The sequence below is a fragment of the Eleutherodactylus coqui genome, chromosome 1 (assembly GCF_035609145.1).
Source record: "Eleutherodactylus coqui strain aEleCoq1 chromosome 1, aEleCoq1.hap1, whole genome shotgun sequence".
In the NCBI taxonomy this organism is placed as follows: Eukaryota; Metazoa; Chordata; class Amphibia; order Anura; family Eleutherodactylidae; genus Eleutherodactylus; species Eleutherodactylus coqui.
Genome location: NC_089837.1, coordinates 381,135,373 through 381,276,506, shown reverse-complemented (window position 1 = coordinate 381,276,506; position 141,134 = coordinate 381,135,373). Strand labels below are relative to the sequence as shown.

General features: G+C 42.4%; 1 protein-coding gene across 7 annotated transcripts; it reads right to left on the bottom strand.

Moving 5' to 3' along the window:
* Positions 1 to 25,425: 25,425 nt before the first annotated feature.
* Positions 25,426 to 135,396, bottom strand: INPP4A (inositol polyphosphate-4-phosphatase type I A). 7 transcript variants are annotated; one of them, XM_066579104.1, is made up of 26 exons: positions 135,276 to 135,396; positions 102,589 to 102,653; positions 96,133 to 96,321; positions 94,841 to 94,885; positions 92,669 to 92,787; positions 90,412 to 90,528; positions 89,170 to 89,249; positions 87,506 to 87,617; positions 84,148 to 84,238; positions 82,159 to 82,306; positions 78,894 to 79,024; positions 76,822 to 76,926; positions 75,352 to 75,460; positions 68,247 to 68,264; positions 66,217 to 66,400; positions 65,493 to 65,711; positions 64,174 to 64,417; positions 61,120 to 61,152; positions 56,526 to 56,698; positions 53,277 to 53,400; positions 52,755 to 52,881; positions 51,187 to 51,327; positions 50,142 to 50,239; positions 46,325 to 46,437; positions 42,303 to 42,457; positions 25,426 to 30,558 (listed from the first exon to the last, which is right to left on the bottom strand). In XM_066579104.1, the coding sequence occupies exons 3-26, from the start codon at positions 96,221 to 96,223 to the stop codon at positions 30,426 to 30,428; spliced, it is 2,910 nt and encodes a 969-aa protein (XP_066435201.1). In that variant the 5' UTR covers positions 96,224 to 96,321; positions 102,589 to 102,653; positions 135,276 to 135,396; the 3' UTR covers positions 25,426 to 30,425. The 7 variants fall into 7 exon arrangements, with proteins under 7 accessions (XP_066435201.1, XP_066435227.1, XP_066435211.1 ...); XM_066579130.1 differs by having other exon boundaries at positions 64,279 to 64,417; XM_066579114.1 differs by having other exon boundaries at positions 135,280 to 135,368.
* Between the last annotated feature and the right edge of the window lie 5,738 nt (positions 135,397 to 141,134).

Here is a 141,134-nt window from a genome sequence, read left to right as displayed (position 1 = left end):
TGCCGTTTAGGCGCTTGGTTGGTTTCACCCGCAGGGTTTGTGGCAGGTCTATGAGCCAAAGCCAGGCGTGGAGTCCGGCGGAATGGGAGTGTAGAGGGAGGCCTTCTGCTTCTACATGTTGGCTCCACGCCGGGCTTTGGCTCAGACACCTGTCACAAGTGTGTGAAGCCTCCTCAGGCAGTGTGTTTTGGTGGTGTTTTTTAAATCACTCCTGCACTGTTGCCTTAGTGTTTTTTTTTTTCTTGTACAGCTGCTTGAGGAAAAACCCCACCCCCAGAGCACGCGCCGAAAAACAGGGTAAAAGTGTGAAAAAGGTGTCAGTACGGAACAGGGCTTTCATATTTTACTACAGACCTATAAAGCACCACAACACATTGCAAAGCGCAGGGTCTCTTCACCCGGCCGGGTTTCTGCATGTTTTCATGCATACAATATACACGTGTAATGCGCAGGAACTAGAACCAATGACCTAATTAGCGTGTTGTTCACATGCGACAAAAAAAGGCCCTGCCCTATCGTTCTCCGTCTTGTGCAGCAGTGCCCCCCCCCCCCCCCCCTAGAAGTCTATGGGAGGTGCACAGATGCTAGGGGGACACGTGGACCACTGCGGGGAAAAGAACACGGCCGGACCTCATTGGCCTACAGAGCCTTTTCTTTCACGGAATGGGCTGTGTCGCAAACGTGAACTATTTGCAGACACAGGTGTTTAATTAAAAATCGCATCGCTTCTGTGAAATTGCGATCCTCAGACGTGTTTCATGCGCAGTAGAGGATTACAAGTGTCTCTTATTGATTTCAGTGGGTAACATCGCATCTCACATGCACATCACAAGGCATGCCAGTGTCGTGATGTCTTTTAAGGTCCCATTGAAAACAATGGGTGAGAATTAGAGATGAGCGAGTATACTCGCTAAGGCTAACTACTCGAGCGAGTAGTGCCTTAGCCGAGTATCCTCCCGCTCGTCTCTAAAGATTCGGCTGCCGGCGCGGGTGACAGGTGAGTTGCGGTGGTGAGCAGCGGGGAGAGAGCGATCTTCCCTCCGTTCCTCCCCGCTGCTCACCACCGCAACTCACCTGTCACCCGCGCCGGCAGCCGAATCTTTAGAGACGAGCGGGAGGATACTCGGCTAAGGCACTACTCGCTTGAGTAGTTAGCCTTAGTGAATATACTCGCTCATCTCTAGTGAGAATCTCTCACAAATATGACCCCCATTCTTTTGAGTGGGTAATACATGAGCACTGTTTTCCTGCATGGCACTGCGATGTAGTAAAAAAAAATGCTGCATGTTCTATCTTTCTGCATGCTCTCACATCACAGCGGCCATTGTTTTTAATGGGGTTGGTGGAAGCATCGCCCCATGTCCTCGTTGCACGCAATGTGATGCGAGGATTCCCATTGAAAACAATTAGAAAAACTCTGCGATCCTCCGCCGCCACCGAGGATCCATAAACCCCTGAAGTGCTGCTATGCTGTTTTGACATAAAACCGCCTGGCATCCGTGGGGAATTCACATGGTGGGGAGTGCAATATGGGGCTGTGATTCACGGCCCCATATTGCACTCGCCCGTGTGAAGTTGGAGCTGCAGGAAGCTCATTTACATATTCCCTGTGCATTATGGGAAGAGTCACTCTGAGCGGGAAAATTACTGCGATTAGCCAGGTCGAGCTGCTCGGAAGACATCATCAGACCAGAGATTGGAGTAGCAGGACGCTCATTTACATATTCCCAGTGCATTCTGGGAAGAGTGGAGTCACTGTGAGCGGGAAGATTACTGGGATTAGCTGAGTCTAGCTGCTTGGGGTACATTGCCAGACCAAAGATTGGAGCTGCAGGAAGCTCGTTTACATATTCCCTGTGCATTCTGGGAAGAGTCACTGTGAACAGGAAGATTACTGGGATTAGCTGCTCAGAGGACATTGCCACATTGCGCGTCTAACGGTGCGTGAAGTTGTAAACTTAGTAGCATCTTGTAGGTTATATCTCTTCAGAAATTTAAAAGTGGACATCAACTGATAACATCGAACTGGAGAGGAGCCATATGGTGAGCTGCAACGTACACTACCGTTCAAAAGTTTGGGGTCACATTGAAATGTCCTTATTTTTGAAGGAAAAGCACTGTACTTTTCAATGAAGATAACTTTAAACTAGTCCTAACTTTAAACAAATGCACTCTATACATTGCTAATGTGGTAAATGACTATTCTAGCTGCAAATGCCTGTTTTTTTTGTGCAAAATCTACAAAGGTGAATAGAGTCCCATTTCCAGCAACTATCACTCCAGTGTTCTAATGGTACAATGTGTTTGCTCATTGGCTCAGAAGGCTAATTGATGATTAGAAAACCCTTGTGCAATCATGTTCACACATCTGAAAACAGTCTAGCTCGTTACAGAAGCTACAAAACTGACCTTCCTGTGAGCAGATTGAGTTTCTGGAGCATCACATTTGTGGGGTCAATTAAATGCTCAAAATGGCCAGAAAAAGAGAACTTTCATCTGAAACTCGACAGTCTATTCTTGTTCTTAGAAATGAAGGCTATTCCATGCGAGAAATTGCTAAGAAATTGAAGATTTCCTACAACAGTGTGTACTACTCCCTTCAGAGGACAGCACAAACAGGCTCTAACCAGAGTAGAAAAAGAAGTGGGAGGCCGCGTTGCACAACTAAGCAAGAAGATAAGCACATTAGAGTCTCTAGTTTGAGAAACAGACGCCTCACAGGTACCCAACTGGCATCTTCATTAAATAGTACCCGCAAAACACCAGTGTCAACATCTACAGTGAAGAGGCGGCTGCGGGATTTTGGGCTTCAGGGCAGAGTGGCAAAGAAAAAGCCATATCTGAGACTGGCCAATAAAAGAAAAAGATTAAGATGGGCAAAAGAACACAGACATTGGACAGAGGAAGACTGGAAAAAAGTGTTGTGGACGGATGAATCCAAGTTTGAGGTGTTTGGATCACAAAGAAGAACGTTTGTGAGACGCAGAACAAATGAAAAGATGCTGGAAGAATGCCTGACGCCATCTGTTAAGCATGGTGGAGGTAATGTGATGGTCTGGGGTTGCTTTGGTGCTGGTAAGGTGGGAGATTTGTACAGGGTAAAAGGGATTCTGAATAAGGAAGGCTATCACTCCATTTTGCAACGCCATGCCATACCCAGTGGACAGCGCTTGATTGGAACCAATTTCATCCTACAACAGGGCAATGACCCTAAACACACCTCCAAATTGTGCAAGAACTATTTACAGCAGAAGCAGGCAGCTGGTATTCTATCGGTAATGGAGTGGCCAGCGCAGTCACCAGATCTGAACCCCATTGAGCTGTTGTGGGAGCAGCTTGACCGTATGGTACGCCAGAAGTGCCCATCCAACCAATCCAACTTGTGGGAGATGCTTCTAGAAGCGTGGGGTGCAATTTCACAAGCTTACCTCAACAAATTAACAGCTAGAATGTCAAAGGTGTGCAATGCTGTAATTGCTGCAAAAGGAGGATTCTTTGACGAAAGCAAAGTTTGATGTAAAAACAATGTTATTTCAAATACAAATCATTATTTCTAACCTTGTCAATGTCTTGACTCTATTTTCTATTCATTTCACAACGCATGGTGGTGAATAAGTGTGACTTTTCATGGAAAACACAAAATTGTTTGGGTGACCCCAAACTTTTGAACGGTAGTGTATGCTATATGTTTACAGAGCCACTAGAGGAAAAGCCAAACTTCACCTGCCAGAATTGCAAGCTTGTGTCTCCACTGGAGGAAAAGGCGTAAAGTATTCAGGGGGGAATAGCTACATTGAAACTCATTAAGGAAGATGAGGATTTCCTTGATAGCGCAGAAGAAAGTCTTCAAAATGTTGAAGGAAAAGAAATGTCCAGTGTACCTGCAGAAGCAGAGGAATGGAAGCATGTGACCCAAAAAAGCAGAAAGATCAGGAGTCTATCAGCACCCATACTGCTCAGCAACCAGTACCAAGTTCTCACAAAGGAGAACAATGAAGACCTACAGTAGGAAATTATTTTGCCCACAAAGAACTGTGTAGGGAGCACACAGAGTCTATTTGAATGGAGAAAAAGAAATGCTGTGAAGAAGAAAAGGAGAGTGGTGGTTGTGGGGGATTCTCTATTCTGACATTCACCGGTCCTAATGTTTACTGTCCTATAAATAGGACGCTGCCACCTAACGGGTTTTAAGAGGAACAGAGGCCGTTGTCTGCAGACCTAACACCTGACGAGAGGTGTGCTGTCTTCCAGGTGCACAAATCAAATATATGTCTAATAGGCTATCAAGACTCTTCAGTCCTACAGAACACCACCCATTCCTACTATCAATTGTAGGGACAAATGACACTGCAAAAAAAAAAACCTTGCAACTATCTGCAGACACTTTAAAAACCTCAGAAAGAAGGTGAAAGTGCTAGAAGCACAGGTCGTCTTCTCATCCATCCTCTTATTGGATGGCCATGGAATAAGAAGATGGAACAGGATTCTAGAGGTGAACAACTGGCTACATCAATGGTGCTGTCAACAAAGATTTGGATTTCTAGACCATGAAGTGAATTACCTATATGATGGACGGCTTGGTAGAGACAGGTTGCACCTTACAAAAACAGGTAAGCATATATTTGGCAGTTGCCTTGCTACACTCATCATGAGAGCTTTAAACTAGAACAATATGGGAAGGGAAGTGAAAAGCCTGGTAAAAATACACAATATATTTGAGATCCCCGCGATTAGAAGTGGGAAAAAAAGAACAAAAGACAAAATAATTCAAAAGGAAAGTAGAGGACCAAAAGACACCGATCACAAACTAAAATGTTTCTACACAAATGCACAGAGCATGGGAAACAAACAAGGGGAATTGGAGCTTTTAACACAGAAAGAAAAATATGATGTCATAGGCATCACAAAAAAACTTGGTGGAATGATACACATGATTGGAATACAAGGCTTGAAGGCTATACCTTATTTATAAGAAACAGACCTAAAAAAAGAGGTATTGCATTGCATGTTAGAAAAGCATACATCACCACAGAGATTCAAGTTCCAGAACATGGTAGCTATGTAGAAACTGGGTAAGAATACAAGGAGAGAACAACAAAAAGGACACCATTGTAGGCATTTGCTATAGGCCACCTGCACAAGCAGAAGATATTGATGAACTCTTTCTACATCAGATGGCCAAGCTATTAAAAAAGCATGACATAGTAATCAAAGATTTTAACTATGCAGACATTTTTTGGGAATTTCAGGCAAATGTAATGGGTCCAACAAATTCTTATCTGTGCTTGCTGACAACTTTACTTTTCAAAAGGTAGAAGAGAAAACAAGGCGATCTGCTATCTTGGACATAACTGTAACCAACAGGGAAGAAATGGTTGAAGAAGCAAGGGTTGCTGGGACTTTAGGAGGCAGTGATCATACTATCTTTGAATTTTGATAACAAAGGGAGGAGGACCTGAGAAAACTCAGACCTCAAGGTTGGATTTCAGAAAGGCACGTTTTAATGGACTCAGAAAGAGAGTAGGAAGCATCCAATGGCTGGATGTTCTTAAGGACAGAAATGTCCAAGAAGGTTAAGAAATACTACGAAATGAGATTTTCAAAGCACAATCTCTAAAAGAAGGAAGAATGGGAAGCATTTAAAGAGACCAGGATGAATGAACACAGAACTTAAATGCATGCTAAAAAGGAAGAAAAATATGTTTACCAAATGGAAAAAGGTGGGATATCTAAAGAATATAATGTGGTCTGTAGAATCTGTTGGGCAAGTGTCAGAAAAGCTAATAATGAATTAAGGCTTGCAACAGAGGCCAAAAGCAATATTGGGGGTATGTCAAAAGCAAAAGAAAAGTCAAAGATGCTATAGGAAGTTTATAGAATAAAAATGGTGAATTGGTTAAAAATGATGTTGAAAGATGGCGAGGGAACACTTAAATAACTTAATTGAATAGTCTCAAGGTCCAGATGAATTACATCCTATGATACTAAAGGAAGGATGAGAAGTAATTGCTGAACCACTAGCCATAATCTTTGAAAACTCCTGGAGAATAAGAGAAGTCCCAGAAGATTGAAAAAGGGCAAATGTTGTTTCTATTGTCAAAAAAGGGAAAAGGGTAAATCCAGGAAACTACAGGCCTGTGAGCTTGACTTCTATACCGGGAAAAATCTTTGAACAAATTATATTAAACAGCATGTATGTAAGTACTTGGATGAGAATGGAGAAATTACCCAGAGCCAGCATGGGTTTGTAACACACAAGTGATGCCAGACTAATCTAATTTTCTTCTATGACAAAATCACTGACTTGGTTGATCACGAAAATGCAGTAGATATAGTAGATCTTGACTTCAGTAAAGCAAAGAGTGATCATAAGCGGCTGCACATCCAATTGGAAGAATGTGTCAAGTGTGGTACCACAAGGCTCTGTCCTAGGCCCAGTGTTGTTCAACATTTTTATAAACGATCTGGAAGAGGGAATTGAAAAGAAACTGATCAAATTTCCTGACAACACAAAGCTAGGAGGGATAGCTAACACTAGGGAAGAGAGAGGATTCAAAAAGATCTAGAAAAGCTTTGAACAGTGGGCGGCGACTAACAGAATAGTATGTAACGAGGAGAAATGCAAGGTTCTACATCTGGGCAAGAAAAATGAAAAAAAAACATACAGAATGGGAGGAATATGTGAAAAAAATGTGGGTATACTAATAGATCATAGACTGAACATGAGTAAACAGTGTAATGCAGCAGCAAAAAAGGCAAACACAATTCTGGGATGTACTGAGAGAAATATAGAGTCTAGATCACATGAGAATTATCCCCCTCTACTTTTCCTTAGTCAGACCTTATCTAGAATACTGTGTCCAGTTCTGGGCACCCAGATGTAAAAAAAAGACAGACAAACTGGAGCAAGTTCAGAGAAGAGCTACTAGGATGGTGAGCGGTCTGCAAATAATGTCCTATGAGGAATGGTGTAATCTGGGAATGTTTAGCTTGCAAAAAAGAAGGCTGAGAGCAGACTTAATAGCCGTCTACAAATATCTGAAGGGCTGTCACACTGCAAAGGGATCGGCCCTATTCTCATCTTCACAAGGAAAGACTAGAAGCAATGGGACGAAACTAAAAGGGAGGACACACAAATTAGATATTAGAAACTGTTTTCTGACAGTGAGGGTGATGAATGAGTGAAACAGGTTGCCACAGGAGGTGATGAGTTCTCCTTCAATGGCAGTCTTCAAACAGCGACTGGACAGACATCTGTCTGGGGTGATTTAGTGATCCTGCATTGAGCAGGGGGGTTGGACTCGACCCTGGAGATCCCTCCCAACACTGATTCTAAATTAGCCTAAGAGGCGAAGAGAGATTGGTTGAGTTCAGTGGTATTAAGTTAAGTGGATAGGGAATAACTTGAAATTCTGGTACAATCTTTTAAGTAACACAAGCAGGCAAACATAAGTGCTGCATTACCAAATAGCAATGCTCATAACTGAGAAATTTGTACTTAGTAGATCCCTACCTACTGTATAGTTCCACACAGATTGCAGCCAGTTCATGCTCAACCTTTGGTGTTCCGGTGTCATTGTTTTTTTTAACATTTTTATTGAAATTCTATTTTTGAATACAATTCATTTCAATACATTTCTACATGCATAATATAAATAGAACATATCATTAGCCCACCCAAACAATACAATCAATCAACCATAACCATATTTAAGCAAATCGTAATCACCCCATCCTCAGCAACAACAAAAAAAGATACACTTTACTTTTCTCCACATTATCAGCTTTATTTCCAGCTTCAATGTGACTCAATATCTAAACAATTCCATTGAATAGCAAACTGAAATATTTTCGGGTAGAAAAAAAATAAAATAATGTAAACACCATCCTGTATTTAGGATGTGGTTGTGTTCAGAATTAGCCAATCACATTTAAACTCATGTTAAATAGTTGTTAGTACATGGCCATTATTTACAGGAGAAGGGTGCCAAACAATTTCTAAGGCATTACATATACCATGGAACACAGTCAAGATGGCCATCGAAAAGTGGATTAAATTTCGCACAACTGTGACATTACCAAGAACTAGACGACCCTCAAAAATTTATGACAAGACCAAAAGAAAATTGATCAAAAGATTGCCGAGACAAGATGTGGTGCTGATAGACACCTACCTAAAAAGACTAAATACTGTCATAAAGTCAAAGGGTATATCAACAAAGTAAGTATTAGTTTCAGGGTGTGCATATTTCTGCATCCACATTATTTTTGTTTCACGTTTAGGCCTTATTCACATGACCAAATATATGTAACTATTTAGCTGTGCCGAATAATCGCGACCGCTTCAAGCATTGGATTCCAATGTATTCATTCAGGTGAATGATTTTTAGACGCATAAAAAAATCACGCTAAAAAAACTAAGAACAGCGGCGACAGCTTTTTGGTCACCGAATTTATATGCAGCGTCAAAAGATAGGTCTTGCCCTATCTTTTGCCGATATATGCAGGAAGCTCCCATAGACATTTTTATGGAAGCAGGGGGAAAAGGGTGGGGGAGGGAGTTACTCTGTGTACAACACTGGGAAAAGCAGACAACTAGCTCTGTTTAAGTATTAGTAGCCATTTTGAGGATTTCTGATGATCAATAGATTTCTGCACTGCAGCATATTCTTCTGCCGATATGCAGCAGCAGCCTGTGTGAATGGCAGAATAGACATGGTTAAAGTTCAGGACTCAATCGTGGCAATTCTTCATTAATGCGATTTTACAGCGCGCATGGACGACGCATACAGTCGCAAGAAAGGGGCCTTAGGCTAACTTTACACGATATCGCACTCGCCCGTGTGAAATTAGACTAGCAGATTGCTGTTTGTTTTTCAATGGGATTGTACAGATATGGGGCACATTGAAGGTGCAAATAAATCTGAAACATTTCACCTTTTGTCCGATTTGTTTTTTTTAATATGACAAAAACATCTTAACACGGGTGTGTAGACTTATTATATCTACTGTGACCTCTCTTATCTGTGCAACAAGGGAGGATGGGGGGTGGGGCAATTGGGAGCATGGGCAGACTGCATACAACGGGCAGTTATCAGCTTCTGCACCTAATACAATGCTCTCTAAATTCCCAGAAGAGTATACCTATCAAGTCGATCAACAATACCCAGTATACAAGTTGAGAGAGAGAGACAGAGTTCGGCAACCAACAGGTCCCATACAAAAATGCTCGAGTCTCCCATTGAAGTCAATGGGGTTCGTTATTTGAATAGATCTCTCAAATTTTACGAAAAGCTCAACTCGAATAACGAGGACCCGAGCATTTTGGTGCTCGCTCATCTCTAGTATTTAACCATTAGCACAGATACTGACCGGGCCTGAGCAGCAAACATGTATCATAACTGAAGGAACTGGAAAAAATAACTATGGGGAACATCATAAAGCTCTCTAAATTGTTCAAAACTATAAAAAAAATACCCCCAGAATATTCCAAAAAGATTACCTCTCTTCTCATATAAATTTTAAAAAAAATGCAATTTGCAATTGCTCCAGCCGGGGGTGTGCATAGTAAATCTGTTTAATTGCCAAATCTGCCTACATTTATTTCACAATTTAATAATTAAAGTAAATCAGATATAATCCCTTTTTTTCTCCTGTCACCCCGCTCTCACCTGTTATTTTAGAAACCAATCTGCTATTGAACTTGAAAATTGAGTTTTGCAATTCAGACGAAAATATATTCAAGCATTTGGAATTGCCAATCCAGGCCGGTTTATCCCTTTGAAGAGTATCCAATTTATTTCTAACAGATTCTTGTTCTATAATAACCTCCTAAATATTGTATGAGGTGTAAAAAAAATAGTGATGGAATCCAAACCGTAAAGTTTTGAAGTATATAAAGTAGTTGTGGCATCACAACCATTTTGAGAAGATTTTGCCTGACTATTATCGACAACAGGAGACGATTCCAGACCTTGAACTTATCCTCAAACTTTTGTACCAATGAAAGCAAATTGGTAGAAATATAGTCTTGAGGCTTAGAAGATCCTACAACTCCCAAATATTTGAATTCCTTCACTATTTGTAATTGCGTATGTTCCAATGAATAGTCCACCAGCAAGGGCTATAAAGGGAGACCCGACATCTTACCAAATATATGAAAAAGGACATTATACGACTCATTGATCTATTAATATCAACCCCCCCCCCCCACCGTATACAACAACAGATCATCTGCATATAGTGAGATACATTCCTCAATGGCTCCAGTGTCATTGTTTTATGAGACGCTGCGTCTGGTCAGTTTGTGTTGATAGTATCTTAGTAACATAGTTGTGGTAAGTACTAAGGGCTCATGTCCACGGGGAAAATAGGATTTAGGATCCGCAGCGGATTTCCTGCATGCGGATCCGCACCCCATAGGGATGCATTGACCACCCGCGGGTACATAAATACCCGCGGATCGTCAATAAAAGTGATTTTAAAAAAAATGGAGCATGAAAAAATCTGGACCATGCTCCATTTTCATGCGGGTCTCCCGCGGGGACGGCTCCCGCGGGCTTCTATTGAAGCCTATGGAAGCCGTCCGGATCCGCGGGAGACCTAAAATAGGAATTTAAAGCATTTACTCACCCGCAGCGGACCGCGAAGCTCTGCTCTTCCTCACGGCCGCATCTCCCTTGCTTCGGCTCGGCGGATGTGCCCGGCGCATGCGCGCGGCACGTCGACGACGTGCCGCCGGCGTCAGGAATTCATCCGCCGGCCGAAAATGAAGATCCGGCCGTGAGGAAGAGCAGAGCTTCGTCGCCCGCGCCGGATAGGTAAATTCTTTTAAATTGCTATTTTCGGCGCTCATGTCCGCGGGGCAGGAGGGACCCGCTGCAGATTCTCCATGGAGAATCTGCAGCGGATCTGATTTTCCCCGTGGACATGAGGCCTAAGCCAAGGAGATTGCAATAACACACGTATCTGCAAATATAGCAGTGTAATAATATTAGCATGTAATAGCAAATAATAGCATGTAGTTTTATATTCAGTACTAAGATCTGTGGGTGCTCAGGCATGAACAGAGGCGATAGTTATTTCCTTTGTAGTAATGAATATATGAAACCATGTGGTGTTATACCGTTGCTTTCTGTTGCTTAATTTGTATATACAAGCATTTTATTGTTTTTCCTGCAGAAAAAAAATGTACATTATACATTCTAAACCAGGGGTGTCAAACTCATTTTCACCGAGGGCCGCATCAGGCTTATGGTGACCTTCAAAGGGCCGATTGTGAGGCCGCCTGCAGACGGCCGGGTCGGATCCCGCTGCAAGAATTCTCACAGTGGGACCCGACCCGCACCCCTGCAGGAACCAGCACGGCACTCACCTGCTCCTGCGGCTCCAGCTCTGTGATGTGCCGGCCACCGGCGATGCGCAGAGCGGAGCCAGTGGCCGGGGAGTGACATTTCTGTGCGGGGCTCGGCGAGCCCCGCACAGAATTAGAGCATGCCGTGATTTGTTTTCTGCGCGAGATTTCGTGTGGACAAATCGCGGCCGTCTGCATAGGATTGTGTTTTCTAATGCAATCCTTTGGCAGCTTCCACAGGCGGAAATTCTGTGGGAAATCTTGCCGTGGAATTTCCGCCCGTGTGCATGGGCCGCGCAAATATGTGGTGAATGTGCAGGAAACCTATGTATTCACTGTATATTTGCACACTATTTCAATGGGCCCACGTGCGTTCATTTTTGCAAACGCAAATATATATGCCTAAGCGATTTTCGATAGCGCAAATATGCAGCGTATTTGCATGACCGAAATACAATTACACCCGTGTGAATAAGCCCTAATAGTGACCCTGACAGTGGTCCCAGTAAAAATAATGACCCCCACAGTAGCCCAATTAGTAATATTAACCCCCTCAGTAGTGATACCCCCATAGCAACGTTAACCCCCCCCTCAGTAATGAGCCCCCCCTCAGTAATAAGCCAATCCCCTCAGCAATAAGAAGCACCTCCCTCAGCAATAAGAAGCGCCCCCCTCAGCAATAGGAAGCACCCCCCTCAGCAATAGGAAGTGCCCCCCTCAGCAATGGGAAGCGCCCCCCTCAGCAATAACCACCCCCAGTAATGAAGCCCCCTCAGTAACAATAATAAGCCCCCCCCAGTAATGAAGCCCCCTCAGTAACAATAATAAGCCCCCCTCAGTAATGACCCCCCAGTAACAATAATAAGCCCCCCCCCAGTAATGACCCCCCCAGTAACAATAATAAGCCCCCCTCAGTAATGACCCCCCCAGTAACAATAATAAGCCCCCCTCAGTAATGACCCCCCCAGTAACAATAATAAGCCCCCCCTCAGTAATGACCCCCAGTAACAATAATAAGCCCCTCCTCAATAATGACCCCCCAGTAACAATAATAAGCCCCCCAGTAATGACCTCCCCTAGTAACAATAATCAACCCCCCCTCAGTAATGACCCCCCCAGTAACAATAATAAGCCCCCCCCCTCAGTAATGACCACCCCAGTAACAATAATAAGCCCCCCCTCAGTAATGACCCCTCCAGTAACAATAATAAGCACCCCCCAGTAATGACCCCCCAGTAACAATAAGCCCCCCATCAGTAATGACCCCCCCAGTAACAATAAGCCCCCCCTCAGTAATGACCCCCCAGTAACAATAAGCCCCCCATCAGTAATGACCCCCCCAGTAACAATAAGCCCCCCATCAGTAATGACCCCCCCAGTAACAATAAGCCCCCCCTCAGTAATGACCCCCCAGTAATGAAGCCCCCTCAGTAACAATAATAAGCCCCCCTCAGTAATGACCCCCCCAGTAACAATAATAAGCCCCCCTCAGTAATGACCCCCCCCTAGTAACAATAATAAGCCCCCCCAGTAATGACCCCCCAGTAACAATAATAAGCCCCCCTAGTAACAATAATAAGCCCCCCCCCAGTAACAATAATAGCCCCCCCAACCCATATACATACCTCCTCCCTGCTGTCAGTGCCGCTCCGCCTCTTCTCGCGCTGATTCCCGGATGCACACGGACATCAGTGTGTGTAGCCCGGAACGCTTCCTCCCCGAGTCCTCTTCTGCGGAACTGAAGAGCATGGGACTCGGGGAGGAGGATCCTAGGTGCACACTGACGTCAGTGTGCGCCGGGATCAGTGGCAACAGCGTGATTACCAGCGGGGAGCTGCGGCACCCCAGCTGGTAATTGCTTCAGTGGTGAGCGGCGTCAGCACGCCGCGGGCCACATAACACGAGGCAGCGGGCCGGATTCGGCCCGCGGGCCTTGTGTTTGACACGTGTTCTAAACGATAAGATGGAAGATTTCACCAACTACATTTCTACATTAGTATTGAATTTGATCCCAGCTGTAGGACAAGAGCGTGTGAATATACAGTATAAGCACGTCAATTACTCTAACCACATGTTACCTCAAGAGTGTGTTCAGATTTGCTTTTTTGGCTTAGGGCCCATTTATATATCCCTATAATCGGGCCTATAAGGCTATTCATATGGCCAATTTTTCACACTGCCTGATGAATGCATATGCACGCCAAGATGTGCAAGTCATGTGCATGACGATTGGTGGCGCACAGCAAGAACACTATGTCATTGCGTACCTGCTGTCTGCCGCATAAATTACACCCATGTTAAGTTGCCCTGAACTTAATTTGACATGAGATACAGTATTTAGGAATAATACTGTGTACTATAACATTTGTATTAGGCCGGCTGCACACAAACAGATTTGCATTGTGGAATCCATGGTCGGTGTCGGTTGAAGTCAATGGAAGCGGTCAGACCTGTGGATGCTGGCCACGATTAGGGCTGGATTTCCCTGTAGGTTCCCACATGTGGAACCCAACCCAGTTGTGTGCAGGTGGCCTTAGGCTGTATACCCTTTCGTTTGTTGCACCGTCTGAGTATACATCAGTAATGAAATTTTAATTCAGCTTTTTTTTGGAAGGCAGTAGTAGTGCAGCTCTGCGTATTGCTACCTTTTACACTGAACAATTATTGTTCAGACTCTTTGGATCGCAGGAACCCAAATGGCAATCCTTCAGTGTAAATGCTTGTACAACCTGAATGCCGACCAATAATTAGATTTTTTTTTTTTATGCTTGCACGATCCAAAGACTAACAAACGATGATCTGGCCATGTAAAAGCATAAGTGCGATCATCAGTGGGACGGTTTTCAGTCACATTTGCCCCTGACAGTTCTCCTGTGTAAAACGGTCCTTAGATATGCGCTGCTTATCCCAGGGGTGTAGCTAAAGGCTCATGGGCCCGGGTGCATAAGTTTATCTTGGGGCCCCCCAACTTCTGTTAACCCCTTAATGCAGAGGCGTAACTTAAAGCTGATGGGCTCCAATGCAAAATTGGTAACAGGGCCCCCAACTATAATACTTTGTTCATAGTACTGGGCTCCCTATATGGAGAAGAGAGGCCTTATGGGCCCCCAAGGCTCCTGGGCCCGGGTGCAACCGCATCCCCTATAGTTACGCGAGTGGCTTATCCCTTTGCACAAGATGCCATTCTCTTGACCTGCAAAACGCATAGACAAAGACCGGGTTTTTTGCAGTAGCTATGCAGCTGCTTTTTCCTGATGATACGGCCTCTGGCTTAGGATAAACAGACAAGTACACGATCAACTGGGTGACTGCAAGTATTGGTTTTTTTTTTCTGAAGACATTTTACCCTCTTTATTAATGACCATATATTGTACTTTTTTTTTTTAAATCTGTATTTTTGCAGAGACTTTCATAATTTTGCAGAAAAATTGCATAGTTTTACCACACTCTTTTGGAAAAGCACATCATAATGGCTTTTTATTTAACACTATTTTTTGAAGATTGCTACAAAAAATGTAATTTGTGTTCATTGAAATAGTGACAGATTTCTTAACAAAATGAAAGAAAATGAATGCTCAAGGTCCTTCACTTGCCTATCCTGGAGCCTGCAGTAGAGGGATTTACAGCAGCTGCACAACCTGTCAGTCAGAATAGGCAGACAGAGCCTGCTCAGAGATAAGGTGGGGTGTAAAAATGTGAGGAGTTAACTCCCAGAGGCTGTATTCACAGGTTGCAGGTGAAAACTGCCCATGGCCATAGCATGAATTTGTTTCCCATGGAGTGCACAGTGTGTTTCCCTGAGCCTTCACCAGAGGCAGTTAAAGAACATTAGACTTATCAGGGCACTGCTTGTCAAAGGAGGATTTGGGTGCAGATGGGTTTATGGCAATATATTAGTAAGCTGCTTAGAACACGGTTACAAACAAATTTTTAAAAATTATGATATAGTGGTCAAACCCCTTAATTTATGTATTTAATTGATTTGGCTAAAGAGTAGCTGACTTTTCAGAATATGCTGCCTTGTGCACTTAAGGAATAACACTATATCTGGCCATTACATTACTAGTAACCTGCGTTTTTCACCAGTTTTCCCCTCAGCAGGCCATATCTGATTTTACATTCTTTCTAAGCTGCTGGAAGGAGCCTTATGTTATGCTGTGCTCTGAACACTGTGCGCAATGAACTGCAGATTCTGCCTCCTAATTGCACCTAATATACACACACAGAAAATATCATCTTAGAGGACACTAGAGAAATACTGTGCAGTGGAGATGTGAATAAATCACAGTATTTCAGCATTAGCTCTAACAGCATGTCTGTGTGCTACTCTCCACCACCCTCTTCTCTATACCCTTCTACAGGCTATTGATATGCTATGGATACCATTTTCTGCTGTGTTAGGCCGCCTGCACACGGGCGGAAATCCCGCCGCGGGATTTCCCACGGGATTTCCGCCACTGAAAGTTTGCATAGGAGTGCATTACAATACGCACTCCTATGCAGACGGTCGCGGTTTGGCCGCGCGAAATCTCGCGCGGCAAACAAACCGCGGCATGTCCTATTTTTGTGCGGGGCATGCACTCACCCGGCTGCCGGCTCCGGTCTGCGCATTGCGCCAGCTGCGCGGCAGCCGGCACATGAAAGAGCCGGGGCCGCCAGGCGCGGGTGAGTACGCGCTCGTCCCTGCAGGCTCTCGGGTCGGGTCCCGCGGCGCGAATTCTCGCTGCCGGATCCGACCCGCTCGTGTGCAGGCGGCCTTATAGTGTGAATATTTTCAGTGAGAGAAACCAAGTAATCTTGTAGTAATGATACCTTTTAATGGCTAACAAAAATATATGATGTTACAGCAAGCTTTCAGAGATATCTCCCCCACTCCGTCAGGCTAATGAATGAAACTAGTTTGGATGGCACATAATTATAACATACAGATGCAGAGGGGAGGGAAACACATCCCTCTTGATCTAAATAAATGTTCACACAGAAATTTGAGACTGTTTTGCACTCAAAACCTAAAGCAAGAGACAAACTGAACCAAGACATAAATTGTGAATCAGTCCACTGAGCTCAGGACAGTTTTATGATGTGTTTTATTATTTTTCTTTTTTAAAACTTCATAAAAAATTCTGAACTTGACTTGTAATAATGTTGCCATCCAATAGGTGCTGCATCTCCTTGGTTTCGACCTCCATGGTCTTCTTTAGGCTTATAAGCCTGAAAAAGTCCATGGAGGTCGAATTGTAGCTGTCACCTCATACCTTATGGGAGAATAAAAATAAAGCTCATTGCTGATTTGCACAGATTTATGCTGCCAAGAGTCTACTACTTTATCTACATTGAATTTTGAAGGTGTGGTTTTGACCTTTTTGCTTGGCTGTGCATCGTTACTGCTGGACCCAGAGTGGGTTTACATGTAGTGCTGCGGGTGCATCCTTTACTCTTAGCTGAGACAGTGCTCCCACGGCAGAACATAGTGTGTGGTCCTTCGTATCAGCTGTTCTGCCAAACGATGGATTTCATGCCGAACTGAAATTCATCATCCGGCAGAAAAGTGAACGATGGGCACATTTACACGTAAGGATTATCACTCAAAAGATGGCTTTTGAGCGATAATCGTGTCTAAATGGGCCTTTACAACCCCACATCCAATAAAGTTGGAATGCTGTGTAAAATTTAAATAAATAAAAAGAAAGAAGAATGTAATCATTTTGAAATCTCACCTAATCATATTTTATTCACAATAGAACACAGATCAGAACTTGAAAGTGAGACATTTTTACATTTCATTAAAAAAATGAACTCATTTAGAAATTGATGGTAGCAACACTTTTCACAAAAGTTGGGACAGGGGTAACAAAAGGCTGAAAAAGTAAGTGGTACTAATAAAAACAGCTGGGAGGTTAACATTCTACTGACTGTGTATAAAAAGAACATGGTAGAGAGGCAGAGTCTCTCAGAAGCAAAGATAGTCAGAGGTTCACCAATCTGTGAAAAACTGTGTTCAAAAATTGTGGGACAATTTCGAAAAATGTTCCACAATGTAAAATTGCAGTCTCTGAATATCCAACCATCTACAGTACATAATATCAAAAGATATGGGGAATCTTGAATAATTCATGTGCATGATGGATAAGACTGACAGTCAATAGTGGATACTCAAGATCTACGAGTCCTCAGACGGCACTGCATTAAAATTAGTCATAATTCTGTAATGAAAATTACTGCATGGGCTCAGGAATGCTTCCAGAAATGATTGTCTGAACACAGAGCAGTGCGCAATCCACAAATACAAGTTATAGCTGTACCTTGCAAAGAAGCAGCCATATATCAGCACAATCTAGAAATGCTGGTGTCTTCTCTGGGCCAAAGATCATTTAAAATTGACTGAGGCAAAAATGGAAATTTGTTCTGTGCTCATCTGAATCAAAATTTGAAGATCTATATGGAATCAATGAACACCGTGATAGAATCCAACAGACAAAAATGGGACAACATTCCTCTCCCAAAAATCCAGCAATTGGTTTCCTCACCTCCTAAACATTTACAGACTGTTGTAAAAGGCAGAGAAGATGCTACACAATGGTAGTACCCCCTGTCCCAATGTCTGTGATATGTGCTGTTGCCATCAATTTCTAAATGAGTTAATTTTTTAAAATAAAATGGAAAAAAATGTCTCACTTTCAACTGAAATTGTATGTTCTAAAGTGAATAAAATATGAGAATTCTCATGCTGTAGGCACAGGGCCATAATGTGAGTTGAACTTGTGAATCCAGGGCACAACTCGCATAGTGTCTGTGAATGGGATGTCCGATATTCACAGACACTGCATATTCATAGACACTGCATGTCCTATTCTAGTCTGTAAAAGTGGACGAGAATAGCACATCACATTTTTTGTTTTTTACACGGACCATCAGTATAGGGTATTATGGTGCCGTGTGCCTTATACAAACTTTTATAAGAGGTTAAAGTTTAAATGGTATTACTCTAAGGTGTCAGAGCTCGATACTCCTGAAACTGTACCTTATGGTTTCCTCATCTTGGTCTTCTGGAATAATCAGGATACTTTTACGCCAATCTTTCAAAAGGCATTGATCTTGAAGGTGTTTAATAGGGATGCTGAGGCTTTTTTCCATTAACTGACTTTTCCACCCAAGTGATAGGAAAAATGCATGGACCGAAGACCAAGCTCATGCCTGAGGTCTAACTGGGCCTAACTCTATTTGGGACTTTGACAATGCCTCAGCTATTGTCACATCATGGATGTCACTCTCTGACTTCATAACCGAACATGGTCTGTCCAGGTAGTCATGCTCCTTCCAGGCTTTCAACAGGTTTACATGATATATTTGTAGAGGTTTTCTTTTCCCCGGCTAATGAACTTGATAGTTGACCTCACCCACTTTTTTGATGACCTCATAGGGCCCTTGCCACTTGACCAGGAACTTGCTCTCTACCGTGGGGACAAGAACCAGTACTCGTTCCTCTGGACTGAATTGCCTGACCTTTGTCATTCTATTATACACCCGGGCTTGGCTCTCCTGAGCCCTAAGGAGTTGCTCTCTCACCAGGGGTATGACTTTAGCAATTCTGTCTTGCATCTGGGCCACATGTTCCACCACACTTCTATGCGGAGTAACCTCGGCCTCCCATGTTTCCTTGGCAATAATCAAGCGATCCACGGGGTTGTCGCGTATATAACAACTCAAACAGTGAGAAGCCTGTGGATGTTTGTGGGACCTCTCAGATGGAGAAGAGCAGCTAGGGAAGCAGACAGTTCCAGTCTCGTCCATCCTTCTCTACCACCCTTTTCAACATACTTTTTAAGGTTTTATTAAATCTCTCTACCAACCCGTTGGTCTAGGGATGGTAGACAGAGGTACAAAACTGCTTAATTTTCAGCAGTTTGCAGAGTTCCTGCATCACCTTGGACATAAATAGAGTCCCCTGGTCCGTTAATATTTCTTTTGGTATACCCACTCTAGAAAATATATGAAACAATTCTTTCCCAATACTTTTGCAGGAAGTATTTCTCAGTGGAACTGCTTTTGGGTACCTGGTTGCGTAGTCAACTACTACCAAAATATACTGGTGACCCCTAGCCAACTTTACCAAAGGCCCTACAAGGTCCATGGCAACCCGTTCGAATGGTACTTCAATTATAGGTAACGGGAGCAATGGGCTCTTAAAATGTGGAGCAGGAGCGGTCACCTGGCAGTTGGGATAGGACTGGCAAAATCTCTGCAACATGCGCTCCTGTTTTTTCGGCCCCCAAGTGGCCCCCTAATATGTGCGTGTGCGCCAAGTGTAAGACTGTGCATCTATAGGAACTAGGTACTAGAAGCTGCTCCACTACCTCATCTCTAATTTTGGTCGCTCTGTACAATAACTCATTTTTAATGGCGAAGTGAGGGAAGCTCTCTCCCGCTCCTGTACTCTGCGGTGCACCACTTATAATAAACACATTCACAAACGCATGGTTCAAAGTCTGGTCATTAATGTGGGCAGATCCAAAATTAACCGGTGCCACCTCAAGATCAAGCATCTGAGGTTCTAACAGCTCCTCTTCCTCAGTTACCCCTGCAAAAGGCAACTCATCATTAGGGATTCCACTTTCCTGGTTACCCGGGGGTAACAAATTGGTCCATAAGTTCCAGAACAGGGGAAAGTCTCTCCCAAGGACAACAGCGTGGATCAAATTTCCCACCACCCCAACCTTGTGTGTACACACTTCAGAGTCAGTGTCTATGGATACCTGGGAAACTGGGTACCCTTTTGTGGCCCCATATATGCAAATTACCCCCAGTTTTCCCCCCTGTAGTAACACATGGGGAAGGGAGGCCCTGATCAGCGTGATCAGCTATAGCATTACGTCATACTGCAGGAGCGATTAAAATATCGCATATTGTAGTCCCCCAGGGGGACTTAAAAGTAGAGTCAAAAGTTTTTGTAATTGTAAGAAAAAGTAATAAAAGTTTAAATCACCCCCCTTTTGCCGTATCTATAATTAAAAAGTATAAATAAAATAAAAATACATATTTGGTATCGCCGCGTCCATAAAAGTCCGATCTATCAAAGTAGCACATTATTTACCCCACATAGTAAACGTCGTCTGAAAAAAAACAAACCCAGAAATGCACTTTTTCAGTCACCCTGTTACCCATAAAAAACGCAATAAAAAGCGATCAAAAAGTCGTACGTATTCTGAATTAGTACTAATGTAAATTACAGGACATCCTGCAAAAAATTAGCCATTGCTGAACAACTTAACGACGGAAATGTCTTTGAAAAAAAAAGAGAAGTATAGTAAAAAAAAAAACTATACAAGTTTGGTATCGTAGTAATCGTACCGACCCATAGAAAAAAGACGCACTGAAAGATGGCGGAATGTCTTTTTTTTTTTTCATTTTACTCCACTTAGAATTTTCAAAAAGTTTTTCAGTACATTATATGGTACAGTAAATAGCTCCAGTGAAAAATACAACTCGTCCCGCAAAAAACAAGCCCTCATACAGCGACATTGATGGATAAATAAAGGAGTTATGTTTTTTTAAGGGGGGAATGAAAATGGAAAAAAAAAGGGCCGCATCATGAAGGGGTTAAAGAGCCCTTGTTGAATGAGCTTTAAGACTTTCTAGAGGGGATGCATTTTGAGCCCTATATGCCTCCTGGATTGCCATGTTATTCCATGTAGTGATCGAGTACTTTGAGGCTGCCTTCCCTTTATCTGGACCCTGGAATTGAATAAACCAATTATCCCTTCTGAGAAAACCTATGGCAGGTCCATGTTCCACTATTAGGAGAGAGCATTCAGACCTAAAAGGAGTATTTTTGGATCTACGGAGAATTTTTGGCATTTGGTGTTCAGTCTTGTGGCAAACAGGTCTACCTGGCGTTGTCACGGTTTTATACCTACGATGAACTATGTATTCATTAAGTGATTTTAGATGATAGTTCTAAAGGAACCATTAGGTTTGTTCACAAGGAATAGTGGGAAATAGAAGCCCTTTCCATACTCCTCTCTACGTACTGGAATAACTGCCCCCAGAGACAATAGATCCTGGACACAATCCTCCAATATTTCTTGGAGAAGCGAGCATTGAAAGAGTTGTTTTCTGGGAGGAAGTGTTGAAAATTATATCTAGTAAAGGATTGTCTGTTACCTGCCTCCAGCAATCCTGGAATCAGGGCAGTCTTCCTCCATTTGCCCTGAGTTATTGTCCGGATTCAGGTTTGGGATTGAGGAGGAAGCTCCTACTCTTTTCTCATCTTATATAGCACCATCTTGCCAATTTTCTGTTTGTTTTTTAAATGGTCTATCTTCTTGAAAGACTTTCTTTCTGTCTGCAGCTTTTGCACGTTCGGGGCCAAACATATATTCACCCTAAAGAGGGATCAAATATAATTTATTATTTTTTTGGCCCTGAACTGCATGGTTTTAGCAAAAGCATCTGCCAGAAACCCAGTGGCCACTTTAAGTAAAGGTAAGTTAAGGTAAAGCCCCTTGCTACAAGTACCGAGTCATGACTGACTCCTAGGGTGATGTCACATCATGACATTTTCTTGGCAGACTGTTTTTGCAGGGTGGTTTCCCATTGCCTTACCCAGTCATCTTTTACCCCCCAGCAAGCTGGATACTCATTTTACCAACCTCGGAAAGATGGAAGGCTGAGTCAACCTTGAGCCAGCTACCTGAACCATGCTGAGATTGAACCTTGAACCTTAAAGGAGTTGTCCCGCGGTGAAATCTAAAATTTTTTTTTCTACCTACCCCCACATTGTGCCCCATTAAAAACAATCCCTTTGTTATTTATTTATTTATTTATTTTTAAATCGCTTACCTGCATCCCAGTTCGGGCAGTTTCTTCTTTTCTTCTTTTAAAGATGGCCGCCGGTCCTTTCCCAATGATGCACCGCGGTTTTCTCCCATGGTGCACCGTGGATGTCTTGCGTTCCACTGCCGATTACAGCCACCTAATTGGCTGATCGGCACCACGTGACGGAGGCGGAGCTACGATGACGCGGAGAAGACCAGCTCTCCGGCGCAAGGACGGAGCAGAAGACCGGACAGCGCAAGCGCGTCTAAAGAAGCCAGAAGCTGCAGAAATTAGTCGGAGCCATGGAGATGGGGACGCCAGCAACGGAGTGGGTAAGTGAATAACTTCTGTATGGCTCATATTTAATGCACGATGTATATTACAAAGTGCATTAATATGGCCATACAGAAGTGTATACCCCCACTTGATTTCACGGGACAACCCCTTTAAGCAAGCTGAAATTGAACCCGCAACCTTCATTTCCACTGCCTTAACACACTGCACCGCATGAGATGGTTATATATCTGATTAAGCCAAATGAACATGTAAGCAACCAAGGTAGCAGCAACATTTGATTCAAAAGTATTTTTTGAAAGTAATTTCAAACGGTTGGCAACATTCTGCCGCATTGTGCTATCCTGTCCTGGCGTATTGCCATCAACCTCTCATTCAGAAGAGTCCTGTTAATTCGGGTGATGAGGGAATTAGAGGGTAGATGCGATTGTCGCCAGTTATAAGCAATATGGATTCGAGCTGTCATAGTGATAAATTGCATAAGCTTAAGGGGAGCAATAGTAGTATGAACGGATCTAATCCAAGAAAAGATCCTGTGATTGAGGAAATAAGATGAGTAACCCTTTTCAAGAAGGCCTGCACTATGGGACATGTCCACCAGATATATAGTTGAGATCCAATGTAGCCACATCCTCTAAAACACAGATTGGATACCTCGGGATAAATAGCATGTATGCGAGATGGCACTATGCTCTATGTAGCACGTTTAGGGAAGTCTCTGTAAGACTAACTTGCCAACTATTTTTGCTTAGACTCTCGTTACAATGGCACCGACGTCATAGCAAAATGGTGAAGAATGAAAGTGGAGCTGAATTTTGGAGACTAGTTGGGAGGGTGGGCCTGGTCCAGAGCAGGGTCGGCCAATTATGGGGACGAACTTGCATATTTTCTATGGAGACCCACAGAGGTGAGTTCGATCCTACATAAATTGATAGAATTTGGGCTAAACTGGCTACCTTATAGTAGTTAAGGAGGCTAGGAACCAATAAGCCTCCGAACTTCTCCTGGGGCGCTTATGAGACCAAATAAAGGACATAATTGTTTTTTGTAGTGCATGTATGGCCTGATTTGGTACTGGGACCGGGAGTGTTCTAAAAAGGTACAGTATCCTTGGCAAGAGCACCATTTTGATACTGTGGATCCGACCTATCCAGGATTGGTATGGGCATTCCCATTTTTTTTTCTTTAAATAAGGTATCAATCTTCCTAACGATTAGCTCTCTAAGTTGTGGGGAGTCTTCAGATGGCAGGAAAGTTTTCATTGACGGGAAACAACATTCCGCATTGGGATCCAAGACCTCCAAACATCTTGTCTAGAATGGATCTCGGTTGTTGAACCTCTTCCATTCTCATGGAGAAATAGTATTTCTTGTCCTCTAATTGCAAGCTCCTTATCTGACAGACCTTAAAAAGAGTCCTTGAATCTAATCTAGGAGGTTCACTGAAAACGGACATATACTTACTGACACAGGAGGGCAAACGCGCACCAACCTCAGCATGCAGGCAGCCATACTGCCAAATGAGGGAGCAAATTACACCTGCAGAGGACACCGATGAGACAGCCACTCACACAACCTCCTATACACAGGGGGGTGGCTGCTTGGTGTATACTCCTGCACAGAGTAGATACAAAGTGTCAGACCATCCTGATACATGTAGTGCACCATGCAAACAAGCAACCTATTAATGACGCCATAATAGTTTGCACCTTAAAAAATGAACCACATTGGTACTGTCACCATGGGCTCCCCCGGCATTTAAAGCCGCACGGCATGTGAATAATACATAATAAATGCAAGGTATTAGTTGGATTTTGGACAAAATACTTGAGCTCACAAGCCAATCGTCAAGGTTCCTCGCGTTTTGTGAGTCCCTACACTAATATAAATGTGTCACAGAAAGGGAAATATAAAAACAGTCACTGAAAATGGCCATTTTTTGTTTTTATATTTTCTAACTGTCCTCTTGACATCGAGTCTTCACCACAATGAAAAGACAGGCAACTCATGTATTAGTATTCAAATACATTACTGACATTTTGCCCAGGAGAACCACTCACGGTTTTCTAGTTTTCTGCACCACTTTCACGGCAATGTATGGTGCTCATTGAAGTAGATTAGCTTTACTAAAACTAGTTGTAGGCTAGGAGCAGCAGCACCACCTTCTCCTAAGGTGGTTTTCATTCACCTTAGCACACGCTTCACCAGGTGCACGCCCATGCCGAAGTGTCTGCAGAAGTGAATGTTGGGTATATGACTGCCAACGTCTGGATGCAGTGATTTACTTACCACGAGTGCCCGACTGATCCTACGCCTGTTCGGTATTCTTCTAATCGCTTCACCGCTCACTGCAGAGTGGGATCAAGCTAAGCGACTTGCAGTAGGTTTTAGCTTGTGTACTTCGGGAAGGAAGGAGAGATGTAGCCCCCGATCAAGCCTGGTCCAACATATCCACAAAAGGAACTCTCCTGCTTGTGTCCACTGTAGTGACAGGAAGAACACTGGAGATGGGTGAGGAGGCACTTTTAAACTCTCCTTCTTCCTGTCCCTACAGAGGTCAGAGGACAACCTTCATGTGTGCTGTCATAACTGGATGACATGGAAAACCCCTTCAATAACTTGTTTAACCGCATCTTCTATACACCATATCAACATTTTTGCATCTGGATTTGCTTCCCAGTGGTCTAAACAGGAAACCACTAACTTCTCATGACCTTACCTTTACATAGGGCGAATATCGCTTGAATTATCACTGGAAACAGCAACTTCAGGTGATAGTCATGTGTATAAGTGGCCACCAATGTGGCACTAAGCAACAAATCGCTCATTTGTCGGGGGTTGCTTGGTTTTTAGCTGTCCAAAAAAACAAACGACTATCGGGCCGTGTAAACAAGCCTTGCTCAATCTTTCTCATCTGATTAAAGGGACCTTGACAAAATCAAAAAGAAGACCATAAAGCCAGGCAACATCTGTCAGTTGTTTATTTCAAGACTAGCACATTTACAGCAGATACACTGAGCAACTGGAGGATGATTACAGAAAACAATAACCATATACATAACACTGGCCAAATTAAATACGTTAAAAAAAAAAACCAAAAAAAAAACAGTGCTTGGCAAGTGAAAAGGTATCAACAAAAATGTGTGTTGTATCATACAATATCTTTACAAGTGCAAATATTACAAAGCATGACCAAATTAACAGACCTTCCAGCTGCATTAGTAGGCATCGCCTTCATTTACCAGGGATTACTCTATACAATCAGGGTTGCTATGTAATAGGTGGCTGCAGGGATGGTCCTTTATACCACATTGCCTTGTAAGGGTTGTACATTTCATCACTCAACAATTTGAGGTGTATTGAAAGGAAGGGAATCCACATGCAATTCCTTAACAGCCAGGCTTACAAGGCTATTATGCTTCTTCAGGCAGCAATAGTTGAACAGTACTAATGTGACAACAAGCATGTGAGCACTTGCCACTAATTTGAACTTGTTTTTTTCTTAAATTATCATAAGGAATTAAGGTTATACCCACTATGCAAACAGCAAGTAACACAGATTTCTACAACCAGGAAAAGTGAAGAACGTAACACACTATTGTTAATTAGTATATGATACTGTAGAACTTTACAGTGAAAAGAAACTCCAGAGTTTAATGTATCCCCCATAAGAATGTTTCTTAATTACTAGTTGCTTCTTTCCTTGCATTATTTTCTACCTCAGGCTAGAGATTCATTGTACTTTGATATACAACTCTTAAGAACATCTTTTATGTGCATACAACTAGGTAGAATAGTTATTAATCTGTGGAAACTATGGTGGTTTATGAATACCGATGCACCAAACGAGCGTTGCACCTACAGGTATCGCCAGTGCAGCATAGGGTGAGGAGTACCATATGCTAAGACATCTCCACATTTTCTAAAAGGGGCCCAAACACATTTACTGTATATGTCTCAGTGGTGCTGGGACTTAATAAATCTAGTATCAGTACTTGGTAAATCTGCCCCACTGTTATTGCTTGTGCTAATACAGTTAAAACTGATCTTGTTAGTAGGTAAAGTCAGTGCATTCCTCTGTCAAACATGACAAGTATACATTCTAATTTCTCCCCAGGAACAAACAGCACCACTCTTGTCTATAGGCGATGTCTGGTATTACAACTCGGCTTCATTCAGCTGCAATACCTGAAATGGACCATACACAAGAACAGACTTGCTCTGGAAAAAGAAAACTTTTTTTCCAATTCATAGGAACCCTTTAAAAATAACAGTTTAGGGCAAGAGCATTTGATGTTTTTTAAGGGGGTGAATGCAATCAGTGCAGTGTTTTCAACAACAGAATTATAATTAAAGCTTTTCACTTATTTAACACTTAATCTCGCCAATTAATGCATATTTGTACATAAACTAAAATACCAGAATTGGCCTGATGATATGCTACCTAATAGCCATTATACACACATACAGTAACATGAACTTTTCTGGCATTTCAAAAGCACAAAAATCTAGAATATTGCTGTTCACTTTTGGTTAGACTGTTCAGTACAGACTTCTAAGTCTACACTAGATGCAATATAAAAAGTGACCACATGTAAGGTGTTCACATATTCAAGGTTCTCATGTGGTTTCAGAACTTTCAAAATAAGTTTGTGCCAGGTGAGGTTTCTGCACCCAGCAGACTTTATTCATTCTAATGAATGCTGATGGGTGCAGCAAAGTTATTGTATAGTAAAACGCTTACACTTTCTGTATCAATTCATCATGTATGGTTCTAGTTAACGCCAGATATCAATAAACTGAATGTCTGTGTGACTGGTCATGTGATCATTTGAAGTGTTTTTCTATTTGTAGTTTAAATAAATGTTCTCTTCTTGCAATTGGTTGGAGAGTTTTGAAAAGGGATGCGATTCAGAAAGATAAGAAAGCAGTGCTTACTATATGCAAAGTCACACATGATGTAAACCTACTAAACACAACTATAGAATAAAGTTAGGTGCTGTTCCAGTCACCTACTGGCAGAAGTATGGGATTAATGCTGGAATGTTTTCTCAATGTTCATCATAAAGATGAAGAACTCTGAATATGTAAACATGAACCTTTATACTTCTATATGTCATTTTCAACCTATGTACAACGGAATCCAGAATTGTACAGTATTTATACCATTAAAAATGAATCTGTGTCTCAACACATTATTATGTGTTATAACCCATTATTCATTACATAGTTCAATCACCTATTTTAATTTTGGTATATTTTATCTTGTCTCTTTCCCCCTAGTGTGTTAGGAGTTTTACCCTGCACTTGATTCTTATTTTTAGATATCCTGCAATTCAGAGTCTGGTCATATATGACACCCCCGCTGCCCAGCTGGAAGCATATTTTTGCAGCACATACAAATTACCATAATTGATTTTCCAGTGTGTTGACCTGTTACAAGTAGTGGGAATTTACTATTCTATCCTTATTTGCTGCGCACTTACAGTTGTTTACACGAATAAGTCAAAAAAGTAAGCTAAAAATTCTTTGTTTTGTCACATTAGTTTGCTAAATCTCCATAGAACTTACATTCTTTTACTTCAGGTTTGTTTTTTGATAGACATAGTGTAACATGCTTCACTATCCAACCCCCCAAAAATAAAATAAAAACCTGATGCATAAAAATTAACAGACCCAAGTCAATAGAGGGTAAAAAAAAGTATCCTAATGGAATATCACAGGTCTGTGATATATATTGTGACAGACCATAACAGATGCATCATATCCCTCATGGAGACACAATGTTCATGTGAACTGTTCACAGCATGTTTAGCTGTCCATCAGGGGTTCTGGTGTTTTTGACAGCAAGAACATCATAGTCTGCACCAAAAACCTAACTGACTTCATTATAGGTCAATGCTGTGTGCCAGGATCCGCTAGGATGCACTTGAAAAATGGCATTCGGCATGGCTGCCATGGCTCATTATGAACAGCATCCATAGCACTAGTGTCACTAAAATTATTAGTGAAATATTACTTAAATATTCTTTTAAAAAAGGAGGAGAGAGAATTGGCATGTAGCGTCTCAAGCAGATTGCAAAAAATGTAGGTTCCTTCCATAATATTGTAGAGTTGTAGGTGCCTGCAGCTGATCAGTTGTTCGGGCACCTATTGTCAGTGCCAAAACACAGTGTATGGAGCAGAAGAAAGTAGTGCCAACCCCTGTGTAATAGCTGGTACTGGTAGCTGTAGGTGCAGCTTCTATTCAAATCAATGAGAGTTGTGCCTGCAATTACCAGGGCCGCCCACTACACAGGGTCTAAGCTGTGTTTTGGCGCTGACAGAGGGTGCCCGAACAGCTGATTGGCCAGAGTCCCAAGCAGTGGACCCCAGTTACGATGGCCTACCCTGAGAATAGGTCAACAATACAAAATAACCTGGAAAACCCTTTAATATTTGCCCCATGAATGTCCCTAGTTCTGGATTCCGGGCAATATACAGGGCATTCATTGGTGGACTTTCCCGCATACTGTAAATATAACTCTGAGCTTGGATTTTGTATGAATCTGAGGTAATGTAAAAGTGAGAATGGACGCAAGTAGAATACAAGAGGTATACGGTAAAAAGCAGCTTTAAGGGTAGAAGATAATGGTGAGCACATGCATGTCTAACTTTACACAGTAACCTTAGTAAGAAACGAATAGATCAACAACTCAAAAATTCAATTCATTATAAACTGTACATTTAATGATATGAAACTTTATTAATAGCTATAAAGGATAATGGAGTTGAACCATGGGTATTCCAAGTGTGTGATAACCTTCTAGAAGAATAGCCAAAATCTTAATTTGAGGTTTAAATGGGGATTTATTAAGTAATAATCATCATTTTTACCGTAGCGATATTTAGCTACAGTCAGTAAAAAAAACAAACTGCTGTGTGTGTGACCTTGGAGAAACAAAGATGGCCGCACTGCTGCTCTGACTGCCTGATGCCAACTGTGTATTAGTATACATAGGTACTGCATGACATGCTGCTCTGACTGGCCAGCACTGTTCATGTGAGCAACACTGGTCAATCAAAGCAGCATGTAGTGTCTTGGTCTAATGATGCATACCAGGTGGTACAGTGTGCACCAGGCAGTCACAGAAGCGGTTCGCTTAACTAGAGGTATTGTTACAAAGTGAATTCACATAGTACATTTCTTGCAGGACTGAACACTGCACAAGGATATAGTTCAGACATATATTGACATTTTCCAAATATTCTTGCCGAGTACCAATTAAACAATTTTCATAAAACAAAGACTATGGAACTTAACGAGGTTGGGGAAATCTGTACTTAATGGTGGCAATGTGTTCAAACAAAAGGAACTTAAATCTTGAAAATTTTGCGCAGGTGAGCCAACAGGACTGGAGTACATGCAGCATAATATTTAATGGGAGTATTCTGTCCTGTTTATCTTCCAAATAGACAAAAGGAAATTCTGATAGCTCACTTTCCTGAAATTTTCTGCCAAACTAATTTGTACTCCAAGCAAATGATTAATATCCCTTATAAATGCTGCATTTTCTAACTTAATCACTGGCTACATTTCAAAACAAGTGACAAAGTATTTAAAACCAACTGCTTGAACATATTACAAAAAAAACTATTTTTGCCTATGAAATCTGCAGCCCAACATGCCCAAGGTCACTTTGTGTTCTACAGAAGAACTCAGTGGGGTAATGATAAAACTATGGAACACCTTCTCAAGCAGTGGACATAACTCCTCAAGTTCCAAGGAAGTTTAGAAGGTTTTCAACTCATAAGTAGCTTTGTTGGTGAGAGGTGAGCCTAACACATTATGCAAAATGATCTTCTTGTGCATGCTCTGTATATATAGTCAGTCTTAATAAACCATCAAAGAACATAATCTTGTGTATATACATGAATTCATGATAATCTACAGATATTGTAAGAGGAACTCCAAATGGCAGAACCTAAGTTTCCACTTTTCCGTAGGTCCCTTCAGGAGGTCTATAATGCTTTGGGAAAGCTTTCAGTTGCAGACTGTTAAAGGCATATTTGCGACATCCAACATTCTTCATGGTGTTCTCTCGACGACAGCCCTCACTAAGGAAAAACAAAAGACAAAACAGGCACAACAAAGGAAAATAAAATCTGCACAAATAACAAATGAAAAGCATGAGCAAAAGCAGTAGCAAGTGCAGCATATTAAATGAGAATGTACGAGGACACATGCTAAGGGAGTGAAATGTGCAGGTCAACATATCCAGCAGCGTTTCCTGGTGGAATAAAAGAAAAATGTAATTTATTATATTTTGTGTTGGGATGTAAAGCATGACAGCAACTGGGCTACAGCAGCTAAGTGTAGAGGAGAAAAGAAAAAGGAACAAATCATATTTTTTGTAAAGGCGCAAACCTGGATGCATTGAGAATAGATGGAAAATAAAACACAAGTCCTTTTCCTTTCAGGTATTGACAGAATGTATAAAGGCAGCTGTTGAGTTACAACACGGCATGCCATGTTTTCCTAACCTTATCAGATTTGGGATCACGCCAGATCAAAAATGGAGTCTAGAATGGAGTAATCCGCGAAAAGCAATACACCCACTATATGGTAGACTAACTATAGTGTAACTTTACAGTGGACATCACATTACCTAACAGACTTGGGATAACCCTTTTTTAACCAAAAAAGGGTCCATGGTGACTAGCTGATTATGGGGTTTCAGCTGCTGGGGCATATCCAAGGCCATCCAAGTAATGCCAGATGTCTTCCTAAGCAGGAGTTGTTCTTCACTAACAGAAGAGATTCCCAAATAGCAACTCTCAGTTACCTCCCTGTTTGAAAACATACAAACTCTTTTAGAAAGGAACCACCATGGCGATCAGCAGATCACTGCGGGTTTGGCTCCTGCCCTCCAGCAAATAGCTCATCTTGCTGGGAAAAGCCTCAGCCAGCAAGGAATTTCTCCTGCAGTGGTTGACCAGGGAAATGTGCTACTACATGCAAACCTTTCGTTAGTAATGTATGGACAACCTGAGTCTGCCAGGTTAGGAGCCACTCGTACAAAGTGGCTCTCCGTTCTGGTTCATAGAGAGGGGGGTCTTGAATGTGGGATTTCGTTCTATGACGTTCATCAGTCCTAAGGGCTCCTACAGACTTGTGTTTTTTAATGCAAATGTCAATGGGACTTGCTAATGTTAAAAACGCATCGCACAAAAATTGCAAAGCACAAACTTGCGATGCGTTTTTAACATTAGAAAGTCCCATTGACACTCACATTAAGAAAATACAGCATTAAAAAAACAAAAGTGTGTGGGAGCCCTAATAGTGCATATGGACAGAGGGCCATCTTCGTGAGACTCCTTTAATCCCTTAAGAACCAGGGTATTTTGGTGCTAAAGAAGCAGACACTTTTTAGGGATTTTACCCATGTGCTGGTTTTACTGGTCTATTTTTTGTTCATCTACCAAAATTTTTTTTGTTGCTTTTTTTTTTGGGGGGGGGGGGGGGGGACGGACGGGACATACAGGTCTATTTTTTTATACCCTTTTTCATTGACTTGTTTCTGTTTTTTAGTTTTATTGAGGGTAAAAGCTAAAAAATATATATTTATTTTAAAAATGTATGGTTTATTTTTTAAATTAGTATATTTATGCTAAAATAAAGTATGGAAATGGGTTCCTTATTTTGTTTTGGATGTTTTGATATATAATTTCGGATTACAGGGTACATATGGCAATGGTTTTGGTTGGCGTTATTTTATTCTGTAATTTCTTTTACCATCTATGACCCCTATGATGTCATATAATACCTCTGGGGATCATTCACATAGTATTTCTTTTTTATTTCATACTTTTCCACTATAGCTGGGGCACCTTCCCTGTAGTGACAATAGTCACTGGCAGAGCTGATCAGGGTTCATTATGACCCTGCAGCTCTACTGTGACAGGGGCACCCAGCAGTCACGTGATTGCCGGTTCGCATAGTGGAAGTAATACTTTCACTTTTTACCAAGCCTGTTGAAAACCACTTCTCCCTTCTCCTCTGGGTCCTCAGCTGTCTCTGAGAGCCAAGATCCCAACCTACTCCTGCTTGATTGCAGGAGCAGAAGCTTTAATCCCACGTCATACTTCTGCTATCGGTCGTGATTAAAGCCCAGGACTAAAAGCCGTATTTTTACTGCGCTTGATTTTTAAGAGGGTAAGCACAACATTTTTGTTTTAAAAACTACCCACATTGCTGAAGATTCCTTCAGGTCAGTACTGCTCTTGCCTATACATGGAGAAAAGAATAGGATGTGAGCTAAGCAAATATATGTAAAAAGTTGAAATATAATGGAGCTACCCTAAAAAGGCTAAGTTCATACATAGTCATAACTTTGCAAATGCACGCCTCTTCGGATCTATTTCATTTTGCCTGAGGAAGGACCCTGAGAGGTTCGAAAGCTCGCAATGACATGATGTATTTTTGTTAGCCATTAAAAGGTATCATATCTACAAGATTACTTGGTTTCTCTTGCTGGGAACAATCACAACTTTGCAAACAGTCTGATTATTACTTCCTATCACATCATATAGTAGTTACCACCCAGCTAAACAAATTATTGATCATTAAACACTTGTTTTTACAGCTTAGTGACTTAGATCTATGGGGCCGATTTGTTAAGGCTGACGTTTCATACGCCAGTTTTAACACACAGTGCGCTGGAGTAAAATGCGCACCTCTTAAAAACATTGGGTGAATCTTTGGCTGTCTATGTGCCATAAACTGAAATCTCTGCCAGCCTTAAGCTGGTGTAGACTTCCACTATGTCGGGCTCTCCCTTCCCACTAAGCACCACCCAATTTCTAACACTTTTGAAAATTAACAAGAAAATTTAGAAGGTGCAAATTTTTACACAAACTTCATGGCACAAGTTTTTAAGCACATGGTTACACCAGAAAACTATATAGGTGATAAATTTACTCCCACCCCCGCATAGCTACACTTTGTCACCAATAAACCCCACAAGTGTATTGCATGATACAATCTTAAATCATCATAAATATTTAAAGCATACCCGCACTTTCAGATAATGTTTAAGAATAAGCTGCCATGTGTGTACATGAGGAATAACAGAATTTCTGGCAATAAAAAAAGGCTTATATCCTGATTTTTTTTCCTGCTGCAGGCTGTATCTCTAATTTTTAGTAAGCTCTTGCAATGCATCTGTGCTCCTCACTGTCTCGCTCTCCTCTCCATAGACTTCTATGGGCAGCATAAGTCATCCCCCTCTTTCCACTTCTGTCATCAGTCTGGTTATTTCTGTTACTAGAGATGGGCATCACTTGACAACAAGCAGTGGACAACAAGTTAGAAGGAAGGGGCACCTCTAGTGGCCACTACTTTAGAGGGATTTTTCAGCACAAAAACGTCATTTTATGTAAATAAAATGAGCACTTTTGCTAGTTATCACCTTGGCTATCATATAATAATGAGTTGTCTCAAAGTGTAGTGGTCATATTATGCAGCTGGCGCAACCACTGAACTCATAAGAATTGAGCAGATGCAAGCGTAACTTTCACTCATTTAGCAGACCAGAAATAAATGGTCTCTTAACACATATGAATTACCACATAAAAGCTGAAAATGTTAGGCATTCCATAGCAGAAAGGAAAATAAATAAATAAAATGAGGCATAAATCAAGATATCAAAGAAGGATTTCGTTCAAGTAATCTCTAATATTTATACAGTTTCTATTTCTTTAAGTAGGGAAAATATTTTTCTGAAGTTTATGTGTCTATTTGATCCCCAAAGGTCTAATGGACAGCTGTTTGGTAGTGCTGTGTACTGCTGAAACACATAATCTCTACTGCCAGTCTTGGGGTACTTTAAATGAAATCTGTTAACTCGAACATGCTATCCAAACTGCAGGCACATGTTGTAGAGCAGGAGGAGGTGAGCGGATTGTTATATGGTTTGATGGGGAAAGATTCATTTACATCCCCGCTCATTCTTTGCATCGAGTCAAGCAGACGGTGCTGTCAGTGATTGACAGCTGTGTATAACAGTCATACAAGGGTAGCTGTCAATCACTGATAGCTCCGCCCATTGGACTGTTCAGCTCAGAATGAGCAGAGAGATAAATGAATATAAGTTATAACTGAATCTTTCCCCACAAAACTATATATCAATCCGCTCAGCTCCTCCTACTCTAGAACATCATGCCTGCAGTTTGGACAGCATGTTTAAGCTGACAGATTAATTTTAATGTATACAGGAGGCGTATGGACAGGCTGTACAGATACCTTAGGGACCTTAGCATAAAATGTAAATAGCACTTACAAAATACAGACCCCCTATTTGATTTGTGCGGTCCTAAACCTGATGAAGACAATTGCATGCAAGTTTTAATTTCTTTTTGTAAAAGCAAGGCTAATAGGAGACTCATAAATGTAAAGTGCAGCTAAAAGATAATGGGAAGTAATACCAAATAATACAAATACATGCGTCTAAAACATCTGATCCCAATATGACCCCAATAATGCTTCTCAGCACCTAACATCTAGATCTATATACTGGTATGTGCACAAGTAAGGTCATATCTGGTCATTTATGTGGAATATAAGGTTATAAACAGAATACGATAATGCATGTCCAATTTAACAGAAGGAAAACTCAGTAGTTCTAATGTTTACTGAACAAGGATTACTTAAGGTATATTATAGGAAAATGGAGGCATAGTACATTTAATAGTTCAAATGCAAACTTGATATTGGGCAGTTCTGTGCAAAAGGCACTTTTCTGGAGCAAACTATGGCCTTAGACATCCATGTCACTTCCAAATGGCACAGGTGCCCGGAGTAATGGAAAATACAGAAGGTGCATGAGCTATATTGCAAGACGGTCTATATACGGTTAGAACATGGAAGAACAATAGGAGGCAGCAGGTGAGGAAGATTATTTTTCTTTTTCTTGCTTTAAAAATATACATAAAAATATAGATTTTAAAAGTACATGCATCTGTAGAGTACTCAAGCTTTATATTGATCAACAGACTGTGAAAGCAAATGTGCAGCTACCACCATGCTGCCAAAAAAATGGAGCTTCGGTCAGACCAGCATCTATGGCTTGGCCTTTGAGGAAGCGATCTGTGGATACCTTATCTATTGATAAAGTATGTCATGAAAGAAGCATGAATCGTACAAAATTCAATAGAATACTGAAGTTAAGCTACATAGTGCCATTTGCATGTATGGTACTATAGGTACAAAGCAGCATCAAGGACATGAGGTAAGTTGTAAGCAGAATGTAAATACATAGGTACAAGAATGGTCTGCCCAATTTCAGCGAGCTGCCCCAGATTTAGAAGAGTTTCACATGTAAAATGAAAACTGTAAGGCATAATATAGGACATAGCTCAGTCAATAATAGTATGAGAAATCCCTTTCTCTGTCCCTATCGGACTGTGTATTTCCAGGCATAATTGTTTCTGCCTCGTCTTCATTTGCAACGAAATCTGGACACCAAGTATGCAATACTGAGGAACAGCCACACCATGAGCAAATTTGGGCTGAATGCTAACAATGGGATAGAGTAGAGGAGGCTGGGGTCTAGCCTGAAATCTCGGATCGGAACCAAGCCACTCAAGTTCTTCTGGGTGACTATTTCTCGAGTTCCAATGCTGTGAAGAGGATAGTTTGGGATTGCAAAAAAATATTATGGCAAAAAAACAAACAAAACAGGATACATATACAATGGTAACAGGAAGAAGCAAAAAGAAGAAAGCAAATAAAAACATAAGAAAAACAAATGCATCAAAGGACGGTCATAGAACATTGAAACATAGGTATAAAGATGGTGTAAATAAACCAAAAGTAGCAATGTGAAGTAAAAAGAGAAAAGAGAGAACAAAAGAAAAATCATAAGAATGCATTGTAGACAAGTGAAGAAGAAAAGAAAAAAAAAACTGGCAGATTTCCATTTTTCGGCTTAGTGCAGAAAGCCACTAGTCCATGCTGCCATGCATCAACATGCTGCTAAGCTGTGGCCATCTGAAATGCAAACAGACTAGAAACAAACCAGTACAGGATTTGACCCTTTCAATATCACAGAAAAAAATGTTAAAGTCGCCTGATGACGTTGTCTGAATCAGTTATATCCAGGTGTGAAAAGGTTGCTCATTAATATGAAAATGTCATGTTCTGATAAGATCACCTCAGGGCATTGATATTAATTGCTTGATGAAAGCTGGGCCACTCATATGATCTTCTGGGAGAAGATCTAATTAATTAGAAAGATAAACTGCAGATGGCATGAAGGTCAAACATGGTAATGTCCAGATCCTGCCTTTGTGAAATTCTAGAAACACAGGGAGTAATTAATGGATCGACAGAATGATACCCAATGACTGCTGCCGGCTTCTACAGGATATTCATGATTTACTGGTTATTTAGGCATGAGACGCACTGTATATCTTGTGGTCAAAAAGACTGGCCTCCATGTAAAACTATTCTGTACCCATGGATGTGGTAACAAAAAGGATAGCTAGAAAAATAGTAGAACCTGCTCTGTACATAGCCTACTGTCCACAGTATCTAACAGCGGGTGTGTGGATATAGAGCTCCTACAAGTTGAATTTAGTTTTCAACCTCAGGCTCACTGTTGATTAAATAGAATAAAACCCATATAGAGTCCTTTAAAGGGGTTTTCCGACTAAAACAATTGATGACCTATCAGCTAATGCGAAGCTGCTGTGGATGGCCGGAATGCTCAGAAAGCCCTCTGTAGTGCAGTGGTCCAGTTTGGTACTACAGCTCTCTCCCAATGAAGTGAGGCTACATTTACACGAGTGAGAATCTCATGAGCGAGACGCACAAAACTCGCATAAATATTCTTTTGAATGGAGTGACTAACATTTCTCATTCATGAGCCCAGTGTGGCGTAGAGTGTCAGGACCGCAGAAATGCAATCCTAATCTCTCGCTCATGACTTGAAGATTGCGGGTTTAATCCTCGATTGGTTCAGGTAGCCAGCCCAAGGTTTACTCAGCCTTCCATCCTTCTGAGGGCAGTAAAATGAGTAGACTTTGCAGGGTGGTTTGCCATTGCCCTCCCCAAACAGTCTTCCAAGAAAACGTCACGTTGTGACGTCACCCTAGGGGTCAGTCATGACTCTGTGCTTGCACTAGGGACCTCACCTCTTCACATGACTGATTTGTTTCCCTCACAGCGATGCTGCGAGAGAGAAAAAAAAATTTAAAAAATCGCTGCATGTTCTATCTTTTGGTGTTCCTTCGAAACACCTCGCCTATTGTTTTCATTGGGACCTTTAAAGACATTGCATAGCACTCGCATATCATGCGATGTGTATGCGAGTGCGATGAAACACGCGCATGAGGATTGCAATTTCAGAGAAGTGATGCGAGGAGTCTTTGAATGAAAAACACTTGGCAACCACGAGAAAAAAGCACATTGGCAATCGCAATATCGTGCCAAGTTTCTCGGTCCAATGTGAATCTGACCTGAAGGGGACTTTAACTAGAATCCTTTAGATGATAATGTTTCTTTTATAGAACAATATGGCCCACATTTACTGGTCAGTTTATGCCAGATTTGGGGGTAAACGGAGTCCTTGAAAAATCTAAATTTGCATGGAAAGTTGCAATGTTTGCAAACAATTACACTTTATGCACCAAAAGTTAAATATGTGGACATGGGTTACCAGAAGAGCTGTAGCCTAACACTTTGAGTGCATTTACATGTAGTGGATTACAAATTTTCTGCAGCAAAAATTTTTTACAGTAAATCTGCACCAAAATTTGGGTCAAAATCAACACCATCTAATTCACATTTTGCAGTGGATTTTGGTTCGGACCTGCAGCAGCTTTTACTTATTCAGTTGAATTCAAATTGAACGAGTGAGATCTGCTGTCGATCAGTGAGATCTGCTGTCGATCAGTGAGATCTGCTGTCGATCAGTGAGATCTGCTGTCGATCAGTGAGATCTGCTGTCGATCAGTGAGATCTGCTGTCGATCAGTGACAAAATCCACATCAAACGGTGTGGATTTTGGTGTAGATTTTTCCCGCTACAGTCAATTAATTAATACTGAAGCCAGAAAATTGTGCAAATCCCCACCTGCTCATAGCAGGAGTAAATCTTACTTTCTGACTCTTGGATGATCAAAAATGTGTTTCTCTTCAACATTCCCATTATTGCTTAACCCATTGTAGATACCTTGTGACAACTGTAAAACTACCAGGTCACTGACCAGCATTTATAGTTTATATATAGATGCAATAAAAATGCTAGTGAAAGGACTAGTGGGGCATTATTAACCATGTTTTAACTGTTCATATTCCAAATGAAAACATTAACCTTCTGTGGATCAGCTAAACCATATGGCTCTATGGTGGTGTAAGTCTTGGATCAACAGAACTAGACAATACATCTAACATTAGGAATACGCAGTTAAAGCACAGATATAGTACACCCATCCGAATGAGGCCTAACTTTGTAAATGCATCTTACAGTCTGTATAATAGTACACAGCTGATTTCATAATTCTTCTCGAGACAGTTGACAAACTTCTCATCAACAGCAGCTTAGCTCAACTCCTTTAATGCAGTGGGTGAATTACTTTTTTTCTGTAAAATAACTGGTATAAGAGGGACACTAACAGGAGCGCAACAAACGTTTTTACAGAACTTGACCTAGGAGATTCCAGCTGTGAAGCCTTCAGATCTGCGAATGCAGCTGTAACTCAGGATCAATAATAGAATGTATTATTATATTAAATGTTTCATGTAGAATAATTATATATGTAAGCTGCTCTTCAAGTCCGCAAATGGATATTGTGCCTTAAATTGCAGAATCCGTGCCGATCTGCAGTTCAAGCCACCCATAGAGAAACATGGGCATCTGTAGCAGAATTAAAGCATGCAGATTTGTCTTGCGGACATTTTGGTCTGAAAAACAAAATCGCAGCATGCTCCATTTCAGTGCGGTTCCTACATGGACGGCTTCCATTAAAGTCCACAGCTCGTCTGCAACTGAATTGCGGATGGGCCGCAGATTCCGCAGGAAAGCAAAAGTTAAAAAAAAAAAAAAAGAAAATTCAACTGAGCATGTGCAGTGGTGTGCCGTCCGATGCTTCTGCTCACATCCGCTGTGAAGAAAATAGAAGACCCGGACAGGCATACAAAAGACCCGGACAGGAAAGCAGTGTTCTCAGCCGAAGGAAGGGGCGGATTCCACTGTGGTCTCCAGCATGCCGAATCCGATCAACCCGTGGACATTGGTCTTAAATGTGAACATTTGCTTTAAAAACAGCAACAGTATATATTTCCCTTCTTGTTTTCCCTAACATTGACATTTTATTTTTGCTTTAGGGTGGTTTCACATCTGCGCTGAGGATTCTGCTTTTCTGCTCCATTGAGGGAGCGGGAAAGTGAAATCCCCGTGGCTGAACGGTTCCATCTATTTCCCGCGGAAGAAATGCTGCATGCAGTGGATTTTTTCCAGTATTTTCAGCCACATTTGTGATGGAAACTCCAGCCCGTGGAACCAACGCCGATGTGAAACCGGCCTTATTCTACCTTGTATCCTTTGCATATTCCTGTGCCAACTACACTACAGTGTAGGTTGTTCTTACTGTAAGCAGCTGTATAAGAAAGCACAGTAGACTATGCTAACCTATACAATAAAAAAAAGGCTGCTGTTGGGTACTGGCCCAGCGGACGATGACAAAAGGACACTTTTTAGCATCTGTCAGATAAAGGAGGTCCTAGAGATACTCCCACAGTATGCGCTGGGAGCTTTCCTGGCACATGCACCGAATATAGTACAAGCTGAAGATGTGAAGAGGGCCTAACATCTGTTTTATACATCAGTAATGATATTACTACTAGAGATGAGCGAGTATACTCGCTAAAGGCAATTGCTCGAGCGAGCATTGCCTTTAGCGAGCATCTCCCTGCTCGAGACGGAAGGTTCGGGTGCCGGCGCGGGGGAGCGGTGAGTAGCGGCAGTCAGCAGGAGGGAGAGAGAGATCTCCCCTCCGTTCCGCCCCACTCTCCCCCGCAGCTCCCTGCCGGCACCCGAACCTTCCGTCTCGAGCGGGGAGATACTCGCTAAAGGCAATGCTCGCTCGAGCAATTGCCTTTAGCGAGTATACTTGCTCATCTCTAATTACTACATATGCAAAAAGTTATTTTTCATAACCAGGAGCAGAACAGGTGTTTTCTTTATGATAAAACATAGTTCTAGGAGGTCTACTAATTCATGGTGTAACTTTTATATGCAGTTTTATATCTCCTTAAACTTAAGAGGGCTTTTCCATGGCTAAACTATTTGATGACCTATTCCCAAGATAGGTCCTCAATAGATGATCAGTGGTGGTCCACCACCCAGGACCCTGCTGATCATCTGACTGTAGAGGCCATGGCACAGTCACATTGCCTGAGAGCAACTCTGTCCCAGCTGCTATACAATGTATGGCGCTGTGCTTGGAATCGACTGAAGTGACAGTGGTGCTCACCCAAGGGCCACTGACACTACACTCAGCTGTTCGGTGGGGATCACAAGAGATGGGCCCCCACTGATCAACTACTGATGATCTATCCTGTTTAGTCCCAATAACCACTGTAAACATAAACACCCATAAACCTATATTGTCTGTATCATTTGATGTTGATTATAGTAGTATATGTTATACTTAAAGATGGTGCATGAGATTAGGAAGAAAAGACTGCTTTGTTTAGAAAAACGCCACTTGCGTCCATGGGCAATATCTGGTACTGCAGCTTAGCCTCATGCACTTGAATAGGGCTGAGTTGTAATAAGAGGCGCAGCTGGCAAACAAGGAGGGCACTTTTGAAAATTAGCATCCATGTGTATATAATCTGTTACAAATCACTTAAATATACTGGGAGGGAACGGCATATGCGTAATCTCAACTGCAGGAACAATGGACTTAAAAAAGTAAGTTTAGAAAATGTCAATGTTTATGTTCCAGTATATAAAAGAGTGAAATTAATCTATCATATGTTCAAGTTTTAGAAAGTAAGAAAGGGTCAAATAAGGAATTTCAACAGAAAGGATAAGAAGGGATGGAGAATTTGAGCGTAGAGTAGACATTTCATAGACATGTATGGAGGGAACAAGACTGAGCAGCTTTTCTAAACTACATGAGGAAGGAGGCTGCAAACCGGTTTCTTATGGCTTCTTGTAGCCAGTGATGTAAAAGGGTTAGATGCCAATGCAATGTTTGAATGAAAACACTGAAAGGATATAAATCACTATTTCTCTTTTATTCCACGTAACGTCACTGCTGCTGCACACAGAACAGAAGTGCGGAAATGCTGTACGAACAAGGTAGGATGGTTAGGGTAGGAACAGTGATGGCAAACAACCACACAGCCTGGGTAACCTGACAGGTAAAAGCTGGGGGCCGTATAGAGAAGATGTAGGTATCTTGACACTTTCCAGCTACAAAAGCCCAACATCTGGAAAGCAACAGGTTACCTGATCCTTCTCTAGAGGATATGACTAGAGAAACAATGCAACCTGCAGATGCATTCCCAACCATTTATATTGTCTGGCAATTGGAGACCCAGTGACCAGGGCTCTTACAATTCTTTTACATGTGGACTGGGAGCACTGTTTTACAACAGACTCATGTGATACTACTACTATGTAGTACTACTTTCGAGTATCTTTCATTACACACTACTTAGTACAATATTTAGACTTGTGTTCTACTTTGAGTTCCCTGGATTATTCTGGGAAATACACATCTGTAGTTCACCTGGTTCCTGCAGGGAAGGGAAATGAAAGCGCCATTAAGCAAGCAGGATTTACTTACCTTCGCATGCACTCCAGTGCTTGTGTGAAAACCTGTGGGGCCATTCCATGTTCATGTTGCAGGATTAAGCATTGCTCTAATGTCACCGACATGGCAGTACGGTCTTTTGCACTCTTACAGCTTGTAAATCGAACACCATTTAGTCGTCTACATATCTAAAAACATGGGAGAAATCATGTGATAAAGAAAAAAACATAAAAAGAAATACTGTGTTCCCCCCGAAAGTAAGACCTACCCCTAAAATCAGCCCTACTCTTATTTTTGGGGAGGGGGGCCTTGAAATATAATCACTACCCAAACATAAGCCCTAACTACGATATGTGGGGTAAAAAAAAGTAATACTTATATAGCAGACGCTGTCCGGATCCCTTCCGCTGGTCTTCAAGGTTCTGGGCAGGCTTGCTTGTAGTTCTCAGCGCCAACAGAACATCGCTTGCTGGCAACGGTGTTTGTAAACCCCACCTCCAGCAAGGGATTGCTCTCATTGATTCTCAAGCACCGTGGCTCAACCAATTGATTGGTTCATTGAGTGCCGCTACGCCAATCGTTGAATCAATTCAATGAATCAATTTAATAAATGGCTCTGATTGGTTTTCGAGCTCAGTGGCTCAGCCAATCAAAGCCAATCAGTGAATCAATTCAATACATGGCTCTGATTGGTTCTCGAGCGCCACGGCTCAGCCAATCAGAGCCAGCGCTAGATGAACCAATCACAGCCATTCAATGAAGGTCGGGTTTACAAATCCTGATTACCAGCAAGCATTGAGGGGGCGGGACAGGGGAAGAGCTATTTTTCAGGACTTAGCTCTGCACCACCCCCTCCGATTGCAAATAATGCCAAGGGGGGAGAGGGGGCGGGAGCTCAGTGCACTGCTTCCGGCTCTTCCAACCTCCTCCCCCTGCGGAGAGGGACACCGTATATCGGCCAGGCGTGAATACCTGAATAAGCTCTAATGTGGTAACACTGCCTCTGATAACAGAAGATCCATGGGGACAGGTCCAGGAGTGCACACCACGGCGAGAGGCAAGTACAGTAAACTTTCTTTATTCCACAGCAGACACACATACAGTGGACATAATTAGTTGTAGGGTGTGTATATTTTTGCAACCATGTTATTGTAGTTTTTTTGTGTGTGTTTTTTTTCCACCCTAAAACATTTCCGTTTGTTTTTCAGTGGAACTGTACAGATGACACTGGCCCAGAAAACAAAACTTTTTTTTTTCTTTCACAAGAATATTTAATGGCGATTTTAGTAGTATTTCACATCCTGAATTCAAATATGTTGTTTGGATTTTTTCATCAGGCAGGGTTTTGTGACACATTTCAAGTTTTATAAAATTAGTTATCCAACATTATGTGAAATCCAGTTTACCTAGAAAGTTCCTGATCATGATTGGCGGAAATATTTTGCTTCTGGGAGGTCTCTCTTCATGGTCCAGTATACTGGGACTCCACTTGTCTTGGTACCTCTAGTCCATCAAAGAGATCTGCTGATGGAAATGCTCGGCGTACTACTCACTGACAGCCCCAAGATTATCTCGAAGGAAGTCCAGGTGGGAGTCCAAGAAGTGAAGTTTTAGGGACATATTGCCTCCCATAGCTTGGTACGATTTCACAAGATCACTCACTAGATCACAATAGTTTTCAGATTTATGTTTTCCAAAAAAAGAAGCGGAGACATTTTTGAATGACAATCAGGCTGCTTTTTGAAATACATTTAACAGTTCCTGTAATTGTTCATCACCCATCGCTGATCTTAATTGTGGCCCTATAAAATTTCTTTCAGTTTCGCATCACTAACTTTGGGAAATTTAGATTTCTAATGCATAAAATGCTACAGAATTTCTATCAATTACTTTTATGAATTCTTCCATCAGTCCCAGTTTTATATGCAGTGGAGGCAAATACACTTTTTTCAGGATTCATTCAAAGGTACATTTGACACATTTTTGTCCAGGAATAAGAGATGCATGTTTAGGCCATTGTTTTCTAATACAGTGAGACTTTCTGCCCCCGCTGTCCATTCACATAAGAAACAGTAGAATTTAGTGACCCAAGTTGCATTCCAAGCAATAAGGCAGTGACCTTCAAATCTCCACAGATATTCCAGGTATATTTCTCATACTGGATTTTTTCTAAGGCTGGCTACACACCGGCATGTTTGCATTGCGGAATCTGGAGTGGGCGTCCGCCTACGAATTCCGCAGCAGATACCGCCCATAGCATACTATGGAGAAACACTTTTTTCTGCACACAAGTTGGACTAACAACAGTTTCATGTTTTCGCATGTCTCTTTCATATCATCAGCACGCGCTACAGGTATTGATGGGAATGGATTATGATTTACCATTGGTTACCATTTTTTACCATGGTGACAAAAGAATTAAAGCCTGCCTAATGAAAAAATTCTAACAACATATATGAAGTCTGGAGGTAAAATACTACTTGAATCACCATTAAATATTCTTGTGAAAAAATCATGTTGACCAGTGTAATGGGTTACATTGAAGGTGGAAATAAATCAGAAAAAACATGGCATCTTAATAGGGGTGTTTATAGAGTTTTTCCATCCACTGTACAAACGAAGCATTTCCAGATTAGGACCAGCCTCTTCATCAGGTAGAGCCACCACTGAATATACCAATCTATTACCCTCACCTTTATAGCTCAAACAGACAGCGCCAGGTTAAAGGTGAAGAATTCAGTAATGAATCAATGCTCCAGTATAATTGTAATGACAAATATCGAAGTTCTATAGTGAAGTCTATCAGTAGATGTTTGGCATTAGAAGTATACCGCTGCAGTGATTCATTGCTATGTATCATTTTAGAAACATTGTACAAACTGTTGTACTTGTTTCTATTCATTCTTTCTATTATTGTATTATGTCTAACAGTTTTTAAAATGTCTTTTAATAATTGTGTATCTCCAGAACCTATAAATGGATAGCACTACTTACACTGGATGAACCCCATTGTTTTAAAAGAGATTTTTAAACTATTGAGCATGATAATTACGAACCATATTTATTATCTGCTTTGTAAGCATTTTCATGAAATGTGTACATTAATGGCAGCTAATCAATTACTTGCTGCTATCAGTCACATTTAACCTGTGTGGCATGGGCCAATAAAAGGTTTGGGGAATAGTGTATTCAGTGGTGATTTACCTGATGGTCCTAGCCTGGAAAGGCGTTATATGTATGTGTGTCTACTGTGGAATAAACAAAGTTTATTATACTTACCTCTCTCCATGGTGTGTAAGCTGCAATGAAGTGCCAGGACCTGATGGGGATTACATGGTTTATATGCCTGCCCTCTTGCATAAGTTTATCAGTAAGTATACGGCCGCCTTCTGGGACATTTTTTGTCAGTTTGTATATTCCCCTTTTGCAATTTTCTTTGGAAAAAGGGTCTACCCGAGATCAAGCTTTAAAAGCTTCACTTAGGTGTGGACTGCACCAAAATCTGTAGCATATTTTGCTCTGTGAATTTTAGTGCGGACCCATAACAGTTCCGCTATGTGTGAATGCACCATTACTGAAGCTAAAGAGAAGGAGGCACAGTCCTACCAAGTGCGTGACTGCATCTCCTAGGAATCTGACTCCAGTAGATGCAAGGATGGGTAATAGATAGTGGGATGGACTCGAGAAGGGGATAATTAGGTATTGAGTAACCACCATGAGCCTCACTGGAAGCGCATAGATTCAACCTGCTTTCTCTGAAGATAACTACCCTAAGATGAACAGAAGTACCGAAACGCACAATGTTTTACACGGTGAAGGTTTTGCTATCACGTGAGTATCTGTGCATTTTTCTGTGCTGCCGGGGACAGTTCACATCTGCGCAGGTGAGGTCAAATGCTGTATTCTGTTATATATGATAAATCAGGTGTGCATATGTATATTAGCTACATGGAAGGCTTTAGAACTTGTTTTGATAAATGTATATGTTCTATTCTCTTGAAAAATCTCAAAAAATTCCGTTTAAATTAAAAAAAAAAATGGAGTAAAAGGCTTACCTCAGCAGCTTGCCAAAGGATGTCAACATTTTTGTTTTTCCTCGCATGGACATTCTGTCCAAGGAACCTGAGCAGCTCAGGAAGACACGTTTGACTCCGAGACCGAGGGAGACCTACAATAAACACAATCTAAAGATGTTTTTCATGTTATTTACAGATGTAGCAAAATTTTACTTCATTGTGATAACTTTCTGTGACAAGTGAAAAGCTATTGTTATCTAACACAACCAAACAATGGAAAGCTATTGAAAGGACAAATAAACTGTGGCACACAACATTTTCTTAATGTGACAAGCCAAGTTAAACTTTGCTACAACTGTGCAGGAACTATTTCCATGTTACTGAAGACAATATATTCTGACATAGGAGGGAGATGGAAAGTGCTTAAAAGGGGATTTTCGACTATAGTAAACAATGGCATATCGCAGCGACCCTTATTGTAATACAATGAAAACTGCAGCGGCTGCTTTGGATTTCATTGCACCGTGCTAGATTCCATGTGGAAGTGTACTTCGAGCAGGCAATGGGGTGTGCACTGTTCGCCACTTTCAGACAAGCGTATTTCAAATCCATATTTAATCTGTGTTTTGCAGACTAATATGGAGCTGATGAAAATCAATAGAACTATTCATATGTGTGTGTTTAAAATACACAGCTATCCAAATATAGTCTTTGGATAGCTATTAAAATACGAATACATCTGCATTGCATTCCTAGGTCATCAACATTTTTTCTGTATTTGCATTCATTAGTATTATTTTCCATACTAGGCAAAAGTAGATCAATTTTTGGCCAGTAGAAAAAAAACGGTGCGATACTGACGAAATACAGATGCAAATTCATCTATAATACAAACTAATTAATTATGGATGTATATGATTACACTCGTATGGAACTGGTATTTGTCATACAGATAGCCTACTATGGTGGGAAAAGCCCCTCACATTGGTTTCCAAAGAAAAGGATTTGCATGGGTTAATTATGGACCCAGCCTGATACTATACAGCAATACTAATGCTAGAGTAGGATCACATCAAGGGTATACTAATACTAGTAATTATTACAAAATTATAGTACCAGTGTTTCTGATGGCGCAATACGCCACACAGCTCCGCTACACGCACGTCACACACACACAGCTCCGCTACACGCACGTCACACACACACAGCTCCGCTACACGCACGTCTCACACACACACACACAGCTCCGCTACACGCACGTCACACACACACACACAGCTCCGCTACACGCACGTCACACACACACACACACAGCTCCGCTACACGCACCACGTCACACACACACACAGCTCCGCTACACGCACGTCCCACACACACACACACACACACAGCTCTGCTGCATGCACGTCCCACACAGCTCTGCTGCATGCACGTCCCACACAGCTCTGCTGCATGCACGTCCCACACAGCTCTGCTGCATGCACGTCCCACACACACAGCTCTGCTGCATGCACGTCCCACACACACAGCTCTGCTGCATGCACGTCCCACACACACAGCTCTGCTGCATGCACGTCCCACACACACAGCTCTGCTGCATGCACGTCACACACACACACAGCTCTGCTGCATGCACGTCACACACACACAGCTCTGCTGCATGCACGTCACACACACACAGCTCTGCTGCATGCACGTCACACACACAGCTCTGCTGCATGCACGTCACACACACACAGCTCTGCTACATGCACGTCACACACAGCTCTGCTACATGCACGTCACACACAGCTCTGCTACATGCACGTCACACACAGCTCTGCTACATGCACGTCACACACAGCTCTGCTACATGCACGTCACACACACAGCTCTGCTACCTGTACGTCACAAACACAGCTCTGCTACCTGTACGTCACACACACAGCTCTGCTACATGCACGTCACACACACAGCTCTGCTACATGCACGTCACACACACACACACACAGCTCTGCTACATGCATGTCCCCCACACACAGCACTGCTACGTTGCTTTCGCATAGGAGCGGCATATGTTTTAAGAACTTTAGCTGGTGGTTGAGGTGAAATCGTGGCTTGTTGATGTGTCATGTAAGCTGCATTAGCTTCACGGCGGCGTTGTACGCTCTGTGGTGACATGTTTGCACGACAGAGATCGTTTGTTCCAACACTGGACAACAGTTGACGATAAGATGGTGGCTGGACGGTTGTTGGCAGCATTAGCACTTGAGATGACATGATATCATGTTCAGGAGATGTGAAGATAGTGGTGGAGGACTATGCTTCAATATTGTTGGTCAATATGCACTGCCAGCTATGCATGTGTAAAGGACTTGTGATGACATCACCATCATGTGATCAAGGGTTGAAGTCAAGAGTCAGTATGGGTAAATTTGTGAGGTATCATTTACTGGAGGTGCAAAGCAGTCTGACAACCATGTACAGTACTGCTGTATCCATAGCAACTGAGGCGGAAGATTAGTGGGGGATGTAGTCTGCCCATAATTCCTAACTAACTGCAGAAGGAAGATAAAGGACCTGTGATGACATCAGTGTCATGTGATCAGGGAGCGGAGCAGGGCTAGTAATAACTGACATAACAGGTGCTGTCAGGCTCTACATGTAACTCACACATCACACACAAATTGGACAGACAACTGGTCGGTAGTAGTTTGATTGCCCAAAAAATACTACTACACAGGAGATAAGAACCATGAAATAAAAGTGAAAAATGGGTGTATTATACTTTCTGCTAAATCTAGATATGAATTGTTTAAGAGGTTGTGCCACAGCAAATAGTTGTATTCCAAGTAGGCGCCGTTCGGCCAATGAATGAATTGCTGTGATTGGTTCATCAAGCGCTGGCTCTAATTGCCTGAGCCACGGCACTTAAAAACAGAGCAATCGCTTGCTGGAGGCAGGGTTTATAAGCCCCTGTTACCAGCAGGCGATGGTATGTCGGCGCTGAGAACTGCACGGAAGCCTGCCTGGACCGCGAAGACCAGCGGGAGGGACCCGGACGGCGGCTGCTAGGTAGGTATAAGACATCCCCTGAAAAAAAGACCCTGTGTTTCATTTGGGGCAAAAATTAATATAAGACATGGTCTTATTTCCGGTGAAACACGGTATTACCCAAGGGAGGGGTAATTTGTCATTTGTCAACTTGTTCACACATTTCCAGGAGGAATAGCACTGGATAGGTAAAAAAAAAAAGCAGAAAATATACTCTAGAATTGCAATTATATGTCTTCCTAACACTCTAGCAACACTGCAAACCCTGATACAACTTTCTACTAGAAGACACATCAGGAGAACTGAAGGCCCTCTTTAAGGCCCAATGTGTCCACAAGGCGGATTTGATTGGTGGAATCCACGCTTGGCACCCGCATGGGAGATCCGCAAATCAAGCTGCCCATAGGGAAGCACTGGGCGGCCGCATCTCATTTAACACCTGTGGATTTGTTTTTATTTGATTTGTGGATCACACGCACATGTTCTCCATTCCTCTCTATGGGAACTTACAATTCACAGTGCATCTGCAAATACATTTGCGGATTTGAAGGTTAAAATCAATTAGGGATGTGGGGAAAAGGCTGGGAGATGGGGTTGTGGCTTTTTTCCACGTGGATGGTCCGCAGTGCATCTGCGCGGTAAAAAACTGCAATCGGCGATTTCCCGCAAGCAATAAAAAAATCAATTTATTGATGACTCGCAGTGCATCCGCTACGGAAATCCACATAAAAAATCTGCGTGTGCCGTGGACATGAGGTCTAAGTAGCTTACATAACAGTTTCTATAGTATTATACTGATATAAACACCATAACAGAAACTTACAGTCATCCGGTAAGACTTCTTTGAACTGTTCATAGTAAGAATTAAGCCGTACCAAGCTTTCATTGTTTATAAGTTCTTGCAATGATGTATCTCCAAACCTTGGTTCATAAAAAAAAACAACACATTTGTTAAATTAAGTAGTTAGACAAAGCACTCAAGTCACATATACATATGTGTATACCAAAGTAAAGGTTTGACAGCTTAAACTCCAAACAGAAGTCTGACTGGTCACCGGCAGTCATTTTACACTACACTGTATTCTATGAGGAGGACTACACAGTGGTATCTACAGTCATACAGGTCTCTACACGGTCGCAGCTACACGGTCGCAGCTACACGGTCGCAGCTACACGGTCGCAGCTACACGGTCGCAGCTACACGGTCGCAGCTACACGGTCGCAGCTACACGGTCGCAGCTACACCGTCGCAGCTACACCGTCGCAGCTACACCGTCGCAGCTACACCGTCGCAGCTACACCGTCGCAGCTACACCGTCGCAGCTACACCGTCGCAGCTACACCGTCGCAGCTACACCGTCGCAGCTACACCGTCGCAGCTACACCGTCGCAGCTACACCGTCGCAGCTACACCGTCGCAGCTACACCGTCGCAGCTACACCGTCGCAGCTACACCGTCGCAGCTACACCGTCGCAGCTACACCGTCGCAGCTACACCGTCGCAGCTACACCGTCGCAGCTACACCGTCGCAGCTACACCGTCGCAGCTACACCGTCGCAGCTACACCGTCGCAGCTACACCGTCATATCATGCATCTTTCTTAGTTCCAAAGAAGCCAACAAAGTTGGTCTTCCTAACACTCTAGCAACACTGCACCCCCTGATAAAGCTGCAATGTTGTTAGGGTGGTACTGCTGATCTAGTATAGTATGCCATGTAACCCAAGCTACCTATACACTGCAGGCACCAATAATCATTCAAGAATGCCAGAAATGTAATCCATAGACCATTAGGAAAAACATGCAGACAATTACAGCTTTATCTATCTATCCGGTTTGCAGATTTGTCTGGTAATGTGATCAGCTTACTTTTCTGCCAGAGTCTGCTGTTCATTAATCCCAACGTTGAATAAGACCGGCTGAACCCTTAGCAGCATTCCACTTTGAATCTCACGAGGAAGGGCATCAAACAATGCGCTTGGCAATGGGATGCGAACATTAAATCCATCACTTGAAAAAGAAATAACATATCTTGAATATCTTCTCAAAATATATTCACTACGGACACGTTTACACCGCCACTAGGTTCAATTCATTTAGGTTTTTGTCCCCCCAAAATGGAAACCTGTTGGACCCATTGTAGACCAGGCTCTGTTTACATCTGTGTCAGAGGCTCCGCCGTCCCTGTTGTCCTGTCCCTATGGCGGTGCAGAACAACGGAAATGATGAAAGCCGATGTGAACACAGCCTCAACTAAATCCACAATGATGGGTTACAAAACAAATCAAAATGCATCTGGCATCCTGTATATCCTTTAAAAACTGATTATATGAGGCCAGTGTATTCTGAGTCTTAACCCTTTCCAATCCAATTTTGGATTCAGGGTTTCCTAAAAGGCTTTCTATTTTTGTTGCTATACAACGGTGCAATCTGTGGGCTAAAGCCAGTGTGTGTGCGCCAGAGAGGCTCAGACAGCGGAGTGGCTGGCAATAGACGGTAAGAATACCCTGTCTGAAACTTGTACAGCATCAATGTCAGAAGACTTCCATCAGAATATAGGAAGACGTCAGACAGTGGATTGGAAAGGGTTAAAGTAAATGCCCACGCTTGACTACCACCTTGTATTTTTGTTAAATTTAAATAGGTTACAAATTCTGCATCAAATCATTAATATATCTTTACAGCAGATGAAACCCAGTTTCTCTGACACAGAGATCCAAACCCTCTGCATAGACTTAGATTTATAAGATAACACACTAGCTACCTGTAGCCAGCACTAGACGGAGCTTACTGCATGCTTGAACTCAATGACAAGACAGTCTGCAGCTCATCTGCTCCCTCTAGTGGCAGCTACCGGCAGCATGTCATCTTTTAAATCTGCGTCTACGCAGGTTGTTGGAGCTCTATACTGAAAAGTTAAGCTCTGGCAGCTATAAAGACATAATAAAAAATAATCAGCACCAGATTGTGAACCTAAAAAATAGCATAATGATAAAAGGAGGAGATTCGCTTTAAATGATTGTAAAACACTTCACATAAACCACCAAGATTTGCCCTAATTTATGGTTCTATTTTATGTGCTCTATCAGGAGTTGGGGTCTCAAATTATGGCCCTAATTCCTTTATTCCACAAGATCTTAAAAAAGGCATTACATTTCAACACATAAAGAGGAGCCTAATAAGGAGAATTTAATTAGACAGATAACATAATGTAATTACTTTATGGTAAACCCTCAAGTAATGTCAAGTAGAATAATGAATATACATGAGTTCACTAATATGCACTTGACTTTGATTAATGTACAATAATTGGATCTCCTTGCTCCTACACTTCCTTTAATTAGTCTGATTCACATTGTTAATCTTTAGTTTCTAGTATCATTTTATTTCAAACAGAACGAAGTCCAAAGTAAATAAAGCAGAATACGTTAACTCACCGGTTTCCTGTAATCACTGGCAGCATATCCGTCGAGGAGTTTGATATGGCCTGGGTAACCTTGAAAGTCACATTCCTCAAGTCCAAGATCCCCAAACTCATATCTTCAAGCATAGCCAGCTCTTCTCCTGAGGATAAAGTGGGACAAAAGCTGCAATAAATAATCCTAATTTTTTAGTATGTCGTAAGGGGTTGTATAGTTTACAGAGATTACATGATAAACACAAGTTTTTACTGTTCTAGAACAATCTATAGGATGGCCCAAACCTAGACAGCAGTATCCCCCGCAGTCTGCATTGATGACATAATTGCGGTTTATGGCCATAGTAGAGCTACATCTTTCACCATCTCAGTGATATGGCCACTAAAGCTATGCTTGTCATGAATGGAACAACGAAAGAGGATATATTTCCAGTTTTACAAACTCATAGGCTCAGTTTTATTACCCAACCATATTACTGGACTAACCAAAAAACAGCTGCAGTGTACCATATACAATATAGTTATCTTGCACAACACTCACCATAGGTGCTGAGAAGACTTTCAAACTGTGCCAGGAGACCAATAGTGTATAACTGGCGCAGGAAACCATCGTCATGCAGGCAGTTCCTCAGCTTGATAATGAAGCCACAGATCAGGGCTGTTAGCTAAAACACAAACAGGTTAAATGAGCAGAATAGAAAGCTTATAAATGACATTTGTAATTAATTTGTAGCAAATATAAAGGGCTTATCTAAGTATGTAAAATACTTCATTGAACATGGATCAAGAATAATCACAACAGATCATGTAGCAGTTGCATAACGATCTTGGGATCAATCAGATCTAACAAACATTTTTTTTCCAACTCCAACATCTCTTCCTTTGGTTCAAAATATATATTTTTACCAACCATGCTATATAATTATCAGGCCTCATTCAGACAAGCGCTGTCTGTGCACTGTTACCAGCGCACAGAACACGCTTCTATAGGAACCAACAGGTTCCTATAGAAGCGTTCACATGAGAGAATGCTAGGCACGCTGAATCAGCGCACCTAACAAAAGATAGGACATGCGAGTGCAAACTTGCATGTTGGCTCTGAGGTGTGCACAAAGATAGGACATGTCCTATCTTTGCTGCGTGCTTTCCATAGGCTTCTATGGGAGCCTTAAAAGCACGCACCTCGGGTTGTGTGAACGGGCTACTTCATGTAAGCTTGAAGTGGCGCGTTCATAAGATCTCTCCAGCACAGGCTTTTCTTGTGGCTATAGTGAGCGCCCACAGCCTAGTTGTGCTGAATTCTATCCACCATACCTCATCATAATGAAACATGTCATGCAGGGTTCGGAAAAGTTAGGTGAAAACTAATTGAATCATCAGTACATTGTCACTCAGCTCTTCCAGGATACTGAACGCCAAGTGCAGAGCTATGCAAGCATTTATACCACATACATCGCTATAACTAGTCAAACAATGACTGACTAATGCTGACTTTTGGCACATGATATGCGACTGCACACATATTAGAGATTTTTGGGCAGAGGTGGCAACATTTAGTGTCTACACTCTTGCCTTCCCCATACACATTCACTCTAGATTCAAAAATAGCATTATTTGGCTTATTTGATGGAGAACAATGGCCTCACACCTACGAATCTTTATGGGGGGGGTACTATTTTTAGTGCAGAAGGAGATTGCTCTAAAATGGATGGCCACCGAATTTTCTTCCACTACGGGATGAAAAAAATGAGTCAATACTGTTTTACCTTATGAAAAGGTTATGTACCAAAACAGAGGATGCCCTACTAAATTTACCAAAATATGGGTTCCATGGTTGGATGCCTGTACCACTCTGCAACACAACTAGTTCTATATGACAACCATGTAACGTAAATAAACACCAATGCAGACAACTGTAAGGCTGGGTTCTCACAGGGCGGATTCTGGGCGGAAATCTCGCGGTTTGGCCGCAGCGAAAAACCGCGAGATTCCCGCCAGGAGAACCGCTGCTGCAAAACCCGCGGCGGCTTTGGAGCGGCCCGGCCGCTCGCTCTTCTGCTGTGGCCGGCGCTCCCATAGAGGAGAGCACGGCCGCAGCGGGGGGAAAAAAAAAAGGACATGCTGCGGTTGGCAAATCCGCGCTGTAGCGGCGGCTTCTGCCGGCTTAGCCGCAGTGGATTTGCCGTCCCATGTGGACGAGATTTCTGAGAAATCTCGTCCACATGGCTGGCTAATCCCGGGATTAGCGGCCGCATGCGGATTTTCCGCACGGAATTTCCGCGGCAAATCCGCCCCGTGTGAACCCAGCCTTAGTGGAGTTATGAGACAAGTTTGGATCCTGAAACAGGTTCAATTGTCATTATATATTAATGATATATGTAATATGTCTATGTACCAATTACATGATGTGTTCAATAAAACAAAGTTAAAAAAATATTTTTTTTCCTATTTTCCTCCTCTAAAACCTAGGTGCGTCTTATCATCGGGTGTGTCTTATAAAGCGAAAGATACGGTACTTCCCAGTTATAGCAGAATTGTTTCCATCACAGAGATTCATATTTCTGCTGTTTTAAGGTGGCAATCCCATTTAAGACATTATGGTATTTCCATAGGATAGGCCATTTCTGATCGTTATTTACATAACTCCAATTCCCTTCTATGGGATATACGTAAACAGCACAGGGTGCTCGTAAAACCTGGTCATCTCTTGGAGTCTAGGTGCAGAGATGAAGGAATAAGTAAAGCTGGATGAATTGGAGGCAACCTGTGTGTATCTGGCATTTATCCTACGAATATGCCATAAATGTGGCATATAACTTTAAAAGAGTTATCCATTTGTAAACTATTGAAGGCCTATCTACAGGATAGGCCATAAATAGCAGATCAGGGGGGTCCACCACACAGTATCCCTTTGAGGAGCTGTTTGCAATTATGCTCAGAGCCTATTCCTGCAGGACACAGACAGCTCTGTTCTAACTGCAGTGGTGAGACTTTGTATTACAGGCAAAGTTTCCACTGAAGTGAATGCGAACTTTGCCTGTAATACCAACTATGGCCACTGCAGTGAGAATAAAGCTATCTGCTTCCTGCAGAAAACAGCTCATTGAACAGCTGATCAGCAGGGATCCCGGTCAGTGGACCCTCACTAATCTACTATTGATGGCTCATCCTGAATATAGTAGTTGTCCACTTTAGACACAACCTTTTCTCTAGAAGGGTTCTCTGAAGATAAACTGGTCACAGGTTGTCTCGCTGCTGCGATCCACAAGATCAGCTGTATTCTGGGAAGGAATCTGGCATTAAGTGCAGCACTGCGGCACCACCCTAGGGGAAATGAAGCATGGACATATAGGGTGCTAAAAAGGAAGAGACTCTTCATATATCCATTTTCTACTCTGCCACATAGATGGGGGTCTTTTACAGGTGGACATGCTTAATTCCCTAATACTGTATTTGGAAATGTTCATTCCAAACCAGACCACTCCTTTAAGTATACACAGGCTCTTGAAATGCCCTGTACAAAAACATGAATACTATATTGCAATGTTACACTAATTATGTAAGTGGCACGTCACTACTAGACTAACAGAGTTCAAGTGATTAGGCCACATTATTAAGAAGACCCTTGTAGAGAAGAAATAACTTATAAAACAACAAATAAGCCTGAAATAAACTTCAGAATCAAAGGATGAAATCTTACAAAAATGTTTACACAGCAGAAATCCTGCAAATATACGGTATGGGCAGTGCAGACAGTGAGAGAGAAATAGGGCGATTACTTTAAACATACCGTTTGACAGAAGACAACATCTCTGCGGTACTGGAGACTCAAGCACAAGGCTATTGTTGGAGCGCTGTCCTGCATTAACAGAAAGACCATGGCCTTCTTTGCTTTATCACTCATCATAGCCACACAGTCTGTTAGAGTACTCAGTAAGGGGTAAAGGGCCTCACTCCATTCGCCTACAGAAAATCACAGCTTTTTAATATAAATAACAGACATATATGGCTACTCTAGCCAAAAATCACGCTATACAGCTCCATGACTGACTGCTACTGTTCCATAATACGAGTAATAGGAAGGGTATATATTATATATATATATATATATATATATATATATATATATATATATATATATATATATATATATATATATATATATATATATATACATACTCACATACACATACATATATATATTTTTTTTAGTTTTTATTTTTTTCATCAAGCGTTCCTGTTAGAATGGATCTATTAGATTTTTATTTAATGCCTGCAACAAATATGTACTCTGAATATTAGTGTAGGAAGGGGCTCCGCTATATAAGAGGTGATGTCAGACAGCGCTTTACACAGATACACCAGTCACCAGCAAGTTGACATAGGAAGGTGGAATAAAGTCTGTGGATGATCAGTTGAACCCCTTTCTATACAGACAGGTTAGGAATTGACATTCTGAGTACATATTTTGTAAAGTCCCTGTGGGTGCTAGTTGTTGCAGGAATTAAATTTACTAGTGCCATTCTAATAGGCGAGTGCAAGCACTTTACTTAAAAATCTTGTTTTCTTTTATTGGTGCTATGGCAGATGGCACTGTGCAAATGACACTTTTCATCTTTTAGTTTCTATATCATAATGTATCCATACAAAGCTTGTATGTACGTTCAGTTCTCAAAATATGTAACAATGACTGGGAATTAAAAGCAAAGCCAGATTCCATGTACAGACAGCTGTTTCAGGGTATTTGCCCTTCATCAGTGTACAGTAGGAGTCTGGCTTTGCTAGTGAGAGGCCTGGGACAGGGATCAGAAATGCTATTACTAGACTCCTACTGTACACGAATACCCTGAAACAGCTGTCTGTGCATGGAGTCTGGCTTTGCTTTTAATTCTCAGTCATTGTTACAAGGCTTGTATTAAGAGTCTATCTTTGCCTTAAAGGAATGCTGCCTTCTAATAGGTGGCACTGTGTAGGTATTATTCCATCTCCCTCATTCGCATATTACCTAGAGGAGAATGAATGGCCTTTTGAGTCTCCTCACTCACCGTCTAGGTACTCTCCCTAAGGAGAAAAGATAGGGTTTCTGACCCCCGTCCCAGGCATCTCACTAGAAAAGGCAGACTCCTACTGTACACTTATGAAAGGCAAAAACCCTGAAACAGCTGTCTGTGCATGGAGTATGGCTTTGCTTTTAATTTCCAGTCATTGTTACAAGTCTTGTATAAAAAGTCTAACTTTGCCTTGAAGGAATGCTGCCTGCCAATAGGTGACACTGTGGAGGAATTATTCCTTCTCCCTTATTTGCAGACCACAACATAGAACATATGAAAAGTTACTATATTAAAAGGCAACTTCAAATCTCAACATCATAGAAAACTTGAAAGTACAGGTTTAAAACCATCTTTGACACACTTAACACAGGCCTAGATATTTGGAAAGGCTTCATGGTGGAGTATATGTGAAATCTGGAGCAAATATGACACATAGGCCTGGTGACCCCCTAACAATAATTTAGAGACCTAAAACGTTCACATCCTTATCAGTAGACTAATTGAAAACTTGCTATTACATCATGTATTTTTGTTAGGCATCATATCTAGAAGATTACTTTGTTTCTCTTACTGAACTCATGTTTGATAACACTCAAATACATAAATTTGGTATCAATGGAAACAAAACTCAAAATGTTTGTTGCACAACATCAAAAATGTTTTTCACATCAGAGGTGTTCAATGTGAGGCCCCTAGGTCACTCGACACATCAGGCCTGTAGTGAAGTTCCTGCCATACGCGTTGCAGCCTATTACCACAGATACAATGGGCTCACAGTTCACGCATCTGTTTTGTAGTCACCTATTGAGCTCACTTCCGAGTTCATTGTGAAAATGGAGGGTACTCGTCCTGTTGGAAGATGAAACCTGGGATTTCCTGTTCCAGCTGTGGTAGCAGCCATATCTGTAGCGTCTACGTTTGAAATCCCTGTGATTGTTTCCTCGTGGAAAAAGAAGGGGCCGTACAATTTCCTCCAGGTTATAGCGCCAAACACATTCACCTTGGGGAAGTCACACATACGCTCCATGTAGACATGTGGGTTTCCTTCACCCAGATTCTGACATTACATTTGGCAACTGTGCCCGAAAGATGGAAGGCGGCTTCATCAGTAAACACTAAAGATTCCACATCGGGTTTCCATTAGTTTGCACACTCTCACAGAAAGAACACCGCCTTGCTTTGTCGTTCAGTTTCAGAGCCACCAACAACGGCAGTCGGTAGGGATAACATCACAAACATTTGCGTAGAATCTTCCACACAGTCGGCTGCGGGACGTCCAGTTCTCTGCTTGCTCTGGATGGTGGATTTCTGAGAAAGTGTATGTGAAGCTTGCACAGACACGCTCCACCGTTTCCACATTTCCTAGTGGATGGCCAGATGATTTCGGTTACAGATACAACTTTTTTTCTCAAAATTGGAGTACCACTTGTAAACTGTATGGACCTTCACTAACCTTTGTTAGAAAATTACATGAAAATCAATGACACTAAATGCTCCCCTGTCTTTGTTTGCAGCGATTTGCCTCATATACCCTTAGCGATGATAACGGCAGCATATAGCTTTTTGGGCCTCATTTAGTAAAACTGTAACAGTAAGACTGGTCTTGTTGCCCATAGCAACCAATCACAGTGCAGCTTTAATTTTACTTCAGCAGCTGGGGAAATGAAAACCGTACTGTGATTGGTTGCCATGGGCAACAAGGAACACCTAATAAATAGAGATGAGCGAGTATACTCGCTAAGGGCAATTGCTGGATCGAGCATTGCCCTTAGCAAGTACCTGCCCGCTCGGGAGCAAAGATTCGGGCAGGGAGCTGCGGGGGAGAGCGGGAGGAACGGAGGGGAGATGTCTCTCTCCCTCTCTCCCCCCATTCCCCCCTACTGACTGCCGCAACTCACCTGTCACCCGCGCCGGCACCCGAACCTTTTCTCTAGAGCGGGGAGATACTCGCTAAGGACAATGCTCGATCGAGGAATTGTCCTTAGCTTGTATGCTCGCTCGTCTCTAATAATAAAGCTATCCTGCTTTTTAAATTTCTTAAATTTTTTTCCACTCTTCATCTTAAAAGAGATTATAAATTGATTGTATGAGTTGTTACGCGGGTTGGTAAAAAAACAAAATAATTGTATGAATAATAGGTATACTATTACCCATAAATTGTAGTGCTTTAGGGGTTAAGCATCCTGAATTTGAGTTTTCTGCTATGCTGGAAATTAGTACAGGAGGAACAAAGGAAATACACGGCACCCCATAATGTAGTTATGTACTGAGCAAGATGCAAAGCCAAATGAATGCTCACCTCTAGAGGTTGTGCAAAAGTAGGCACAAGTCTAGTGAAGGTGCAAACAATTCCAAGGCTGCTGTCCTTCCCAAAACTCAAGAGGTGATTGGACTAGATGAAAGGAGCAGTTTGCTCCCAAAATGCCTTGACCAATGAAGTATATTCTACTATTACCCATTCTATTTGTGGATGTCCAAGTCTACATTTGTACAGGAGAGCGGCCAACAATAACAGCTGCCTACCTGCTGACAATCACAATTAATCGCTCAAAATGTGTATCTAGGACATTTTTGTGTCCTAAAAATGAGATGCTTAAAGGGGTTGTCCCGCGCCGAAACGGGTTTTTTTTTTTTTTAACCCCCCCCCCCCCCGTTCGGCGCGAGACAACCCCGATGCAGGGGTTAAAAAAACAACCCGCACAGCGCTTACCTGAATCCCGGCGGTCCGGCGTCTTCATACTTACCTGCTGAAGATGGCTGCCGGGATCCTCTGTCTCCGTGGACCGCAGGGCTTCTGTGCGGTCCATTGCCGATTCCAGCCTCCTGATTGGCTGGAATCGGCACGTGACGGGGCGGAGCTACACGGAGCCGGCATTCTACACGAGCGGCCCCATAGAAGACTGCAGAAGACCCGGACTGCGCAAGCGCAGCTAATTTGGCCATCGGAGGGCGAAAATTAGTCGGCTCCATGGGAACGAGGACGCCAGCAACGGAGCAGGTAAGTATAAAACTTTTTATAACTTCTGTATGGCTCATAATTAATGCACAATGTACATTACAAAGTGCATTATTATGGCCATACAGAAGTGTATAGACCCACTTGCTGCCGCGGGACAACCCCTTTAATTCTAAAATTGTGCACATTCATAAGATCGTTCATACCTGTTCAGTGTTTATATCTTGGTACAAGCATCATACAACAATTAAAAATTCTTGTAAAAAATGATTAAATCACTAAAAGCAGCATGGCCTGCTGGAGAAAACGGAGAGCCCAAAAGGAGGAAACCAGAATTAGTTGGAAAAAAGCAGCAATGAATGGAAAGTAGCACATACCTGGTCCAGGTTCTTCAGCACCCGAGCCGCTATCTGCACAGAAATGGAGGGGCAACATGCATGATTAAGGAGCAGCAAATAAAATTTCCATAACAAAAAAAAGAAAATAAACAATTAAAAACTTGCTAGCAAAATAGGTTTAAGCATTGTAGTAGACAACATAGTACTAAGCTTGCAAACGAACATTAAGAGAAAGCAGAAAAAAGGAGCTTGCAAATATAATTGTAGCAAGCCAGGATTTAATTCTAGCTCTAGAACCATGCAGGGGATTTAATCATTAAATCTAAGTTTACCACAATGGACATCATATCAAGAGTCTTCGTGAGCTAATGATATTAGTTCAGTAGACAAGAAAACCTCTGGAGATCTTGGCATCCTAGAACTCTGAGTCTGTAATATTTTGAGGAAGCTTGTGCCTCTTTTTCCTTTAATAACTAATAACTAACTAAGAAACATAAAAAGTATTTATGGAAACAAAATAGGTTTACAACATTCAGTGATAAACAACTGTGCTCTAATACCTTGGTGAACAGGTGAGAACACCAAACATGCTGTAGAATATGACTGTACTCACACCTACATTGCAGGCTCCATCGGAAGCCTCAGCCACAGATTCCATCAAAAAAATCTCGAAAAAATAGCACAACTTACTATGCTTTTTTCCCGGTAAAATGAGACACCATAATGGAAACCCAATGGACTCTACTATAGTCAGTGGGGATCTGACGGATCCGACATTACCATTATTTTTGGTGTTCTGACCCCATGACAGTGCAGAACTGAAGTAATGCAGGTATGAACCTAGTCATATGCTTGAAGTCACTCAATTAATGGTAACAAGATATAATTATATCTACAATTTCAGCCATTCTTAAATCGCAATCAAAAGTTCATGCTATTTCTGTGGAGGGAAGGAGATAAGTAGATAACTGTGGAGCAGCTTAAGGCCCATTTACACTGAAAGATGAGCGCTAAAAATTTGCTCAAACCGCAGTTTGAGGCTTTATTCCCATGAGCGCATATAGCCGACATACGCTACGTTGGGAGCGGAAAATATGGTGAACATTTGTGCGCCCGTTCAGACGGCCTGGTGTGCCCGGCGCAAATGCGCAGAGCTCACCAGACCATCACCCATTTCTCCGCCCACATCCTGCCCCTTGTCCATAGCCATCAATTGGAGGAGGCGGGGTGGAACGGCGCTTAGCTCCGCCCCATCCTGCCCCCTCCTATTGCACAGAACGAGCGAAGATGAACAAAGGTGAGCCTGCATGGGGGAGAGGAGAACAGAGGGAGGAAGTTTAGCAGCCACGCTGCTAAACTCCCTCCCACCTACAGCCGCTGCCATGGGCTACCGTAGGATCCCATGCAGCGGTCGACGTATTACAGCTCAAAACATAGTTCCAGAACTATGTTTTGGGCCCAATGTAAAAATGCCCGTTGCTATATTGGCTTGGCCGGGCTTTTCTACATCTCGCAAATACGCCCATGTGATCTGATGCATTGGAATCCAATTATCTGCAAACAGCTGCTTTGTTCCCGAAACTGTCAGCAGTATCCTCCCGAGAATTCAGCATGCGGCGCTGATAAGCCTCATCTCTGACTCTAAACTTGCTTAAAGTCAGTGATGAACAAATAGTGCACAAAAAGTGCACGATGGGCGCTCATTTACACACAATGATTATCGCTCAAAATATGGGTTTTGAGTGAATTCTGAGCAATAATTGTTGGGTCTAAATGGGCCTTTATTTTGGGAAAGCAAAGAATGGAATCTAATCCTTCCACTTCCTGTTTTCCCTGTTTGTTTCCCATACAAAAAAAAACCTGACAGTCGACCATGTTAAAGCCAGTAGGATCTGCTAACAAAAGTCTCATATCTACAGTATACCCGGCTTCAGAAAACCCCATTAGTAATAGATTATTTAGCATAATAGTATTTATTTTTTGATCTTCAATATATACACCATGGATAACAAGCAATGTGTTTCCTGCGAAACTAACAGGCATTACACTAATATAGTCCACGAGATGGAAACTCTTTAGAAAACTATGGTTTTAGCATTGCAAGCATACATCATAAAGATAAGACTATGGATGACTTGATACTACAGTGAATGCTGGCCAAACATGAAACAGGTTAAAATTAAGTCTGCATTTTAGAAATTTGGAAGGGCTCATTCTTTAATATAAAATAATTCCAACATTTAGAAAAATACTTGTGATACATTAATGTCTTTCTTAGCCTAGAAAACATGATTGGATGGAGTAGCACTACTGCTTCTAAAACTTGCCATGAGATCTACAAATTAAATGTTTTACATGTACTGCTGAAAACAAAGTAAGTAATTGGCCATAACAACCAAACTGGTTGCTGCTCTCACTTTTCTAAAAATAAGAACTGGAACCTAATTGTGCAACTACTCCACTTTTCCTTCACACTAGTTTTGATAAACCTACCCAAGTATAATCTTTAACAGCCCTACTTCCTAGAGCTATACAATGATAATCTTACCATGCCAAGGATATTTTATCAGGACAATGTGGAACAAAGTACTGCAACCTGGTCAAATTGTCAATTTCTTCTATTGTCAATGTAGTACAAATAAAAGTACATCAATGATAACGGTACAGAGAGAAATTCTGGTAAATGCTATGTTCAAACACATGGAGCTGACACATCTCAAGCACGCACACACACAGTATTTACAGCAGAAACAATGAGAACCACAATACCAGAAGTGATCACAACTGGAAAGTTCACAAATACGTCCCATCAGATATTAATATCTACTGATGACTAATTTCCTAACTGCTTGTCGGATATCTATGTTATCAGGTTAACAACTGATACATTGTATGTTTTGACTTTTTATTTAAAAGTCAAAAGTTTGCCTGTATGGAAATCACTAAATATATGGAAATACATATATGGGCTGAATGCCATCATTTACATGTGAACATTGCCAGCTCTGAAGCTCATTGTAAGCCCGTCTGGTATTGTGAAGATAGTGAACAAGAAGCAAGGCTGCCCAGTAGTGAAGTCACAACCATACGCACTTGTCAATCGGGAAGGACGGCATGCAGGAGATGATGGAGATGATAACACAGCCTCGTCATCTGAGGCCTCTGGGTTTATCCAATAAGCTCTCCTTCTTTCATTACCTTTCTTGCTAGTACAGCTTATCTCACATTGGAAGACATCTTCACAGCTGTCACTATGTAAACGTTCTTTCTGGAGAAGCTTGTCTACCCTCTGAATAATGCACTCCAGGCTCTTCTCAACATTTGACCACACTTTCTCCTAAAGCCAACGGAAATGTTGTAGTTAATATTATTGGAAATACAGAGTATGTCTTATGAGTGGTGGGGTCTGATCTCTGGGACCCACATTGATCACAAGATTGAAGGAACAGAGTTACCCTCTGGCACTCCTGTCCGCCCACTGTCCACTGAACTGAAACATAGTTCCATTCACTTGTGTGGAGAAGTGCTACAGTGTGCAGAAGATGCACCTGGGTGCAACTCCTTTATTCTGAAGATTGACGGAGATCTCAGAAGTCAACATGTTATGAGTTTTAATGGTGCAAATAAAAGCATTCATGGGAAACAAATTATTAACTAGGATTACAAATAAATAGGTAATGTGTTACCTGTCTTTATAAATATTTCCCAAATCTTGTGTGATTGAATCTATCGGGGTTGGCAATACAGGTGATTTTTTGGCTGAGCAAAATCAAAGAAATATTAGGCCATCTCTAGTAAGTGTATTACTGCTGTGGCAGAGAGCTCTTCCAGTAATCAATGCACACTAGGCTTTGTCCATCTAGTCTTCACTAAACTGTGCGGTCAGTAATCACTGGAGCCAAACACAGTTCCTGTTTGCTTCACTACATTTAAGGCATATCATGCTTTAAAAAAACATTTCTTAGTAGTTTTAATTCCTGATCCTATTTTATAACTGTAACATCTGCAGAAATCATATATCTGACAAGTTAAGAGATAGTTTTTAATTAAATACTAATAAATAAGGTTAGAAATAATGCAGTAAACACTAGCAGACATAAAAAGACAACTTCAGCCCTTATACCCTACTAGGGAGTATGGGCATCACAGGGGAAGATGCCCTTAGCAGGACCACCCTCTATGAGCAGGAAAGATCAACCATTCTGTAACAGCTGCTCCCACTCTCGCGGACTCGGCCAATGTCTTTGAACAGCCGCCATGTAATGCTACAGGCGCAGAAGGATAAATGTCTAGCTTCCTCCAGAGACGCCAGCTTCCATTCAAAAATGAGATGCCTCCATGAGACAATCTCTTCAAAATAGCAGAATACACTAATAACATGTTGCAATCATTATATAAAACCAGAATCTCACCCACTCCTCCTCATGCCAGTCCACCTGGAGAGATGACCTACTGTTTCTTCCTGTCCACCGAGCCACCAGAGTATCCTGGTCATTCCTCAACACAACTTGATCTGCCTCCCCTGATGTAGGAGAGGCTTTCGAGGCTATGTAGTCTGGGCGCGCAGCATTAAGTCCATGTATTGCATTGGCTAACAGTTTGCAGTCACATACAGTGACCAACTGTCTTGTCTGTGCAGAATATACAGAAACAAAAAAATGTTGTACAACAAGAAATTAGTGTTTATGTATTTTTACATTATACAGTGTAGATTTACTTGTAAACACACATATATACAAAGTCAACAACACAATGTCTCCTGCAGCACAACTTTCCCAGCTTCCTGTCCTTCTGGCCACATACTACGCCTGCATATGTTTGCTCATGCTGGTGGAGCTGCTTTGGAGCTCAAACACACAATAATGGCTGCAATGTTATCTGCATTGCTATGAAAAAAAAAACAATGACTGGGTTTCAAAAGGTGTAAAACAAAATGTGTGAAATTTGATAAAAATAGATTTATTGGCAGCTTATTTCAGCAACACATAAAAAGCAGCAAAATTAACAGAAGTGTGATTAAAAAAAACTAAATATTTGTAACAAACAGATATATTCATAAAGTAAGGCTGAAAAGAGATTTTTCTGTGAATCTACAAACGTAATATACAAATAGAAGTAAAATGTAAGTCCCTTTACCTTATCCGCTAAAATAGCAAGCGTCCTCTCAATACCGTTGGCCGATCGGTCCTTTGCCGCTCTGGAAAGCCTTTCTGCGTAATAACTGACCTGTGTCTTCAGAGTATTAATATGGGCGATTATCTCCTTGGCTCGAATTATATCTTGCGGTATGTAAACAATGGACTGGGGGCAGGCTGTCGTACTGGGAATAAAGAGCACCGAAGAGCAATGAGAAAGTACGGCTAAGTAGGCAGTGACATACATACATACATATATACATACAACGACTGATTGTGATGCATGTGACAATGAGTGGGAAGGTGCTTGCTCTTTACTTGGATGAGGTGTACTTGACATTGATTCTTTATTTCATGCTCTCGAAAGATGATAGCAGCTAAATAGGAACAGTGGGTTAAATAGGAATCACAAATACATTTCAAAATCAGGTGGGAAATGAAGTGTGATATTGTAAATGCACAAAAAATGCACTGTATCTACTATATGTCCCTCACACCAGCAGCAATAGGAGAAGCAGAGATCAGGTAATGGCAGCAATAGTCTGGTTAATATAGCATGCAGTGCTCCTTGTGACTTGTTATGTGATAACAATTAGTCCTATGGGGGATTTACTGCCGGGACCCCAATTGACCTTCTATCATATTCTATCATACAGCCATGGTGAGAAGTTTAAATGGAGTGGCAAGGATCCTTTAATACTAGCAATCGATGGGGTCCCCGTAGTTGGACCAGTGATCTAACATTAATCTCCTATATAATGGGTAAGTAACAAATGATTATATCTAGAATACAACTATACTGCACTCCTAAAGAGTCTTGTGTAATTGCAAAGTTTACTTCAATTACTAGGCTACATTAAATACAACAAGACTGTTGCATATTTAAACTTTATTTACAGGGGTCAGAAACACTCTTTTCTCCTTAGGGAGAGCAACTATACTATAAACTAACTGAGGAGACTCAAATGGCCATGCACACTCCTCTGGGTAATATGCAAATAAGGGAGATGGAATAAATCCTCCACAGTGCCACCTATTGAAAGGCAGCATACCTTCAAGCCAAAGTCACACTTTTTATACAAGCCCTGTTACAATGACCGGGAATTTAAAGCAAAGCCAGACTCCATGTACATACAGCTGTTTCAGGGTTTTTGCCTTTCATCAGTGTACAGTAGGAGTCTGGCTTTGCTAGTGAGATGCCTGGGATGGGGGTCAGAAATGCTATCTTTTCTCTTTAGGGAGAGCAACTATACTATAATCTAAATGAGGAGACTCAAGTGTCCATGCACGCTCCTCTGGGTAATAAGAGTCTCCTCACTTAGTTTATAGTATGGTTGCTCTCCCTAAGGAGAAAAGATAGCGTTTCTGACCCCCATCCCAGGCCTCTCACTAGCAAAGCCAGACTCAAAAACCCTGAAACAGCTGTATGTACATGGAGTCTGGCTTTGCTTTTAATTCCCGGTCATTGTTGCAAGGCTTGTATAAAAAGTCTGACTTTGCCTTGAAGGAATGCTGCCTTCCAATAGGTGGCACTGTAGAGGTTTTACTCCATCTCCCTTATTTACTTTATTTACAAGTATGGTGAAGGTTACTGTGATAGTTTCTGTAAAAATGTTGCTAATGAAATAATGTACTAATAGATTATACAAGTTGCAAATATAAAGACAAATAATAAACAAAATCACAACACAGTACAAAACAAGTAGAACACGACACATCCAACTATTAGAATTATCTATGCCTAATAAAAAATGTAATGTTGGCATGGCAGTCACATGCTTTAAAATAAACCCAGCCTTTTCTAAAAGCACATAAAATAAGGCGAGAGAATACTCCATGTCCAAGTGTGGCCACATAGGGAAGCAGCAGCGTTTTGTTCATCTCTGCCCATTCTAATAACTGCAAGGCTAGAAAAGTGTTTAAAAGAAAGCCACCACAATGCAATAATGGAAACACATCCACGCACAGACAGGATTACACAATGCATAGAAGAAAAAAAATGGTGTCATGGATGCTGCGAAGCCAACTCACCAACTTTCCTCATAACTGCTATAAGGAGCCAAAAAAACAAAGCGCAAAATTAGATCTTAAAATAATAAAAAGAAGAAAAAAAAAAGAGACTAAACAAAACATGTGCATGTTAGGGTAGATCTCCATAGAGACTTGGGAGTCTGAAGCCTAAGGCTGGGTTCGCACTGGGCAGATTTTGGGCAAAAATCTCACGGTTTGGCCGCAGCGAAAAAACGCGAGATTTCCGACGGGAATCCACTGCCTCAAAACCCACGGCACATAGCCGCGGGTTTTGAAGCAGCCTGGCTGCTCGCCTTTCTCCTCCCATAGAGGAGAGCACGGCTGCAGTGGAAGAAAAAAAAAAATGAACATGCTGCGGCTGGCGAATCTGCACTACAGCGCCGGCTTCTGACAGCTTTGCCGCGGCGGATTCGCCGTCCTGTGTGGACGAGATTTCTGAGAAATCTCGTCCACATGGCTGGCTAATCCCGGGATTAGATGGCCGCAGGCAGACTTGCCGAAGTGAATTCCTGGACGGAATTTCCACAGCAAAACTGCCCAGTGTGAACCCAGCCAAATAGTTACCATCTTTTTATTTAAAGAGGGTCAGTTTGCTTTCCTGACATGTTGGTTTTAGTAAATACTTGTATTCCCCATGAAATAATTCTGGAGCTTCCTTTCTTATAACTCCATGCTATGCTGTTCCTCAATCATAGAAATCTATGAATAAATTGACAACCGAGTATTACCATTCTACTTGTCAAAGGGAAGTGTCCGTATGCAGTCTGATACGGGCAACCCTGAATGGACAATGTGAGCGTGTACTGAGCACCCCCTACTGGTAATACCCAGATGACGATTTACTTGTAAATTTCTAGCACGGATAACAGAGGAACAGTACAACATCGAGTTATAATACAGAAGCTCCAGAACTGTTATATTATAGGGAATGTAATTACTTACTAAAACATATATGTCAGGAGAGGTGACAGGTCCTCTTTAAATTGACACAAAAGGGAAAACTAAAGTAAAAGTGGGTTGTCTCAACAAACCAATCCCTTTTGTGCAAAAATTCACAGAGGGAATCAAAACCAGACTTTTAAAGGGCTTGTCTGAGTTAAGGGAAACCATCGTCACCGGGACCTCCATGATATAAAATAACAAATCAGTAGTGACTCACCTATTCCCTGTTCATCCTCCGTCGTCAGCTTCGGGCTCCGCTGTCTGTTTACAGGCAGCTGTGACATACTGTAAACCTGCTGTAGAAGTTAATGACAGCGTTCAGCCATAATCGCTAAACGTTGTCATTGTTTGTAGACGGGCTAAGAATGAAAAGTGGCATCACAAGGAGCCGGAGGATGAACAGGGGAAGCAGGAAGAAGTGAAAAAACTGTTGACTTGCTATTTTATACCATGGGGGACCCGGTGACATGGGTTTCCCTTAACTCAGACACCCCCTTTAAATCACTCAGCAATCAACTGATTTTGGCAGGGGAGGATGTGGCTGAACACATAACAGTGGCAATTTATGAAGTCCATTTATCCAATTTGACAACAGCTAGGTTCATATCACATTTGGAGTAAAGGCTTCCCATACACAAGAAGATTTACTGATATATAGATGTATCATGCCCACAGGCTTTCATTAGGCAGACCTGTGCTAAAACTGTATCCTTTTGGCATATTTCTGGCCAGAATACATATGTCTACATAACTGACTAAGGTATATTGAAACGCATAGTGTATGCTTTTCAATAGCAGTGTGTGCCAAAAAAGATATAGATATATACATATATATATATATATATACATACATACACACATACACACACACACACACACACACACACACACACCATACATTTCTATATATAGTAGGAGTGCAGCTACTGAACTGGCCACTAGGGGGCTTAGTTATAGACTTTTCAGGTAGTCTGTGTGGCAGAGAGAGGGTTTTTCTCTGCTTTGGAGCTGGCTAATTATGGCCAATTATGATTCGCCACCTGAGAGGGCTCAATAAAAAGAAGTGTGAGACTCTCAGAAAGGTCTCCCATTCTGGAGAAGAATCAGGCTAGTGACTGGGAAAATGAGACTGGCACTGCTAAATCCTGTTGAAACTGGCACTTCGAGGTAAAGACACAGCTTGTGGTAAAAATGGTTTTTGGGATGTAGGTTATAGTTCGTGTCCCTGGTTGTATAGTGCTGGTGGAAGCCAGATTTGAATGGAAATCCCCAGTCACAGAGTATAATTTGCAAGTAAGCCAACCATCTTACCAGAAAGATGGTGATTTCATTGAATTGATCACCAAGTTGTCATTTATGGTGGAAGATGCAGGCATTTATTCACAAGATGGCACAAAGTTCGCTATGATGCAACTTAAAGAGCCAGAGGGCTAAATTGCAAAAGACTGAAGGAAGTTTTTTTCTTCAGAGGAGTTCAAAGTGCCAAAAGGCTGAATTGCAGAAAGTGTTGTTTTGCAAAACGTTGCTGCTGCAAGATTTAAAGGGTCAATAGTCCAAATGAAAAAAGTCAGTCTCTGATGAGAGAGAGGGAGACATACATATAGAAACTGTGTTATGTGCTGAATTGAAAAAGTTTGTCTCTGGGGGGAGAGAGAACCCCGAAGACTGCCTGCTTTGCTGAGAAAGATTGTTGTCATGAAGGCCTTGATTGTGCGGAGTGGCTGCATGATACAGACAGCTGTGCAAAGTGGACATTCTATAACCCGAGTTATGTTTCCAATTGTGCACCCTGCATTGTGAGATGTAAGAGCTGCAAGTGTCATTGCAAAGATCAATCATGGGAAAGAATGAAGCATCTAGTGAAACCCTAAATACAGAATCCCATTGAAGAGGGCCGGATAGAATACAAGAAGCCTGGTGGAAAATGGTGGTGTGGCCGCAAGGGTGAGGTTTCCACTGTGGTAAAATGCACAAGCAAGTACCAGAGGTCGGTGCAAGCTGGTGTGTGACCTGAGCAGTGAGAAAAACCCTGGAGCCTGCTCTTAGAAAGGTTGGTTGCACCCTGAAAGCGTGTGCTGCAAAGAAGCCTTGGAGCCTCTTGGTCAGAGCTGAGGGAGCCTGCTGTATTGCCGAGAGATTTGAAGCCTCACCACCAAAAAGCCTGTGAGTAAATACCTCAGTGTACAGACAAGCGTGATGCTGGAGCCAGAACATGCCTGCTACATATCAAAAGACACTCTACCATGTATTAAAGGGGTTGTCTCGCGAAAGCAAGTGGGGTTATACTCTTCTGTATGGCCATATTAATGCACTTTGTAATGTACATTGTGCATTAATTATGAGCCATACAGAAGTTATTCACTTACCTGCTCCGTTGCTGGCGTCCCCGTCTCCATCTAATTTCGGTGTCTTCTTGCTTTTTTAGACGCGCTTGCGCAGATGGGTCTTCTCCCTTCGAAAGGTTGGTTGCACCCTGAATCAGGAGGCTGGAATCGGCACATGTGACGGGGGCGGAGCTACGCAATGACGCGTACAAGGGGGCGGAGCCAAAACGCCGCTGCTGCCGAGCGGAGCCGAAGGGAGAAGACCCATCTGCGCAAGCGCGTCTAAAAAAGCAAGAAGACACCGAAATTAGACGGAGCCATGGAGACGGGGACGCCAGCAACAGAGCAGGCAAGTGAATAACTTCTGTATGGCTCATATTTAATGCACGATGTATATTACAAAGTGCATTAATATGGCCATACAGAAGTACTTAACCCCACTTGCTTTCGCGAGACAACCCCTTTAAGTCTGCATCGTCCGCCAAAAGGAGCGAGACTTATTAATATGTTCTTAGTAAAATGTTTGAATTTTGCTGCACACATATTGCTTCTCCCTGCCTACAGAAGTGCTATCTTATCATCACCTGCATTACATACCTAACAGGTGGAGTCTCAATGTCCAGCAGTCTGAATTGTGACCAAGATGAGTCAAAAGGGTTTCCAGAGATGCTTCTGTACAAACATAGTGGTGAGACCCTTTTAATGACTGCTGAGGTTGTGTACCATGGACTTAAAAAGTCTGATGGACTAAGGGCTCCTGCCCACGGGCAGATATTTACTGTGGAATCCACGGCGGCCGCCCGCACAGTGGATCCACAGCAAATAGCGACCATAGCATGCTATGGGAAATAGATTCTTCCTCCACACTTGCGGAAACCAATTGCAGCATCGCAGCATGCTCCATTTTTCCGCGGATTCCTTGCGGACGGCCGATCCACAATGAACACTGTGGGCGGGCCATGGATTTTGTGCCGTCGCTTAGCGACAGCGCAGGAAAAAAAATTACAAAAAGTAAAAAATCTGTACTGTGCATGTGCGATGGCGAGCCGCGGGGGTCCATCCGCAGTACAGAAAATAAACCGACAGAGTAGGTAAGCGCTGATGCCGCTGCTGCCAGAGCCAGATTCTGCGTGTGGAATCCAGCTCTGCAGTGTGCAGGAGGCTTAAATGTTAAAAATATATTGCATGTGGTAGTGTTAGAGGACCATGATACACAAGAGTTATGTGATAAGATGAATTTAATGTAGTCTTTTGTGCATAAAGGTCTATAATCCATTACAGTGTCCCATAGTCTGCAAAGTTGAATGCAGAGTGTGAACAGGCTGCTATAAAAACCACAGCCAAAACATGAATGAATTGGCTCAAGTGATAGGCCTACTAAGGTTGATGGCAACCCAGAAAGTTGTGTTGCTAGCACAGTTTTCTGTGATTCTAATGTAGTTGCTAGTGGCAACTACATATCTGTTGTACCTACAGGTAACAAAAAGGTGAAGATAGAGAAAAACAAGACTACTTTTCTGATGAGTGAAGATAAAATCATCATAGACCAAGGTGGTCACTGTGGCAGAAAAGGTCAACAGCAGCACACAGGTATGCCTTAAAATGAAGTTGGTGAGGCAGTACAGGGAAGAGGAGGACTTGAGGAAAATTTATTAAAGTGCAAGCTAAAATTTAAAAATTCTTTTGACAGCTAAAGCCGTATCAGAAGAAGAGCTTCACTCTGTAGGAGAAAATTCTTGGACCCCATTGGAGTAGAAGAAATTAAAACCCATTTGGGAGAACTTTAATGTGAATTACATTCCACAGAAAGTGCCAAATTAACCTGCAAGCTATAAGGAAGAAAAACTCAGAAGTCTGCAGGCAGAGATGGTCCATGTACAGGGGCAGCTTGCTGCTGCCAAAAGACAAGCCCAATGGAAAAGAGATAAACTAGCAGGCACAACTGCAAATGGCAATGGCATGGATAAAGAGCAGGAACATAAGCTTCCTGTAGCAAGGGAAGCGGAGCATAAGCATGAATCTGAAAAGCTGCTAGCCCTTCCTAAGGAGTCTAGGGGTAAAAGCCAGTTATTCCAGTGGAGGATGCAAGGGCAGAAGTGTTTGAAGACATCACAGAATAAGTCATTCAAGTAACGAGTACTGGTCAGAAACAGGGTTCTGCAGATGATTAGGATTGTGTTACGATGCAGTGCCAAACAGTTGTGAGAGACGTTTCCAGTGAAGTTAATAATGCTGATCAGAAGAGGAGTTTACAGTGAACTTCACAAAGCAAGAAAAAGTCTGAGAGAAGAGCCTATGGTGGGCCACCCAACATCCCTGAGTTTTTCAAGTTCATAGAGTCGAAGCATTTGATAAAGTGCAATACTTCGGTCTCAAGAAGAGACAATGCGGCAAATAGTTCCAGGTTGTGCAGCAAGAAAACAGGGAAAGGTGGTCTGCGTTACACAAAGAAAAAGAGTGCTCATATTCCAATTGGTGTCTTTGAATAGGAACAGCATGTTTTCTAAAGAAAATGCTGGAAAAGCAATTGGAAATACAAAGCCCCCTAAACCAGTGCCAAGTTGGCAATCTCCGATGGTACCACTGAAGTGATTGTAGTAGTGGCACCATCAGGCCACCACTACCATACACTTTGTGATGTGCTGTGGCTGTACTTTCTGCAAGACAGGTAAACCCCCCAGTTATCCTACCCCAGAGGTGTAACCACCTCAACACAGCACTCCATGAGCTATCTATGCCACCAGTCCTCACAGCCCCTATGTACCTTCTTCCCACTCTTTTTCCACACAGCTGTTTTGTCTTCTGTGATGCTGTTCTGCTGCTATATACTAAATGTATTTTTTTAGAATGCGAATCAATAGCAGATATATGCAACTACCATATATAGGCATTCATTTGCATATGCCAGGGGCATGTGTTGGCAGACCATTTCAAACAGAATGGCTGAGCATACTGTGAACCACGAACTTAGCTCTTTCAGTCCAAAAGAATGAGAGCTGTTCTTCATAGTAGCTATCCGCTCTGTCCTAATAGAGGGGTTCAGAACAAGGAACATAATTGAGTAGATTGACAGAAGTTGTGCTTGTGAGACAACCCTTTAAAAAGAACTTAAGCCACATTGAAACATACAATTAGTAGATTCAGCTAGTTATAACAGTCAAGGTTGTTCCCAGACAGCATGTCAGCTGGTCAGTTATAGCATAATCTCATACAAAAATGTCTAATCCAAGAAAATTCCAATCTTACAATTATATTACTATTCACATAATATGCAGTAAATGCCTCAGGAACCTTTAGGTGACCCAACATCAATAGTAGGCAGTGTCTGTGGAGGAATAGGAGTACCCCCAAGTCATACTTTGTTATGTGCTGCTAGCTCTATTATGTCTTATACTGTATGATGTTATAAACATTGGTCAGTATTAGGCTTGTATTACACTGGCTCACAGATGTAGAACAGATACTTTCTAGTCATTTTGGAGTAACACAGTAAATGCTGCATCTTAATTTTTTCTAAAAAGGAGAGCTCCTTTATAATGCCATTCTCTGAGCTAATCTGACATGGTAAGATACAGGTGTCCAGAAGAATGGTAAGGCCTCATATGGTCGCCTCTACAACTTTACCAGCCAGTGTGCTCCATGCATCTATCCTGCCCGATGTCAGACTGGGTGGTAGAAGAGAATCATAGGGACACTATAAGCATGTCATTAGAAAAGAATGCTGGAGAACTCCTCTATAGACCTGGTCTATCAAAAGACCTTTATATATGGTTGGTTATGATTAACATATTATGAGTAATATCAGTAACCTCACACATCTGGGATACAAAAGTGCTTACCTCTTCTTTGCATCTTCAAACTTGTGTAACATTTTCCTCAATCCACCAGACTTAAAACCCTGGCAATGTGCTGCTGGTGCTCCTATAGTCACTATATCATAGTTCTGATCTAAAGTTAGAAGTTCAGATTAGTTTCACTTGCAGTTTACCGGACACAATAATCCCCATGAAATGAGAGTTGTGAAGAATGTTGCATGAGTACACAGAACTGTTACAATAGCTATATTGTAGAAATTGGCATATAACCTGAAATTGCAAGTTATTGGTTTAAAAGGAACACTGTGCATAATGTATAACTGAAACATGGTTATGCTCAGTGCAGCTCGCAGGCAAAGTATGATACAGGGATTCCTGTTTCCTTGTCCTTTGAAACCCTGCATCCAGCATCAACTTCTCAGGCCATGCACTAAAGTTGGCCATACACATTAGAAAGAAATAGGTTGATGGCTCAACAACTGTTGAAATTCTAAGGAGAACAATATCCATATTGGCTCTTACAGTTGTTCAAACTGGCCATTTATGTTCAAGAGACACTGGGTGATGGATGGAAGATCTTGCTGGGAACATTCTCTCAAAGAAAGAGCTTTCATAAATGAAAAATCCTTCATGAGCACAAAAGATCTTTCACTTGTAAGAATATTTCAAAAGCAGCAGGATTCTTTCCAGGTAATGACTGTCTATCATCTGTCGGCTAAAATGATCATTCATCGTTATGCTTCAAGGAATGAACAATCATTTTGTTTAAAATTGTCCATTTTCATCAACTGCAGTCCAATGTGTATGGGCACCTTTACAGTGTATTAGCCTTTGCTTAGTGTGTTTATTTAAAGAGGTTTTCCAGGGCTTAGATATTGATGACCCATCCTCAGGACAGGTCATCAGTATCAGATTGATGGGGGTATGCCACTTTGGACCCCCACCAATCAGTTGTTTGAAGAGTCCATGGTGCTCACATGAGCTCCACAGAGTCTTCTCAGGCCTACAACATTATGTTCATTGGTCACATAGGCCAAGAGCAGCTCAGTCCCATTCAAGTGAAAGGAACTGAGCTGCTATACATCTGCTAAGTATGGAGCAGGCTCAGCTTCTGAGTCCGCGGCATTCAATGGCACTGTGCATTTACCATACACGTATGGCAGATCTCAGGAAGTGGTTTAAAGTGATTTTCTGAGTATTTAGAGAGAGAATGTTATGGACTGTATACTGATAAGCTTCTTTCTATGCCTTCATTCAGTTCCAATTATGCCTATAGCAAGGGTAAGGTAAAGCAAAATGGTTGTTAGGGATGTCGCCTGACAACCCCACTATAAAGACTGCAGTTGTCAGGCAGTAGCAACAAGACTAGTACTCAGACATGGCTCAACATATGAAAGAGAGGCAGTTTGGCACGAGTCAAGCCATGCCACTCCTTACTGCTGCATGAATCAGATTTTCTACAAAGAACACTTAAAGTTCTAGACAAAGCGATACCTGATGTGGATTCATCTTGAACTCTCATTCTTTGAATGTGTAAATTGGTAGGAACAAATTCTAGTTTCTTGTCGGCTTTTAAGCTACTTGCTTTAAAAGAAACACCTAGTAAGCAAAAATAACACATTTGAGAATACAATACTCAGAATTTGACATTAACATTACTAAGAACAGTGAATGAATACTTCAGAGAACCACACCTCAGTACTAGCCTTCTCTGCCTCAACAATATGACACATGAAAGCTTTTCGTTGGGGTTCAACGTGAGGTAGAGTATGGCATAATGGGGCTGCAAGAGCCACAGGTCACTAGAAGAAACCATGTAAGCAGCACTCTTCATAGTCAGTTACCGCAGCCTCAGTAGCCTGGTGACAAAATGTTTGGGACAGCAGCTCTGTGGCATACCCATGTTACACAATTTTAACTGTGTGCGATAACCTATGTTCTAGATAGAACTGCGATACCCGCTGGCCTTCAGATCAAGATAGTTCTGTGGCCCATTTATCTTCACTAATTTGGCCCAAGTCTTTTTTCCAATTTTTCTATTGTCTTTATTGGGAATTGCTGTATAAATAAGATATTACACCCTTCATAGCTCCAGAAGACCCAAGAAAATTCACCAATGCATGTTGAACCGTAAGAACAGATAACGAATGGGCCTGAGCAGCAAACGCATGCCATAATTGTAGGAACTTGAAGAAGTAACTATGGGCAACATCATAAAACTCTCTAAATTGTACAAAACTATAAAAGTGACTCCCAGAATGCACCTGTTCCAAAAACATTACCCTCTCTTCTCCCATGCATTTTAGGGTTTCTCCAGAGGAGAGTGTATACAGTAAGTCCATCCAGTTGTAAAACGTACTTACATTTATTCCAAACTTTAATCATTAGAGCAATAGTCAGATATGATCGCCCTTTTTTCCTCCTTTCATCCCTCTCTCACATACTGTTATAGGGAGGTTACAACCTGTCACTTTAGGAAATTAATCTGCCATTTAAACCCATCCCGTTTCTTTCTCCCTACCCCTTCATTCGTTGCAGCTGAGACGCTAGAAAATATATCCAAACATCGGATTGCCAGCCCTCCAGATCAGATACATTATTAACTGAAAGCTAATGTGTTTGCCAGGCAACGGCACTGTCCCTGTGGAGTGATCTAAACCTCCACAAAGAGGGTGAATATTGGGAAAATGTTGAAATGACTCATACAGATATCGGATGGAAAATTCTATGTCTACTCTGGGGACTCCTACCGTGTTTCCCCAAAATTAGACCCTGTCTTATTTTAATTTTTTTATCCAAAAGAGGTGTTAGGTCTTAATTTTTGGGGGATGTCTTATTATACTTACCTAGCAGGTTCGATCCAGATCCCTCCTTCTGCTCACTGGAGCTCTGACTCTGACGCGCTGAGCCTTGGCATTGATCAGCCAATTCATAAACCTGCCTCCACAACATGATGGCTGTGATTGGTTCATCGAGCGCTGCTTAGGCAATCAATGCAGCGCTCGATGAACCACTCACAGCAATCGCATTGGTTCATGGAGGAGCTGCACTGATTGGTTCTCGAGCGTTGCTCAGCCAATCAGAGCCATCACTCACTTTCTGGAGATGGGACTTATGAATCCTATAACCAGGGAGTAATCTTCTGTGGGCGGCTGAGGACTTCAAAAAGCGCGTTGGAGCTCCAGAGAGCAGCCAGAAGGACCTGGACTGAGCCTGCTAAGTAATAGACTTTATTTATGTAATGTTGCTAGGGTTTGTTTTTGAGGTAGGGCTTATACTCCAAACCTCCCCAAAAATCAAGGTAGGTCTTCTTTTTGGGGAAATTGGGTATTATAAAACAGATGAATGACATTATTACAAGTTCACATTACCAACTTCTATGCTCGGTCATGCATCATATCATTCCACCTAACACTTCCTATATTACCACATCTGCAGTTCTCCATTCTAAGATTCCAGTAAATTAGGCTTAGTGTCTTAGATTTCATATGAAGTATTTATTGCTACATGCATGAAAGAAAAACATTTGAGAACCCACAATCTGATGGTAAATTTCTTCAACCGACCTTTGTACTGATGAAGATTAGTCAGATTATCTTGGTATGTTAGAATGATCGTCTGATACTGAGTTACTATCTGCCGACGAAGATTTTCCCAGCATGGAGACAGCTCCCCCAGTTCTTCAAGTTCACACACTCTGCAACACAAGACAAAGAAAAGCTCTTTTATTAGGGAGACATGACCTCAAAATTAATGTATATGGGATGCACAGAACTTTTATCCCCTTAGTAACCAAGTCTGTTTGCGCCTTAGTGGCACAGCCAAATTTTGGAAATCTGACATGTGTCACTTTAACATAGAATAACTCTGTAAAGGTTTTGCATATCCAAGTGATTCTGACAATGTTTTTCCGCCACATATTATACTTCCTTTAGGTCATATAATATTTATTAAAAGCTCAAAAATTGGGAACATTTTGAAAAAAAATTATAATTTTTTTCACATTTTCAATAGCAATATCTCAGTAGCCGTGAGCCAGGAGATTTAAAATTTGCCTTCTACGCATGCGGCTGAGGTAATGATGTCTGGCGCTCATGCACAGAAAACCGGCGTCAGGTCCTGGAGGACCAGATCGCCACGGGACATCACAGAAGATTGGGGGGTGGGGGGGGGTGTTGAGGGGAGCTAAATCTTCAACTTTTTAAAAACTTTTTATTTACTTTCATGCGATCGCCACCATTAATTGGATAGCGACGGTCGCGTGACTGGAGGAGAGGGGGCTTCCCGCGCCCCCCCCCCCCCCCCCCCCCATGACAGCTCCAGGTTGACGGATACCTCCGGTAACCGTCAGCATGGAGCTGTCATGTCCACAGCCTGCAGGGCTTAATTTCCCAGAGGAAGCATATTTCTACGGCCCTGGGGATTAAAGCCCAGAAAAGCGGGACGTAAAAACACTATGGGGTGATCACTAAGGGGTTAATATGGTATATGGATTAAACTGACCTGTTGATGGAAGGAAGTGTAGCGAGTTTGCCATAGTATGTATATAATATACATTACATTAAAGACACCCTATTGTTTTTTGTTTTCTTTTTTGCTAATAATCTACATAAAAATTTCTGGCTGAAAAACTAGAAACCACAAAACCACCGCAGTTGATAGTGCTGGACTTAGATATTTTGCCTTGGTGTTTTTTGGCAAGTAAAGTGCAGAGACTGCATACAGCATAATGTGGATGGAAGGAGTTGGGTCACATATTTATAACACCGAGCAATCTATACAACCCGCATTCTCCCATGACTATCTAAACTGTTCAATAGAAGGTGCAGTACATATATTACCAATGTACCATATCAATCCTGTGCATATACTACACATCTGTATTTAATGTGAGAAATTGCACTATTCTTGAGATATTCAATTACTTTTACTCCATCTATCTAAATCAGGAAGCATCAGGTTTCTAAATTTTTGTCCCACTACAATCCCTTGCTCCATAGCTCGAGAGTTGTGCAGTCTAATCCGCTCTTTCCCCCTTCTGAGCCGAGTGCTTCTTCCTACTGCGCATACAGATGGTTAATAAATAACATTTCCACATATCCACAATATGTGGGCACCATTTTTTAGACTTTCTTTGTTTTTTCAGGGACCAGTTCAGTTTTGAAGCGGGTTAGATGGGCATGTGTATTATAAACCCTCTAAGAACTGCACCTCTCAAAGTATTCAAACCTACATTTAGGAAGTTTGTTAACCATTTAGGTGTTTCACAGGAATTAAAGCAAAGTGTAGGGGAAATTTAAACATTTCAATTTTAAACTATTTTTTTTTCTGTATCCAAGACAGAGTTATCAGAAAAAAAGGTCTTATTACCCCGAATCTGGGGTTTTCACAAATATCCCACATGTGGCCCTAGAGTGCAGCTTGACTCAAACACGTCCTCAGAAATGAAGACACACTTTGTGGATTTTGGGTCTCCTGTTTTTCGGGACATTCCAGGCATGTTCACACGGTGGAGTTTGACACACTATTTTTGCATTGATTCCAGCAGAGAGATAATGTACACTATTATTAAGTTTATTTTTTTTTACTTCCAATTAAACTTTACTGTGAACTACTGTAACTAGCTATCACTGCGATAACATGCCCAGAAGACCCCATTGGGCAATGATGTGTGACCGCAGCTCTCTTGGAGAGGGTAGATCACATTGCTACATGCAGGGAAGCAGGCAGATAAGCTGCCCGACTTCTGAGATGGAAGCAGTGTATTCTCACTGTCATGGCTGTGACTACCTGTCACAGCCATCACATGCCCTAAAACTATGATGACTAGTCTCCAGGCAAAGTTCTTAGATCCGAGTGGTCATTAAACTCTCAGAACACAAAACGGTCATTAAAATCTCAGAACACGAAGCACTTTCACAGTGAGGAGTATGGACATGTATAGTCTATGGGCAGATATCTGTGCCTTGTCATAAGTATGTATGTTATAAGTGTGTATAAACATGCATGCCTCTTCAGATCCAATCCATTTAAGCCTGAAGAAGAACCCTGCGTCGGCTCGCAAGCTCGCTATTATTACATCATGTATTTTTGTTAGCCATTAAAAGGTATCATATCTACAAGATTACGCCGTTTCTCTTGCTGAGAACAATCACGTTTTTTTTTCTTGCGCTGCGAGAGCGAGTGAAAACACTCGCCTCGCAGCGCAAAGAAAAAACACTGCGATATTGCAAATGCTTTCAATGGGGCTGGCAGCAGCAGCAGTGTGTGCCTCAAACCTCCAAATGTATAATTACAATCAGTCTCCCCCCACAGTATAATTCTATCCAGTTCACCTCTCCCCCCACATTATAACTACACACTAAAGTTCCAGGGTAATGATGAACCAGTCAGAGGCAACTCTGTCCATCTCCCACCAGGGTCCATAGGCTTGCAACATATCTCCCCCTTCCTTCACCTATCCCTTCCCTGTCCATAAGCAAGCTGCCGATTTCAGAATCTCAGTCCATAGATAAGCTGCTCTTCATTTTTCACCAATTACCTTCAAAGATGCTGCTGGCAATGTAGCTCGGGTTAGTTACTTTATCACATGAGCAGTCGGCGCTGAGGAGTAAATGCACAATTCAGAAGAAGTTTCTGGTAGGCAATGTCAGTGGGTGGGCAATAGATGCAGAAAAACAGCCTCCACATTACTGCCAGTCGCAGATGATAAAAATGAAAAATCTTGTCGCCATTTGCAAAATCTTAAGTGCATATCAGAGCCCTGAAATGTCAAAGGTGCTACTGCATACATGATTGAACAAACCTGAGGAAAAAAAACACATATCTCACCTTGATGCGTCCTCTTCAAGCAAAAGTTTTACAAATTGCCTAGGTATGTGCAAGGACAGGACGCTCTCTGCCATTTGCTCTAATATGCGTAGGTGGTTTCCATCTGTTGTAGGAAAACGGTACATGCGACAGATTGCACCACCAAACACTGAAATGTGGAGAGAAAAGTAGTAAGCAATATAGCAAACTTTTATACAGCCATTCAGGAATGTAGCATCCAAAGCAAATAAATATGAGAAGTAATGGCTGAATGTTCTTACATGAATGTTAAGAATCAATGGCAATCTGAAGGAAACATATACAATGTACAAAACCGAAATGTAGGTTTGATTTTGTTTTTCGATTGACTATATGCAATGGGTTGTCTGAACCTCCTGTTAAGCCATTAAAAATGTATCCTCATAACTGGTGTCAAAGAAGATTTGGCATTAGGGAATTTTAGGACAGGCCCTGTGAAGTTGGCAGGCTGAGGAGAATTGGCTTTAAATGGTGTCAGAGACATTTTTCTGCAATAAAATGTGTTACAAAGTTTATTATTTTTCCTTGTACTAAGGATGTATAATAATCTTTATTTATGTAGCGTTTATAAAAAATAAATGTAACATTTAGCCAGTCCTTAGTGCCCATTTACACACCAACCATCCCTGTTGAAGGCATTGGCAAAACCAGATGTTGGATGTTTGATGAGTGAGCTCTGGATTTTACTATGTAGTTCTTGCTGTTCTACTGTTTGATCTGTCTGGTGGGTACCATTTTTTGTTTAACAGCTTTTTTAGCTCTTTCAACTAACTCTTGCTTTTTATCAATGAGCTTTATGGTTCAAATAAATTTTATTGAATACAACTTTGTCATGGTTATTTGCTTATATCTTGATCGACAAACAGGAAAAAGGGCAACTTTAGCAATGGAATTCTGTTAACTTCTACTTAGTTGTACATATGGGGGATAGAAAGGAAATGGAGAGGGGAAAGACTGAGCGGATGAGACACTGAATCATGTAGATTGTTCGGGGGCTGCCTGGTGACCCCGCTCTTGGCGATTCGTTCCCAGTCGGGCTCTCCCCATGATGGTGTCTAAGGTTCGGGATTGGTTAATCAACCCGGACCTAGGCTAAATACTCGATAGAACTATTCCTTTCTTCCAATTATATTAACTTAACTTTTCTTATTCTAAGATGTACATAGGAGAAGGGGAGGAGGGAGGGGGGGTGAGGGTGGACAGGGGGGTGGGTGGGGGAGGTAGGGGGATGGAGACGCGGTGCTTATAGACAGGCGAGACTGTAGCGATTGTTGTCTCCGTACTCGTCAGGGTAGTGGTCGATCATTCAATCAATTGATCCTTGTTCTATCCAATGTTTAAGGACGTCTGATCCCCTAAAAGCGTCGATGAGCTTTATTCATTTGCTCCCACATTGAGCATAATACAGATACATTTATGCGTCCATAATATGGATGAGTGTCCTGGCCCAACTGTGGGTCAACTGACCCAAACTCAGAGCATTTGAGATTGCTATAATTTCTGGCACATTTCTAATCTGCTCATGTGAAACTTGCCTAAAGGGTGAATATTTTGGCATTAAAGAAAAATATTTCTGGTTTTGAATTGTCTCTTTAGCTTAGTTTTTAATGTGCATTTAATATGTGAACCATTAAATATGACATTGTATAGCAATTGGACTGGCATGCATTTTTAATATAGATGGTTATCATTCTGCTCTACATTGGGCCTCCTATTAACACACTGGGGTTTTTAATATTTTGATAGTTTTTGTAGGACGTTTCACTTATGGCCTGATTCCATGGCATCTCAGATTATGAATGATGTACACTATTAGGGTACTAATAACTAAAATAGTGACACATTTACTGATCTGAACCAATCCAAGTGGAAACATATAGACTAGATATGCATGTTGCATGGAAAAAGGCGCCCAATTACACGGATTTTCCCAGTTGTCCAAGTTAAAACTCTGGAAACCAATGTACGTACCTGATTTCAAAAGTGTGTCTTTTCTCAGTGATGCATATTTTGAACGAATTCCTAAAGATTCTGTTAAACTTTCATCAACAGGAATAACAGTCTAAAAGAAAATAAGCATGTTTGTCAGTTCACCAACTTATATCAATCAGTATGGGAAAGCTTGAATCGAGGAGGCCCAGTCAATGACAGAAAAGGCTATCCTCAAGAAAAAGCTAAGTACTAAATGAACTAAGACTACAGATCACAACTTACATCAATTACAGCCATCAATCACACTGAAAGTTCAGTGAAAAATGATCAGAAGATTCACACTTCTATATATATAAAGACGAAAGCCCTCACTGACTGACTCGCCAAAAGTTCTCCAACTTCCCGATGTCGTAGAAACATGAATTTTGGCACAAGCATAGATTATCTCCAAAATAGGAAAAGTAAATGGGTCCCAACTCGATTATTCAATTCTAGCGCAAAAGAATTGGCGTCGAAATTTAACGTAAATCTCTCACTTCCCAATGTCATAGAAACTTAAAATTTGGCACGCGCATTGAATATGTCATAAATAGGAAAAGTTAATAGGTCCCAACTCGATTATTCAATTCTATGCGCAAAAGAATTAGCGTCCAAATTTTACATACGGAATCTAATTTTCTCACTTTCCGGTGTCATAGAAACGGGAAATTTGGCACGAGCGTTGATTATGTCATAAATAGGAAAAGTTCATAGGTCCCAACTCGATTATTCAATTCTAGCGCAAAAGAATTGGCGTCTAAATTTTATGTGCGGAATGTAATTTTTTTACTTTCCGGTGTCATAGAAACTGGAAATTTGGCACGAGCATTGATTATGTCATAAATAGGAAAAGCTAATGGGTCCCAACTCCATTATTCAATTCTATGCGCAAAAGAATTAGCGTCCAAATTTTACGTACATAAACTAAATCTCTCACTTTCCAATGTCATAGAAACAAGAAATTTGGCACGAGCATTGATTGTGTCATAAATATGAAAAGTTAATGGGTCCCAACTCGATTATTCAATTCTAAGCGCAAAAGAATTAGTGTCCAAATTTTATGTATGTAATCTAATTCTCTCACTTCCTGATATCATTTTATATGAAGGAAACGTCACATGGTTACCTCCCGTGGTGTTTCCTGGGTAATGCAGAGAACTATGCAAAATGGTGAACATATGTTTTTCCTCAGTATCTCTAAAGTAACCACGACTTCATAAGATTTTCCGTGTGAACACCAGATAAACACCAGTACCAAATTAACTCGGGCGAAGCCAGCTATATCAGCTAGTTAATAACATGTGTTTGTTATGCATGCTGGTATTTGGCGACTGACAAATTAACAATTACATTTAGTTTCAATATTTGTTTTTCACAATTTTTTTTCCTTTACATTTATGCCTTAGAATATAGCTAGGTGTAAATCCTTCCTAATGAACTCTAACCATTGTGGAGAACAGAGGGTACTAAATTAGCACTCACAGCTAGAAAAGCAGGGTGAGTATGCGTCTTCCCTCTCAATAGACATGAATGAGATCATTAAAGCAGCCAAACACACTCATTCTGCAGTTTTAATGGTCCCATTAAGAAGTGAGGACACTTACAGCTCAGCCTAGAACCGAACTAGAATCCTGCCTTTAAATGAAGTCTGAGATCCCAGCTCTAGCCCTGATATGGCTGGAACGCTAGCTGTTTGAATTAAAAGCTGCATATACAAAAATTGCGGCTCTCACTTCAGCCTGTGTGCAGAGCAGAGGCAGAAGTGTAGCGGGGAGAAGCAGAGGACTGTGATTCTCCTGTCTGTCATTCTACCCCAGGGGAAGTGTAGCATGGAATTCTGTTCATGAATTGGATAGCACATTTGATCTCTGTCACATATGGCTGCTCCTCTGTGCCATTTAACCCCGCAGTTAACACAGTCATTGCTGACTGCAACTGTGATTTGTTTCACTGAAAAAAGTATCAAAATAGCCGGGGGTGGGGGTTGAGGGGATGTTTCACCTCACTTCCCGAAAACAGATTTTAAAAAATTGTGTATACATCAAAAGGCTACCAATAAAAACAAGTTGTCCCACAAAAACACAAGTCCTCATAAAGCTTTGTGAATGGAAAAATTAAAATGCTCTGGTCTTGGAATGTAATCATATGTGAAAAGTAATAAAACTACAACCTATAGAAATTTACCATTGTCAGAATCCTAATGACCTGTAGTGTAAAGTTAACCGAATATTTATACCGCATAGTGAACTACCAAAAAACAACGGTGAATTGCTTTGCTTTTTTACCATTGACCCAGCCCCAAAAAAACCCAAAAGTTATTCAATACATTATATGTACCAGAAATTGGTTCCTATTAAATACTAGAACTCATCCCACAGTTTATATAGTTATATTGGTGAAAAAGTAAAGTCGTAACTCATAGGAGGAAAAATGTACTGGTTTTTATTAGAGATGAGCGAGCACGCTCGGTAAAGGCAGATACTCGAGCGAGCATCGCTCTTCTCGAGTAACTGCATACTCGTCTGAGAAAATGCGGGGGGGGGGGGGGGGCAGCAGGGGGAGAGAGAGAGATCTCTCTCACTCTCCGCCCCGCTCCCCTCCGCATTTGCTCGGACGCGTATGCAGTTACTCGAGAAGAGCGATGCTCGCTCGAGTATCTGCCTTTACCGAGCGTGCTCGCTCATCTCTATTTTTTATGTTTAAAATCAGTTATGTAACTACTAAAAAAAATGGAAAAAAAGACATTTTTGGTACAGTTCTTTACGTGACTGTAAGGGCACTTTCACACGAGTGTATGTGTAAATGCGCACGCCATAGCACAATGTATTTGTGCTATAAACAAGGCTTATGTCTGCACATTGTACTGTACATTTTTGCACATGCAAGGCCTGTTCATATGTGTGTGCAACGCATCCTAATTTAAAAGGCTATTAAGCTTAATGAGGTCCATATGTGATGTTTTCCCTGCAGTTTTGCACTGTATTTTGCTCACCCCCCTGCGTATTGTGTGCGCACCCCTCATAAGCTTCTACTTGGCCCATTGGTGTGCAAATGGACATAAAATAGAATGTACTCTATTTTTTTGCACAGGTAAAAACGGAAATGTGTATGAACCCATTGAAATCAATAGGCTCTATTCCTTAGTCAATTTTGTTCTGCACAAATACGTATGCAGATATGCTTGTGTGAAGAAGGCTTTAGGGGGTTAATGTATTTTGTGCAACTGTGACACCTGGTTTACTGGTCCAATGTGAAAACTTGGATTCAGGAAAGGACAAAGTTTAGCCTGTACAATCTCAATGCAAGATAACAGCTGGTTCAAAAATATGATCTTAAGGCTGTTTTTTTTCATACTCACTCTCCCATTAACGGTATCTGAGGTTCTGGACACAGGGGCTTGCTGATCAGCTTTCTCCTCCATTTGCCAGCCTATTACTGTAATATTACCAACTCGTTGTTGTTCGGCAGACCTGTAAAGAGGAATACGGACTTTACCCTCAGGATTCATCATTTCAATATAAAGAACATGTAGCTACTTGCACTGGTTGTATTTTGCACAGTCTTTCAGCGATTCCTTCTATGGCTATAGCATTTCCCTGTATGCTCTACAATTAATATCAATTCCCCATTACAAGGTTATATAGTAAATTAATGAAAGTATTCACCCCCTTGGGGTTTTTCCTGTTTTGTTGGATTACAGCCTGGATTAGAGTTTTTAATTTAGTAGTCACTCATTTTGTAGGGACCTAACAAAATAGTCCAAATTATTTCAGTGGGATAAAAATACAAAAAAAAAACTGGTTTAAAAACTAAAAGAAATAGTGAGTATGTATCCACCCCTTTGCTTTGAAACCCCTAAATAATGTTGGGTCCAACAAATTAACTTTAGAAGTCACATAATTAGCTAAGTATGTAACCGCTCTATGAAATCACAGCGTCACATGATCTCTAGCAGAATAAATACACCTGTTCTGGAAGGCCCCTGTGGTTGGAACACCACTAAGCAAGCAACATGAAGACCAAGGAGCTCTCAAAGCTGGTCAGAAGCAGTTGTAGAGGTGTATATATCATAGTTGGCTTATAAAACATATCCAAAACTTGAACATTCCACAGAGCTCCATTAAATCAATTCTAACAAAATGTAAATATATGGCACAATTACAAACCTGACAAGAGAAGGCTGCTTTCCAAAGCTCAGACTGGATGAAGAGATCAACAAGTACATCAATGATAACTCTGAAGGAGCCAATGATCCACAGCAGAATTGGAAGTATCTGTATAGGATCAATATAAAACTGTGCACTCCATAGAGTGGGGCTTTATGGAAGAGCAGCCAGACAAAAGCCATTCAGATTAGACTAAAACCAAAGTTTTTTGACATTATAGCTTCCCCTTCCAGTAGGGCAATGACCCTAAACATACTGGAGCGGTGTTAGGAGAAACATGGAAACATCTTGGACTCACCTAGTCAGAGGCCAGACCTCCATCCAATGGAGGATCTGTGACCTGACTTGCAGGCTGCTGGACATCTAACACAACTCATCTAACTTAAAGAGCTGGAGCAGTGTTTCCTGGAAGAATGCCCCAAAATCCCCATCTCTAAGCTAACAGAGTCAGAAAGCTATTGGAGACATACCCTAGGAGACTGCCATCTCTAAGCCAAAAGCTGGCTTCACAAGGTATTGTCTTACAGCGGTGAATACTTCAGTGCACATTAAAGTTCTCTATTTTCTGTCTATTTTTCTTTACTATGACGCCAACCGTTATTTTAAACCTTCAAAGTGGTTGAGATGTTGCGTAAATCAAGTGATACAAACCCCACAAAAATCCATTTTAATGGAACAAAACAGGAAAAACACAAGCTACATAACACATTTGCCTTCATCACCTGCTGTCATAAAAGTGCGATCATTTATTTACTTCAGTTGGAAGAAATTACTGTTGACTCACATCTGAGTCAGACATGAATCAACGCTGTACACGACATGTAGAAATAGATGAAATTACAAAGTTACCACTGACCATAATGGCAAGTGTAACCTGTGATTCTTCTCTTGTAGCAAATCTTTCACTATAAACTTTCCGGAGCCCAGCAAGTACATCTGCAGGGAAAGAAAACAAGAACATTGCATGTATTTACTTCCAATGTTATATAAAGGTAGTTCTCTGCCACTAATCCAGAGACTGGATGATCAAATGAATGATAATGTTTCTAATGGGGTCAAATTCTGGATAGCGTACCATGACATTTAGCAGATAAAACAATGCTGTATTGTAACAGGTGAAGGATTGGAATGGGTAAACAAAAATGAAACCCCATAAATAAACAAATGTCACATAATAGAAGGCAAAAGTATGGAGCATTGATTTCATTTCATAGAGCTTTAGTGAGATCATACTTGGAATGACTTGCAGTTCTGAAAAATGTCTAAATAAAGGGGTCCTAAGTAGTCATAAAATGCTCCAAAATGACTAAAAAGATATACATTTATTTGTAGCAAATTATTGAAGTACACTAGACAGGAGCTGGCATAAAGAAGAGAAATATGTCTAACGAACTGACCAAATTTATCACGCTACGTGCGCCATTGTGATAAATTTGTCATAATTTGGACTGACGCATAAATGTCCTCAGTTGTGCTCCATTTGGTCTTCAGATATTGATAAGACAGATTGGAGGTAGAGACAGGTTGAGTCTCTGGGCCATGAAAACATACTGGGAAAGACTTGCGAACTCAAAATGTATCCCCTCAAAAAAAGAGGTCATTGGGGGATGGGGGGGGGGGGGGGTTACATAAAGTTCAACTACACATTTTGCACAAAAAAAAAAAGAACAAGGGCCATAGTCTAAAACTAGAGCCAAAGATCAGGAGTAAGGATTTTCTTACAACAGGCTAGTTACTGCAGTTTATTAATAATCCATAACAGATATGACAGACCGGGCTGTAAGGAGGAGACTTAGTAGATAACGGTCTGCCAAAAAAGTGCACAATTCTGACAACAGAAAAAGACCAAATTAGTGTCTTCCTGCTGCCATAATTCTATGCATTCTGCAAGGAAGTGATGGGAAACTGGATTTGTTTCTGGCCTGCATGCTATGAGGGTCACCTTTGCCTAAGCAAGGAGTAAATCCATTAATAGCAATATATTACTATGATATAGAATGTTATGTGCCGTTACACACAATCTGTACATGCACAAGTTATTTCTGACCCTTCTCTGTTTCATTTTCTGACAGGACATGAAAATGTGTAAGACACTTACAGTTCCCTGAGATCTGTCTTTGACATCATACACAGACAGCTTTATCTGGGTCATCTGATTTATAAGAGAGTCCTGGAAGAAGGCAATGCTGCTAAGAAATATAGGATTACTTGTCCCCTGAAAGACAAAAAAAAAGAAAAACTAATTATTTAGTTTTCCACTTCTGCAAACTGAGAAACTATAGTCGTTTGTTGCAAATAATGCTATATAATGTGATACTAGCAACATCCATTACATTGTATGAAGTAAACCAGATGTAATGCACGTGTCATAGCGCACAATTATACAACACTTGTATATAATTTTTCAAGAAGATACCCTATATAACAAGGAGAGGCACAGTACCAGGCAAAAATCATTATGGAGTATTACATTTGACCTACAGTAATATATAAAGTGAAGTGAAAATGGCTGATCTTGGCGGATGGGGTGACTGCTGAAGTCTAAGATTGCCACATGATCACTGCAGCTTCTTCTGGGATTGTGAGGGTCCACGGATCTTGTTGGGTTCAAGTAAAAACAAAAACGGAGGAGCGAGCATTCAATAAAAACATGGTGTTTATTCTTCTTCTAAAATCCCATCAGGTTAGATAAATAACACACAACATCTGTTGTATTTCAGGCTACTTGTAAACACTATGATTAAGGGCCATAAATTAGTCTGGAACGCATGTTACCGGTCGTTTTCATTGAAGGGCGGTACAATCAATCTACTATTATAAAGATCTCATGATACCAACAACAGTCACAGTATAGTTAAAAGACTGAGTCTAGGAATGTATTTTCTGTGCTGAGCCAACACAAAACACAGGCATTTAACATCCAAGACATCTCGCCTTGTACGGCCATCTTAACATATCAGCTTCTAGATCTCCAAACTTTATTTGGTAGTTTGTTTTGATTGTGAGGAACATTTAAAGATAAAGCTATCCTTATGCCCTGTTAAAACAATTGGACATCAAAGAAAAGGCTCCCAGACACTGAACCCCTCTGTAAGAGCCACAGTGCAAAGTACCACTAATATCAGTAGATATTACTCCGGTGTGCCAAACCTAAGCTATAAATTACATGGACCGCCACTCATTGGGTTGTTTGCACCTGGTCCTTGTGTTAATAGCAAATCTCAATGGGTTTTCGAAAGCAAGACCCACAGCAATCAGCTCATCCCTTCATGAACCCAGACCATTCATTTTACACATATACCTTTGTTTTAAAATAAGATAACTATTTAGGTAAGCTAGGTTTATTGGACTACGAAACATTTATCAAAACTATCTAAAAGGGAAAATGTCTTTATTGCCCAGAGCAACCAATCACGGTGCAGCTTTCATTTTACCAGCGCAATTTAAATGGGTGGTAACGAAATCTAATGTTATCCAATATCCACAGAATAGGGGTAACTTTATGATAAGTTGAGGCCTAACCCTTGGTACCTCCACTGATCCTGAGATGGGGGTCTAGATGGTCCCCACATGACTAAAGTGGAGGACATGCATGCAGGCTACTGCTACAGTCATTTCAAAAACAGCAATCTCCAGTGCTGTCATTGAAATGAATGGCGTGGCAGCAAACACGGGCATCCTCTGCTTCCTTCCCAGTGGTTGGACCTACTAATCAAAGTTATCCCTCATCCTGTTGATAGGGAATAACTTTATGTTTTTGTACAATCCCTTTGAGAAATAAAAGCTGCACTCTGATTGGTTGCTTTGGGTAAAAAGGCAGCTTTCTTTTTAGGTTTAATCAGTTTTATTAAAATTTTACAAAAATAATCAATGTCAAGTAAGTCTCGCAGGACCATATACATTGTGTACAGAAGGTAAACATAACATTCTCTTCAAACCATAGTTTGTAAATTTTTTTGGCTTTATGCTTCGTTAACTTTAATGTGTTATTGTTATAAAAAACAGGAAAAAAGCCCATAAAACTTATGAAATCAATATTTCAAGCTTACACATTGCTTAACCTATGGACCGGGTATACTAAAGTTTTTATAGTAGATGAGAGAAGTATACGCCCAAGTTGACATCCTAAGCAGTTTCCTTTTTAAATAGATTTGATTAATGAGGCCCAATTATGTGTCAGCGTAGTCATGTCGTCTTCTTTCTACTACTGACCACTAAGCATATATGTACCAGTCTCCTCTCTTGCATCTTGGTTTCTTTTATTTGCTGTACCCACAAAATAGTCAACTTCACTATATGTTGGTGGTTTTAGCACAGGAAACATTCTGAGACATTTTCGACTAGGCCATTCTCACCTCTATGATCTCTGTCTGTGCGTGCTTTATCCAGAAAGCCTGAGGTGGGGTTGTGACACTAACAGCAACAAAACTATTTGGCTTCCGCTCAAGTGAAGGAGTTGTAAGCTCACTGCAGGCTGTAAGAGGGAGAAAAGGATAGCCATCACTATTGAATAAAAAGCTTACGTATCACCACTGACCAACACATTCCTCAAGTTACACAACACTGTGTTGCCTGCAGACTATACAAAGTGATTGTGTTTTTAATAACATGTATTATATGTAACAATGACTGATCATTTTTTCTATTGTTTAACAGATTGTCTTTCCAAGTGATTTTATTAAATCTAGAAATGCACTTCAACTACAGGCCTCCACACTCATAGACAATGGTGTGTTACATACTGTACAGCTGCATGAGATATATGTTAGCCCATTAAGGACCAGGTTGTTTTAGTCCTAAAAGGGCCGGACACTTTTTAGGGATTTTACCAATGTGCTGGTTTTACTGCCCTATTTTTTCTTCTTCAGCCACCGAAAAGATTCTTGCTGTGTTTTTTTCCCATGACATATAGGGCTATTTTTTATATCTTTTTTCACTGACTTTTTTCCCCGTTTTTCAGTTTCATTAGCAGTAAAAAGTACCGTATATTCCGGCGTATAAGACAACCCCCAACTGTCGCTTTATACGCCTGGAATACGGTATAGCAAAAAAAAAATAAGTGTCAAAAAAGAAAAAATCAGTACTCACCTCCCGCGGCATTCTGTGGCGCTTCTGCAGGCTGTCGCTTCCTCCTTGTCCCCGACAGAGCATTGCTTTCTGGATGCGGGGCTTGAAATCCCCGCCTCCAGAAAGCTAATGCTGTGATTGGCTAACTCACGCGCTGTCAGCCAATCACAGCCACTCACGTGGCGTCAGCCAATCACAGCCATTCAATGATGTAATTGAATGGCTGTGATTGGCTGACGGCGTGTGAGTTAGCCAATCACAGCATTAGCTTTCTGGAGGTGGGGATTTCAAGCCCCACATCCAGAAAGCAATGCTCTGTTGGGGACAAGGAGGGAGCGACAGTCTGCAGAAGCGCCGCAGAACGCCGGGGGAGGGGAATACTGTTTTTGGTTTTTTTTGACATTTTTTTTTGGTATAGCCGGCACATAAGACGACCCCCGACTGCAGAGCAGATTTTTAGGGGTTAAAAGGTCGTCTTATACTCTGGAATATACGGTAAAAAAAATAAAAAAACATTTTTTTTTAAATTTATAGTAGTTTATTTTAGTGTGCATATACTAATATTAAAAATGAAGAACAGGAATGTGTTCCTCATTTTGTATCATACGTTTCAATACATAATTAGCATAGTTATGAGTTACAGGGCACATATAACAACGGTTTTGGTCTGGTAATGTTTAGCTTGCAAAAAAGAAGGCTGAGAGGAGACTTAATAGCGGTCTACAAATATCTGAAGGGCTGTCACAGTGCAGAGGGATCAGCCCTATTCTCATTTGCACCAGGAAAGACTAGAAGCAATGAGACGAAAGTGGAGGAGACACAGATTAGATATTAGAAAAAAACTTTCTGACAGTGAGGGTGATCAATAAGTGGAACAGGTTGCCACGGGAGGTGGTGAGTTCTCCTTCAATGGAAGCGTTCAAACAAAGGCTGGACAAATATCTGTCTGGGATGATTTAGTAAATCCTGCATTGAGCACCAGATGACCCTGGAGGTCCCTTCCAACTCTATGGGACTCTATGGGACTCTGGCATCGGGTCATTTTATTTTTTATATATATATTTTATTTTAGTCTGTAATTTTTTTAAACTTAATTTTTGTAACAATTTTTTTACCATCTGTGTCCACTATGACATCATATAAGACCACTGGTCATTCACATGGTCTTTTTTTTATTTTTTAAATTTCACACTTTTCCACTAAAGCTGGGGCATTATTGAACACTATGTAGTCTGGAAAGGAAACAACAGAAGCAGTTAAAAAGCAATTCTACCTTCTCCTCCAGGTTCTCGGCTATGTCTGACAGAGGCTTTAATTCTGCGCCATATTGTTGCTATCAGCCGAGATTAAAGCCCAAGACCAAGTGTCGTAGATTTACAGTGCTTGGTCCTTAAGGGGTTAAAGTACATTTATAATGTATACATAGTTTTTTTTTTATAATTGCAGATTGTACCACTTACCCAAACTGAACTCCAAAATTGGTTCATCTGGATCCTGGAAATTTCCTACGAATATAAAGAAAATCTATCCATATAAAATGTAACAGTGGTCAGATACATTACAATAGCTCCTAAGGTTTTATACTACACATGGGTTTCTATAAAGGAGAACAAGGGCTACTGTGCTGCTGCATAATTACTGCGGATTTTCTCTCCCGTGCCTTACATTTTCAGTGATACAAGAATGCCAGACAGACCTATTGTTCATACTACTGCACAAAGTTCCTATTGTTCATAATGAGGGACGCTCAGTTAGACTCCATGCTGAATATGGAAGCCTAGATAGCAAAACATACCAATTCAGACAAGTGCATCTCTCATCAGCCCCTCATTTGCGGAGTGGTTGATCACTCCAACAATAAGCTTCGTATAAATATCAATTCACGTAACTCAACCTTAGAGCCACATACACAGATAGGCAGTAGAAACAAATATTAGTAGTCCTTAAATTGCAATTCTTGATATATATGCTCTTGTAGTCTGAACTGACAAGCCACCAGCCCACATCTGTGTGCCTTGCCACCCTAGCCCATGGATCACTCTCTAGGTTACAGAGGTTGTCCGGGACTTTTACTACTGATGACCTATGCTCAGGATACGTCATCAATAATAGATGGGTGGGGATTTGCCACTTGGGATCTCCACAGATCAGCTGATAATGGGCTAGCTGTCATTGTGGACAGAGCAGGAAGTACAAACGCTTACGAGCACCAGCGTACCTTTAGGGCAGTGTTTCTCAACTCCAGTCCTCAGGGCCCCCCAACAGGTCAGGTTTTCAGGATTTCCCCAGTGTTGCACAGGTGATGTAATTATTGTCGGTGCCTCAGACATTGCCACAGGTGTTTTTAGGACTGGAGTTGAGAAACACTGCTTTAGGGGGTCACAATTGCAAACCAGCCCCTTGGCTACAATGGCACATGAGACCCCTTGCCATAGGCCTGGCACATGAGACCGCCGAGGCCTGGCTCTGGGTGACGCTCGGGAGTGGGGGAGCCGATACCTAAGGTGCTACAAAATAATTTTCATGTAGTCCAGGATATGAGTCATGTTTGGAAAGCTTACCATACAACGTCGGGTGACGGCTGTTCTTACAGCGGACACCCGGCGGCAGCAGTTCCAACGAGCCGCGCCGCTCATTGGAACTGTTAACACTTTAAATACCGCTGACAGCGTAACTCGAACGTTCGCAAGTAGGGGACTATCTGTATAAGTAAAACAATTTTATTAAAGTTTTTTCCACATTAAGCACTGACCTGCCAATGACAAACCTAACATTTCAGAGGTGATATCGATGGTAGAATGAGGCCTAGCCGCATGGCGAGGACTGCGTTGTCTTGTCGACATTTCGGCATGAGGAGGGCACTCTCACTATCTTCTAGGCCTCTAACAAAAGATTTGATCTTGGATTTTCAAATGCCGCTGAAGAAGAGCTGAAGAACTGCCTAACAAAAAAGCAATTGAAACATAAAAAAACAACACAATATAAAATATACAGAAATCAGTAAAAATGTTATCCATTTAGCATACGTGTATTGTGTCAAGTATTACAGCTCATCCAAACAATGTTAGTTGCTAACTTTTATGGTTCCAAAAATGTTCCATGCTGTCAATTCAAATTAGGCTTGTAGAAGTCTAAAGCAGAAAGGACTCAGACTCCCTGGTCACATGTAGCTATCCAATCCAATTTATGTGGTAGGCTTTATTTAGAGAAAAAAACAAAAAACATTATACTTCTCTCTATGTAGAACAATACTAGAAAAAAGGTTTGTTTAGTTTTCATTGAAGCGGCAAGGGTTGTAACCCAAATAAGGCCTTGTGCACACAGGCATGCAGCGGAATCAGTGCGCGCCTGCAGACAAATCCGTGCGTGCCCGCAGACATGGGCATTAAAAGACAGGTTCTTACCTCTCCGGATCCAGCGCGGGTCTCCTCTGTTGCGGACGGATCTTCTTTCTTCTGCTTTCACGCGGATCCGCGGCACGTCCGCAGTGACAGCTGCGGGTGTGCTGCGGCAGGGACGGCTTTCATTGAATTCAATGGAAGCCGTCCCTGCGGGATCCGCAGGAGAATAGCGCATGCTGCGATTTTATTTTGGCACGGAGCGGCCACAAATAAAATCCGCTGGTGTGTGTGGAGAGAGGAATCTACACACACATCAATGGGCACATTTAGCAGCGGATTGCCCCCGCCTGCTGACAAGAGCGGAATCTTCTGCGCAATTTACCCCGTGTGCATGAGACCTTAGACATAGATTGGTTAACTATTTATCACAAAACTACAGCCGCAGAGCTGAAATTATCTACAAGCTATCAAAACATAGTTGTACTGTTTTCTGAAGGAACTATTACTTGCCTCTGCAATACATAAAGATAGAGGGGAAAATTTACCAAGCCAGGCATTACCTGTTTCGGGCTTAGTAAGATTTTCCCCGCTGCATGGTGCACGGAGTACACGAAGAGGCAAACGCATCTTCACAGAAATGTTTACATGGTCCCGACGAGGCGTAAAAATTTTAAGTATCGTGCCAGCGCAGACAGAAGAAAAGTCACCAAATTTTTTGCACAAAAACAGTACCCTGGCGTGGAATAGGGAGTAAATCTTCCCCACAGTCTATTCAGAAGGCATCTCATGCAATACATAATATTAGGCAGTTGGTTTTAAATGTTCCATAGAACATAATGTTTTTTAAAAACTAAACTTCATGGTTTTACTCTAATAATTTCTGTGATCAAAAGTCTTTTTAAGTTAAGCAACCAACCCATTATATCTCTCTCTCCTACTGCGTATTTAGCTGTTATAATGACTCCCCTACCTAAACTTCTTTTATTTTGTAAACTTCTATTACTTAGGAGGAGGAAGCAGCTTGATTGCTCCGTGGCTAGCACTATTGCCTTAGAACACTGGGCTTCTAGGTTCACGTCTGACTATGGACAACAGCTGCATGGAGGTTGTATGTTCTGATTGTGTTTATTCTTCTCAAGCATAGTGGCTCAGTCCAAGGATAATGTCGGCATTGGCTTTTTATGTTCTCCTTGTGTTTATTCTTGCTCTTCTATTTCTCTAATAATGAAAGAACAAATGTGGCGGCTCAGTCATTAGAACTGCTGCTTTCCAATGCTGGAATTGGAGGTTCAGATCTGACCAAGGGTGATGGCTGTGTGGAGTTCTTCAAAGTTGATGCTGCCCTTGGTGAGATTTAAACCTAGGAACCCAGCATTGTATAGCTACAGTGCTAACCAGTACCGAGATTGCAAAAAGGAAAATTAGGTCGCTTGAGAAAGTATTGTGAGACTTCAGACTTTCGCACAGGTCTGGAAATTCAGTACAAACGCTTAGAGCAAGCCACTTAATTATTGTGGAGAGCGCTTGGCAGTTAAACAGTTGGAATTGTTTAATTGACTGAGTGCTAACTATCCTTGTGAGCTATTTCATAATGAGAGAACAGTCATGACACATTTAGCATGGAATCAACTTTACATTGCTCCCTAAGGTAATTTTCTTGGCCATACTATACCACATGCCCAATAATAAATGTAATAGAATAGATCAGCAGTAGTAATCAGGTTTTTCCTTTTAATTTAAAGCAAACATTTGGAATCCGAATTATTTAACCCTATTTAAAATTAGGCTTGTTTGCCAAATCTACAAACTTTCACCCATTTGCAAAAAAAAACCTCTAGCAAACAAGAAAAATGTATTCAATCCCTTCAAGACAAGAGTCTTTAGTACTTAGTAGAGAATCCGTTTGCTTTTTTTTTTTTTTTTTTTCAAACATCTTTTTATTTCAATCTTTTATAAACTTTTCATTACAATTCCATAGAATAGATACGGTACAACGTAGAAGCAATACAATGATAATTCTCATGAGGTTTGCATTTTCAGGAATAGTAAACAGCTAACCAAACTGACATCCTATACAGTTTCCTTATTGTGATGTGGTAATCACTTTTAACCCTCCTATTTTGATCATATTGATTCATTTCAAGATAGACTTGAAGGATCATAATAGTACAGTTCCAAAAATTTTTTTTAAAAAAAGGAAAATTATAGAAAAGGTAACTAAAAGGGGACCCATCTGAGAGCATCCTTTTGCTTCTATGGCCTGCTGTAAACACAATGGATAGCCAGTAGAGATGAGCGAGCGTACTCGGTTCGGGTGTCTTTGCACTCGAGCACCGCTTTTTCCGAGTAACTGACTACTCGGACGAAAAGATTCGGGGGGCGCCGTGGTGGAGTGGGTGGTAGCAGTGGGGAACAGGGGGGAGCTCTCTCTCTTTCTCCCCCCCCCCCACTCCCCTCTGCAACCCCCCACTCACCCTCGGCGCCCCCAGAATCTTTTCGTCCGAGTAGTCAGTTACTCGGAAAAAGCGGTGCTCGAGTGCAAAAACACCCGAACCGAGTACGCTCGCTCATCTCTAATAGCCAGACACCAGCCCCTGCCAGTGTTTTTTACAGCTTAATGAACAATGGTCTCTAGTTTACCTATATTCCTGGTCTGCGTGGTACATCCAACTTTTCTCATCCTAAATATTTTCTATGGGCTTTTTAGGTGACTGTGATGTTCCCTATAGACTCCTCTAGGATTTTCTTCTGAAGGGAAGCCTTGGTAGACTTAGAGGTACACTTGAGCTCATTGTCATGTTGAAATTTCCAATGACAACTAAGGTTCAGCTACCAGACAGAACGCATGACCTTTTCTCCTAGGACTTCCTGATGCATGATTGAATCCATCTTGCCCTTTATATGCTGCCAGTTTCTAGTGCCAGAGAAAGTAGCCCCAGAGCATCACGAGCCATCACCATGCTTCACTGTAGGCAGGGTGTTTCTTTCAGTGTATACTTCATTCTTCCTCCTATAGACATACCACTGATCTATTGGTCCTAAAAGTTCCAGTTTTGTTTCATTTCATTGCTTCACAGAACAGAATTCTAAAACATCTATGGCTTATTTATATGGTTTGGGGCATATTTGAGCCAGCTTTACTTGTGTTTTGGGGTCAGGAGAGGTGTTTTTCTTGGAATTTGGCCATGAAGACCTTCAGTGTTTAGTATGCACCATGCTGTGCAAACAGAAACCTCAACGCCTGCTGCCACCAAATCTTACTGCAGGTCTTTTGTAGTCAATTGAGGGTTTTTGACCACCTCAGAAATCTGGTGGCAGACAGTTTTAGCATCCTCTTTCTGCCACGTTCCGCTCGTGGAGCCAGTGTTCCTTTAACTTTGAACTTGGAAACAATGCTTTCAAATGTATCTCTAGGAATTAGTAGCATTTTTGCTATTTCTTTTAATTTTTTTGTTGTTGTTTGTACAAGGCAATGATCTTTTCTTCTCTTGACTTGCCATATTTCTAACATGAAATCAAACAGCACAGTCAACAAAGCCCTAGCTAGTCCAGGTATTTGATGCGTTTTATTCAAGCCACGTGATGCAACTAATGAAGCCCTTGATTAGTTGCATCAGATGTGCTTCAGACAACACCTAATTTGCATATGTGTGTTCTTATGGGGAATTCTATTTAAGGAATGGAGTTATTCTGAGACGGTTGCAGTTATTAAAAGTAGCACTTTGTGTTGAATTTGGAGACACAGCTTGTTATATATTAGTTGTGTTGAGCTATACAAATTTTTCTTGTTTGGTTTGGGGTTTTTTGCAAACAGCTAGAAGTTTATAAATTTAGCAAAAAATTAATTTGCATTGGGGTTGAATAACTTTTGTTTCAAGAATAAGGGCTCATGCCCACGAGCGTCGCAGGATACGCCTGTATATTTACGCTGCTGGAGTACCATGATTTTAAACAAAGGAGTGCCTATGAGTGATCGCGGATTTCCGCAGTCTCCATTAATGCTATATTAATGGAGATCTCCCGCGGCGTAAATCCGCGGCAAATAGAACATGCCACAATTTATTTCCCGCTGCGGAAATCCGTGGTAGAATTCCGCATGTGAGCACAGGCAGGCAGAAAGCTACTAGGTTCAATAGAACCTAATCGCTGCAGAATTAACGTGTGGATTTCTGCCCCAGGAAAAGGGGTAGAAATCAGTTCGTGGGCATTCACTCTAAAAGCTCATTGTCAAACAAAGAGGCATGGATCTGTCTCTATGCAAAAATAATAAAATGCATAACTACTAAAATAAGCAATAACAGCTTATCTGAAAAGGGCTTGCACGTGAAGTTCAGAATCAAGTTAATGCCAACAACATATACACTGAATGTTCACTTTATTAGAGGCACCTACCTTTTCACAATTAGTTCTTCCCTGCATGGAAATTAGATACACCTGCATAAAATCAAGTGAACAAGTTCTCTGTGGATCAGTTACAGTTTCCCAATCCACAATAGAATAGAAAAACGAACGTTCTGGGCAACTTTGAACGAGGCATGGTCATTGGTGCTAGACTAGCCACAGCCAGTATTTCAGATACTGCTAACCTTGTAGAGTTTTTTTATGCAGCGCTATTGAGAGTATACCAAGAATGGCGCAATAGACGCAATGTTCATTTAAAAAAATTAGCCAAAAAAGTCAGACATTTTTCTTTATGACCAGGTTAGAAAGATAGGAATAAATGCTAAAAATTCTAAGTTAATGTACGAGTCTGTAGTGCAGAATACTACTATGAAGGTATTATTGTATCTTGTCACCACCAGGAAACAAGGGGTTTGACAGGACTTGCATGTAGGAACGCCCCTGTCACACCCCTAGATCCCGATTGGGTGACTTGTGTAAGGTCCTAGCAGCTGCGTCTGTATACATTGCCTCGTCTGGACGGTTGGGTTATGGTTCCGTGTTCAGGTTAGGTTTAGATTATTCACTGTAAACACTTCCATGTTCCAGGGCCAACATGGAAGCATTTACAGTGAATAATCTAAGCCTAACCTGAACACGGAACCCTAATCCTAACCATCCAGGCAAGGCAATGTATACAGACAGAGCTGCTAGTTTTCACGGAGCCACCGTTCCCCTAGCATCTCCACTAATTGCTGCGGTCTATCTTGCTGGTGGCACTCTTCCCTTGCACCGGTGTCTTCTGATGCAGCTGCATTGGCTCCGACTCTTGCTGCAGCACTAGGGGAATTAGGGACAGCTCTGCATGTCCTGCTGCCGCTGCCTCCAAGTGTCCTGCCGCCACTGCCTCCAAGTGTCTTGCCCCTGCTGCCTCCAAGTGTCTTGCCCCTGCTGCCTTTAAGTGTTCTGCCGCCGCCAAAGCTCACAGCTTTGCTGATGTCCTCCCCAGCGTGTGAATTGTTTGCAGGTGCTGCTGCCACTATGGAAGAAGCTTTAGTGCCCTGCCAGGACCTACAGGCCGGCTTGCTCTGTAGCCAATCAGTTACAGGGGCCATCACCGGCCTGTCACTCGTCTCCACCAGGACTTCCTGGTGGTGACAAGATACAATAATACCTACTATGAATGCATTAGCTTGACTTCCTTTGTGACCTGTAAAATAAGCATCAACTTCAAAATAATTACTGACTTATTTCTATTATAGACGATAACAAAACTCCCTATTGTCTTTTAATTTACTTACAATTGTCAACTAGTGTGTGCAAGAAAGAGATATGACAAATAAACCAATGGATAGTAACCATTTCTCCCAATTAAAAGTATAACTTCCTTATGTAACGTTAGGAAATAGAGATAAAAGAAAAAAAATACTGCAGTTATTTCAGCTATAGCATTTACCGAATAAACTAGCAGTTCAGCAACTACTTACTTTCATCTTGTGTCAATTCCACATGATGGCAACGTTTCCTCCTGTAATCCAATCATACATCACCACTGCAAAGCAAAATAAACAATTCTGATAAATTAGAATTTCAATGCAAACAGCAATGATAACTAGATACTGTCACATCAGTCTAGCCACGTGGGTCCACATTAGTTATCTGTTACATTTTGAGTACAACCATGTTATATATAACGAGTGGTGATAAGCAGCCGCAGTAAATTAATTTGGCATATTCTGCAATTCTCAATTAACACCAATGGATGGCATTTCCATTTCCGTCTCAGCAGTTGTTTGGGCAATTTTTAATTCCTTAGCGTTTGGCACAAAGTCCCTCAACACACGTGTAATTATGCCTGAGATAATACAGGAGTGATCACCCTCCTGGAAGCAGCCTGGTATAATGCCAGCCTTCTGTAACCAAGGCAGAGGGCACATAATGCCTGCCTGGCATAGTACTGTACACACCTTCTACAAACATTTTCATGGGCGATCCTAACTCTTCAGAGGGCTGGCGGTTATCACTTTTCAGAAGATTGTGTCAATATGTACATATAAAATAGAAATGTTGTGCCATATTTACCAAAATGATACTAAGAGACCTCAAACTAAAATGTATGTAACCTTGGTGAAGAATTATAAGCTGGAGCCATATAGAGCAGTATGCAATCAGTGATGGAGCCTCTGTCCACTGTCTTAATATGCAGTTATTCCCCCCCTGGAAGCAATGCAACAAACATGCCACAACTTTCTCTTTCTGGATTCACACGTGAGGCGACATCAACTCTATGCCTCAGTATAAAATGTGTATTTTACAATGATTATAGAAGATGAGCATTCTTACACATACCAGCCCCTTTTCTGTATGGAACTACAACAAGAAGTGGTGTCTTTATGTTTAACAACTTTTTATGCATGCATAATCTCCCATGCAGAGTTTGAATTTAAGGTTGGTCTATTGATTAAATCGCAGTCTTTGCAGTTTTGTAGCAGTGTGGCTGTAATAAACAGTATGGAAACATGTGTTTCACTAATTGACACAAAAGGAGATGAAAGCGTTACTATCAAAATGGTCAGAGAACACGAATATATAAGAACTGTGAGTATGCTGTCAATCAGCACATTAAAATACAGATCTTAAGGGCTCGTTCACATGGGTGTATGGTCTCCCATAGCATTGTATACATTACAGCTCGTACACTCTGCCGGCAGAGAACACGTATGGGCCGCACATACCAAGGAATGATGCAGTCATGGACATACGCAGTGTGATTGTGTTTTCCAAATGCCCCGCTCTGCTCAGAGTGGGGATGCATATGGGAAAGCTGCCCATGCTCAATGCACTGCATATGGATAGCAAGACATATGCTGCCCATACTAGGGCTGCATATGATATGCAGGGAAAAAGGGCATGCTGCGATTTATATCTTCTGCTTATCGAAAAGCAGTGCCCATGGATCAATGCTTCCATTCACCGCGTATTACGCATGGGATATACGCATGCATAATATACAGTCAGAATACATCCATGTGAATGAGCCCTAAGGGTAGCAGCTTTATAGCCAACTTCCAAAAAGCATTTAATGTTGCATAACAGTTAGGCCCATAATGGAGGGCCCTCTGCTCCATGGTCCTGAACAAAATACAGGACAGATCTAAAGCTACATTCACAGGTGGTGCCCCAAAAAGCCACCAAAAGGGTATTCTTCCCTTAAAGGGCTATTTCACAACTGTATAACTGATAGAAGCTGTGGGCAGTCAAATACCCCACCACCACCACCCCCGTGGGCGCTGCAATACAGCATTACGTAGACAAGTCTTCCAAAACAAAAACCCCTCTCAGAAGTCCAAGCTCCTTAAGCTGCACAGTTCTTTAAAATCAACTATAATAGTCATACTATTTACAACTAAGCTCCAGGATATTTCTGTGGAGTCCATGGCACTTGTAGTAATGTATACATTGGATTGGCTATTCATACATTTTTATGTTAGGTTACATCCATATTGTTTTTACACTGAAGGTAGCTATATACACACACACACACAGACACACACATTAGCTAAAAGTGGCTAAATCTACCAATTTCAATAGGATGACCACCTGTGGCAGACTACTGACTCTTCCCAAGTGGCGATTGTAGGGGAAAAGTATTTCCATGCATGATAGATTTTAACATGCCCAATCCTTTGTAGTCTGGTACTCTCGGCGCTTATATGCCAAGCCGCCCTAAGAGGTTTACCTGTAAAGCAGTTTTAATGAACTCTAATTTCATTATTAGCATATGCAGTGTTCACAGTCTATTTTACTCATTTCCTTTTCTGACATTTGAAGCCTTCCTGAGTGCTAAGCAGGTATTCAGAAGCAATAACATATTGAAAAGTTGCATTACACGACATCACATTTAGCGTTCGGTAACCCCAACACGGATTGGTCACCATCCCATAGTACAGCAAGAATAGTGTGGTACCATGTTAGCACATACATTTTGGAGGACAGAATAACATAGTCGACTAAGTTTTTATGTCCTCCAAAATAAACAGGAAGGAACAGAAACCACAAACACAGACCAAAGTGTACATAATTTGACTAATTAAAGCCTATGGCTCTGTCTGAATGCTGGGTGCACATTATGTTTAATCAGAGTCTATTGGATTTAATGTAAAATCAAAAATAACAATGCAGGTTGTCCGGGACCAAAATATAACAAAAGCAGAACATAGGGATAGTTTACAGTCACAGAAATAGAAAAATTGGACCCATCAATCTGTCCAAGGTAGCCACGGCATAATATGGGATGGGAGTTTCCAAGGGAGATACTTGCAGTTGCATAGATACTGTATATCCAATATTCCTCAGAACCTCCAGTAATTAGAGAATATATCAGCACCCATGGGGTGGGCTGGAAGAGAATATAAAAGATATCAAGAGAGGGAGCCATGAAAAAAAAGCAAAAGGCTAAACAGGATGATGATAAATGGGCCATAACAGATGCAGGAGGAGACTAAAAGAAAAAAAGGGGGAGTGGGGGGGATCTCAGAGAGGATGATCAGTGTAGCTAACCGGAAGGGTCTCAATGCTGCCCAGTGGGGAAAAAGAGAAAAACACCTAGAACAGATCTCTATATTCTTCGGTGACCATTAACAGCATCGAGAGATGACAAAAACGTGTCAGTGTCTGAGGACCATTCTGCACATAGTTCCTCCTTGTTACATAGGTGTGCCATTTTTCTGTTGCCACTCTGACATAGAGAGGTTTGTGTCTTTAGTAGTGTGCCAATGTCACAGAATGACCAATCTGTCTGCCATCAGGCAGAGTTGCAGCAAATCTGTCTTTTAAGCTCCAATGGAGCCAGGTAGGATGGAAAGCAAGGCCACCTGAGAAAAATTAATTACCCTCTTACAAGTGTGATAGAATAATAACTAGAGAACACATCCAGCAGAGGGATATATCCTCATATCGTCCAACCAACACCCCAAAGGAAGGGAGGGCAGAACCATTAAGGACGTGATGAAACCACGGATTTTCAGATACTCACCGTCCTAAAAAGCGCTTTTGGTGCATCCCTGGAGGGAATTCTGGGTTGGAGAATAGAAGAGTGAGAGGGCTCTCTTCTCTGGAAAAACCTGCACATCCTATATCTTAAGAACACCATGTAGAAGGCGGTTGGGGGTGAGGGCAAGGTGCAATCAGAGCGGATAAACCAAAAGAGGAGTTTTGGGGATCTGGGAATCCTCTTGCTCCAAAGACACCGATTATGAAAATGCCAATCTAAGAGATGCGTGAGAAGTGCCGCTAAATTTGGGAAACAGAGCAGAAGGTCATCAACGTAAGGGCAGGCTTCATGTGCTGACTTCCATTACTAGCACATATGGTAATGGGGAGAACGGGCAGCCCTGTCTAGTCCCATTGTGAATGGAAATAGGGGAGGATAATAAACAAATTATGCAGATCCTAGCTGTGGGACAAGTGTAAAGTGTGAGAATGCAGCTAAGAAATTTGGGGCCAAAACCAATTTGTTTAAGGGACTCTGTGAGAACTCCCCAAAGATCCCTATCAGAGGCCTTCAGTGCATTCACAGACAGGAGGCACAAAGGGTGAGACAAAGATTCAGTCTGAGAGGCAATAAACAGGTTTTTGATATTATCTCAAGCTTCACCGCCCTAAATGAATCTGACCTGGTCGGAGTGGTTGACAGAAGGGAGGTGATGGGCCAACCAATTGTCCAATAATTTTGAGAACAATTTCACGTTCACACTTATTAAGGATCTGGACCTATAATTAGTGGACAGTATGGAATCTTTGCCGGGCTTCGGTAACACACAAATATGTGCTTCGAGAGATAGTTTCACAAAAGGGGGAATTGGAAGAGATTGGTGAGAAGACTCCATAAGGAATGGAGTGAGACAATCCCGAAATAGCTTATAAAAGCCACATGTAAAGCCATATGGACTTGAGCTTTTCACGGCTGCAATAGATTTAATGACTGATTCCACCTCATCTATTGAAAAGTCTACTTCCAAGTCTGACCTAGAGCTGGAGTTCAGGGTCGGAAGAGGAGTCTCTGCTATGCTTCCAGCAAAATTTTCATTCCAATAACAAAGAATTTCCGTGAATTGACCTTTCAGGTCACAGAGCTGCGAGTATCTACCTATTGGAGGGAATGCAGTAGTTTTTGAGAGAGCGAAGTTGACGTCTCAAGGTATAGTCATGACCACTTGAGGTGTCCCAATGTGAGAGAAGTGTAAAATTAAAATCCCTTCCCAAAAGCAACATCCTCTCCGCAAACTCACCCAACAGAGTCAAGAGAGAGCGACAAAGCCGTGACTGAGCATCGATTAGTACCAATTCACAATAGTATAGGTACAAAAATTAACTATTTTAAAAAAACGTACCGACCCAGCAGATCAATTTTAGAGTCAATCAGGGAATGTGCCAGAGATCTATTTGGGCAATTGATACTCTTCCCCGATTGTGCTGTTAGGGGATGTAACAGGGAGCTAGGGGATGTATTTTTTTCTTCTCACCCACTCCCGCGATCCAGTGCTATCACCCACTGAAGTCCGCGCAGAGCATGTAAATCTGGCTCTTTTCAGAGTCCCCTGCAAACTCCGTGTCAGGTCCCCCAACACATAACTTAGTTAATGGTGCTGTGGGGGATGTGACACCTTCCCTTTAAAGGGATCAGTTTTGTCCAAGTTCTGTCTGTTTCAAACTCGAACAGAACTCAGATGTTAAAAATGTGTCAAGAAGCATCTTGTGGCTGACACTCCATTAGGCTAGGGCTGCCAACAGCGGTACAATCTTGCTGACATTATCATGCCACCATTGGCTGCCACAGCTAGGTGGGCTTTCAGCTGCAAGCTGTGTAGAAATGCAGCCTCACTGGACAGCTTCCTATCCCTGAGGTTTAGGGGACTTGGAGTTGTACTGTGAGGCTTAAGTGTTCCCATAACTTCTTTGAGCAGTGTATTATTAGACTCTTTCACATCTGCATTCTAGTTCAGTTTTTAACAGAAGCTAAGACACTGTGATGGGCATGCACAGCATCTCACAGACCCACCCCAATGTTTTATAATGGGGTCTGCAAAATTCCGTTATAGCAACTGTCGCTTTATCAGAAAAAAACTAACGTATGCTGCACTATTTCTTCCATGAAATATGACGGAGCCTCCAACACAGAATGTGTACTCACCCCGACTTTCTGCTTACCATCCCACCACACAAACTGAACAATGATCTAGTCTATACTGTGTAACTACTGTACATACTTAGAAGAACTAATATTTCCTTCAGGGCAGGGAGGGAATAAAATCATTTTCATTAAGCATTTCAATTTTATACTAAGATGTACAAACCAGCTGGGAATGGAAAATTTAAACTCAGAAATTATTTTTCTTGTCACTAGAGATTCACAAAATGAGGGCAAACCTATGAAAAATCCCATTTATGCAGTCCGTCAGGCTGCTGTTACATCTATGTATCGTGGTCGAGTAGGTTAAGCAGGTAGATGAAAATGGATCGACATAACCTCATTTCACACTGGAGAGGCCGCTGGGCAGTATTACATATAACTTGTAATTCAGCAATCTGTCTCAGGAAATATAAGAAAAAGTACAGCGGTGGTTTCACATCTGTGTTGGATCCTCGAGGTTGTGTCGCAGAGCCGGCACAGAATATCGGGGGAAAAAGCGCTGCATGCAGTAAAAAGCCGGACAGTTGAGTGGAAACCGAACAGACCCCATTATAGTCAATCAGGTCCATGCGGAGCTGTCCAGTTCCATCATAAGACAGAACCATTCAGCTGCGGGGGTTCCCCTTTTCAGCTCCCCAAATGGAGCAGAAAAACCGAACCCCCAACGCAGATGTGAAAGCAGCCTTGAAAACATCAAATGCTAAATGATGTACAGTATACTAATAATATGCACCAAATCATTTTGCCTACTGGGATATACAAAAGTTTAGTAAACACAATAGTGATTTTTGCGTATGTATATTTTAGATCCACAAGCAGAAGAGAATAAGCTATATTATACCATCTATACCTGAATGAGTACTCCTACTAATTTGTATTTTATGAAGCGACTTAAAGGAGATGTCCCGAGGCAGCAAGTGGGGTTATACACTTCTGTATGGCCATAATAATGCACTTTGTAATGTACATTGTGCATTAATTATGAGCCATACAGAAGTTATAAAAAGTTTTTTACTTACCTGCTCCGTTGCTAGCGTCCTGGTCTCCATGGTGCCGACTAATTTTTGGCCTCCGATGGCCAAATTAGCCGCGCTTGCGCAGTCCGGGTCTTCTGCTGTTCTCTATGGGGCTCCGTGTAGCTCCGTGTAGCTCCGCCCCGTCACGTGCCGATTCCAGCCAATCAGGAGGCTGGAATCGGCAGTGGACCGCACAGAAGAGCTGCGGTCCACGAAGATAGAGGATCCCGGCGGCCATCTTCAGCGGTAAGTATTGAAGTCACCGGACCGCCGGGATTCAGGTAAGCGCTGTGCGGGTGGTTTTTTTAACCCCTGCATCGGGGTTGTCTCGCGCCGAACGGGGGGGGGGTTTAAAAAAAAAAAAACCCGTTTCGGCGCGGGACATCTCCTTTAACAAAGTCTTGAAAAAAAAAAAAAAAAAAGAACGCCTTCCATTTTCTTGTCCACAACTCCCATAAAACATGTTTTTAGACTGCAAAATAAAAAATAATTGCGAAGCACGATCCTGCAAATCACACGGATCTGAAACAGGGTGGTACTGCATTTTTAATAAAGCCATGAATACTACCACAATACCGAACTCTGTTGGCTGCAACATGGTTCCATATTATGGTGCTAAATGCACACAGCTGTATAAGGGCAGTTTGACATCTGCGTTGGAACCTTCAGTCGGAGGTTCAGTCACAGATCCGGGTGCAAACACAGAAACAAAAAGTGCTGCATGCAGCGCTTTTATTTTCAGTCCCAAAAGCGGGCAGCTGGCGGACCCTACTGTAGTCAATGGGTTCCGACCGGCACTGTTCAGTTCTGTCCAGAGACGGAACCGTTCAGTCGCAGGGATTCCCCTTTCCTGCTTCCGAATGGTGCAGGAAAGCGAAATCCACAGCGCAGGTGTGAAACTACCCATATTGACACCTATGGCTCTCTAGTGCCAGGCACTGATCCACATATTCTTTTCAACAATTTCTATTGGGTTTTATAATAAACAAAGAATAACAGAAAGTTGACATATTTGTTGGGTTAGAATACAATTTCTGTACGGTGACATAAATATTCCAAACACACAATGTGTTGCTGAATAGTATTGAAACTGATGTTCCTTCTTACAAAAGAAAAGAGAATCGTTGCCAGGTTAATGCAGTGTGCCACCTGAGTACTGGATATCAACTGTGAACCAGAAACTAGAAACTTGCGTGTACCCCTTGAAGACTTTTACTTTAGGGCAAAAGGGGCCATTAGGGAAAGGAGGGGTGTTTAAGACATGGAGATATTTGGAAGGGTATGTGGAGGGATTTGTATGTTAGTTATGGCTGATTTAGACAACGATTTTCGCTCAAAAATCGCTCAAAGCAGTCTTTTGAGCGATAATGATTGTGTCTAATTGCACTGACATCATGCAGTTTTCGTTAAGGAATTGCTGATCTTTCAGCATGCTATTGTTTCAGCTGTATCCCGCTCCCTGAATACAGGCGGAGTATGAAGAACACAGCGGTCCAGCAGTGTTCTTCATAACCCGCTCGGAGGGCTCAGCTGTATAACAGCTGGGCGCTCCAAGCAGAGAACAGCTGGATGCAGAAGACAAGCGGCCCCGCTTGTCTTCTGCATCCCCTGCTTGGATAACCCAGCTGTATTACAGCCGGGCACTCCAAGCAGAGAACAGCCAGATGCAGAAGACAAGCGTCCCTGCTTGTCCTCTGCATCCCCCGCTCGGAGCGCAAAGTGATCGCTCAACATTTGAGCGATCACCTTGCTTTTAAAGGCACACAATGATTATCGCATAAAAGACATCTTTTGAGCGTTAACCGTTGTGTCTAAACCAGGCTTACGTTGAGGCATGATTTGTCAGCCAAATGTTCCATTTGGATATAAAGACCACACAGATACACTAGTCCAGCATCTGTGCTACCAAAGAGCACGCTGCGGAATGTGTGGGGCAGACCGCTTGTCCTTACACTGACATACGCCTGCTCTCAGACTGCCATCACACCTTTCCATCATCGCAAAGAATTTGAATTGCAAACAGTATTGCTGCTGTGATTCTACTAACCTTTGCATTGACACAAATCAAGCACCTGTAGACAAATGATGGGACATACCTGCTGCTAACCCAGGGCTAGAAGCAACTGTACAGCAGCAGGGTGGAAACATTATACTGAAGAACACAAGAAGAGGTTTATTTATTGTGGCAGTTAGATGGTTCACCCTGCACTTCACCTCTTAATGACGCAGTACTTATTTTTTCATTTTTGTTTTTTCCTCGCCACTTTCAAAAAAATCATAGCTCTTATTTATCCATCGACGTCGCTGTCTGAGGGCTAGTTTTGTGCAGAGTAGTATTTTTCATTGGTACTATTTAATGTACCTTATAATGTAAGGAAAAACTAAGAAATTTCTAAGTGAAGTGAAATCGAAAAAAAATGCAATACCACCATTTTTTGAGGGGGTCTTTTTTTTTTTAAAGGTGTACACACTGCAGCAAAAATGACATGCTAACCTTATTCTGCAGGTCAGTACGATTACTGCGATACCAAGTTTATATAGTTTTGCTGTACTAAAATAGCTTTGGAAAAATGTATACAATTATTTTCAGCCCCATCTTCCTACAACCGTTACATTTTATTTTTTCGTCACTATAGATGTGCGAGGGCTAATTTTTTTGTGGGACATCATGTATTTTCTATTGGTACTTTAGGCTGCCATGCAACCCAACGGCACCCCGAATTCTCATCATGGGTGGGCTGTTCAGGACCCCTAAACATCCATCTGGGCATTTAAATGCCACTGTCCATCAGGGGTGTAGCTAAAGGCTCATGGGCCCGGGTGCAAAAGTTTATCTTGGGGCCCCCCCAACTTCTCTTAACCCCTTAAGCAGAGGCGTAACTTGATGCTCCTGGGCCCCAATGCAAAAACTGTAACAGGGCCCCCAACTGTAATGCTTTATTCATGGCACTGGGCTGCCTATATAAGGAAGAGAGGCCTTATAGGCCCCTAAGGTTCCTGGGCCTGGGTGCAACCGCATTCCCTATAGTTACGCCATTGTGCTTCATACAAAGCCTGTTTGCCCAGGATGCAACTGAAGAGGTTAAAGTTGAGTAAACTATGTAGTTACAGTACAATTCAATTTCATTACACCACAAATAAGGCAAAGAAACACACTTTGTATTCATACACACTGTTTACTAATGACTTGAATCTTGGTTTCCTTAAATTTTTCTCCCACAGTATGCACCCTTAGCAGTGATCACAGTATTTATTTGCCTAAATGAATGCATGGTCATCACAAACTAGCTTCTTTTGTTCATTTCTGAAAAATCCACAATTTGGGAAGTGTATTCAAATGAATGGGTTTTTGTACATCTGCAGATCCTGTATATTTACTATACACTGGCATATACGTAAGATGTAAGGTCGTATACATCTTTGTTTTTGTTTTATAAAAAAACTTTTCAAGGCCCGTTTCACATCTGCGCTGGGACCTCTGTTCGGACGTTCCGTAGTAGATCCGGTTCAAAATACCAGGAGTAAAAGCGCTGCATACAGTGCTTTTTCTTCCACCCAAAAGCTGGGCAGCTGGTCGGAAAGCAAACAGACCCTTATTATAGTCAGTAGGGCGAGTCCAGCACTGTTCAGTTGCGTCCAGAGATGGAGCCGTTCCGCCGCAGAGATTACCCATTTCTGCTCCCCGAACAGAGCAGGAAAGCAGGACACACGACGCAGATGTGAAACCACTATAACCTTCATTTTGAAAAATTGAATAAAATTCTCTTAATTTAAATGAATGGGCTGTAGTATATGTGTGTGTTTGCTTTGTTTATCAATATTATACTTTTACTAGTAATTATTAGGAAATTATAGTACAAGTGTTTCTGATGGAGCAATGCGCCACACAGCTCTGCTACATGCACGTTAAACACACACAACTCTGTTACGTTGCTTTCGCATATGAGCTGCATGTGATTTACGTTCAGCAGCTCGCGGACCAGACATGTTCGCTCGTAGCTTTCGCATATGAGCTGCAAGTGTTTTACAAACTTCAGCTAGTGGCTGAGGTAAAATCGTGGTTTGTCGCTGTGTCATGTAAGCTGCATTAGCTTCCCGTTGGCGTTGAACCCTCTGAGGTGACATGTTTACACAACAGCGATGGTTTGTTTTTAACAGTGGACAACGGTTGACGATTAGATGAAGGCTGGGCTGGTGTTGGCGGCATTAGCACTTGAGATGACATGCTATCACGTTCAGGAGATGTGAAGATAATGGTGGAGGACTATGCTTCAATGTTGTTGGTCAATATGCACTGCCAGCTATGTATGTGCACATTTGTGAAGTGTGATTTATTGGAGTCTCCACACAGGTGTCTAGCTACAAACTGCCAGACTGAATACTGCTGTATCCATGGCAAATGCGGCCACAGGGGTTTGTGTGGGATGTAGTCCACTCATAATCCTTCACTCAGCTCAGAGGCCATGTGGCTGATCACATGACAGTGATATTATCACAGGTCCTGTCAGTACACAAGCTATGTATGTGTTAATCTGTGAGGCGTCATTTATTGGAGTCTCCACACAGGTGTCTAGAGGTCTTACAAGCAGGTACAAACTGCCAGACTGAGCACAGCTGTATCCATAGCAACTGAGGCCACAGGGGTTTGTGGAGGATGTAGTATGCCCATAATTCCTCATTCAGTGCAGAAGGAGGATAAAGGACCTGTGATGATGTCACTGTCATGTGATTAGGGGCGGAGCTGAGAGCTGGTAACTGACATCACAGGTGCTGTCAAACTCTGAATGTAACTCACACATCACATCACACACGGATTGATAGACAAGTGGTCGTTAACACTTTCTGTTCTGTTTTCTGCATTCTTCATCACTATGTACTGAGGGTTATTCATCAAGGGTATGTTCACACTGTGGAATCCGATGGAGATTTTTTCTGCATAGATTCCACCGCGAAACACTACGACAGAAAACCGCAGCTGAACTGAAGATTTTTGCTGCAGCTATTCAAATATTTGGCCACGGGTCTACATGCAGATTCAACCTTTTTCAATGGGCAAATTTGCATGCAGAATTTCTGATGCAGAAATGATGTGGAATCCACATCAAGACGTGACAATCTTTTTTCTCCCACACACAGATATGAGATCTGCGCTGTATAGACTACGGCAGGGATTCCCATTTAAATAATTGCATGTGGATTTTTCGCATATCCCTCTTCAAATTCTGCAGCAAAATTCCAAAGTTATGCACACCCCCTAATTCTGGCAGAGTCACTCCCCCCAGTTCAGTGAGTATCCTTGGAGGTTAAACTAGGCAAAAATTATTTGACAAATCTGCCCCACTATGTACATCCAACCTCAAAAGCACAAACAAGTGGGCACACATGAAAGCACACCACATGGTATCAACTAATAGCAAATCTTTTGGGCACCTGTAATGGACAAAGGTGCTTTCACATAGACTGTGTGCCCCTCTAGCCCAACACAAGATAAAAACAAACTAAAAGTTAAAAGTCAAGGAGTTTAGAGCCAATTCTACAAGCTGCATGGCTCCTGGTTCTGTCCAGTCCTGCGTGAAGATAAAACTAACGGCTCTTCTATAAGCTTATCTTTCCCAGGTTGTGCCCAATATCTGCCCTCGTCCTTTAAGAAAGTATCTTCCTCTTCATACTGGCAGTATCTTAATTGAAAAATCCATTTACTTGTTAAATAGGTCAGTATTTTCCAAGCGATACAATTAAGCAACATTGTATCTACGTAGAATTAAGTTCAACGAACATTACAAAATATGTTAATAGAACTCTTATGGTTAATGAGAACGTGTAAAAGATTATATGCGTTGGAATGTTAATCCCCTGGCTGAGACATTAGTAATCAAGGAAAATGTGTAAAAGCTGCTGCATAAATAAACAGGATTTTATATTAAGGCACAGAGGAGATTGAAGCTAACTATAGTGCTATAAAAAGGAAAATCATATTACAGTCTGTGATGTCAGCCCCTCACGGTAGATTTACCATATTTTTCGCTCTATAAGAGGTAGTTTTTTTCCCTCCAAAGCGAGGAGAAAAAAGTTGATGTGTCTTATAGAGCGAATGTGCCAAAATTTGTCGCGATCGCAAGTTTAACGTGAGAATGCGATTTAGTTAGCACAGTCGTGCGTTAAACCCGCGATCGTACGAACAAATGTGTGATCAGTTAGCAGTCTTCTCTCCTCCCCACTGCCGCCCATACATACCACTGATTGGTGGAGGCGGGGGAGCAACAGCAGTTCCCACCGGTGCTCACCACCAAACAGCTTCTTCCCTTCCTTCTGCCGCACACAAGCGCCACTGTGACACAGAGCTCCGGTGTTTCAGACCCCGGCAGCTTCTTATGCTCTGTCGCCTGGTACTATCCCCTGCTCTGTCCCTAGGCGAGTTCAAAGTATCTTTTCCCGCTCTAAAACAGGATTCATAGTATAAAGATGACTTTACTTCCAAAACTGCTCTGGACCTCCATGGAGGAAAGCCATCCCATCCCTATTTACCCCTTTACTCTACAACCCAGCTTTTACCCCTGGCTTGGATGCGGCACAATTCATATAGTGGCAAACAAACAGATTGATTTCTCTTTACAGTTTTCTCATACATGGTAAATTAATTTCGATATCCTCTTTTAACAGCCAATATAAACCACCTCCAGAAGAGTGGTGGAGAAGAATGCAGGTTTTCCATTATTGGTCCTCCATTATACCACCATCAACCAAGGTAGAGATGAGTCGCATGAAAGCCATATGAAAATTCGGCCCCCCACATCCAGGCACCCTATCCCACTTCTAGAATATTTTGAACGGAACGTTACAAGATTCCAAGCTTCCCTTTATGTTACAATGGGAGTCAGATTTGCATTCCTCGTTGTCATTAGACCGTTGGCTCCACTGCTGTGACATTTTAAGCAAAAATAGCTGGCAAGTCTTTTTGACTGAGACATCCTTAAAGGTGTTACACAGAGCTTTTCTGGTACCCGAGAGGCTAAATGCTATCTACCCGGAGATCTCCAATTTATGTTTTCGAGGCTGTGACGACATAGGCTCACATCACCACATCTGGTGGACATGTTCAATAGCGCAGGCTTATTGGAGAAAGGTCTCCCACCTCATAGCTTCTGTGACTGGGAAGAGTCCTGGACTCAACCCTTATGTCTTCCTGCTGGGAAACAAACCTGCGGGTATACGCCTCCTTTAAACTGCTACAATATATTACTATGGCAGCACGTATTTTGATAGCACAGCAGTGGCGAAAACCAACACTCCCATTTGAAACTCTTATATCCCGCATAAATAACATTCTTTTGAATGGAAAACTCATAGCTATACAACAAAATTTCGCGATTTGGAATCCCTGGATAACCTTTGCTAATGTTCCTAATTTATACTATTTTGTGAGACTATAAAAGGGTGAATGAATCAGTAATATACCGGGAGATTAAGGATAGTATTCTAGCAGATCTAGGCCCCTATGTTTTATGTGATTTAAAAACACCATAAAAAAATGGAGATATTGGGATTTATTTATTTCTTATGTGATGTATGGAAAAATATTCAATATTCCCTATATACATTTAAAACTTTACTTTGTTTGTTTTTTCTGTTAGTCTACCAATGGAATCTCTGCACTCCAATAAAGATTTGGCTACATCACCAACTCAACTTACACACCTTCTTTAAACTAGGCTACCATAAAAAGGCAGTGGTCTACCCTGAGGTCCTTTAGTGACTGCTGTTAAAGGGCGCAATGGCAGTCAATAAGTGGTTAAGGATAGCTTCACACACAGCTTTAAAAGAAAAATGCAGTTTTTGTTAAAGCCAGAACTGAATTTGAAAGGAATGGGAAATACTGCATAAAAGAAGAATTTATACTTTTCCTTCCTGCTGTTCCACTTCTGGCTTTGGCTAAAAGTAAAAATACTTTAATCCTAGGGGAGAAAAATGATCCATAAAGCGGCACCACACAGACTGTCGTATCAGTTTGTATTAAGACCTGAACTGCGGTTTGTATGCCTCTGCGCCCCCAGTCAATGAGTTCTAAGTATAACTTTCACCATTGTCTTAACTTGTATGCAGTATCTGCACACGGGTACAGAATATTTATATTTTTAAGAGATGTAACTATACCATTACGTACTTTCTGTAATGCCATGAAGATTGCAGTTTCACAAAAGCGATGCAATTTTGAATCAAAAATGCTGCACATCACCATGAAAACGGCACATTGGCAAGTGCAAGCTTGGGTCGTGTTTCGCCTGAGTGACTAAACCCTTAAGACTCCTAGCGAGTCAACCTCCACAATATAAAAGATCATGATGTACCCTGCAGGAGTCGACCGGTTAGGAGACATTAGGAGAACGATGTATCGCACTTGTTCAACTGTCACCTAACAATAGTGGTCATTGGTGACATGACCGCTTGTCAGCCCTCTACTATATCATGGAATGCTTCATCAGATGCTGTAGGGAAGGAGATACTCTGGCCTAAGAAGTATGCCTTCTGGAAGAGAATGACTGTATACAAGGCACCCGCTAAAACCTGTATGGCAACATACGGAGACTGTCGCAGCATGCTACATTCACAGCCTCCGTGCACTGCTATGTGTGCTTGTGGCATATGGCTTTCCTATGTACAGGAGTCCTTAGCAATAAGACATTGCAAAATTGGCTTTTCTAAACTTTAACATACTTTATTCACTATGGATTTTGCACAGACATCTTGTAGCATATTTTATTTAAATGAGAAGATCCCCTTCTGAATCTGTATGGATTTTCAGTGTGAACTCTGAGACTATTTCCACAGAGTCTTCCCCCTCCGAAATTTAAGTCCCCCCGAGTGTTGATCCTTGCTGCCTTCCACTTGCTGAATAATTAGTTTTGCTTCCTTTGCAGACAGGAGTGATGTGACCATGGGGCATACATTGGGAAATCAAGAAGGAAGCAGTCAAGCCTCGTGGGCTAATCTTTCAGGTCACAATGCTAGGTCATGTATAGAGAAGTGTACACAGCGTATATAAGAGAGATACAAAATTACAATATCGGATTATATTCCCTGAACTGTATTATACTCTCAGAATCCAACCTCATGTACTATTTCTATTTTACTTCCCTAGAGCCATAAACATCATTTCTGCTGTTCCTATGTTTCATGATGCCGTCTTTATCCTTGCTGCTAAGCGTATAACAGACTTTACCTGTAATACACCTGCGGGGTCTCTTCAATGAGTACCAGTATCCCCCCCGAGTTGCGTGTAAAGCACATTATCCAGTCAACAAGTATCCTGCACAGGACTGATAAGGGGCAAAAACCCCAAAACAGTCGGTCTACAAATGGGTTGCTCTTCCTTTTGGAATAATCTCTAGTTTGGCTGACATGAGCTAATTTGCATACTTTTTCCCAAGGAGCATCGGCTAAAGTTAAGTCTCTTTACTCCCACTGGGTCTCTTCAATGAAAACCAGTACCCCCTGAGACTTTCTTCAAAAATATATTAAAAGATGTGGAAAAAAAAAATAAAGCTCTAAATAGAAAGTATAGAAGTAATCAAAATCTTGGATGACCCAACAATAATACACTTTGACAACACAGCAACACTAATTATATTTGTGAGAAGAATAGCAGTTATCGTGCAGACCAGACACCGAGCCAGAGAGCTAACAATACTGTACAAATTACAGGAGTTATGGAGTGTTGACGCTTCAGTCAAGTAGACATTGCCAAGTTGCTTGCAATCGCGTTAATTACCCACAATTAATACATAAAGATGCAGTAACTCTGCCCTGCAACAGCTGTGCACCTGAACCATCTGACTCCAGGTTTATGTGAATTACAATGAATTTATATTATGGTTATTGTCCTGGAGACAAACGAGCTCCTATAAATAGACATCACAGGGAGCGGAGCGGCTTAGGAGAAGGTCAGACGGCAGAATCGCTCAGTTTCCACAAATTCCATTTAAAGAACTGCTTTGGCTCAGTAAGTGAAGCCTGACGTAGATGGCAGACATCACAATCAGGAGGAAAGAAACCATAATAGGCTGGAATCCTAGAAAATCACTTGGCTCATGGGAAAAAGTGGTCTTGTTGACCGTAGCAAGTTAGCATCAACTTTTGTGTACAACGTCTGATACATCTTTCTGAGAAACTTCCCCCCAAAAAATCATGTGAATGGTTACTACAGGCAACAAGACTCTTATAATGAAGGCCAACTGAGTATATGGATCCACGGTATTAGTGTATCTTCACGCCACTAGAAGCTAGGGGTTTTACAGGGGGAACGCCCCTGACATACCCCTATAGGGCCAAGGGTGTAAGGTCCTAGCAGCAAGCTGTGCTTTGCTTTGTCCCAGCGCTGCAGGCTTCGGCTAAAGGAAACTTTTCTTCTTAGTCTGACATTATTATTTGTAAATACTGGCATGTTTCCACTGTAACATGGCACAATTAACTTATAGTAATGTTAGACTAAGAAAAAAAATGTCCTTCAGGCGAAGCTTGCAGCACTGGGACAAAGCAATGCACAGGCTGCAGCCAGCAGTGTCAGCGGACCAGCTGTCCCCCAGTGGATGTGTAGGGTTAACACGGCTGCGGTCTGTGTTCCGCATGGCTTTGTCCCGGAAAGGCGGCTCTAACCTGCGTGACAGCCTCTGTGGTCCCTGATGAGCACTTCCCCACCAAAAGCTGCCAATGCTGCAAACTTCGGCCATGAAGGGTGCGGAGCGCGGCCCGCCGCTCGCGCGCTTGTGCCTCACAGCCACAGGAAAACATGCTGTAGGGAAAATGTAAAAAGCACTTCTGGCGACCCCGCGCTGCCATTCTAGCACCGCCGGGGAAGCCACTTGCTGCTCCGAGCTGCCCTTCTACCGCCCTCCTGGGGAAGACACTTGCTGCAGTTCATCCTTAGTGGCCATTTCAGGACCTGCAGCACAACCAGCTCAGCAGCCAATCACGTGCAGGGGGCGTCGCCCTTCTGTCAATCTTAACTCCACCAGTACTTCCTGGTGGTGTCAAGATACACAAATACCTCGAACTATTCTTTCAAATGTGGATATGTAATGGCACTGGTTTATTAAAGAAAAGCATGTCCTTTTTAAATCACACATCGGCTTCATGATCTTTCTCTTGAAGAAAACCGTATGCTACTTTTGTGTTGCCATTTGGATCTGGGCGGCGAAGCTGAAGTTTTATCCACTGAAGGTGGGAGGACTACTGCTGGAGCAGAGACGGGTGGCATTATAGAGATGGTAAGTAACAAAAACTCTTTTTTCTTCTTTAATACCTGGATCCACATTGGCATAGGGCTAAAGCATGGAGCAGAGTTTACAGGATTGTGCGTTCTTCCCCTTTAATCCAAGGGATGTGGACTTTCCCACAAGGAATTCCCAGGTGACTATGCACAAATCAGCTTCTGGTAGCAATGACTCACACGTAGGAGTGCAGGAAATCATGGGACCAAGATAGCAGGCAGATAAAGTAGTTGGATGGAAGCTAGTAGAGTTCCTTCATAAACTGAGAGGTAGAGGTCAGGGCCGGCACCGGACAGGGGAGGGTAGCCTGGAACACAAGCCAAGTTGTAACCAAGAGCAATAAGAATAAATGCACACCGAAGTAGTCTGGAACCAAGAGGACCTTCCTGTACAGGCACAAAGTATTGTACGAAGGGTGCTTATAAAGCTGGGGGCACATTGGTATTGGCTGAGGTCAGAAACGTTGAAGGGCTCACACGGGTGTAGGTTGGCTGTGTATTGTGCTGGTATTTTTTTTAAGCCATTTGGAGCCCTGGGTGATCAGTTACCCACTGTCAGTGCCACAATACACGGGTACAGAATGAAAGCTACGACTCCAACCCTTGCGTAGGGGCCGGCGCTTGAAACTGTAGACTGGGATCTCATTAAAGCACCAGCTACTACACAGGACAACGGGCGGCTGATCAGCTGATAACCAGCGCAGTGGACCACAGATCCTCAGGATAGGTCATCAATTGTATTTCCCTGAAAAACCCCTTTAAAATGCAACAGATTTATCACTGCGCTTGCTGCTGGATGATAAATGGGGCACATCTTTAGATACTTTAGTTTACCCTTATAAGACCTATTAGTTGTCTCCATTTGTAGGTTGTCACAACATTTAGGCCATGCCTCATTTCCATGAAGCTGCAATCCCTTTTTGGATGCAGATTTTAAAAAGTGCTTGAATAAGTGTCTAAGACACATCATAAATGTGGGGCATAGACTTACAAATCAGAAACCTGTGTGATAGCCAGGTTTCTTCATTAGGTCTTTCTTTCTTTTGGCCGCCTGCAGACGAGCGGGTCGGATCCGGCGGCGAGAATTCTAGCCGCGGGACCCGACCCGAGAGCCTGCAGTGACAAGCGCGTACTCACCCGCGCCTGGCAGCCCCGGCTCTTTCATGTGCCGGCTGCCGCGCAGCCGGCGCATGCGCAGATGCGCAGAACGCACAAAAAAATAGGACATGCTGCGGTTTGTTTGCCGCGCGACATTTCGCACGGCCAAACCGCGGCCGTCTGCATAGGAGTGCGTATTGTAATGCACTCCTATGCAGGCTTTCAGTTGCGAAAATCCCGCGGGAAATACCGCCGCGGGATTTCCGCCTGTGTGCAGGCGGCCTTACACTTGCATAAACATTAGCATTTTCCGGTGCACCTTGGGAGTCATTCTTTGTAAAAGTGACAATCAGATGTGTAGACATATAGGATGTTTATTTTCAAGTAGCTTCTCAATTACTGGTGGTAAGATTTTTACCTTATTAGGCCGTTTTCACACAGCCAAGAAAATCGCGCTAGATTTGTGAGTTGCAAGACGCATGAATATGAATCTCCAAAAAAAAAAAAAAATCACGGCATGCCATCACCTCACCCATTGTTTTCAATGGGGTCGGCAGCAGCATCGCATTTGCGTGCTAGGTGCACGTGGTGAGATGCAATAACTCCTCATTGAAGACAATGGGAGATACTCTGTCAGCCACGGCGGAGGATTGCTACTTCCATGAAGTCCTGCAAGGTGGTTTTGATAAAAAAAAAAAAAAAGCCTTGCATCCGCGGGGGGGAAAAAAAAAAAAATTAATCACATGTTGGAGAGCGCGATATTGGGTCGTGATTCACGGACCGATATTGCACTCACCCGTGTGAAGTTAGTCTTAGGGCGGCCTCAACAAAACATATTTGCATAGTGAACGAGGCTGATTTGTCCATGTATAGGCGGATTGTACTGTTCTTTTTTGCGCAAGCAGGGCCTGTTCATATGCGTCCAACACCCCACTGCCCTGATTTAAAAGGCTATTTAGCCTAACGAGGTCCAGATGTGTTATAATTTTTACAGAATTGTGTAGTGTATTGCGCACCTCCTATAGACTTCCATGGGGCCCTTTGGGGCGCAAATATGCAAAAAGAGTAGGTACTATGTTTTGTGCGCTACTGAAATGCAATGGCCTCTAATACCCGCATATTGCACACACTAACTCTACATGTGCATTTACTCACCTGTCTGGACACAGCGTGGGTCTCCTCCGTCGTGGCTGGATCTTCTTTCCTCTGCACGGCTGATGCACGTGCATGGGCCGTGACTTTTATTTTTGTAAATCTCCTGCTTTCCGTGGATCTGCGGCACGTCCGCAGTGTCAGCTGCGAGCGTGCTGTGAACCGAACAGCTTCTGTTGACTTCAATGAAAGCCATCCCTGCGGGACCCACAGAAAAATGGAGCATGCTGTTTTGTTTTTTTTTCTCCGCGTGCGATCCGCACTCCAGGAAAGAAAAAGGACATCTGCAGGTATTTAAATACCTGGGGATGCCTAATGACAGTCTATGGGCATATTGAACTGCAGATCATGCATGCTGGTGTCCCACCCGGATTCCGCAATTCAATTACGCCTGTGGACATGAGGCCTTAAATGTACATCTGTGCGGAAAACTGCACGCATACTCAACCATATGCAATTTGCTTCAGCGGTCATACACAGGTATTCTGCTGCGGGAATCCTCTTGCGGAATCCGACCCATTTATGTGAGCCCAGCCTTAAAGGGGTTGTCCCGCGCCGAAACTGGCGCGAGACAACCCCGATGCAGGGACGTAAAGAAAGCTTACCGGAGCGCTTACCTTAATCCCCGCGCTCCGGTGACTTCAATACTTACCGCTGAAGATGGCCGCCGGGATCCTCTGTCTCCGTGGACCGCAGCTCTTCTGTGCGGTCCATTGCCGATTCCAGCCTCCTGATTGGCTGGAATCGGCACGTGACGGGGCGGAGCTACACGGAGCCTGCATTCTGCACGAGCGGCTCCATAGAAGACTGCAGAAGACCCGGACTGCGCAAGCGCGGCTAATTTGGCCATCGGAGGGCGAAAATTAGTCGGCTCCATGGGAACGAGGACGCTAGCAACGGAGCAGGTAAGTAAAAAACTTTTTATAACTTCTGTATGGCTCATAATTAATGCACAATGTATATTACAAAGTGCATTATTATGGCCATACAGAAGTGTATAGACCCACTTGCTGCCGCGGGACAACCCCTTTAAATAAACCATTCCCCATTTTCCTTAAAAATTGGCAGCGAGTAAATATTAGTATGGAAGGGATGAACATTTTGATTTCGCACAAGAGCGAAAAATCGTTCCGTGAATGGAGATGGAGTGCGTTGGTGATCGCTTCTGGCCACCCGCCTCCATTCACAGTAAACAGGCAGTCACTCATAGATGAATGACTGCCTGTTCACACAGGCCAATTGTCATTTCATTTTTATGCCTGTGTAAACTGGAGGACGCACGATACGCGGACAAATTATGTTCATTGTTCAGGCACTGGCAGCGTTACCACTGAACGATACCATGTGTCATAGTAACATGTATTTACCTATTACGGTGCAATCCTTTTTGCGAGTCTTATTGTTTCTTGCAGGGTCTTCCATACTAGTAACCATACTGGCCATGTACAGGATGGGCCCCGAAAAAGTAGGCCAGCACCGCACTCTTATGAAAGCTGTCTAAAACAACATCTGTTTCTGTTGCCCATAGCAACAAATCACAGCACAGCTTTCATTTCTTATACTGCTGAGGTAAAATGAAAGCTGCCCTGTGATTGGTTGCTATGGGCACAGGTTCTCATATAGACAAATTTCATAAGAGTGGTGCTGGGCTACTTTACCGTGGCCACCTGTAGTTTCAGATGACTACTCAGCAACAAAGTAAACAAAGATGGCGGTTGGGATACGGCTCTGGATCATATATTACTGACAACTACTTATTTCAGGTTTTCAAAATATTTTTAAGAACTATGCAGCCGAGCAGAAGGCAGTGACAGGAGCTTAGCGCTGTCCTTCGGCCTCATGTCTACGGTACACGCGGATATTTCATGCGGATTTCCGCAGCGGATGCACTGCAGGTCATCTTAAATTTGATTTTTTTTTTCCTTGCGGGAGATCGCAGATGTACTGCAAATCATCCACGTGGAAAAAATCTGCAACCCCACCTCCCTAATTGCATATAAATCTATTTGCAGATGCACTGCAGATTCTAAGCTCCCATACAGATGAATGGAGCCAGATCCGCATGTGATCCACGGTAAAATGCAGCATGCTGCAATTTATTATCCATGCATGGCATCCGCAAATCATTTAAAATCAAATCTGCTGGACTTAAATCAAGTGCGGATGCCCAATGTTTCTCTATGGGTGGCTAGAGCTGCGGATCTCCCACGCGGGTTCAATAAATAAATAATAAAATCCGTCTATAGACATTGGGCCTTCTGATAAGAAGTTATTGGCTTTAGGCCTCATGCCCACGGACTCAGCCAGCGGAATATTGCAGCGGAATCTGTCATGGCACCCCCCAAAGACCCCTTACTCACTTCTCCGGATCTGCAGCTTAATTCCCATCAGTACAGCGCATGATGACGCAGCTGCCGGTGGGCGGTGATGCGTAATTACGCGATACTTCCGATGTGCTCACAGCTGAAGTATAGTGTGACGGCCGGCTTCCATTGACTACAATGAAAGCCGACCACGCGTTTTTCGGTGGCAATTTAGAACATGTCGTGGTTTCTTTCATGCTGCGGAATTCCGCAGTAGAATCCCGCAGCGTGAACATTGAGCTTATAGATTCAACAGAACCTAATAGCTGCGGCATAACGCCGTGGATTTACGCCGCGTTTCACGTGGCAGAAACCTGGCCGTGGGCATTGGCCCTTACGATTGTCACCTTACAAATGGAATAAGTTATTTTCTTTAAGCATTAACCACAGAGAAATATCACTTAAAAACCACAAATGAAAGCAAATGTGGGTGGAAAAGGAACTGACATTACACAGCAGCAAAAGGGAAGCTGCATAAACGTTGCTTCAGTAACTGCTCTGTATTGCAATTACTGTATAGTATTACATTTCCTAAGAAGGGAACAGCTATTTCTGTAAAATAGATTTTATTTGAATAACAACCTAAAGAGGATGTGTCAGCTCTCCGGACTGGTCTATATCAGTAAACACCTACATCCCCCAATACACTCATTGACACAAAAAAAAGGAAATCAAGCCCCTAGAAGGAGTTGCCAGAATCGAATGAAACTTTCTGTTTGTGATTGCAACATTGATATAAGTAAGGCCGCCTGCACATGGGCAGATTTGCATTGCAGAATTCGGATCGGGCGCACGCTTCCGGATTCTGCAGCAAATCCAGCCCATAGCATGCAATGGCAATACGCGATTTCCTTCCTATGAGCGAAAAATGATTGCGATGTTCCGCTCGCGGGGAAGACATCACGGCATGCGATTTTGTGCGGGCTAAGCATGAATGGCTTCCATTGAAGTCAATGAAAGCCATCCGTCCTGCAGCCATTCTGCAATCATCATTGCAGAATGGTCGCGAGAGTCACGTCTTCGCCATTGCGGCGGCACAGCGTCATCTCTACTACGCATGTACGCCGGCCGACACATCCGCAGCAGAGAAGAGAAGCAGCCGTAGCGGTATGCTGGGGGTTGCCTTCCGGGCACCAGGTCGGATCCCACTGTGAGATCCCGAATGCGGGGTTCAACCTGCCCGTGTGCAGGCGGCCTAAGTAATTAGGATAGCAGAGCAAAAGGATCAGATATTGCAGAAAACCGACTCCTTGAACAGAGGCTCTAGTACTCTGCTGTACTGCCTCTATATTGGATATAAGATGTGATACGGTTGGACATGGAGGCTCTAGTACCCTGTTGCACCACCTCTAGCTTGGATACAAGATGTGATACAGGCACACATGGAGGCCCTAGTACCCTGTTGTACCGCCTCTAGTTTGGATACAAAGAAAGCATACAGGTTCTGTAAGAGGTCCTGCAGCATACTGGTCCACATTTGCTGTAACTGAGCCTCTAGATCATGCAAACTTGTGAGCTGTCAAAATTTGTGTGACAGATGGTCTCATACATGTTCCATTGGTGAAAAACCTGGTGACAGGGCAGACACGGAAGTGTGACAATATTGTGGAGTAATTTCTGTGACCCCCTTCTGTGAGCGGCCGAGCATTATCCTGATAGAAAATGCCTCTCGGAAGCCGCCATGAGAGGAACACATGTGGCTGCAGGATGTCCTGAACATATCGCTGAGCTGTCATTGTCCCTCGTACCACTACTAGGGGTGACCGACTGTCATATTTGATAGCACCCCCAGACCATCACACCGGCTGTGGGGGGCAGTGTGCTGCTCCACAGCATAGACAGGATTGATGCGCTCACCCCCTAGGTCTCCAGACACGAACATACCCATCATCAGTGCCCAAACTAAACCTGTATTCGTCACTGAAAACAACCCAGTTCCACTTCGTAGCAGTCCAGTTTCATCGTTTATGACATCACTGCAAACAGAGGCAACGGTGGGCGGGTGTCAAAGGCAGTACATGTAATGGGTGCAGTAAGACCAAATGTCCTTCAGCCAAGCGCCTGGAAATGGTTCTGACAGACACAGGCGTCTGTAATGATGGTGCCACCTGTGTGTGGATGGCAGACCACGAAACAGTTGGACCAGATGATCCTCTCTACCGGTGGTTTGTTGAGGGCATCCTGTGCCCGGTTGCCTTGTATGCCCACATACATCCACTGGTTCCAACACTTCCTAACAGTCTGATTAGAATGACCCAGGTGGCGGCAATTTGTCAATCTGACCATCCAACTTCTCGCATTCCAATAATGCCACTCTCAAACTCTGTTAACTGGGTAAAATCTCTTCAATTGCGTCATTGGGGCATCTAGTGGTCAACAAGCTCTACACAAGGGGATAAAGAGGTCACTACACACAAGGAGCCTCTGAGAGACTTGTTATAGGCCAAAGATGGAATCACTTTTAAAGCCTCATGTGGCAAGACCGTTCATCTAATAACACCACGATGAGGAGCGGGTCGGGGGGGGGGGGGGTATGTACAACACATCGCCGGACTCAGCGGGTCACCTACTCTCAGCCCATAAGCTTAGCTCATAGAGTTAAAAGTAGGTGACAGATTCCCTTTAAACATTTATGGTACACTACAGCTCATTAATTTCAGTACACCACGGATAAAGCAAATACAAGGCTTTATGAATTGAGCCACCTCTTCTGGCAGGTCGAGGGTCGGAGTCCCTTAGCCTGGAGATAGAGGCTTGCCCCACCTCTGGAACCGGCGTCTACCAGACATGTATGGCATATCTTGGGGATATGCCATAAATGTCCAGGATGGAAATAACAATTATATACATGTCGATGGGGTTGTTTTTGCATCGTTTACATTGATATCTGCAAATGCCACCAGAACAATGCTACAGTTGCAGAAATTTCTACAAAAATATCTGCCATGTGTGAATTCCCTCGTAGATAAATGTCTACCAATACGATATATTACAAAATCTCTTATCACCACTTTTACTATTGTTTTATGGGAAGAATTGAAACAATGGTTACTGTTTAAAAGGGACCGATCTTCACATTTTCTACACCATAGCATTATACATGATGGTAACAGGTTTGTAAAGGTGCCAATCTCTGAAGTGTCCCTTTCAGCCAAAAGGAAAACAAGAAGCTGTAAAGTAGCGTGCGCTGCAAAGAGTTGGGTTTTCCAACCTATTACCATCGTGTATAAACTATGGTGATGGTTTACGGGATGAGATGGTTATGAAGGGTTCTGCTTAACAATACTAAAACACCCTAAAAATCTAAAACATTAGGACAATCCCAATTTCTTATTAGGGAATATGGACATCACTGTGGAGTAGTTTCACAGAGGCAAACCAATCTACTGATTTTTTGAACCCGTCACAGAGTAGACGTGATTAAAATTAAAAAATTTTATTCATTCGATTAAAAATAGGGCTCACAACATCATACAACATAAGTTGTCACGAAAAAATGTGACACTGATACAAGGTAAGGATAGAAGGGGGGGGGGAGAGAAAGGGGGTACTGTGTTTCAGAATCCTAAAGTATCCCCTATCATAAGGAAAATAATGTGCCCCTTTAATGCCCCCCCAAAAATATTTAAGATAAGAGGACTTTAGAAAGAGTTTTTAAACAAACATCCAGGAGGGAACAAATTTTTGTCCCCCTGGAATGTTATTATGTCACGATTGGGTGAAAGTTAATTCAAAGTTCATTTGGCGATACTAAATTCATGGTTCAACGCGTTTCGCCGATTATGTATCGGCTCATCAGGAACCAATACGAGTAAAGAGCATACTGAATAATGAGATTGCGCAATAGCCTGACCCAAACGAATAGTCAAAGGAAAATATGCAGCTATTTCCTCTTATGAAAGCTGCTATAATGCCTTAGTTGACGAAGTGGGGACTGCTGTATAAAAGGACATAAGATAAAGGACCCTGAGTTACTGCCCCAACAGGCAATTTGCGTGCAGAGAAACCGCTACAGAGCGATAGAGGAGCAAAAAAAAATGTAGGAAATTGTCTGGTTCTACACTCCAACTCCTAGCATAGCCACAACACTGGAAAATCCCTGTCTAAAGTCTTGTATAATTAATGATAGAAAAGATAAGATACCAAAATAACAAAGAGATGAGGTCTAGCCGTGTAGCCTTGATGGTAGGCTACTAGATCAGGATCACAGTCTATTAGGCCGGTCTCACGCTACTGGATTTAAATTGTGAATTCCGCTATTGGCTTCCGCATGGACTTTCCACAGTTAGGCCGCCTGCAGACAGTCGGGTCGGATCCGGCGGCGAGGATTCTCGCTGCGGGACCCGACCCCAGCGCCTGCAGGGAGGAGCGCGTACTTACCCGCGCCCGGCGGCCCCGGCTCTTTCATGTGCCGGCACATGCGCAGACCAGAGCCGGTGGCCGGGTGAGTGACGTTCCTGAGCCCCGCACAGAAATAGGACATGCCACGGTTTGTTTGCCGTGCGAGATTTCGCGCGGCCATCTGCATAGGAGTGCGTATTGTAATGCACTCCTATGCAGGCTTTCAGTGGCGGAAATCCCGCGGGAAATCCCGCTGCGGGATTTCCGCCTGTGTGCAGGCGGCCTTAAACACGGGTATTAAAAGGCATGCATTTTCGATTTTTCCTTAACTCTCGTGGATACGAATTGCGTATTCCGCAAACAAAAGAAAAATCACAGGATGCTCTATTTTAGTGTGGAATCAGTGCCAATTCCCTGCATTGATGTCAAAGGAGACGTCCAACCACCAGCCCATATGCAATTAATATTGCATACGGACTGCGGGCAGCCACATCATCACTAAGCGACAGCGCAGAAAAAAATAAAAAAATAAACAGTACTGCGAATAACTGCCTGTGAGCCTCTGTGGTCATCCGTAATACAGGTGAGTGCTATATGCAGCGTCACTGACTAGTCTCACAGCCGTAATCCTCCTCCCGAATGCGGAATTCAACCCAGCCGTGTGAGCCCGGCCTTAGCCAGGGTGGAGTGTCTCCCAGTTTGGAGAACTCCACACAACATTGTCTTACTAGATCATCCATTCAATGTTCGGCCTCCCACAACTTCCCCAACAATACCAGCTGAATATTAAGGGGTTTTAAGCCTGACCCGCGGCCATCAGCTGATCCCCAGCAATTACTCATATGTTATATATATATATATATATTTTTTTTTTTTAAATGGTAGTGTCTGATGGTAAAGCACATTATCTCCTGGCTCAGTTCATAAATCCACTAGCCAAGCATTAGCCTGTATAAGACTTAATTCCTTTCCAAGTTGGTAAATATACATAATGTAAAATAAATTGCATATAATAAACAATATCATATATTAGCAGAGGTCCCTAACCTTGTGTATGTCACTTGTCACTTCCGAATACAACAGTACTGAACCAATCATAAATGAGTTATCCCGCGAAAAACTATTTATCACCTATCCATAATGACACTGTACCTGTCTGTCTACATTAGCATCATAGGCAACGAATGGAGCGGCAGGGCGCATGCACAACCATTGCTTCATTCAAACTCTACCTTGTTGCAGTACTGTAATGAGGAGGAACTGGGGCTCAGGACCCCCATTCTATCTATCATGGGGGTCCCAGCAATCATACATTTATCAGCTCTCCTGCGAATAGGGCATACATGCTTTTTGTTAGATAACCCCTTTAATAATAAAAGAGGAAAAAGCCCATTAAAACCTGAATGATTGATACAGCTTTTACCCTTGTGGTTTTGCCACTGATACATCAGTATTTGTAAACAAAAACTAGGAGTGGAAAATAAATACAGAAAAAGGAAAATTGAAACATTTACACAGTTTCATTGATTCGGATCCACTAATACTGTTGCAAAACATTAACCAAAATATTGTCATTTAAAAGTGATTTTAAAGGGGTATCTAATCACAGTGGTACGTCTACAAGATGTGACACGAATCTATGACAGATGTGTGTTCCACCTATGGTGTGACTGCAAACAGTATTCAGAGTGGAGAATGAATGTAGAGGGGGCCATACACACATATACACGACTCTCTTAATTCACTTTTATGGGAGTTACATATGGCTCCTGAGCCGCTGGTGGTGACATACTGATATGCCAATCATTACCGCCTTCCTAAGCAGACATATACGAGTACATATACAGCGTTGAGTCACATTATTATGACCATCAACTAAGAGTTGGTCATCATAAAGTGACTGGACTGCTGCATCATACATTATTTTAGCACATTGTCACATATAGGCTATGACCTTCTTATACACATCATACATATACAGGGCAGTATCATACACAGGTGATTATCTCCTTACATACAGCACCATACAGTGACATTTCAACGTTTATGAACCTTTCAGAGTTTGCCATATTTCAGCTTATATGTGACCTAAAACTACATTAGATTTTCACACAAGTCCTAAAAGTAGATAAAAAGAACCAAAGCAAACAAATATGTCAAAAATACTAGATATGGTCATTTATTTATTCAGAAAAATGATCCAATATCACATTTTGAGTGGTAAAAATATGTGCCTTTGCCTTCGGTATCTGGTGTGACCCCCTCCTTGTGCAGCAAGAACTTCATTTAAACATTTCTGGTAAATGTTGATTAGTCCTGCACATTGGCTTGGTCGTATTTTAGTCCATTCCTTCAACGCTGTTATGTTGGTGGTTTCTTCCCATATACTGCTCGTTTCAGGTTCTTCCACAACATTTCTGTTGGATTAAGGTCAGGGCTTCGACTTGGCCACTCCAAAACTTGAACTTTTTCTTCCTTAACCATTCTGTTGTACAACGACCTGTGTGCTTTGGGTTGTTGTCTTGCTGCATGACCCACATTGTCTTGAGATTCAGCTCACAGATGTCCTTACATTTTCATTTAAGATGTGCTGGTATAATTCAGAACTCATTGTTTGGATTGTGCTGACTTTTGGGGGTAAGGAGGGGGGGAGGGGGTGACAGAGGTGCTAGGTAAGTATAAGAAATACCTCCCCGAACTCCAGAAAGCCTACTGTATGAGCACCATAACTTAGCTGATGCTGCTCATACCTGGTGACAGGTTCCCTTAAAGCCAAAAAGCTCTAATTTTTTGTCTTATCCATCCACAAAACATTGTTCCAACAGCCTGCTGGCTTGTCCAGGTGTTTTAGCAAACTACAGATGGGCAGCAATGTTCTTTTTGGAGAGCAGTAGCTTTCTCCTTGCAATCCTGCCATGCACACCATTATTGTTCAAGGGTCCCGATGGTGAATTCATGAGCATTAACATTAGCAAATATGAGAAAGGCCTTCAATTGCTTAGGGGTTACCTTGGGTTCCTTTGTGACCTCATGGACTATTATATGCCTTGCTCTTGGCGTGATCTTTGTTGGTCAACCACTCCTGGGAAGGGTAATAATGGTGTTAAATATCCTCCCTTTGTACACAATCAGTCTGACTGTGGATTGGTGGAGTTCAAACTCTTCAGAGATGGTTTATAACTAGAGATGAGCGAGTATACTCGCTAAAGGCAATTGCTCGACGAGCATTGTCTTTAGCGAGTATCTCCCCCGCTCGAGACTATAGGTTTGGGTGCCGGCAGCGGGCACGGAGCTGCGGGAGAGAGCAGGGTGGAATGGAGGGGAGATCTCTCTCTCCCTCTCTCCCCCCGCTCCCTCTTGCTGACTGCCGCTACTCACCGCTCCCCCGCGCCAGCACCCGAACCTTCAGTCTCGAGCGGGGGAGATACTCGCTAAAGGCAATGCTCGCTCGAGCAATTGCCTTTAGCGAGTATGCTCGCTCATCTCGATTTATAACCTTTCCCAGCCTGATGACCATCAACAGCTCTTCTTTAAGGGCCTCAGAAATCTCCTTTCTTCATGCCATGATACATTTCCACAAACGTGTTGTAAAGATGAGGCTTTGAGACATCCCTGTTCTTTAAAACAGGTCGCCGCTCACACCTGATTTTAATCTTACCTTCAAACTGTCTGCTAATCCTAAAGGTTCACATACTTTTGCCACTTACAGACATGTGATATTGGATCATTTTCGTTAATAAATAAATGACCGAGTCCAATATTTTTGACTCCTATATGTTTGCTTCTCTTTATCTAATTTTAGGCTATTTTAACATATAGGCAGAGCACTATATGGCCCGCGATCATAGACATACAGGGCAGTGCACTATATGGCCCGCGATCATAGACATACAGGGCAGTACACTATATGGCCCGCGATCATAGACATACAGGGCAGTACATTATATGTCCCGCGATCATAGTCATACAGGGCAGTACACTATCTGACCAGTGATCATAGACATACAGGGCAGTACACTATCTGACCAGTGATCCTACACATACAGGGCAGTACACTATATGGCCCGCGATCATAGACATACAGGGCAGTACACTATATGGCCCGCGATCATAGACATACAGGGCAGTACACTATATGGCCCGCGATCATAGACATACAGGGCAGTACACTATATGGCCCGCGATCATAGACATACAGGGCAGTACACTATATGGCCCGCGATCATAGACATACAGGGCAGTACACTATATGGCCCGCGATCATAGACATACAGGGCAGTACACTATATGGCCCGCGATCATAGACATACAGGGCAGTACATTATATGGCCCGCGATCATAGACATACAGGGCAGTACACTATATGGCCCGCGATCATAGACATACAGGGCAGTACACTATATGGCCCGCGATCATAGACATACAGGGCAGTACATTATATTTCCCGCGATCATAGTCATACAGGGCAGTACACTATCTGACCAGTGATCATAGACATACAGGGCAGTACACTATCTGACCAGTGATCCTACACATACAGGGCAGTACACTATATGGCCCGCGATCATAGACATACAGGGCAGTACACTATATGGCCCGCGATCATAGACATACAGGGCAGTACATTATATGGCCCGCGATCATAGACATACAGGGCAGTACACTATATGGCCCGCGATCATAGACATACAGGGCAGTACATTATATATCCCGCGATCATAGTCATACAGGGCAGTACACTATCTGACCAGTGATCATAGACATACAGGGCAGTACACTATCTGACCAGTGATCCTACACATACAGGGCAGTACACTATATGGCCCGCGATCATAGACATACAGGGCAGTACACTATATGGCCCGCGATCATAGACATACAGGGCAGTACACTATATGGCCCGCGATCATAGACATACAGGGCAGTACACTATATGGCCCGCGATCATAGACATACAGGGCAGTACACTATATGGCCCGCGATCATAGACATACAGGGCAGTACACTATATGGCCCGTGATCATAGACATACAGGGCAGTACATTATATGGCCCGCGATCATAGACATACAGGGCAGTACATTATATGGCCCGTGATCATAGACATACAGGGCAGTACATTATATGGCCTGTGATCATAGACATACAGGGCAGTACATTATATGGCCCGTGATCATAGACATACAGGGCAGTACATTATATGACCAGTGATCATACATACAGGGCAGTACATTATATGACCAGTGATCATACATACAGGGCAGTACATTATATGACCAGTGATCATACATACAGGGCAGTACATTATATGACCAGTGATCATACACATACAGGGCAGTACATTATATGGCCTGTGATCATACATATAGGCAGCGCACTATATGACCTGTGATCATACACACATAGTCATACGGTCTGTGACTTCCCTGCCAGGCTGTCTCTACACCACAGCAGCCTGTCAGACGAGGGCAGGATGAATGGAGGGACGAGCTAGTGTCAGTGCGGGCCGTGCCATGAGAGCAGCAGTGTGGAGTGCGGCTGCCGGCAGAGCAGCTGCTCAGTGACTGCACTTTGTCTCCGGGCCAATAAGACGGCTCGGTGCTCTGCAGGCCACTGATATCTTCATCACAGGCTGCAATGGAAGTATCACAGATCACACGTCCTGCTGTCACCATGCAGGCTGCACAGTGACAGCGCACATATGACAGCTGCCACAACCCCGCATGACCCTGTAGACGGCGCGTACCTACCTACATGAGTGCAGCCGCAGGGGTCGCTTGTTGCAGGGGAGATGAGGGAAGAAGCAGCCACTCCTTGCAGGTTGATGATGCGTTCTTCTTAGCAGCATTACAGCCCCAGCACAGATTCCTGCTCCGCCCCGCTGACGTCACTGGCCCCGCCCCCGCCGGGGGACTGTGCGTGCTGTGGATTGAGGTCAGAGCGCTTACCTCAGAGCTGCCCGCGGGCGCTCACACAGCCGGCCGCCGTCACTGCAGGACGGTGACCTAGTGCTCCGTGCAGGAGCTGCCATACACTGGGCCCACAGCGCTGATAGTAGTGCCGCCAGGATGGGGGACAGTTACCCCGGTCTCACTCCACTCAACGTAAAAGCCGCACGCCAGCCCTGTGCTGCAGAATGCCATCTTCTCTGTAATAGAAGGGCTTATTCATATGGGCCAGAATCGGGAGCCAGTCACACGAATATCACTCCATTCTTTTTAATGGACTCATTCACTTGAGCATTGTTTTACTCGCAGTGATGTTGCAAAGATACAAATGGCAGCGTGTTCCATCTACGGGGGTTCCTTCGGAAAGCCTCGCCCATTGTTTTCAATGCGACCTTAAAGGGGTTTTGTCATTAGAAGATGAAAATTCTATACTTAAAGGGGTTGTCCCGCGCCGAAACGGGTTTTTTTTTTTTTCATAGACCCCCCTTTCAGCGCGGGACAAACCCAAGGGACATGATAAAAAAAAAAAAAAAATTTTACTTACCCGAATCCCGCTCTGCAGCTTCTTTCTTCTTTCCTTCACCAAGATGGCCGCCGGGATCTTCACCCACGATGCACCGCGCGTCTTCTCCCATGGTGCACCGTGGGCTCTGTGCGGTCCATTGCCGATTCCAGCCTCCTGATTGGCTGGAATCGGGACACGTGACGGGACACGACGCATAGAAGGGGGCGGAGCCAGAACGCCGCTCGTGCTGAGACCGAAGAGATGGGAGAAGACCCTTCTGTGCAAGCGCGTCTAATCAGGAGATTAGACGCTGAAATTAGACGGCACCATGGAGACGGGGACGCCAGCAACGGAGCAGGTCAGTGAATAACTTCTGTATGGCTCATAATTAATGCATGATGTATATTACAAAGTGCATTAATATGGCCATACAGAAGTGTATAACCCCACTTGCTATCGCGGGACAACCCCTTTAAGGCCCACTTACACGGAACGACGATTGCTCAAAATTCGCTCAAACGACATTTTGAGCGACAGTTTTGAGTGATCATCTTTACATAACTCTAGATAATTAGCTACTTAAGAGTTATGCAGGCGGAGCCGGATACCACCACGATAGCTCCAAGAGCAAAGCAGCTGTTTTGTATATGCAAACAGCTGCATTGTTCTCGGAGCTTTCAGCTGGTGTCCCGCTGAGAACTACCAGCTGAAAGAATACTATCAGCGCCCGGCGCTGATAACAGTCATCGGTGATTTCTAGCTGGCTAGAGATCAGCGATGAACGAATAGTACACAAAAACTGCACAATGACCACGCATTTAGATGCAACGATTATCGCTAAAAAGACGGCTTTTGAGTGATAATCGTTGTGTCTAAATGGGCCTTTACTGATTCCTCCCCCGTCAGTCTTCTTACCACATCTTCTCCCCGCCGATCTTCTGGTTCCTCCAGTCCCCCGGGTCACGTCAGTTGACTACATTTTTCTATGCTCTAAACATAGCAAAAAAGTAACAAAATCCTTATTGTTCTCTGTTTGACTAATAAAACTCAATGGTTCCATTAAAGGCGTTTTCCAGGGAAAATACTATTGACCTATCCTCATGATAACTCATCAATAGTTGATCGGCTGGGGTCCATCACTTGGGACTCTGACCGATCAGCTGATTGTGCGCCGCTGTAACTGCAGGCACACCTTGCATCGATTTCAATGAGAGCCGTGCCTGCAGTTACAAGCGCTGGCCACTACACAGAGGTTGGAGCAGAGACTTCCGCTCCGACCCCTGTGTTATTGCAGCGCTGTCAGCGGACGGACAATCAGCTGATCAGTTGGTCTCCCAGGCGACGGACCCCAGACGATCAACTATTGATGACTTATCCTGATTTCCCTGGAAAACCCCTTTAGGGCTGGGTGCTCACAGGGTGTATTCCCGGCGGAAATCTCGCAGTTTAGCCGCAGCGAGAAAACACAAGATTTCTGCCAGGAAAGTGCTGCTTCAAAACCCGGGACACTTAATCGCGGGTTTTGAAGCGGCCTGGCCGCGCGCTTTTCTGTTTGCAGCTGGCTCTCCCATAGAGGAGAGCGCGGCCGCAGCGGAACAAAAAAAATGGATATGCTGTGGTCGTCGAATCTGTGCCTTAACGCCGGCTTTGCCGCGACGGATTTGCTGTCCTGTGTGGACGAGATTTCTGAGAAATCTCGTCCACATGGCTGGCCAAATTGGCAGGCGGATTTGCCGTGGCAAAATTCCGGACGGAATTTCCACGGCAAACCTGCCTGTGTGAACCCAGCCTTAGGGTTCCATCTGAATACTGTTTTCAGCGATTGATACAGAACTCCAGAATAGAAAGCTACAGTATACACAGAAATGCTGTGGGAATTGACCCACATATTATTGTAGATGATCCTGTGATGTTCCTCCCTGAAGAGCACAGAGGCACAGCAAACATTCTTGTGACGGCAGGTAGGCATTTGTCATTCTGGAGGAACAAGAATACCTGTGCAACCTGATTGGGCTGCAGGTACCGCCTCAGCCTACCAGCAGTGACAAGGACACTAGCATAACTCAAAACTAGAGAAGAATTGGTAAGGAAGATAAGGAGTGACTGTCTGTGGCCACCAACTACAAAACCATTCCCTTTTTGTTATTACCTTGTCTTGCTCTTGAGTGCAAACGGCTGGAAGCTCATGAGGAATCGCGAATGGGAGGAGTGAGGAGTGTGATAAAGTTGATTTTTGTAGATCCCCACTGGAATGTGCGCCATGCTTGGCAATGCCATCCTGTGTGCATCTTGTGCCTTGTATGTAGTCTTTGACCACCCGGTCGAGGGTGCATACTGCTGTATGAGATGTAAGCATGTTGCATATTTTGAAGACCAGATTCTGGATCTAAATGAGTGACTTAGTGGCAATACTGAGATCCATTGACAATATGGAAAGGAGTTTGCTGCTCACTGAGCAGACGCTCGTTGGGGTAGATGTGGGAGTGCATGGTAGTCCAGGAGTGCAGGCTGAGCAGGCGGAGTAGAGGGAAGAAAACCAGGGAGGCTAGTCCTGAACGGGCACACCCCAGCAAGTTTGTAAAGTTGCTAGAAGAGGGGGATGCCATTACAGGGCATTACACTGTTGCAGCAAGACAGGCCCTCTGACCACCAGAAAAATGACTGCTCCAGTGAGAAGGGGAAGAGGAGCGCAGGGCAGGCTAAACAGGTCCTAGTTGTGAGGGACTCAATTATTAGGAGAAGAGAAAGAGCAATCTGCCACAAAGACCGGAATCGTTGAACGGCGTGTTGCCTTCCTGGCACTCGAGTTCAACAGATTGCAGATCGGGTTGATAGATTACTGGGAGGGGCTGGTATCAATGACAAAGTCAGAGGTTGATGTAGGACCCTTAAAAATGATTTCAGGGATCTATGATCTAAGCTCAGTGCAAGGTGCTCCAAGGTAGTATTCTCGGAAATATTACTTGTACCACGAGCCTCACCAGAAAGGCAGCTGGAGATTAAGGAGATAAACAAGTGGCTCTAGAGTTGGTGTAGGAAGTAGGGATTTGGGTTCCTGGAGAAATGGTCTGACCTTGCTGTCGGTTACAGGCTCTACCGTAGGGGCGGGCTGCATCTCAATGGGGAGGGTGCAGCTGTGCTGGGACAGAAGACAACTAGAAGGTTGGAGAAGTGTTTAAATTAGGGACTGGGGGGAGGGCAATAAGAGAAGTAGGGGGAAGACAGAGTTCTGGGATTAAGGAATTGAAATGGGGGGGTTTATACAGATAGAACGGACAGAGCAGCTAATAGGGCTGTAAGTAGCATAATAAATACAAACAGTAACAGCAACCTTATACATTATATGGCAACAAATGCAAGAAGTCTAGTCAGTAAAGTTGGCGAGCTTGAAGCGAGGATGTCTGAGGAAAACTACGATATAGTAGGAATAACGGAAACATGGCTTAATGAAAAATACCATTGGGGTGGTGAACTTACAGGGTTACAATCTCTTGAAAAGAGACCAGGGGAACCAGAAAGTGGGGGAGGGGGAAGTTTGTCTGTATGTTAACTCCTATTTAATGACGAGACTACGAGAAGATATAGGTGTAGGAGATGAACACATGGAATCTCTATGGGTAGAAATACAGGAAGGAAAGACTAATAAAATCCTGATAGTTTTCTATAGGCCACCAAAAATAACAGAAGAAACTGAAAACATTAAAAAGACAAATAGAAGAGGCATCAAACCGCAATGAAGTAATTTTTATGGGAGATTTTAATTATCTGGATATAATATGGGAAAGATGAAACCTGCGAATCCCAAAAGGGTGATAAGTTCTTGAGAACAACTAAAGACAACGAATGCACGATATAAATTGTATGACCACGAATGCACGAAGTCTGATCGGTAAAGTGGGTGAGCTTGAAGCGAGAATGACTGATGAAAATTATGATATAGTCGGAATAACGGAAACATGGCTTGATGATAAGTGCGATTGGGCGGCAAATTTGCAGGGGTACAATCTCTTCAGAAGAGACTGTGGAGAACAGAAAGGGGGATGGGTATGTCTGTACGTTAAATCATACTTAAAACCGAGGCTACGGGAGGATGTAGGAGTAGGAGACGAACAGGTGGAATCTCTGTCGGTAGAAATACAGGGAGGAAAAAATAACAAAATCCTGATTGGGGTCTTCTAAAAAGCAACAGAAGAAACTGAAAACTTACTATTAAGGCAGATAGAAGAGGTGTCAAACCGCAATGAAGTGATTATCATGTGGGACTTTAATTATCCAGGTATAATATGGGAGAACGAAACCTGCAAATCTCATAGGGGTGATAAGTTCTTGAGAGTAATTAAAGATAAGTACCTGAACCAAGTAGTGCAGGAACCAACAAGAGGGAGGGCCATTCTGGACCTAGTGCTAACTATCAAACCGGACCGAATAAAGGGGGTACAGGTTGAGGGGCACTTGGGGAACAGTGACCACAATATAATCAACTTCAAGCTGTCATTCAATAGGAAGCCTTATCAGGGAGCGACAAATAAACTAAACTTTAGTAAAGCAAAATTTGATCAGCTTAGAAATACTATCGGTAACATTAAATGGGACGACATCCTCAAAAATAATAGTACAGAGGACAAATGGGAAAAGTTTAAAAGGATCCTAATCACCTCATGTGAGCAGTTAATTCCCTTTAAAAATAAAAGCAGCTCAACTAAAAGGAAACCAATGTGGCTCGACAAGACGGTAAGGGGGGCAATAAATGAAAAAAAGAAAGCGTTCAACTACTAAAGCAAGAAGGCAGCGAAGAAGCACTAAAATCGTACGGGGAAAAAAACAAAATATGCAAAGATAGGATCAAAAGTGCCAAGGAGGAGGCAGAAAGATTGCTCTCTTATCGCCAAAGAGAGCAAAAACAACCCAAAACTATTTTTCAACTATATTAACAGCAAAAGAATTTGCAGGGAGAGAACTGGCCCTTTAACAAATAATGCAGGAGAAATCATTGAAGATGATGGAGGGAAGGCAAATCTATTAAACAGTTTCTTTTCAAGCGTATTCACAAGCGAAAAGGAAATGCCACACGAGATGCAGGGGAAAAAGGAACCCCTCACAAAATATGTCATACCTAATACAAGAGGAAGTGCGGAAGCGATTAAAGAAGACTGAAA

Coding starts and splice junctions, on each gene's coding strand:
- INPP4A (XM_066579104.1), bottom strand. CDS start 96,223: ATGTCGACAAGACAACGCAGTCCTCGCCATGCGGCTAGGCCTCATTCT. Junction 79,025..82,158: donor CTTGAAGAGGACGCATCAAG/GTGAGATATGTG, acceptor CTTGTGTTGCAG/AGTGTGTGAACTTGAAGAAC. Junction 52,882..53,276: donor AAGTCTTCTCAGCACCTATG/GTGAGTGTTGTG, acceptor CTTTATCCTCAG/GAGAAGAGCTGGCTATGCTT.